This window comes from Mytilus trossulus, chromosome 3, assembly GCF_036588685.1.
Source record: "Mytilus trossulus isolate FHL-02 chromosome 3, PNRI_Mtr1.1.1.hap1, whole genome shotgun sequence".
In the NCBI taxonomy this organism is placed as follows: Eukaryota; Metazoa; Mollusca; class Bivalvia; order Mytilida; family Mytilidae; genus Mytilus; species Mytilus trossulus.
In genome coordinates this window covers 74,407,095-74,514,511 of record NC_086375.1, presented here as the reverse complement: position 1 = coordinate 74,514,511, position 107,417 = coordinate 74,407,095, and the positions used below count along the sequence as shown (strand labels likewise).

General features: G+C 33.1%; 3 protein-coding genes and 3 long non-coding RNA genes across 12 annotated transcripts; 2 read left to right on the top strand and 4 right to left on the bottom strand.

Annotated features, from left to right (window-relative positions):
• Positions 1-10,748: 10,748 nt before the first annotated feature.
• LOC134711030 (uncharacterized) lies at positions 10,749-20,887 on the bottom strand. Its single transcript, XM_063571458.1, has 7 exons — positions 20,508-20,887; positions 19,270-19,377; positions 18,810-19,032; positions 17,203-17,323; positions 14,062-14,213; positions 13,410-13,522; positions 10,749-11,611 (listed from the first exon to the last, which is right to left on the bottom strand). The coding sequence occupies exons 1-7, from the start codon at positions 20,885-20,887 to the stop codon at positions 10,756-10,758; spliced, it is 1,953 nt and encodes a 650-aa protein (XP_063427528.1). The 3' UTR covers positions 10,749-10,755.
• Positions 20,888-32,434: 11,547 nt separating this feature from the next.
• LOC134709720 (sortilin-related receptor-like) lies at positions 32,435-73,019 on the bottom strand. Of its 3 annotated transcripts, none has more exons than XM_063569866.1 (7): positions 72,809-73,019; positions 70,941-71,075; positions 70,068-70,199; positions 47,627-47,815; positions 36,050-36,193; positions 34,200-34,217; positions 32,435-32,687 (listed from the first exon to the last, which is right to left on the bottom strand). In XM_063569866.1, the coding sequence occupies exons 1-7, from the start codon at positions 72,903-72,905 to the stop codon at positions 32,545-32,547; spliced, it is 858 nt and encodes a 285-aa protein (XP_063425936.1). In that variant the 5' UTR covers positions 72,906-73,019; the 3' UTR covers positions 32,435-32,544. The 3 variants fall into 3 exon arrangements, with proteins under 3 accessions (XP_063425936.1, XP_063425937.1, XP_063425938.1); XM_063569867.1 differs by having other exon boundaries at positions 47,633-47,815; XM_063569868.1 differs by lacking the exon at positions 36,050-36,193 and having other exon boundaries at positions 47,633-47,815.
• On the top strand, positions 45,528-47,271 carry LOC134709719 (uncharacterized). The gene is made up of 2 exons (XR_010106024.1): positions 45,528-45,560; positions 47,000-47,271. It is a non-coding gene; the product is annotated as an uncharacterized LOC134709719 (long non-coding RNA).
• Positions 49,308-58,917, bottom strand: LOC134712397 (uncharacterized). The gene is made up of 3 exons (XR_010106281.1): positions 58,558-58,917; positions 50,898-50,985; positions 49,308-50,016 (listed from the first exon to the last, which is right to left on the bottom strand). It is a non-coding gene; the product is annotated as an uncharacterized LOC134712397 (long non-coding RNA).
• LOC134709718 (uncharacterized) lies at positions 64,235-68,186 on the top strand. Its single transcript, XR_010106023.1, has 3 exons — positions 64,235-64,309; positions 66,211-66,408; positions 67,796-68,186. It is a non-coding gene; the product is annotated as an uncharacterized LOC134709718 (long non-coding RNA).
• A 2,031-nt stretch (positions 73,020-75,050) lies between the features above and the next one.
• On the bottom strand, positions 75,051-103,858 carry LOC134712394 (very low-density lipoprotein receptor-like). Of its 5 annotated transcripts, XM_063573894.1 has the most exons (14): positions 103,584-103,857; positions 102,688-102,784; positions 99,850-100,293; positions 99,489-99,611; positions 95,892-96,032; positions 86,576-86,716; positions 83,106-83,264; positions 79,919-80,086; positions 79,237-79,323; positions 77,919-77,999; positions 77,427-77,546; positions 77,070-77,186; positions 76,119-76,235; positions 75,051-75,432 (listed from the first exon to the last, which is right to left on the bottom strand). In XM_063573894.1, exons 2-14 carry the CDS (start codon positions 102,773-102,775, stop codon positions 75,137-75,139), a joined length of 2,082 nt encoding a protein of 693 aa, XP_063429964.1. In that variant the 5' UTR covers positions 102,776-102,784; positions 103,584-103,857; the 3' UTR covers positions 75,051-75,136. The 5 variants fall into 5 exon arrangements, with proteins under 5 accessions (XP_063429964.1, XP_063429967.1, XP_063429966.1 ...); XM_063573897.1 differs by lacking the exon at positions 99,850-100,293 and having other exon boundaries at positions 103,584-103,858; XM_063573896.1 differs by lacking the exon at positions 83,106-83,264 and having other exon boundaries at positions 103,584-103,853.
• Between the last annotated feature and the right edge of the window lie 3,559 nt (positions 103,859-107,417).

Below are 107,417 nucleotides of genomic sequence, written 5' to 3'. Positions count from 1 at the left end.
AGTGATCTTCAACTTTTTATACTTGATTTGTTTAAATTTCTTGATCCAAGCGTCAATGATGAGTGTCAAAAAATGTGAACGAAACGGGAGTCTGGCGTAAAAAAAATATAAGCATGGTAACTTGATTTTGATTTTTTATAGATGATAAAATTGGATAAGTATACTAGTATACAAATCCACAACAGTTAAGCACCGACGATTGTATAAGCTAAAGACATCTCAGCTAAACTCTTAAAAAAGTTGACTTCACGTGGGAAATGTGGGAAGACATGAGTGAAAAAAGAAGGGGACAATCAATTTGCAACATTGTTTAATAATCCAACAACTTGTGCTATCATGAAAAGATATGCACTATTCTTTGTAACCGATTTAGGGCCCCTTTATGGCTTGATTTTAAGCTAAGACTGATATATTAAATAATCCCAAATTATTCTAAACATAAAAAAAAAACATATGTATCATTCATTCATGTATTAGTTCCAGACATACTAGTATGTATAACAGTCATTGACTATAACTGTACGTGCATTAGATAACATGAGCAAGGAGTAGTGTAAGTAAGTAAGTAAGTAAGTAATTTGTTTATTATAGTGACTTGTGAACATAAATATAATACAATTACAAAGTTTATAGTCAAAGTTACACCCGGCCCATTGGACCTATAAGTCACCTTTTTAAAATATCAGTAAGGTTAAACATAATCACGTTATACATGTATATATACACAATTTCTCAAATCATTTGAAATTAAAGTTCAAAAAGTTAGAATAAATATACACAAAAATTAAATGATCATAGATTATATAGCACCTGACGTCGGATATGAAATGCACGAACGATATATTTTGCTAATTTTCTTGTGTGAAGAGACATTAAAATGTTCAGTTTTTGTTCATGATTCAGATCTAAGAAGAGTTCTGTAGTTAAAAGTTCACCAAAAATGTTATTTCGACAATTCAAATAAAGCGGACAATTAAAGATAAAGTGTAGTTCAGTTTCGGCTTCTTGAAGATTACAAAAAATACAAAGTCTTTCTTCAGGTTTTTCACTTGAATATCTGCCTGTTTCAACTCTTAATGGTAAAATTCCACATCTTAACTGTGCCAAGTACGACCGTTCAATTTTACTTAAATTTAATTCAATATAGTGTTCAGTTTCGAAAATAGTTTTGAATGTCTTATAGGTACGTAATTTTGAGACGCTTTCGATAGAATTACTCCAAATGTCTGAATAAAAACGAGAAATGTTAAGTTCCACCAATGACATATCAACCTGTAATTTCAGTTCGTAATAATGTCCTAATTCAAGCTTGTAGAAAATATCCTTTAAATCGCTACACCAATTATTTTCACATCGTTCATACTCAAAGTCGAATGCTATTCTTGTAATGCGGTTTCTGTCAAATCGAATTAGTCTATTCCAATATCTAACCATATTTTTCCAGTGTCTATATTGTGTATAATACCAAATCAATAAAGCTTTGGTTATCTCCCTTTGAACATCAACTTGGAGTTCTAAGTTCTAATGCATCGAGTCAGATATGTAATATTTTTGTCAATATGAAACACATGGCTATGCAAATATGCATCTCGGTGTGTGTATGATATCCTTGTACATGTGTATTATCAGAATAAAGTAATAATAAAGCATATCCTGGAAGGCTGCTGATATATAACAGCAAATGAATATTCATAAAACATAAATATTGTAAAGAGAATTGCTAAAAAATATCGTAATAATACAAAACATACATGTGATAGGAACAACCCCTGTTACAAATGTCTGCTGTATTCAATATAAACGTACAGCTGTCACCAATGATATTGGTAATCACACGGCTTGTTTAGATCAGTGGGCATTATTAAAGAGGAAACCGAGAAACGCTCCTTCCCAAAACTTTATTTTAGAATAAAAAAAATGTAAAAGGCAATTGCAGTACACAGCCATCGCGAAAGGAAACCAAATTGAGTTATGTTTTAATTTTCGGATGACAAAATCGATATGTGTGCCAATGACAATGTAAATTATATTTAAAGATCTGTAAGATAGCCTTAATTAATGAGTTTGTTAAAAGGTTCGATGAGTTTACACGGATCACAGCGATTTCCGCGTGTTTAGTACACAACCACCGTAAAATTTACGACGTGAAATACAGTTTTTAATAAATTTTGCACAGCTACAGCCACATTTACTGACCAAATCTTTGGTTCGATGAAATTATCTAGTAAAGGTTTTAAGTAATTTTATATGGTTACGAAATCCACGACTTTTAAAATCATATACCAGAGATGCATTGACTACGTTCGTTGAAATCTATGACATCACTACACACACGGGCATGACGAACGAGTTGGCATATATAAACACCGTATGATGGAGTCAAAGGAACATCGTCAACAGCAGTATATCGCTCAAAAGTCAAAAATCGATTGAGAGAAAACAAACCTGGGTTACAACTTAAATCCGAGGGAAACACATCAACTATAAGAGGAAAACACCAGAAACACTGAATTGCAATAACACCAAACGCACACATACATAAAAAAAGACTATTTGATAACAATTGCCATATTCCTGACTTGGTACAGGATATTTTGTCGGGTCGAACCTGGTTTTACGGCTAGCCAAACTTCCCGCTTACAGGGCAATGACACTAAAAAAAACAACGCAATAACACATTAAAAAACTCAAAAATAAATTATAGTATAATTAAAGTACATTAGTAACACGAAACCCACAGAATAACAACGAACACGTCAAAACAAAGACAACACAGGACTCCACAAAAGTGACGTATTTTTTAGCCGTATATCTAAACTGGAAACTCATACAATTAATTGGAAGGAGATATGAAAAATTAAAAATGATTATTTTCCTAATACTAGTCTAAACAGTTATCAAGATTATTACGATATTTTAAATAAAATTGAGAATGGAAATGGGGAATGTATCAAAGAGACAACAACCCGACCAAATAAAAAATCAACAGCAGAAGGTCACCAACAGGTCTTCAATGTAGCGAGAAATTCCCGCACCCGGAGGCGTCCTTCAGCTGGCCCCTAAACAAATATATACTAGTTCAGTGATAATGAACGCCATACTAATTTCCAAATTGTACACAAGAAACTAAATTTAAAATAATACAAGACTAACAAAGGCCAGAGGCTCCTGACTTGGGACAGGCGCAAAAATGCGGCGGGGTTAAACATGTTTGTGAGATCTCAACCCTCCCCCTATACCTCTAACCAATGTAGAAAAGTAAACGCATAACAATACGCACATTAAAATTCAGTTCAAGAGAAGTCCGAGTCTGATTAAACTGACTGAAAGATTATGATTTCATCATAGGAACATTAGGCACAATCCTTCCCGTTAGGGGTTTAGTATCATACCATCATAACATATATGAGAAGAACATAACCCGTGTCATGCCAACAACTGTTTTTAGAATAAATGTGTTTAGTTCCGACGCAAAGACCTTATCAGTGACTCAATATTAACGCCAAAATATGCAATCTTTAATGACTTGACAACAGTATCGTAATTATATCCCTTCTTGATAAGTCTATTCAAAGGTTTTGTAAGTTTCTGAGGTGAATACTGACACCTTCGTGCTTTATAAAGAATATTTTCATGAAAAATTGGATGTGAAATACCTGAACGTATAAGAAGTCTGCATGTTGAGGTATATTTACGAATGATGTCTTTATACCGATGATAAAATTTAGTAAATGTTTTGACTAGTTTGTGATATCGAAAACCCTGGTGTAATAATTTTTCAGTAATACATAAATTTCTCTCGTTAAAATCTAAAACATTGTTACAAACACGAGCGAATCGTACAAGTTGAGATATATAAACACCGTAAGATGGTGACAAGGGAACGTCACCATCTAAAAACGGATAATTAACGATAGGAAATGAAAAATCATCCCTCTTATCATAAATTTTAGTATTCAGCTTTCCGTTAGTGATATAGATATCAAGATCAAGGAAAGGGCAGTGGTCATTGTTAGTACATGTATTAGCTTTATTTAAAGTAAGTTCAGCAGGATAAATTTCATTAATATACATACTGAAGTCGTCATTATTGAGAGCCAAAATATCATCCAAATATCTAAAAGTATTATTAAATTTGTTTATCAGATGTTGTTTTGATGGGTCTTTGCTTATTTTTGTCATAAACTGTAACTCATAACAATACAAAAAGAGGTCCGCAATAAGTGGTGCACAGTTAGTCCCCATTGGAATTTCGATAATCTGACGATATACGGAATCCCCAAAGCGAACAAAAATGTTATCTAGTAAAAATTCAAGGGCATATATAGTATCAAAGCATGTCCAATTAACATAGTTTTTTTGTTTATTGCTTCTAAAAAATGACCTAAAAGAGTTTGAACATATATATTCACATTCTGCTTTTTTGAATGCCCATTTAATTAGGTGTGTGATTTTTTTCTTAATGAGAATGTGAGGCAATGTGATATACAGGGTAGAAAAATCAAAACTTTGAACAGATTCAAAATCACCAATATAAGCATGCAATTTATCAAGTACTTCCAACGAGTTCTTGACACTCCAAAAGTAATTTATTCCACTATTTTCGAAGGCCTTATTTGAACAATTTATTATAAGGTTTTTAATTGTACCAAGTGTGCTGGTAAGAAGAATAGACAATTTAGTAGTTGAACAATTATGGCTTGAAGACGAAATAAATCTATATTTGTAAGGGGTTTTGTGTAGCTTCGGAAGCCAATACATAGTTGGGACTTTAATTGTATTTGGCTCTGCTTGTAAAGCGGTGGCTAAAAGTTTATGTTTGTTACAGATTTCGTTTTCTGAAAATGGAGTCAGTTGGAATGTTGGTGAATTGGTGATTTCCTTTTTCAGAACCTCAATGTAAAATTTACGTCAAATAATAATAATATTATTAGCAGCTTTATCGGCCGGGACAAAAATAAATTCCTTTGCTAGTTCTTTTAGTTTATGTTTGATACGAGAAATAGGTTTATTGTGGTTATTGTTAATAGTAAAATGTTCTTTAAAATGTTGAATACGTATATCAACTATCTTCATTACTGAATTAAAAAAAGAGTCCAAAGATTTTTTGTCAGCTTTTTCCCGTTTTATCCATTTCATACAGTAAGTATAGAGTGAGTCGTGATACTACGACACTCATTTCAATTAATAATTGACGGGGGACGATATTTAGGTCCTTAACTGAGGAATGATTGTAACTCTCGGTCTTGAACGATGTTAAGATCTCCTGTTATAACATGGGAAATGGGTCCATAAATATATTCGGAATTACTGCAATTACATGAAGTAAGTGTATTTTCTCTGATATTAACATCTTTACACAATTGACTATAATTAAACACAAATTTCCGGGTAGATTTCTTGTAAATATAACAAATAAGAGGTAGCTCAGTATTGTCAAAATATCCAGGAATTTGTTCTTTAACAGAATGGTCGTTAAATATACCGGCAATATTTACAAAATCAAAGCCATTATTGACATACTTAATTTTAATAAAAAGTTTTTTATGATCTTCAGGGCGATCAATAGGCTATTTTAGCTTTAAATTGTCAAATATCTTGACCTCGATCATGATAGCTATTAAACCAGGTTTAATCCACACTTTTCTTGGGGCGTATTGCATTTCCGCTAATTTTTCAAAGTCCCAATACTACGTTTCCGCAAATTTGAAATATACGTTTCCGCAATTTGTATTTATTACATTTCCGCAAATTTACCTGGTATGATTTTTTTTTTAATAAAGAAAATGTTCTGATCTCAGTATAGCTAAAATTTACTAGATATAACTAGTTGACTCGGGTAAGGGTGAGTTAAACTTCATTTAGAAATCTTTGGTTAGGCTTACTTGCCAACTAATGATTGAAGAATGCTTCAAAATGTTGAATTAGATGCCGATGCTCCATCTGACGATAAATGCATGAGGTCTGCCAATTATATGCTGAAATTTTATATAAATGGCAATTGAGATTTCCACCAACCATTTGGGCATCACCTCCTGACCCCGAGAGAAAAGAGAACAACGAATGGTTTCGAGTCTTTTCGTGCCTACCTGAACGAGTAGTTTTACGGTAGCCATACTACCATGCATATTTGTCGTTGTCTATGTGTAATTGAAACTGAAGACAACATCTTACATAAAGATGAGAACTCTAACTGTAAACGCACCTGTTAGGAAATATGAAAAGGAGAAGATGGACTTCCTTCCTGAACAAAATACGAAACTTGTAAACAGTGAATGTGCTACTATGGACTTTGAACGACGTGTTGGCTACGAATATTCTTCCAGAACTGACTTATGAACCCATATCAAGATATTTTTGAACATACGTTTTCATATATTTTAATGATGTATTTTACTTACATGTTATGATGACCTTTAACTAAATACATATTCACTTTTTTATTATAGCTTTGCTTTCGAACAATAGGTATTCCTTAATTATTTGCGGAAAAGTAATAATTTATTTTTTCCGGAATAGTGACTTTTTTCCGGAAAAGTAAGATATTTATTTGCGGAAACGTAAACTTTTTTTCTCCAGAAACGTAATCTTTTTTTCGCGGAAAAGTAAAGCCTAAAACGCCGCTTTTCTTAATTCAATTTTGTAATTTGTTTTGGGACTTTCTATTTTGAATTTTCCTTGGAGTTTGATATTTTTTTATGATTTTACTTTTTACACTTTCATATGTAGTAACATTTCTACAGTGCCTGTATACGTGTTTATATCTCATAATTCCTACATTATTCCAGGGCCTGACAAACATGATGTCATTATTACTGTATGATACCTATATGTGTAACATCAAAATGTTTAATAATAATATTGAATTCTGGTATTCATCTATACATTTCATTTTTAAAAAGCTGAATTTTCATAACTTGGAGGTGAAGCTCAACTTTTTTATCAAGTCAGTTAAGCAAAAACTTTGTAATAGTTTTGTAAAATTTTGCAACACAAAAAGAACAGATACACAGAGGAGTAAATTAGATACTTATTTCAAACTTAAAACTTGCTTTTCGAAAGAAATGTATCCATCTTAAAACAATTTTCAATTGAGAAGTGTCATATGTAGAAACAGTGCACATGATCTCAAAATAGAAAGAGACAGGTATAAAACATTATATATAGAAAGAGACCAAAGGCTTTGTAAGAAATATACTCTAAATCTGGTTGAAGGTGCACATCATTTTATAACTGTCTAGTTGTCCAGCATACAAAAGAATAGGGAGATATTTTTCAAGGAGATTAAACTGTATCTGTCCTTATTTTATATATCTTTCAAATGAGGCAAAATTTGTTTGGTTATTTACTAATGACTAATTACTCTGTACTTATATATTTAGGGAACTATATTATTACATGTCTAGATGTTAGACAAAATGTTAACTAATGTATGTAATATACAATGATAATTGTAATGATTTTATGGTTCTGATCCTGCCTGTAATTAAATGTATATGATTTTTATAGAATGAAGATAATAACATCACTCTGAACTTTTTTTTTAATGTTTCATTTTAGTATATAAAAAAATGTTTTTCTGTTACAAATCATGATGTATTGTTTTATGTGTACATGTTATGCTGCCCATCACCATCAAGGGCCCTTGATTAGAATAATAAATATTCTTATTCTTATTGTATGAAAATTAGCTACCCTAGTAAAGACAGGTTAAGATGCGGCTCTCAGAAAGTAATCTGTGAAAATTAGTTACCTTACAGTAGACAGTCTTAGATGCGACTCTCAGATAGTAATCTATGAAAATTAACAACCTTACAGTAGACAGTCTTAGATGCGACTCTCAGACAGTAATCTATGAAAATACGCTACCTTACTGTAGACAGTCTTAGAACTAACTGTCAGATAACTGTGAGTACTCTCAGATCTGTTCATTGTGTCTTTTTGTGTCGGGATGTATAAGTACCCGGCCACGTCCACTTTTATTTTTTGTCTATCTGATGAGTTAAGCCTTTTTCAACTGATTTTTATAGTTCGTTTCTTATGTTGTACTGTTATACCACTGTCCCAGGTTAGGGGGAGGGTTGGGATCTCGCTAACATGTTTAACCCCGCCTCATTATTGATGTATGTGCCTGTTCCAAGTCAGGAGTCTGTAATTCAGTGGTTGTCGTTTGTTTATGTGTTACATTTTGTTTTTCGTTCATTTTTTTTTTACATAAATAAGGCCGTTAGTTTTCTCGTTTGAATTGTTTTACATTGTCTTTTCGGGGCATTTTATAGCTGACTATGCGGTATGGGCTTTGCTAATTGTTGAAGGCCGTACGGTGACCTATAGATGTTAATGTTTGTGTCATTTTGGTCTTTTGTGGATAGTTGTCTCATTGGCAATCATACCACATCTTCTTTTTTTATATTAGATGCGACTCTAGTAAGGACAGTCTTAGATGCGACTCTAGTAAGGACAGTCTTAGATGCGACTCTAGTAAGGACATCTATGAAAATTAGCTACCTTACTGTAGACAGTCTTAGATGCGGCTATCAGATAGTATTCTATCAAAATTAGATACCCTGGTAAAGACAGTCTTTGATGCGGCTCTCAGATAGTAATTTTTGGAAATAAGCTACCATACTTATACAAGACTAACAAAGGTCAGAGGCACCTGACTAGGGACAGGCGCAAACATGCGGCGAGGTTAAACATGTTGTGAAATATCAATCCTCCTCCTATACCTCTTGCCAATGTAGAAAGGTAAACGCATAACAATACGCACATTAAAATTCAGTTCAAGAGAGGTTCGAGTCTGATGTCAGAAGAAGTAACCAAAGAAAATTATCAAAATGACAATAACACATAAATAACAACAGACTACTAGCAGTCAAGTGAAATGCCAGCTCCAGACCTCATTTCTCCTTGGTTGGAACCTTCTTTTAAAAATGACTGGATTCTCCCCGGCTACAGTAGGTTTTTATATCATTGTGTATTTTTACATCTTTGGATATACTTTGAATTCATGGTTTGTTATTTGTTTTTTTAACGGCCAAAACACATTTTTGAGTACTTTTAAACGGATAGACGTAGATACGATTTCCGTGCTCGCTACATGTGAATGTTTCTATAATAATCTTCATTATTCAAATGGACATAAATTTTGAATATCAATTAAACTGACAACCATATTTATTTCAGAAGGCTTGCTATAAAAGTTTACTATGGATTTTCTTATCCCAGGCATAGATTATCATAGCCGTACTTGGCAGAACTTTTTGGAATTTTTGGTCCTCACTGCTCTTCAACATTATACTTATTTTGGCTTTCTTTATACCATTTTGATCTTAGCGTTATCGATGAGTTTTATGTAGACGAAGCGCGCGTTTATACTAGTACTGTAACCCAGTGAATTTTTTCAATAAACTCTCCCTTTCAATGTTTATTTTTTATTTTCTCTTTGTAACAGCCATGTTGATGGTACCACTCACACCTCTTGTGTAATTTTATGAAAGGTTAAGTAAAAATAGTTGTAGGGTTCGTTTAAGGGGAGCTTGGAAAATTTTGCTCAACCTTAATGAGGTTCAACTCCGTACTTGATTTGACCTTTAAAATCTTTTTGTTCAAGTGTCACTGTTGCATCTTTTAAGTTTTGTATATAAACGCACATCTGCATTTCAAAATATCATTATAAGCATGGTATCTTTGGTGTGCTTTTCCCACCCCAGCGCCGATGCCATTATTATAAAGCCTCCCCCCCCCCCAAACCGAGGTATCAACAGCACAGTAGTAAGCACGTCTATGTTGACATGAGGTATAGTTGTTCTAAGGATTTTCCAATCCAGGATTTGATTACTTTGCGACATTTTGACGTCCTCAGTGCACTCCTTGATTTCTTCTAATATTTTTATTCTCGAGTCACTAATAAGTCCTTTTGGGCCTTAAATGCTTTTACCTTCGTACTTTACTCGGCTTTTTAACTCTTTCATTCGACAGTCGCTGACATGTAATTTGTTGATGAAACTTGCGTCTGGTGTACACAATTGCTATTGTTAGCCTGGTATCTTTGATTAGTGTTTTTTTTAATCTATTTTCATGTGAATTGATTTCTCTTTGTTTTACGCATCTTTTCTAGTATTGTGCCGTATAGATATTGACTCGTGATGTTTTTTTGTCACCTGAAGCAAGTGTAAAACTAATCGATGGTATCCGGCTTATAATTTGGTACACCAGACGCGCGTTTAATCTATCTAAGACTCATCAGTGGTGCTCTACTCAATAAAAATGTAAAGCCAAGTCAAATATAAGTAAAAGGAGCATTGCCAACCAAAACGTTCTATGATGTTGTGCCAAAGATATGTATGTCTTGGGTATGAAACGGTCAGTGGTTCGATTCGATATTTTGTAAACAGCCAGTTTACAGAAACTAAACGTATCAACTCTATTCCATGTCAACACATATAACTATTACTACATGGCTGATGATACACTAGGGGTAGCTAGTTTACAATCAATGGTAGCAATCCAGATGTTGTTATGTCTAATTACAAATACTAGGCTTAAAATTTGGTACACCAAGGTGGTTTCGTCTTTCAAAATAAATTAGATGGGTATGATATGCAAATTCTAAACTTTTAATAAAAATATTATTTTCGTTCGTTTTGAACAACAAATTTAGTTACAATTTTACTAAGATTGGAGAAAAGTTCGTTCAGCAAATCAATTATCTCATTATTACAGAAAAATTTAGAAACAATGTGACGTAACATATTAGACTCTTGTGTAGCTACTTCGGGAACGAATTTTCTTAACCACAAAATATAAGAGACCAATGATTGGGAATGCTAAGGCGATTATGATTACTATGATAATCCCAGGTGAACTATGTTCCGCTTCAGATTCCGACTGAACAATACCAATGCATCTGTTAAGTTTGGCACTGCAGGTGATATATTTAGAATAGCCGCAGTCTGGACATTTTGGCGAATCTTCATATTCATACAAGATTCCAACATAGCCATTCCGATATCCAGCCTGGTTCTCCATCCAAGGAAAACAAGCCATTACGTTGGTGGCATTGTGGAAGGCTGTCAAGTTGTACTTGTCAGTTTCAGAGGTTTTCCCCAAAGATGGATAATATTCCGGGTTCTCTCCAAGTCGCATTTGCTTTTGCCTAAATTTTTCCCACACGTAGTCTATAAAAGCATGGTGTAAAATGAATGTCGGGTCTCTAGCTGAACTGTTTAGAATGTCCATTGTCCCTCCGACCCATTCGTGGGGAAGGTTATGTTGACCTTCTATTGTTAGTAATTGTTCCGCTTTCCCTAAATGATCTATAACATCTGCAACATTGCGTACTTTGTCATCGTTTTCAATCCTATTGATTATATCAGGAGATGGCAATTCGGTATGGTCAATTCGACTTACTTTACGTTGTAATGGACAATTATTAATATCTATCCAATGTTTAAAAGGACCGGAATCAACAATTCCATCGCCGTTTCCTAGAAATTTATCGGTGAAAATAACAGTGTCCCTTGAGTCAGTAATATTTTGATTATCGAGTACAGAATCCCAATAAGGTAATGTTACAGAGTTATCTTGTTGTCGAATGGCGGTCTCAAACCTTCAAAAAAAAAAATACTGTTGAAAAGCAAAACATTTAGAGATGTGAAGCGACTTTGAAAAGACCCTTAACGGGGCTATCTTATTCTAATAACGTAACAAGTTTTTTGTTTGTTTATTCTTTTATAGAAATATAATTAGTTGAACTTTAATCTATGCACCGACCAATGACACCAGTACCAGTGGTTCATATGACACGGGTTGCAAATACAGGATAGGTTAGGTAAGGTAAGGTACATATAAGGTATTAAAAGTGATCTAGTATGCATTACAGAAGTATATGTAAGACGGGGGTAGTCCAATAAGCCATCCACCGACTCTGCCCTGAAGAATAGTTTGAACCATGTTCTTTATATACGTTCAGATATTTCACATCCAATTTTTTATGGAAATATTCTTTATAAAGCACAAAAAAGCCAGCATTCACCTCAGAAGCTAACAAAACCTTTAAATAGACTTATTAATAAGGGATATAGTTACGATACTGTTGTCAGGGCATTAAAGATTGCATATTTTGGCGTTAATATTGATTCACTTATAGGGTCTTTGAATCGGAACTAAACACATTTATTTAAAAACCAGTTGCTGGCATGACACGAGTTATGTACTTCTCGTATATGTTATGATGGTATGATACTTAACCCCTAACGGGAGGGATTGTGCCTGATATTCATATGATGAAGACATAATCTTTCAATCAGTTTAATTAAAGCCCGGAGCTGGCATGTCAGTTAATTGCTAGTAGCCTGTTGTTATTTATGTATTATTGTCATTTTGTTTATTTTCTTCTGTTTAAACATGTTTATCACCGCTGCATTTTTGCGCCTGTTCCAAGTCAGGAGCCTCTGGCATAAGTTGGTCTTGTATTATTTTTAATCTTAATTTCTTGTGTATAATTTAAGTTTAGTATGGCGTTCATTTTCACTGAACTCGTATAAATATTTGAGCTAAAGGACGCCTCCGGGTGCGGGAATATCCCGCTGCATTGAAGACCTGTTGGTGAACTTTTGCTGTTATCTGTTCTATGGTCGGGTTGTTGTCTCTTTGACACATTTACCATTTCCTTTCTCAATTTTATTGATATAAGGGTCATAGTTTCATTGGTATCCAAATGATACCTTATTGTTTATATCAAATATATTTGAACCACGTCAGTAGGTGTCTTTCTATCATTACTTTTAAAATGTGTTCCCGTTATTTGGATAATTATGTTAAATGGTAGATATATATAAATGCTCCTATTCAATTTATGCACAAGTATTGTTGTATATTCAGGACAATTTAGAGCACGAAATATTGTGTTGATACCTGACTATTGTGAATATAATAGCATCTCAATTGGTGATTTTTCTCTCTGGGCTAAACAGTTCTTGGGTGTGATCCCAGCCAGATCGGACCAAAGATTTAAAACTGAGAGGTAATGCTCCTCGGCTAGGCATTTTGAAGGAAGGGCAATATTGATCAACTCGTAGTTTCCAAGTTAGGTGGCATGTTTTCCGGTTTATTTGTGAAAAAATCACGCTACCGCTTATTATCGAACAATAACTTATTTAGAATTGGGTCACCTTTAGCAAGATTTTGGTATTCTAATTTCATCAATTTTCTACTGAATGTTAAATGTAAACGTACAGGGTTTCAAACTGAATTTCCTCTTTATATGCATAGATAAGTAGATTGTAAGTGGGTTCAGTGGGAATTATATGAGTAAAGAAAACACAACGTTGTCTCTAAAAAAATATGTGTACTTATTTTGACTACATTCAATATCTTTTATGAAAAAAAATATATGTTGTACTTACAGCAGAAGGTAGATTCGATGCCATCCGAGGAAATTGGAACCACGATGGGCTGCGCATAACGTACGATTACTGTGAACCAACGCTAAGGTGTCAAATTTATTTGGTTTAACTGTCTAAAAATATGTAGGATAACAATGTATAAAACTTTATAAATAAAAAACAAAACACAATAACTTTGTTTTCCAATGATAGGACAGAAAATGCAGAACAAAACAATATATAAATTTATGGATTCATTTATTTTGTTGGGTACAAATTTTGTGGATTATGGAAAACGAACATGTTCATTGATATTCAATTTCGTGTTGGTTTTTTTTTTATCCGAAGTCTATATTCAAGCCTATAGAAATTTTGACTCCGCTTAACATTTAAATTCGCGGTTCACCTATACCACAGATATCCAGGAAAATTGATATCAAACGACAATATTGAATCCACAGTATACATCATAAAAACTTGGTAATATATAAATCTATATTTTATTTTGTTACACTTATTTGTTCACATCAGTTTATCGACAATTTTGTGATTATGTTCAAGAACTTAAATAGATTTATTCCCAAGTGGTTTTGTTTAAGAAACAATAAAGTTCACAACTAAATTATGAACGTTCGTATCGAATATATTTTACTTAATGTTAAAGAAGACATACCGTGTCATTTTTCAATTTATTAAGTGCACTAAAAAAGGTCTCACGCTCCTTTTCAGTTAGTGTGCGTATTTCACGACGTTTTCGAATTGGTGTTGACCGGTCTTCAAGAGCAGCTGTCCAAAGTGACATCATCCATTCCTTTTGATCTTCATCTAATGAACATAATTTATCCATTGGCAAATCCTGATTACAATCGGAAAAATTTATTTCACTCAACATTATACAGTGAATGTCTTCGCCTTTTAAAACTGTCTGATTTAAAAGAGCAGACAGAAAGAAAAGAAGAACACGAATCATAATGAACTGATAACTTTCTAGTTGAAAAATTGAGAGGGTGGCCTTATATAACACAGATAATCTATCATTTGTTGACTCCGTGATAAAACATTTACATTGTATCTTTATGTATTAAAATTTAAAATGTTGCATTTGAACACACAGACACACACACAAATATCCATATTTCGAAATTTTGAGATGTTCAAGAACTTGATTTGATTAAAGCGTTTTTAAAGAATCATTTATAATATTCACAACTTAATTTTTACCCATCGTGTCACAAATATGTTGCTAAATGTTTAAAGAAGAGATACCGAGTCATTTTTTTATTTATTGAGATCACTAAAAAAGTACAATGACGAATTTGAATTGTTTGCTATGATTTCAGGAAAAATACAGAACGAAATTAACTTGTTTTAGTCACTTGTGTTATTGAACGTTTATTAGAAAAGATTTGTGTTTTTCGAAAATTGCTTGGTTCTAAATGAGGTCATTATTTTCTTAAATGAATTATTTCATAGTTTCATGTCGTTGTCGCATTGCCAACCAAACATTTTGATAACGGGTTTAGCTAGCTATAAAACTAGATTTAACCCATCATTTTTCTTCGAAAAAATTCTGTACAAAATAAGGAATGGGAATGCTGTTTTTTCACGCGTTCCATGGGTTGATATTATAACCATTTTTTTGTCATCGTTTGTTTGTTTTTCCTTTTTAAATTTGCCTTTGATCTGTGTATTTTTGATATATATCTATCAATATTTTTTCTAGTTCAGAAATTGTGTGTTTAAAAATTTTATAATTGATTTTTAGTAAGAATAACATGAATATTTCTTGACACGGAAGTAAGCCTGAAATAATTATGATGACAAATCAACAAATGATATTGAAATATAACATGTATATATAATCTTTAACCTTCTTTATCTTGAGTCAGTTCAAACAATTAATTCTCAACATTATATGTCAAACTGATTAGTGAGAAAAGTAATTTAAAACAATTGTCGGAATTTTCAACCATCCCTTTTGTTTTATCTCTCTTCCGCGTTATATGTGTTGTGTACAAGTTGTAATGTTGTACAAATTATAATGTGTACAGATATTTTGTACAAGTTGTCAGTGTAATATGAACTGCTTAACACAAATGGATGATTCAAGCACACAGTCTTTTGATTCGCATATTTCTTTCATATTTTCACAACTACATGATGCAACCTAAAACTGAGCATTGGTACAAAAAAACATTATAAGACCACAAAAAGACTCTTTGTGGATATTAATATGGTATCAGGAATAAAATCAAATTTTAAGTTTAAACCATACAAGTATCTTCATTTCCAGTTAGATGATAAGGAGAATAGCACTAAATGTTAGGTTGAAGTATATAAATTTGAATTTAAAACATTAAACTAGTACATTTCAGAAGATAAATCTGTTTCACCTGGTGCAAGAATGTACGTGTCCAAAACTTATAAATTTTACAAAAACTCTGTACAAATTATAATTTGTACAAACTTAGATCTTGTACACAACATATATGTAATAAAAATATGAACCAGTGACAACTCTTCAACAGATTTATCCATCGGATCACCAGCAGTGATAGTGATTCATGCATGGCTGTGTACATTCTGTATATATATCATGTACTGTATTACGACGCTAAATAAAACTGACGAGGAAAGGTGACACCCGACCACCGAAGCTTTATTATTGTGAATCCTAGTTGGTCGAGTGGTCTATCGCGTCGGATACAGTGCAGGCAATTTCGTGTCACGATATCTCAGTAGCATGAGTTCGAATCCTAGCGAGGTATGAGCAAAACATTTGCTTTCCAGACACAGACGATTTTTAGGCGAATTATATACACCAATCGCTTACCCTGATAATTATGAAAATGGACGACTGAAATAGACACTACAGTTAAGTTTTACGGTCATCATCACGAATTTGTTGACCTATATATATATATATATCAATTCACAAGTGACATGTTTTCCGCAGTCTTGGATACTGGAAGAGTCCGTCTTATCTGATTTTGGATAAATTAAACCTTAGTCTGTATTTTGACATTTGACTGAACTATTCTTTGCGTAGTTGGTCCTTTTCATTTACTAGTACTGAGTTGACTTGCGTTGGACTGTTGGACTGTTATCAACGGTATGCTCAGTTCTTTGGTACAGTCATGTTTCGTAACAAACAATTCTACAAATAAACGTTGACAAATTATGCAAATTATAAAGTAACTACGGTTACAATTCCCTCAGACAAACATAATCTTAGATGAACTGACTAATCCTTTTAGTTCCTATCTATCTTTCTGCCTTCCCGTCTGTAACAGTAAATTTGGTCCGGTAGAAAAAATTTCCGCCGGACATTTTTCCTTAGGTAATTAAGTCCATGGCCATAATTTTACTAGGAATAAACGTCATAATATAAATTCTCCTAGGAAAATAATTACAAAGCTAGTAAACTAAGTCTGGCATATCCTAGGAAAAGTTGTTCTGATACATGTTTTTTCTAGAAAAATGATCATGGACTTGTTTAACTAGAAAACAAATGTCTACTATGCAATTTACATCCTGGAAGCAAAAGAAAATGAACACTTTTTACCAGCTAAATACAATGAAATAGATTGACTATGAATAAATATAACTTTTAACAAAATGCATTTTAAATTTCAGCTGCAAATTTATATACATATATATGTTTATTTGAAGTTAGCAAATATATATTTCACAGACATTCATAAATACTGGAATTACGTCTTTTTCGTTTCCTTTCTTCTCATGATTTCCTTTCTACTTTACGTTCAACTTCGAATTTCTGATTTTATACTGGATTGTGACAAATTAAAATTACTTGCAACTGTATTGTCATCTGTTGTTTCATCATTTTCCTCCATGAATGTGTTCTGGGTCAGAAACACACTGTCATCTTTATCATCCCCTCCGGCATCTTCACAAACCACATCCTCCTCATCCTGTTGGTTTATTCCTTGAATGCCAACATCCTTTGATCTACTGACAATTTACCTGTAAAATTATGTTGGCGTTCAAGGAATAGGTGCAAGCAGTTATCACAACAAAAATGAATGCTTATCAAAACAATCATACTAATTAAACAGATAGGTAAATACAGGTAGCTAAAACAAGTTCATGTTTTTCAAGTTTTTGAAAATCATGTGTTGCTGTTACTGCATTTGTACTTAAATAAATATGGATTATCTTAAAATGAAACAAAATTAACATGTGCATATTGATGGAATTTCTTGAAATTTTGTATCTCATGTTAGATTACTATGTTTTATTTTGTTCCGTTTGTTCAGATATTTTTCTTGTTTTTAATATTCCTCCCTTTTTGTCGAGCCTGCGACTTTTGTCGCAAAAACGATGCATAGCCATCCTACATTCTGTTGAAGTTGGCAACGGCCTCCACAAATATTCATTCTGTGGTAAAAGGTTTAAAAATGATAATAACTTTCTCAAATTGTCATTGATTTCTGCCAAACTTGGATAGAACCTTGTGTATGATCAAAAGCTATTATCTAGTTCCGTGAACCTTTTAAAATTTTCAATAATAGGGTTTCATAGAATAACATTGTTAAGGTGATTGTTATGGTCACAAATCATCAGAATTCGTGTTACCCTATTTTATGGATTTTTAAAACCTTGTAACGTTTCCACCTTGGAAGTTATCAAATTTACTTTTATATAAATTAATTCTGATGATTTTTAAAGTTAAACAAATTGTTAAATTGAAATCTTCGTAAAGTTTATATAAACTTATAAAATATTTAAAATGAAATGGAATTGAATGAATCTTTTTATTTAAGAAATATCTGTGTTCAACTAAAATTTCTTTGATATATCTAATAAGTCTTATGTAAATAAACACTTCCATTCCCAAAATATCTTCTTTTTAATAGAAAGCAAGGAATTGTAAAAACTTTTAATTTTATATATTTAAAATTCATAATAATTTTAAACTTAAATTATCAAAAAGTAATAAAATGTTGCAATTTTATAAGTTCACTAATTATTTTATACTTCTAAAAACATTGTAGATAGTTCTAAAAACACCTATTGTTATTATATAAACATCTATTGAAATATTTTTGTTGGCATTCAAGGAATAGGTCACATATAAAATGTTGGCATTCAAGGAAGACACCATCCTGTTCTGTACTGTTACCAGTCTGGTCATCCCGTTCATCATCTCCGGTGTTATCATGACTTTTATTTTCTGGATTAATTATCCAAAGTTTAAATTTCTTTTGGTTGTGAGGACCGACATTTTTTAGACTATTTATTGTTTCCTTTGCCTTTGTACTGTATTATTTTGTATGGACCAATATATTTCCTCTGTTCGATAGTAGCCATACAAGCTTTCCTACGGAAATATTTTAGCAGAACATATTGACCAATTTCATATGATTTAGTGTCAACATTATGATGTCTGTCATATACCTCCTTCTGTCTTTTTGAGTTTTTTTTTACATTTTGTTTAAATTTTTCACCGACCTCTTGACGAACAACTTCCAGATTTAATATAATATTCTTAGCACTATTATCTACAGCTTCATCCCTTACATTTTTCACATAATCATCTAATGTTTCATTAGGCAGTACCGCCTGTCGTAAATACATTACTTGAAATGATGTGAATTTGGTTGAATGATGGCAGAATTTTCTGTAATTAAACATACATTTTTTCAATATATTGATCCCAATCACTGGAGTGATCTGAAATGGTCTTGTTAAGCATTCCCTCCAAGGTCTGGTTAAATTTTTCCACCATTCCGTTAGCTTATGGGTGGTATGGACAGGTGGTAATGTGCTTAATTTTAGTGTTTCACAAATATAGGGTATAAATTTGCTATTAAATTCTCTACATTGATCAGATACAATCTCTCTCATGTCCCCAAACCTGCATATTGAACTATATAACTTGCTTCCAACTTCAGTTGTAGATTTTGAGTATATATGGAAAGCTTCTGGCCATTTTAATGTATAGTCCATACAGGTTAACACATACCTACAAAATTAAAAAAAAAACCAAACGAATAAAAACATATCGGAAGGAAACTTATATCTTAAATTATATAAAGTATTCAGCTATACTTAACCACAGGTAATGTGGCATCAAAAACAAAAAAATATTTGAAGTCAACTAAAAGAAGCACTCATAATTTGTCACACAATCCTATGTTCGTCGGACATTGAGCAAATACAAAATGTGAGCCGTTTCTAAGACTGTCTTTACTAGGTTAGCTAATTTTCATAGAATATTATCTGATAGCCGCATCTGAGACTGTGTATAGTTAGGTAGCTAATTTTCATAGATTACTATCTGAGAACCGCATCAAAGACTGTCTATAGTAAGGTAGCTCATTTTCATAGATTATTATCTGAGAGTCGCATCTAAGACTGTCTTTACTAGGATAGCTAATTTTCATAGTTTACTATCTGAGATCCGCATATAAGACTGTCTTTAGTAAGGAAGCTAATTGTCATAGATTACTATCTGAGAGCCGCATCAAAGACTTCTTTAGTAAGGTAGCTCATTATCTGAGAGTCGCATCTAAAACTGTCTATACTTGTGTGGAATAAACTAAGTAAGTCGTATATGTACTTTGCGTTGTGTTTACTTTGCGTATAATATTTACAATGAACTGGGGCCCGCAAAGTGTATTAAATTTATGTACAAAACAACAGAATAATACTTTAAATGTTCATCAATAAAGAAAAGAAATTTAATTTTACACTTCAAAACACAAAAATAGGAATTTGAATTAAACTTTGACGAGTCCATGATTTTATTATTTCCTTTGCACGAAATGATGCCTTCCGCAAAGGCAATGATCTTGTCGGTATTTCTTCGTTGTTTGGTTCTTCCGTAAATTCATTAAATGGTGTTACTTCGTTAATTTCTTCTTAACGGGATGGTGCGGGATATAATGTAAAATACCTTTACTGATATCGGGATCCTTAACCTTCTCAATAAATCCTCGGCGTTCTTGATCATTGATTATCTGTCCATATACCTTAAGCATTTCGGGATCTTGACTTAATTTTCGAGGGACGTTTTCAGTTCTTCGTTTCGTAACGAAAAAGTTGGAATGCAAGGGTTCGTGATCTGGTTTCCATGACAACTTTGCTATGTACTTGTTTTCTCGGAATTCATTTGCTGACATTTGATTTGTTTCCATATAGTCTACCGTTTCAACATCTGTCGTATTGCTATCTACTCCTAACGACTCTAATTCCCCAAATCTTTCTAAATTCAACTCCTCTGGTTTGTGCGATGTCAATATGTTGTTCATACCAACATTTCTCTGTTGACGATAAGACGTCGTAATTGGACCAGACAACACATAACCAAGTTTTGACCTTACGGCGGTTGGACCATTTCCTCTTAATGTTGTATCCTCTACGAAATCCCAATAGAAATCAGCTCCGATGAGCAAGGAGATATCAAAAGAAGAGTTGTCTTCTGTAAACGAATGAGCTATACGTAATCCTTTCAGGTACTTGAATTCTCGCATACCATTACCATTGTAATTGGTTAACGGGCTGGCGATGTTCGGTACTACTAGAACCTCAACTGGAATTTTCGTTCTATTTATCGACTCTACGTATACGCGTACTCTTGACAAATGACGAACTTTGCTGTCGGTACTTCCAAATGCCAATAAATGTATGGTTTCTGTTCCTAGTATTCCTAAATCTATTTTCGACGCTAACTCCTCGGTAACAAAAGAGTGCTGTGCTCCTCTTCATCAAACAAAATGTGCGTATCAACATATCGATTTCCCCCAACTGGTGCAACGGCAGTTTTTAGAAGCACGTTCGAACGGGATTTTTCTTCAGACGAATGAAAACTTGTGGCGATCAATGTATTTTCGCTATCATCAACTACGGCATTAACTGACATTTGCTGATTATTAGTAAATGTGTTTCCGACTTGTGTGGTGCTTTTGATGGCACTGGCGGCAGCGAAATTTCGATTTACAATCTACGGGAAGGTGTGATCCTAAACAGTTAAAGCATAACTTCATTTGTTTGACGATTGATAGGCGTGTATCGTGATCTGTAACATTTTGGCATTTTGCAGGGTCATGTAAATTCTGGCAGAATATGCAAGGTTTTTGTCGAATGTTTGTCTTTCAAGGTTATCAAATGTATCTACTTTACTCGGTTCACCTTTTCTATTATCGCATGTCCAAAAACGATGCGGTCATTGCAGTAGGCTGCATTGAATCCATAAACGACGATGAGCGTTGTCCAGCTTCAACTATAGTGATTTCTTTCAATATTCCACTTCTCAAATCAATCAATTCCCAATTATCGGAACCGTTTTCACGAGCTAAGTGTTGTCGTATTTCTGATGGAAGCTTGTTCAGTATTATCAGAATAAGTAATGCACCATACGATTCTCCGCAGCGGCCTAACGATTCAAGACCTCTTATACAAGCCTCTAACTTGTCGTAATAAACACGTAGACTGAGTAGGTTGTTTTGTGGTGCTCTAAGTTCTATCATAGCTTGCAAATAAGCATTTGTAATCTTATGCGATTGTCCTTTAAAAGTTTAATAGCTTCCATATAATTTGAGTTTGTGAGCGGTAACCCGTCAATAGTTCTTGCAGCATCATTAACAAGCTGGGATTTCTGTAGTCTGTAAGTGTTACATTGTAATGGACGGATGATTCAAAAGAGTCCCAAAATGTTTGCCAAGTCAGAATTTCTCCGTTAAACATGGGAAGTGTAAGTTTCGGCAAATGGTGATTTTGGTTGCTAGGTTGCTGAACTGGATATAATTGTGTGGTGTACGGAACAGAACTGTGTTGATTAATGTTTTCAAAAGTGTGAGAAGGTAATGCGTGATCACGCGGTGGGATATCATTATCAGTACATACTTTGCTTCAGAATGTTTTCCGTAAATGTCGTATTTTGGTGTTCCAAAAGAATTTGTACTCATCTGCATTAAGAATTTCTTCCTCGATGTCCTCCTCCTTTAAAGAATTCATAATATCTTCGTCCAATGTACTAATAATTTTCTGTTTTTGAATTAATGTTTCTAAAAGTTCAGCACTTTCTTCATTGTCCAAGTTTGAATCATCTTCCGTTTTCCGTAAAAGTCTTTTTACTGCAATTTTGTGACCGGCTCTGACTGCTCTTAACTTGCTGTCCATCTTTTGCAATGGTCACGGCACCATAAATGTGTGGAATAAACTAAGTAAGTCGTATATGTACTTTGCGTGGTGTTTACTTTGCGTATAATATTTACAATGGCGAAGCCCATACAAGGTGTAAGCAACGTCACAAACATGTGAACGTATATACGGGAAACGTAACGTTATAACTTCGAACTTTTCTCAACAATACTAGAGTCGCATTTAAGACTGTCTACAGTAAGGATTACTATCTGAGAGCCGCATCTAAGACTGTCTTTACTAGCGTAGCTAATTTTCATAGAATACTATCTGAGACTCGCATCTAAGACTGTCTATACTAGGGTAGCTTATTTCCACAGATTACTATCTGAGAGCCGCATCAAAGACTGTCTTTAGTAAGGTAGATAATTATCATAGATTTCTATCTGAGAGCCGCATCTAGGACTGTCTTTACAAGGTAAATTCTAATAACGATTTACGGTCATCTTAGCGATTTTTCAAATCTAATTTCCTGTTTAATACACATTTCTCGGCAGTAATTTGTGATTTATATGTGAATCCTTTATAACTTTACATCGTACCAATGTACGCTTTGTAAAGAAAATGATATTGAAACACTTAAACAGACAATACAAATACTGAACTAATTTTCCATCCGAGATCTTGTGATAACCGTGAATGCAGTTACGGTCATCAGCTTTATCCCAGTGTCCCAGGTTCACCAAAATTACATTCTGAACGACGAAAAGTACCTTAATTTCTTGGTAGCTTGATCTTATACGACACCGGTTAAGTTAAGCTCACATCAGGTGGAATCATAGGGGATTTGTCAAAGTTTTGAAGAAGAAAACTACCAAAGAAATAAAGGAGAGCCTGTTTGTTTTCTATAACAGAAAAAATATCTTTCAGTCAGGAATACCTATCCCCTCTATAATCTGATACACTTTGATGGAAGCTATAGTCTTTGTGCGGTGTTCCCTTTCAACATGCTTTATAGAGTTGTTCATGTGGTAGCGGTCAAAGACATCTGCTATAGAAATTCATTGGTTCATATATTTTAATAGTGAGAGTGCGACAATTTTCTTTTGTAACATCATCTCTACATTTTACCAAAACCAGTGCACGTCTTAATACACATTGTGGACTTATATGACTTGAAATTATTTCCCCCGATTTACTTTCAAGGTTTGTTTTTGTGGTCATGTTTTCAAACATTTTTAGTTTTGACTTTGATATTGGACTATAGAAACTTCTTGACTGACCTAAAGAAAGAGTACTATTGATGGAATGTCTAGAATGTTGAAGTCAGTCTTCGGCAGCTGTGAGCAAAGAATCTTGAACATCTCTTGTGACATGCATTCCAGAAGACATATATATATATATATACGAGTCTAAATTGAAAACTACGTTCAAACCTATTATTGCGTTGGATAAAACCCGCAATTTTTATATGTGTGCATGTAAAACAAATTTCGTTGTAGAAGGGTCTAAAAACAGCACAAACAACATTTTCCAAAAGACCAAAAAAGTGAAAAAGTATATTTTAACAAAACGCATTTGACTAACAGGTCGAACAACTGATGTTCTTGAACCCTGCTGACTGCCATTGGCGATTGCCAAATAAAATTGATCACAAGATGTAACAAAATGGATCTTAAAATAAATTTAATACTAAACAGAAAAACTTTTTAAACTTGTGGCCGCGATGTTATGCCACAAACATACGGTGTCAATATATTTTAGTACACCAGATCCGGATTTCGACAATAAATGTCTCTTCAGTGATGTAAGGAATCGAAACGGTATTTGGAAGGCCATATTAAAAGTACCCTAATTTTTAGATAAACTCTTGAATTTAAAGAGTCAATATAGGATGAACGGATCATATAAACCGGAGGGAAAATATGATACAAAGCCCAAACAAAAGAATATAAACGAGTCTAAATTGAAAACTACGTTCAAACCTATTATTGCGTTGGATAAAAACCGTTTTTTTATACGTGTGCATGTAAAACAAATTTCGTTGTAGGAGGGTATAAAAACAGTACAAACAACATTTTCCAAAAGACCAAAAAAGTGAAAAAGTATATTTCAACAAAACGCATTTGACTAACAGTTCGAACAACTGATGTTCTTGAACCCTGCTGACTGCCATTGGCGATTGCCAAATAAAATTGATCACAAGATGTAACAAAATGGATCTTAAAATAAATTTAATACTAAACAGAAAAACTTTTAAACTTGTGGCCGCGATGTTATGCCACAAACATACGGTGTCAATATATTTTAGTACACCAGATCCGGATTTCGACAATAAATGTCTCTTCAGTGATGTTAGGAATCGAAATGGTATTTGGAAGGCCATATTAAAAGTATCTTCATTTTTAGAAAAAGTACCCTAATTTTTAGATAAACTCTTGAATTTAAAGAGTCAATATAGGATGAACAGATCATATAAACCGGAGGGAAAATATGATACAAAGCCCAAACAAAAAAATATTAACGAGTCTAAATTGAAAACTACGTTCAAACCTTTTATATATATATAAGACATGGAGGATTGGATTCCACATCAAAGGGATCAGCCATGGTACATTTAGATGGTTCACAATGGCAATAACATGGCTCCGTGTTAAAGGCCGTACACAACTTTTTAAATTGTTATTTGGATGGAGAGTTGTCTCATTGGCACTCACACCACATCTTCCTATATCTATCTCTTCTGGTTTCAATGTAGTTGGTTTTGTTTCCTCGTGAATTTGCATTATTTCCATCCCTTTCCAGCATTATACGACTAAGGGATTCTAGAAAATTGTCTAGTAAGTGTCCTTCTAACAAGCGCAGACGTTTGATTTGTTATGCCTACAGTGACTCCTGATCCCCTTGAGGCTTTTTTGACTGTCTTTTATGTTGCCATGTCGGTCCACAATTCGTTAGAATGTCCAGGAGTCTTTCTAATAGCAAAGTCGCCATCTATAAAACGTGATCGAAATTAAATTTTCTCAGAAAGTTGAAGCATATCGAGTATGTAAATTGGCATTCACCTTCAGTAATTGGTACGGTTGGTTACAAAATAAATAAGTTTACATTTCAGATGACGATCTCAAAGAAGGGACAAATTACCCTCTCGTTCTTCTCTTAAATTTGACATAAAAATTTATACTGCTTCAAAAAAATATCCCATATTTGAATGTAAGTGATACAGCACATCCCCATTGCTTAAATGTATCTACTAGTATAAGAGGCTGATTTGAGATTCAAAAAGCTCCGTCATATGAGCGTTGGGACTTGTGTTTGGCTTGAATTACTGAATTAATGCTTCTGAGATAAATGAATATCATATTATTGATTAATAAATGTATGAAATATCATATAAATGCTGATTATTTTGCGTACAAAGAAATATGATGAAATGGAGTCCAAACGTGGTTTTGTAGCCCTGTCGTGTAATTTTGTCATTTTAATGTTATAATTAACATTGCCATGAAAGCGGGAGGTGTGGCATGCCACAAAACAATTTCAACCCACCATTTGTTCATGAAAGGCCCTGTGCCAAAGTCAGGAAAATGGCCATTGTTACATTATAGTTCGTTTCTGTGAGTGTAACATTTCGGTGTTGTGTTTCTGTTGTGTCGTAGTTCTCTTGTATTTGATACGTTTCCCTCAGTTTTAGTTTGTAACACGAATTTGTTTTTTCTCTATCGATTTAGGAATTTCGAACAGCGGTATACTACTGTAGCCTTTATCTATTACATGCAATTTTTTCGTAGTGTTAATCTCTTACAAAAGTCTTCAATAACGGATTAAGTTTGCTAAACTCTATTTGAAATTGTTAAAATAAGGTGTAACAACAATGTATATAATAATTGAAATCATAACATGGATGTTCTTTTACATTTAGACTTCAAAACTTTTCAAAGTCGATTTTTTCTTTCAAGTAAACTAACATACTTCAAATAAAATTGAGAATGGAAATGGGGAATGTGTCAAAGGGACAACAACCCGACCATATAAAAAAAAAACAACAGCAGAAGGTCACCAACAGGTCTTCAAAGCCCATTTTACAAAAATTTCACAGTACGAGTTTTTGACGAAAAGTAAAAATGTTAAGTTTAACCTTTGAACTACTAATACTGTGATTTATAGCCGTATAGTCCGATGGACAATTAAACTCCTTAGATAAGCGACTTTTCCTTACTCGGTCACCGTACTACATGTGATGTATCAATTGAGAAGATTAGGAGTATTAGCAGATTTTGGTTTTGCAGATGTTAATGTTCTTCTGTCAATCAAAAACACATTTTCAAGCCAAAGATAGCTGCAACAACTGGATTTAAAATTACAAGAAAAAAAGTAAAATATAGTGTGTAAAGTTCAACAACATGTAGCCTATTACACTGGATAACAACGAAATACAGATGGAAGGCATTTCAATATACATAAGAGCTGTTATAGATACCAGCGAAAATGCAACAACTGCCATAGCAACTAAAATGGAAAAAAATAGCAAGAACAGCATAGTAAAAGTTATGAAAAATATGAACATCAAACCTATACAGTAGAAACATCAAAACGAAAAAATATAAAATCAATGAAATATCAGTGTTGTTACATTGGACAGAATGTTGGAATATAAGCAAGTGAGATGGAGAAATATATAACACCTTTATCACTTGCAACTGGGGAATCGCCAGGGTAATTGGCAAGCTATATTTTCCAACTCAGAACTGCTGCAAAGAGCCAATATGTGTAGCATCAGCAACACTAACTAGACCAGCAGATAGAGTCCGATAGGTCACATCCTGAAGATAGTTACATAAAACGATAACCAAATCGGATTGACGTGGACATCAATAGGAAAGAGAAATGTAGGAATATCAACGGAATATGAAGATGAATGGTAGACAAAAGAAACGCGCGTCTGGCGTAAATATAACATTTAAATTATGGTATCTATGATGAGTTTATTTGTAAGAGTCTGCTTCTCATCTATATTATGAAAAGATATAAATATGTGCCAATATATTGATTAGACAAGATAGAGGTATGAACGATTACAAGAATTCATATTACATGTATATATTCTGACTCAGTCAAGCCACCACTGACCAAAGTATCATCTTGTTCTATATACTTAAAGTCATAAGAAACCTCAAATCAAAAAAAATTAATGCATATGTTTTTTATAACTCAATGGATAGTTTTCATTATAAAACTTATGTACATATACTTTTTTCTGAAGAAAATTCTTTAATGTATTCATATTTAGAAGAAGTTTACTTTATTTGAATTGCTTCCTTCCAGCAAGCAATTTCCCCGACATATTTTCCGTATGCAAGGTGACCTCAGTGTGACCCATCTCGTAAAAATCCGGTGACCACAACACGAATGGATGTTCTTAAAATAAACTATTATCTGAATTTACATGTTAAACACGTGCTCAATTTCCATGCTTTTCTGTTCATTTTTCGTCAATTGTTGACAAACAGGTGACAATCGTTAAACTTCGGCTTCAAAACACGAACTTTGATTACCTGCCATATTTTCACAACAACACTGACCGATTGAAAAAAAATGACAATTATACGAAATTTACATGAAAAAAGTGATAAATTCGAGCACAGAAGACTAAGTTTATGATGTTTGTATGCATTGGTTCAAGAATTGGAGGAACATTATTTTTCACCGGTCACTCGTTTCTTATGACTTTAATTGAAGATACAAATATGTATCAAATAATATACGTTAGAACGCCTCAAGCACGAAACGCTAAATTAGACGTATCAGTAGCGCATTCATAAAATTACATTAAATCAAGAATTAAGTAAAAAAAGTTGTAAAAACCAAATCTTCAAAATGATGTGCCAAATTTAACAAATGCCATATATAACATACTTTCAAAAAAGCGCATCGGACGCATTGAAAGTATTTACCGTGTTGTTTTCAATTTAATTCAAGAGTAAATTTTCAGAAAATAGAAAAGGCACTAAATCAATACCGTGTCATGCCATCACAAACGCTGACTATGTTTCACTGGAACAACATGTTCACCTCCAATCGATTTGAACAGGTGTAAAAAAACTAAGCAAATATTCCAGGATTATAATAAAGTTTGTCAGATACGCGTTTCGTTTGTATAAGATAAGACTCTCAGGTGAAATTCAAACAAAATTTTCGGAAAGCCAAAAAATATTGGCAATTTTATATTAATTAACATGAAACAAATTCAAATGAAGTCAGTTCTGGTGTTGCTTTATCTCTTTTTATGTCCCACTTGAAAAAAAACCAAATGAGCCAAAACCAGATTTCCTTTGGATCAGTATACTAATGCAAGTCTATCTACCCTGTCATATGCCTCCATACTTACCCGCCATGCTCACGAAATAAACATTGTGTAAATAACAGATCTTTAGGCGTCGCATTTAAAATTTACACTCTTTATTTATATAGAGCAAGTATAATGTTTATCTAGTTCTCTATATAGTTATCAAGTGTACCAGGATTATAGTTTAGTACACCAGACGCGCGTTTCGTTTACATAAGACTCAACAGTGATGCTCATATCAAAATGTTTATAAAGTCTAACATTTGATTCTCTCTAGATGCCTTATACACGGCCGACACTCGGCTAACCGAGAGATAGGTCGGTTAATCTATATTGAGTATGCGGCTATATCGGCGGTGGGTCTGTTAATCGGGTTGGCTAAAGTCTGTTAATCAGGTGTTATCGTGAAAATCAGTGCAAGGTTTCATTGTATAACTTTTTCATTATATTTATATCAGAAAAACTATTCATGTCTGACAAAATGATTTGGAGTACTGAATCCAGTGGTGTTATTATTTTTTTTTCTAGATTCAATAAACGATCTATAAAATGAAAAGGCGAGTTACTCATCAGTAAATTTATACACATTTTACACACACAAAATGTACACAAAAATTACAAGTTGGTTGAGTTGCATGCATGCAATCTTTTGAACATCGAAAAAAGACTGGCATTATGTTTATTTACCATATTAACATCTATATGTGAAAAATCTACACGAAAAACTGTATTTTGGTGACATAAATCAATTTTTGATAAAAATAGGGTCTGTTAATGGGTCGGATGTATAAAACTCGGTCTGTTAATTGGTCTGTTAAGAGTTATGAATGACATTACAAGTATGATTTAATTGCTATATGGGGTGTTATCTGAATAAAGAGATAGGCCCAACATTAGTGGCTAGAACAAACGGAAACAACACATGAACAATGAAACATAAGTTTAGACAATGGAATCTGAAAATTGATAGAAATATTAATTTCATCAAAGAATGGTCGCATATATCATGTGGATTCTGTTTCATAGATATGAATGGCACCAATTTGTCATTTACATAGTTAACAAGTACATAAATCAGAGATAAAATTGTTTTGATTTTTTTTATTAAATGAACTGAAATATGTTTATAATGCAAACAAATAGAGACAAACTTTTCAACATCAACCTTTCTCTACACCACCTTGAAGGTCACTCGATGGAAAAACAAGCACGTTTGCGGACTGCGAGTCGGCTAAATAACTTACGATATCATAGGAATACATCATTATTCGAAAAATAAAATTAATATTATGAATTTATTGTGATATACAGGAATATAAAATTGTCTTGTTGGTACACATTAAATCAGCACCCAATACTAATATAAAAAAACTTACTAATGTCTATTTCTTGTTTAGAACCACGGTTTAGAACTTGGTAGAGACATTTCCTTAGGCGGCAGAAAATGAGAATGATGACTCGGTACAAAGGAAAATACATACCGGCAATAAACTCATAGATACCAGGATTGAAATTTGATATTTGCGCCTGATATCTACGCCAGGCACGCGTTTCGTCTCATGAGTGACGCTCGAAAAAAAATGTTTAAAAGGCCAAAAACAAAGTTGAAAAGCATTGAGGAAATATAACTAATACCGGCGTCACACATCAGCGTATAGCTCCGGCGTGTTAAAAATCATTTGCGCTGCAAATATGCTTTAAGCGTGTATTGGGTGTACTAGAAGCGTACCTAAGGCTAATCGTTTATCCGGCGTTCAAGAAACGTATGTTGGCGTATGTTGTATGTTTTTTATGCTGCATAAACATTTCCTCGGGTTGTAGCGTTCATCAAGCGTATTTACTTTCCTTCAGTGGCTAGAGGTATAGGGGGAGGGTTGATATCTCATAAACATGTTTATCCCCTCCGCAATTTTGCACCTGTCCCAAGTCAGGAGCATTTGTTAGTCATATGTTTTTTAATTTTAGTTTCTTGTGTATAAATCGGAGTTTATTATGACGTCCATTATCACTCTACTGGTGCACAGGCGCTTGGGTATATGATAAAAAAAAAGTTTGGAGTGATTTAAACGATTAAATGAAAATACCAAATTTTACTATCCATATGGTATTTTCACTAAATCGTTTAAATCACTGGATACTAAGTGAGACATGCACAGAAGTGATAGATATGCATTATAAATATAGAAAATTTAATATTTTAATAAAAAAAAAAAAAAAAAAAAAAATTGTATCATATACCCAAGCGCCTGTGTACTAGTATGCTTATTTTTTAAGGGGCCAGCTGAAGGACGCATACGGGTGCGTGAGTTTCTCTCTACATTGAAGACCCATTGATGGCCTTTGTCTGTTGCCTGTTCTATGGTCGGGATGTTGTCGTTTTGACACATTCCCCATTTCCTTTCTCAATTTTTCCTTTGTATTTCGACGTACTTCAAACCTATGCAAAGCGCTTTGAACGATTGTTAAGCGTTCCTATGGGGTGCAACTAACGTAACCGACTTTGTCAGTTTTCTCTGTACGTTTGGTGCACGCTGGTCTATACCCCAATGTGTGACGCCGGCATAAGGTAATCTTTTCCTGAGGTAGAAAAGCCTTAGTATTACAAAGAAAACGCATGGAATTTAACCAGCTGAATTGCAACACATGACAGATTCATAGATGTTACAGACTTTAAAAAGACAAAAAAAATAAAGGCTGATTGATAACTTGTCGTAAATAATAAATTCATGCGAATTCGAGCGGCCAATCAGTCCATATAATGCTAATTTGAAGTGACACACCCTTTTAATGAAATTCAGAGAACAAAAATTAAAATAAAAGTGCTCTTTCTATAAGGATACTGTTGCACTGTATTGTATATTTTTCGTCATAAGTCCACCAAATTTTTTAATGTGAAAATATAAACTCAAGGTAGTAAGACTATTGTCGTGGCTAAATAACTCTTAACTGACATGATTTAAATTGTCCAACCCATTAACTGACTGTATTCCCCTAATATTCATTAAAATGTGGTATAACTCAACTTATATAAAAATTATGAAATATTTATCAATGACAATTGATTTTTTAGAACCAAAGTACTACTTTGTGTCCTTTAAATCATATCTAAAAATGGTTTTTGGCCTTTTATCTAAAATATTGCTATGCGTATAAGCATATAAACCACATACTTGCGCGACGCCTTTTCGTTTTCCTTAAAATTGCGCAGGCTATGCATTATTTTTAATGGTGGAAAATGTTCTATGAAAGATATCATTTTGTCAGACACTTTTCTTTTTTTGATGTGATTCTCATAATGTGCCAAAAAATCTGTATATTTAACAGAGTTTAAAATTAAATTGTGAGTTTTACTCTTAACAGACGTATAACCAACCCGATTAACAGACCCACCGCCGATATAGCCGCATACTCAATATAGATTAACCGACCTATCTCTCGGTTAGCCGAGTGACGGCCATGTTATATGAATAAGTTGTTTTGTGTAATGTTGCACTCACATTTACAAACTCCACTCACTCATTTTATATTTATACACTTGTACTCATACACATATTGATAAGCCTATACATTTCTTTAATATTTTTCTTCAACATTTGCTAGTTTTAAAGTTTTAAGGTAAATCTATATATCGAATATAAAAAATGTTTATTTGTCTTTTTATCTCTATTTTCACTATTTAAATTGTCTCTATTGTTGCTCATTTCAGTGTTCGCTGTCCTCCGTTTCATTGTTTCTAATGCCATTAGATAACCTAGGTCTATTAGACAGTTCTACAGATCGTTTGTTTCTTGCTTCTTGTTTGTGTCTATGTAGGAGATCTTCAAATGACATCACTATTGTTTTGTCTGTAACATAAATATGTTCAATATTTAAAAAGCTATTTGCATTTATTTTATTATTTAGTTTTAAACATCAATGAACTATAATTGTGAAGTTTATTTGAAATACTCAAACTTTATTTGTATATACATTAATTCGAAGAACTATGATTAAAAGTGGTGCACTGTAACATGGATGGTTTGAATAACGAGGAGGATTGTGCCTGATATTCATATGATGAAGACATAAGTTTTCAATCAGTTGAATTGAAGTCTGGAGCTGGTATGTCAGTTAACTGCTAGTAGTCTGATGTTATTTATGTATTATTGTCATGTTGTTTATTTCTTTTGGTTACATCTTCTGACATCAGACTCGGACTTCTCTTGAACTGAATTTTAATGTGCGGATTGTTCTGCATTGGCTAGATGTATAGGGGGAGGGTTGAGATCTCACAAACATGTTTAACCCCGCCGCATTTTTTGCGCCTGCCCCAAGTCAGGAGCCTCTGGCCTTTGTTAGTCTTGTATTATTTTAACTTTTAGTTTCTTGTGTACAATTTGAAGTTTAGTATGGCGTTAATTTTCACTGAACTAGTATTTATGTGTTTAGGAGCCAGCCGAAGGACGCCATCGGGTGTGGGAATTTCGTTGCATTGAAGACATACTGGTGACCTTCTGCTGTCTTCTCTATGGTCGGGTTGTTGTCTCTTTGGCACATTCCCCATTTCCATTCTCAATTTTATGGTTTGAATAACCCGTTTTTCAATAAAAAAAATTAAATTAAATTAAAAGTTCATGTATAGTGATTTCTGTTACAGATATGTCAAGTTCTCCAATAATTTCGATTCTTATACATTCTGAATTGAATTTCAAGAATTTGACTATAAGCATGCCGGTTTATGGTGAATCAATAAAAGTGTTATTCTCATTATATTAATTTTGACTTGAGGTATTGCAGATCAGAATCCTAAAATGTCTTGATGTGTATGTGGTCTGGAAAAGATAACATCGTTAATTGGCTTTTAAATTATAAAACTTTTATCATATTTTGATATTATGCTAATTCTGTACTTTCAAATATGTGTATGATTATTCTTCCTGTCTGACGCATACATTTTCTGACGTCAGACTTGCGAAGCAATGCATGTGTTTTCAATTTGATGGATGCTTTTGTTCTCTTTTGTAAAATTGCTTTTTTTTTTAAATTGTAACACATTGATGACTGATGTACCCATATTTTGACTATGTAATATGTCTGTTTTGTTCACGCATCGTTGTAAATATGACGGAATTGATGATACTCTCATACAAGTAAGAGGTTTAGCGCTATAAAACCAGGTTCAATCCACCATTTTCTTCATTTGAAAATGCACGTACCAAGTCAGGAATATGACAGTTGCTGCCACTCGTTTTTTATGTTGTCATTTGATTTTGCCATGTGATTAGGAACTTTCCGATTGAATTTTCCTCGGAGTTCAGAATTTTTGTGATTTTACTTTTTTTTTTAGTAAAATTCAATACATCATGCCTAAAACTTACCCGTTTTCGGAACATGGCCTGAAAAATATTTAACTACAAAAGTCAGTTATTGAACCAGAGATATGTCAAAGAATATCTCGTCCTTTTTCTAAAAAAAAGTTCATCGGAAGGTACCAAGACCTTGATAATTATTCTGTATCAACTTCTCAAATAATACACGATGGTCTTGATGTATAGATTCTGTGTACTGATGTTGTTTATCATCTTAACAACGTGTTTTATAGTTCTTTCATTTGTGTTTGTTCTATTAGTAATATTACTTTTACTGTTGAATGGGTTTATGAATCGTTCCGTTTGACGTGGCTCGGTACTTATACATCTTGTAAATGTATTTGGTGGTTTGTTTTGTATATGCAACTTTTTTATTTCTTTTGTTCTTATAACGTGACTCTGTACTTTAAAAGATCCAGTCAGTATGATAGTGTTCTATGATATGTCATTATGCTATATTTCTATTATGAATTACAATATACGTTGAACCACAAGCGTCAAAATCATTCAATCCCGTAGTGGAATTAACTATTTGTGGATTCTTATAAATTATATTTGTAACTTTTGGACTTGTTTAAATCTCGGTCTATTTCTGAAATTTATTCTTACATACTTTTGATTTTTTTAACTCTGTATGCTAACATTGCCTATGTTGATTTTAAAATTGTTTGTATGCACATTGAACAACAAACTTATGTGACGTATAAAATTTTCTGACGTCAGACACTCAAATCAATGAACGTGTTCGTAGATAGTAGATGTTTTTGTGTTCTGTTAAATTGTTCCTTTTAGAATTGTTATACGATGATGACTGATGTACCCATATTTTGACTATTTTATTTATTGTGTCTGTTTATTTAACGCATCAATGTAGATATAACAGAATTTGATGAGACTGTCATTAAAGTGAGAGGATTAGCGCTATAGAACCAGGTTTAATCTACCCTTTTCTACATTTGAAAATGCCTGTACCAAGTCAGGAATATGACAGTTCTTGTCCATTCGTTTTTGATGCGTTTTGTTATTGATTTTGCCTTGTGATTTTGGACTTTCCGAATTGATTTTCCTATGAGTTCAGTATTTTTGTGATTTTATTTTTTACGTGCATAAATTGGGAGTTCGTTTCACATAAGTGTCTTTCAATCTGGTGGTATTTTTATTAGGTCAACAAAGGATTATTCTAAAATAAGTAATGTATTAAATTATGACATCACTAAAGTGACATGTTCTCCACACAGCATGCAGTAATGCGTTGTTACAGACTGTATGATAAAGAAAATTAGTGCCATTAGAAATTATGTGAGAATAACAAGCTTTGCAAGTAAAAGTAGATCATAGCATTAACTGTTGTGAAGTCATGTGATTAGTTTGTTTGTTTGGTTTTTTTTTCATTTTGCTGATGGTTTCGGACTTGATAACTGTCATTTTGTGAATTTTTTTCTATTCTTCATTATGATAAACAAAGCAACTATAATGAAGAGCTCAATATAAGCTATACACGGTTAAATATTAAAAAGAGAGTAAAAAAAATAAAAAAAATATGACAGACCGAAAATTGAAAACACATTCACCAGATTGGCATTTGCGTCATGGAAAAAAACCTATTATTTACTCTACTAAACATCAATCATCTCATGGGTCATAGACAATGTATTTAATTGAATTAAAGAAAATACTTGATCTAAGATTAAAATTAAGTAAATCAAAATGATATTTACGAAAACAAAATTAGACTTCTACTTAAAAATTCAAATTTTAAAACATTATTGGATAATTAATTATGATAATGATTATTTCTTTTTACCAATTAATATCAGCAACAATATATGACCACCTCTGGTAACAATAAACAAAAGTACCTTGACAATCCTTTTCATCGGAACCATCCGAACAGTCTACAATACGATCACATTTCCATGCTGTATACACACACTTCTTTCCATGATCACATGGGACCATGCCTCTAGCACACTGTATACGTTTTACTGGTGCTTTAGTTGTTACTATAACATAAATGTGGATACATAATTAAGACATCATATCATTATATAACATAGGTAAACTTTTTTTTAAATAAACCGTATTCATTTTTTCATTATCATATACTATACTAGTTATAGTTAGCATTTGTGTTTTTGTTTTATGTTTTAAGTTTGAAGTTATTATCATTTTCTATATTTTTATATTTAATATTTTGATTTTCTATATTTTAATCATTTTTTGAATAGTCATTCTTATATTTATATTTCAAATATTGTATATCTACATTTAATAACCAAATCGTGGCTTGTTCAACCTTTATTTCTCCACAAACAATTGTGAATCTAGCGTGTATGATCGGGTTAAGGATCCCTATCAACTTGCACGAACCATTCATAGCTTTCACATGCACTACTGGTGGACGTTTCGTCCCCGAGGGTATCTCCAGCTCAGTAGTCAGCACTTCGGTGTTGACATGTATATCAATTATATGGTCATTTTTATAAATTTCCTGGTACGAAACATTGATTTTTTTCGAAAAACTAAGGATTATCTTATCCCAGGAATAAATTAGCTTACCCGTATTTGGCAAAACTTTTTGAAATTTCGGGTTCATCATGCTTTTCAAATTTGTTATTGTTTGGCTTTATAACTATTTTGATCTGAGCGTCACTGATGAGTCTTATTTAGACGAAACGCGCGTCTGGCGTCTTAAATTATAATCCTGGTACCTTTAATAACTATTAAAGAAATAGAACATTGCTACCATAATCTTGTTTGCTTGCATAAAGGAGACTTATACTTGAACTTTCTCACATTAGCATTAAGACTAATATAAGTTAGCTGAACCGAAAGATTGGAATTTTATGCAGATCTGTGTTGGCACATCAGAAACAGATAATATAACAAACAAGTTGCAATTGTATAAAAAATTGTACTGTTACTTCAGTATATTCAGCAGAAATGATTTGCCGACTTAAAGTTTGCATTAATTAATCAAGGTGGTAGACTAGTGATCAATTTAACCAACAATCTTACAGCAAAAGCTGATCGTAAGTCATAAAACAATTTAGAGGGAGACGGATTTATAAAAGTTTTTCCAAACTTGTTTCCGAATCCCATATTTGAACTTGATGTAACATTGTAATATTTGTCTTGACATTTTTTATTAATAAAAACTGTTTAAACTAAAACAATTTAGTTTTCAGAAGATCAACTTAAGTCGTAAGACGTTTTAGCTGATCACTGGAGTATGGTAGAAACGTCTTAGAAATGCGACATCAATGAGGGAAACGTTACAGCCACTAAGTGTTGGAAATAATTTTGTTTTCACATATTTTGTCCAAGAAAAGACAGACCTATTGTTACATTTTAACAACACAATATAAATAATCAACGTGTTGTCAATGAGATTAATAATAAGCCTCTGTGATAATGTTCCTTATATTGTCCAAGCAGCATTGGGTTATTGGTTTGGATTCACATTTCTAATTTTGGAAGGTGGAAACATTGTCTCTTTATCATATTAAGGGCATACAAAGTGTATCACGTTTAACAAATCAACAGTTCCTGTAAATTGTACCCCTTTATTTGAAATACGAAACAGCAAATGGTTTCATTTTCTCAGTTGCTTATTATAATTTACTAAAAAAAAAACGGCTTAAGGAAAAAGTAAAATCACAAAAAATACTGAACTCCGAGGAAAATTCGAAATGGAAAGTCCCAAATTGCAATATTGAAAGCTCAAACACATCAAACGAATAGATATCAACTGTCATATTCCTAATATTTCAAATAGGAAAGAAAAATACTTTTTTTATTCAAGTGTTCAAGTTCTATATGATAAAATGAACACAACCACGTCATAACGGTAACAATGAATATTGCATAAAATGTTGCAATCAATATTTAAAAAAAAAATATATATAACAATATTACAAGTTTAAACTACCTGGAATCAATATCGAATTTTCTTCATGTTGTGAAATATACCATTTAAAAGACAAAATTCAAGAAGAAGACATTCTTAATTAAAGTAAGTATAATTTTACAGAATATGAAGATTATTTTATCAATTAGAATTACACTTAATAAATGGAAAATGAATACCAACAAAATAATCAGAATGTACAGTAGCTGTCGTTTGTATATGTTATTTATACGTGTTTCTCGTTTCTCGTTTTTTTTTATATAGATTAGACCGTTGGTTTTCCCGTTTGAATGGTTTTACACTAGTAAGTTTGGGGCCCTTTATAGCTTGCTGTTCGGTGTGAGCCAAGGTTCCGTGTTGAAGGCCGTACATTGACCTATAATGGTTTACTTTTTTTTTTAATTGTTATTTGGATGGAGAGTTGTTTCATTGGCACATACACCACATCTTCCTATATCTATAAAAAGTGTGTTTCCTAAAATTAACAGATTTTTACACATCCCTTTTCCTTATTAGAAATATTATAAAAATAATTGTTTATATAATTTACATTTACACAATGTATATATTTAATAAGGTGAAATGGGTATTCTAATGCAATTTGGATGTAACATTTTTTTTCATTGGCTAAAAGTTGCCGTCAAATCCATAGTTGACCAGGCGTAACTAAGGAGAGACCCACCATTTTGAATTGATGAATCAACAAATGTTCGATTACTACTATCTAATCGAAAATAAAACAACACCTACCTCGAATTCGCCGTGTTAATGTAATTTTATCCAGATTTGAAGCGTACAGGTAACGTAATAACCTCCAGTTTGTAAGTTTTCAAATGTATGACGTCACGTTTAGCCATAACGTCTTTGTGCCAAAATCATTCATGAAGTTTCGCGGATTTTTTTTTATTTGACAAATTTAGACATTTTTTCAAGTTTATCGGTTTTTTTTCTTTTTGTAATGCATTAGAATCGGAATAACAGTACTGTAGTTGAAGAGTTGCCACCGTCAATTTTGATTTCACGGTCGCAAATCTCCGTTTTACTGTCTCCGCTACGCGTCGCCAGTAAATCTGCATTTGCGACCGTCGGTGGCAACTCTTCAACTACAGTACTGTTATTACTTAATTCTAATGTCATTAGCTTGACTTATTATTACATAACTAACATTACTGTTTTTGTTTTATTGATCACATTTTATCTATATAATGTCTTGTATCTTGCTGAAGAAAAAAAAATAAAACAGTATGAAGTTAACATTTTGAATACTTATCGCTAAGCATTAAGAATCATCTTTCATTACGTGTCTTATGTGTCTTATATCAATATGGTATCATCTACTGTTTGTGTATAATCGTTTCTTTAAACTGAGGTAGTTAACAAACGCATTGATGCACATGAGATAATTATCATACCATTTATTAATATACAACTATATCTCACATCAATCCACCATTTTCTACATTAGAAAATGCATGTACCAAGTCAGGAATATGACAGTTGTTATCCATTCGTTTGAAGTGTTTGGACTTTTGATTTTGCCTTTTGATTTTTGATTTTCCTTTTTGAATTTTCCTCGGAGTTCAGTATTTTTGTGTTTTTACTTTTCACATTAATAAATTCTTCAACTATAATTTTGGCAATGATATTTTAAAAGACAGTCCTCACCACCCCATAATATTCATTTGTTGTTGAAAAGTATCAAAGAAAAAAATATAGTTTTGTTATAATGAAAAAATTAAATTAGAACCAAAAGACCTCGCATGTTATTGTGCTAAAAGTTGGGATCCAGGAGCAAAATTAAATAAACACACCTAATCAAACATTCAAATAAATCTAACATAGACGAAAAAAAGGTATTGCTTGTGATAGTAAATTGACAGAGACGCACATAAAAAAGGTTTAAGAAGGTGATGGTAATACTGTAAATTTAGCTTTTCGCTTTGACTTTATGTCAATTTATTTTCATTTGTTCATGATTGTTTGTTTTTATATATTTTAACTAAAACTTTTCGATATATGTTGGTGTTTGCTTTTGATGCACTTCAATTTTCCTATTGTTCCACTTATTTCCTATAAAATATAGTAGATGTATTTCCCTCAGTTTTATTTTGTAACCCAGAATTGTTTCTTGCAATCGATTTATGATATTTGAACACCAGTATAATACTGTTGCCTTTATTTATAGTGATTATGAATATAACACAATGCTGAATGCCGTACCACTATTTTTGACATTAGTACTTATTATTTCTGTTTGTCTTGTTCACACATTGTTATTGAATTGTATGCAACTGGCATACAAGTAAGAGATTTAAATATCAAGCAATAAAACCAGGTTTCATCAAACACTTTTTACATCAAGAAAGCCTGTACCAAATCGACAGTTTTTTTTCCATTCCATTGATGTGTTTGGGCTTTTCAAGTTGCCAAATGATAAGGATCTTTCCAATATAAATTAATTTTCCTTTGAGTTTCTTTTGGAAATTATGTTATCAATGAACCATGTGAAACTCAGAATATCATTTAGTCTATACAAATTTGTTTTCAACATTGATGAAAATGAAATTTGGTAAAAGGATGTCCTTACGGCACAACACTAGTGTGTGACTAAAGAGAAAACAAGAGAGAGAGAGAGAGAGAGAGAGAGAGAGAGAGAGCAAACAATTGATGAAATTCCTAGACTGGCATCAAAGTCCCAAAGTAAACTTGTTCATAAAGTCATTTTTGTCTTTTTGCAAACTGCAGATACAAAATTGATTAAAATGCAAAATATGCAACGATTGATAAAAAGCAGTATTAATTACATGTATAATTATTTTATACAAAACATAGATATAGGAAGATGTGGTGTGAGTGCCAATGAGACAACTCTCCATCCAAATAACAATTTAAAAATTAAACCATTATAGGTTAAAGTACGGCCTTCAACACGGAGCCTTGGCTCACACCGAACAACAAGCTATAAAGGGCCCCAAAATTACTAGTGTAAAACCATTCAAACGGGAAAACCAACGGTCTAATCTATATAAACAAAACGAGAAACGAGAAACACGTATATATTACATAAACAAACGACAACGACTGTATATATATACATGAATTAGAAAAGTGTGCATGACAACTACTGCACTTAAAGTCAGGAAAATGCCATTTGTTTTTTATTCGTTTGATGTGTTTGAGCTTTTAATTTTGCAATTGGAAAAGGGGCTTTCCAATTTGAATTTTACTTGAAATCCGGTTAGATTTTTATTTTACTTTCTCTTTTATTCGTATAATATTAAGAATAATGCAGGAAAAGAACATTTACAACGGGAAGTTGTCCCGTTTATCATATACTAATAAAAAAAGTTTCAAACGTTGATATCAATAGAAGGACACTGATTGCTAAAAAGGTTGGGTTAAGTTCGAGCTGGTTAAGAATGATTTTTTTTTATACCAATCAACAAATTGGTCACATTTTACTGCTGAATATAATTGAAGATGCGTTTTCTTATTTCAAATGACATTTACCAAACCCTTTGACCACATTAATGAACTTCAATTATACCAGGGTTACAATGTGGTGCGTCAGACTCGCGTTTCGTCTACATGTATCTAATGCATGGCACTCAAACCAAAACAGTAAGCAGGCCAAGTCAAAAAAACAAAGTTGAAGATCTTTAAAAACACACACAAAATCAAGGCAATCTATGCATGATAGTATAGAAACCCTTAAGGTTTCGAACGATGTATTCCATATTCTATAAAGAGTAAATACAGAAAAGAAAATAACAATCATATTTCAAGTCTAAGATTTTATCGATATTTCCTCAGGCATAAAAAAAACCCCAAAAGGTCTTTCTACAACAGCCACTAGTAAAATAATGAATTTGATATCAAAAGATACCAGGCTTACAATGTGGTGTGTCAGACTCGCGTTTCGTCTACATGTATCTAATACATGGCACTCAAACCAAAACAGTAAGCCGGCCAAGTCAAAAACAAAGTTGAAGATCTTTAAAAACACACACAAAATCAATGCAATCTATGCATGATAGTATAGAAAACCCTTAAGGTTTCGAACGATGTATTCCATATTCTATAAAGAGTAAATACAGAAAAGAAAATAACAATCATATTTCAAGTCTAAGATTTAATCGATGTTTTCTCAGGCATAAAAAAAAACAAAAAGGTCTTTCTACAACAGCCACTAGTAAAATAATGAATTTGATATCAAAAGATGCCAACAAAAATTCCCATGACAGCATAACTGAAAGGAAGCAAAAAAAAGCTATTGCTATTTTTTATGATTTTGTATACGAAAAAAAGGAAATGAAGTTGCGTTGAATTATATTATCACGTACAAATACATGTGTGTAGTGACAATTCACATTTTTCATAGCATGAGATATGTAGCAGCATATATGTTGGCTGTGATGGGTGGCATTGAAAACCCATCAGTCGACGATCTAAAGATGATTATTGGAAGTGTTGGAATAGAGTCGGACGACGATAAGATAAATCTTGTGATATCTAAGTTGAAAGGAAAGAACATAGAAGAATTAGTTTTGAAAAGTAAGTATTTCGACAAATTAGTTTCAATTTCTGTGACGACGTATGTTTATGTCTGTTGAAAGTTCTCTGTCTACACTGGATTGAGGAGGGTAGACCTTTTGGTATGATATTTTTGGTACTACTTTCATGTTTAAACGGTGTTTATAGCTCATATATGTTTATTTCTTTAGCTATAACACCATGTTCAATCCACTCAATCCACCATTTTCAACATAAGAAAATGCCTGTTTCAAGTCAGGAATATGATAGTTGTTATATAATTATCAAAGTTACCAGGATTATAATTTAGTACGCCAGACGCGCGTTTCGTCTACATAAGACTCATCAGTAACGCTCATATCAAAATATTTTGAAGCCAAACAAATACAAAGTGGAAGAGCATTGAGGATAAAAAAATTCCAAAATGTTGTGCCAAATACGGCTAAGGTAATCAATGCCTGGGATAAGAAAATCCTTAGTTTTTCAAATATTCAAAGTTTTGCAAACAGGAAATTTATGAAAAATTACTACATTATTGATATTCATGTCTACATTGAAGTGTTGACTACTGGGCTGGTGATACCCTCGGGGACGAAACGTCCACCAGCAGTGGCATCGACTCAATGGTTTAAATAATTATCAGAGGTACCAGGATTATAATTTAGTACGCCAGACACGCGTTTCGTCTGCATAAGAATCATCAGTGACGCTCAAATCAAAATATTTTAAAGCCAAACAAGTACAAAGTTGAAAAGCATTGAGGATCCAAAATTCCAAAAAGTTGTGCCAGATACGGCAAAGGTAATCTATGTCTGGGATAAAAAAAAAAAAAAAAAAAACTTAGTTTTTCGAATATTCAAAGTTTTGTAAACAGGAAATTTATAAAAATGACCACATTATTGATATTCATGTCAACATCGAAGTGTTGACTACTGGGTTGGTGATACCCTCGGGGATGAAACGTCCACCTGCAGTGGCATCGACCCAGTGGTTTACATAGTTTTCCAAGTTACCAGGATTATAATTTAGTACGCCAGACGCGCGTTTCGTCTACATAAGACTCACCAGTGACGCTCATATCAAATATGTTAAAGCCAAACAAGTACAAATTTGAAGAGTTAACTATCGTTTGATGTGTTTGGGCTTTTGAAATTTGAGTAGATACTTTTCTTTGGAATTTTCCTCGGAGTTCAGAGTTTGAGATACGATTTTTAATTGGTAAAACCAATCTCAATGAAATGTTATTTAACTAACGAAGTCAAAATGTGAAAGCGGACAAAAAAGTGTAATTTCAATATTCAAGAGACAGAATACAAAGGACCATATTCAACATAATGTTATTAGTTGTTATTGTCTTTAACTGGCTTTTATTAGGTGAGAGCACTCTCATACATCGTGAGTCATTTTGACAATATAGATTTAAATCTAATAATGAAGATTAGACCGTGGGTTTCCTGTTGGAATGGTTTTAAATTAGTCATTGTGTGTGCCCTTAATAGCTTGCTGTAGCCAATAAGCCTCCGTGTTGAAGACGGAACTTTGACCTATAATGGTTTACTTTTACAAAAGTGACTTGGATAGAAAGTTGTTTCATTGGCATTCATACCACATCTTCTTATATCTATATAGCGTATATGTTGTTTTAGAAATCTGTTAATATGAGAATTGTATTATACTTCAAACATATTGATTGTTCAAATTGACACAAGTTATACAAATAAATAACGTCTTCTTCAAAATATTGAATTGAATGCTTCTGGATTTTAAAAGTTATACAAAATAAAAGGAAGTGATCATAACATTTTAGCAAGAATCGTGCGCGTTCGCTTTCATTTCGAATAAATTTTAAAAATCACAGCATTCATTTCTTCTTATAATTACAGGTCAATGCCTTCTGGAATCTGTATATGGTGGATCAGAATCAACTCGTATTCAGACAGGTTCACCTCAGGTAAAAGGTATGTATGAGGCGGATCAGAATCAACTCGTATTCAGACAGGTTCACCTCAGGTAAAAGGTATGTATGAGGCGGATCAGAATCAACTCGTATTCAGACAGGTTCGCCTCAGGTAAAAGGTATGTATGAGGCGGTTCAGAATCAACTTGTTTTCAGACAGCTACACCTCAGGTAAAAGGTATGTATTTGGCGGATCAGAATCAACTTGTATTCAGACAGGTACACCTCAAGTAAAAGGTATGTATGTGGCGGATCAGAATCAGCTAACATTCAGACAGCTACACCTAAAGTAAAAGGTATGAATGTGGCGGATCAGAATCAACTTGACTGTAATCAGACAGGTACACCTCAAGTAAAAGGTATGTATGTGGCGGATCAGAATCAACTTGACTGTATTCAGACAGGTACACCTCAAGTAAAAGGTATGTATGTGGCGGATCAGAATCAGCTAGCATTCAGACAGCTACACCTCAAGTAAAAGGTATGAATGTGGCGGATCAGAATCAACTTGACTATATTCAGACAGGTACACCTCAAGTAAAAGGTATGTATGTGGCGGATCAGAATCAGTTAACATTCAGACAGCTACAGCTCAAGTAAAAGGTATGAATGTGGCGGATCAGAATCAACTTGACTATATTCAGACAGGTACACCTCAAGTAAAAGGTATGAATGTGGCGGATCAGAATCAACTTGACTGTAATCAGACAGCTACACCTCAAGTAAAAGGTATGTATGTGGCGGATCAGAATCAGCTAACATTCAGACAGCTACACCTCAAGTAAAAGGTATGCATGTGGCGGATCAGAATCAGCTAACATTCAGACAGCTTCACCTCAAGTAAAAGGTATGTATGTGGTGGATCAGAATCAACTTAACTTGTATTCAGACAGCTGCACCTCAAGTAAAAGGTATGCATGTGGCGGATCAGAATCAACTTGTATTCAGACAGGTACACCTCAAGTAAAAGGTATAGTTTATTTATCTGGTTCTTAATATCAAATAATTACAAAAGAATATACTAACTGGGAATAAGGAGGCATTACATGAAAAGCAAGACAAATTATACATATATAGAGGAAACGGTCTTCGGTCGTTGTATATTGTTACGTACATAGATATATAGAACAGAAAGTTCCTAATCAGTTACACATAAAATTGAGAATGGAAATGGGGAATGTGTCAAAGAGACAACAACCCGACCAAATAAAAAAACAACAGCAGAAGGTCACCAACAGGTCTTCAATGTAGCGAGAAATTCCCGCACCCGGAGGCGTCCTTCAGCTGGCCCCTAAACAAATATATACTAGTTCAGTGATAATGAACGCCATACTAATTTCCAAATTGTACACAAGAAACTAAAATTAAAATAATACAAGACTAACAAAGGCCAGAGGCTCCTGACTTGGGACAGGCGCAAAAATGCGGCGGGGTTAAACATGTTTGTGAGATCTCAACCCTCCCCCTATACCTCTAACCAATGAAGAAAAGTAAACGCATCACAATACGCACATTAAAATTCAGTTCAAGAGAACATATTTTTATCTCATATAGAATAAAACTGCCCACGAAACTCAAATCAATATTACTAACTGCTTTGTAATATAAACTTTTGTTTCCCAAAAGCATAATTTATTATATGTTTACTCTGGGTACACTGATTGACCTTCCAGATGTATTGATCAATATGGCGTTATTTTTTTGTCAAAGGTGGTCAATTCTCTATAACTTTTAAGTATTGATACGAAATAGAGAAAGATGTCCAATTCATGGTCTGTGAAAAGAATTTTAAATTTGTATTAATGCTCTTTCTAATCATAATTATGTGTTCAATAAAACAAAAAGTATTCACATAAATGCGTTCAAATAAGTTAAACAACGTATACGAGGTAATGACACGAAGACAGTACAAAGTATCCCGATGCTACACATAAAACAAAAGACTTATTTTTGCAAATATAAAGGCAAGAATGAATAAAACACCATTTCCGTATCAAATCAGGTAACTGTCCAGAAAAGTCTAAGAATTTATGACTTTTGAACACCGGTAAACTGTTGCCTTTATTGAGTATTTCTTTTTGCTACTTTTTTGTGTGTAGTTGTTACCGGTACCTAGTATGTATGCAGAAGTGATGGTGTGTTTGTCAGCGGAAATACGAAGGACAATTACATTGTTTTCAATATTATAGTGCTTAATTAGTGAGAAAAACATCGTCTTTTAAATTGTACTTGTCAACAACAAAAAAGGGTGAGGGTAAATGATAGTATTAAAAAAAACATGTATTGCGGGTATTATAATAAGTTAAATGCACGATATATTTATTAAAGAATTATATTTCTAAGTGAAGTGAGATTGAAATTTGAAATTGACAAAGAGAGATAACATAAATGATTTCATTTTTATTTCAGAAGTGTCTGGAGAAGACAAAGAAAAGCCTACTGTGGATGATGGTGATGATAGTGATGGAAGTGACGGGAGTGATGTTAGTTTCGGGTTGTTATTTGACTAACCATTATGAAAACGTTTTGGTTTTTAAAAAAAAACATGCATGTAAATCCTCTTCACAATGACTCAAAATTTGTCAAATTTTACACCATTTTAAGTATTCATACGCAAATGTGAGTTTTATATTAAAACTATGTACATAGACTAAATGCTAGATTAAAGTATACGACTTTCATATCATTGGTGTATGGGATTTCTGGTGTCATAATATTTATTCTTCAAATATTAGCAGGATTGTCTTTTCTTGCTTCTTTTACGGTGACGGGAGAAAAAGTAAATTCTAATAATCTAAATTTAATTGATAGTTATTGTAATACCTGACAAGCAGAAACAGCATAACATTATAGACAATGTTCAATCTTTTGTAGGATCGGATTAAAGAAAGGAGTATTCGAAAAGTTTACAATATTTGATACAAACACGTAGTAATATTACGAAATTCATAATTCCTACAATGCTTTCACATTCTAATTGTCATGAAAATATATTTCTCAAAACAAGTCTTATTTAGTAATAATGTCAGTACATACACTCACCTCGGCAATGATGTTCATCTGACCCGTCATTACAGTCGATGATATCGTCACATCTCCATGTGTTAGGACAACATCTCTCACCATCAGCACACATAAAATCTCCTTTGGCACAAAGTTTCGGAGCAGATGTTGTTGTTGTTGTTGTTGTTGTTGGAGTTGTAGCAACTGTTTTGCGTCTGGTACCTAAAAATCGCTTATAAATTAAAAGATGTAACTTTCTTATTTGAAAAATATAACGAATCCTATATATTGATTCGATATTGATATGATTTATGGCATACTTTTTTTTAAAATTATCCGATGATACATTTAAGAGTAATTATAAGAAACTAAATCTGTTCATTCATTTTTTGCATCAAATGAGTAGGTCATGTAAGACCCCTTTTTGGCCCCAAAATATAGTAGTTTTACAAAAGTGTTAACATTAAGTAAATTATCGGAAAGTAGAATGCTTCTGCTAAATAAATATGGGATGTTTTTGACAATACAATGCACATAAATCGAGTACTATCATCATTAATAAAATCAACGGTACTAATTTTGTTGCACCAGATGCGCATTTCGACAATACATGTCTCTTCAGTGATGCTCGTGGCCAAAATATTTGAAATCCAAAGCTTATATAAAAGATGAAGAGCTATAATCCAAAAGGTCCAAAAGGTATAGCCAAATTCGTGAAAGGAATCAGAGCTTTGCATGAGGGAGATACATTCCTTAATTTATAATAATTTATAATATTTTGTAACAGGAAATTTTAATAACACAAAAACATCCGTATTTTCATGCCAGTACCGAAGTACTGGCTACTGGGCTGGTGATACCCTCGGGGACTAATAGTCCACCAGCAGAGGCATCGACCCAGTGGTAGTAATAAAATCAACGGTACTAATTTTGTTGCACCAGATGCGCATTTCGACAATACATGTCTCTTCAGTGATGCTCGTGGCCAAAATATTTGAAATCCAAAGCTTATATAAAAGATGAAGAGCTATGAACACTGGACACTTTTAATTTGCAAAACACTCATTTGCAAATCCGCCGCCGCCTCAAACAAGAGCTACAATATCATGTATATAACCAAAATGTGCGGAATTACATGGGATTCAATAATTTCATTGGTTTTATACTGTTACTTTCATATTTATTTTGCAATTTGAATTATAAAAACATGGGATTTTCAATATCCCATGGGACAGGGCAAAATCCCATGGGATTTACCGTTATCCCATGGGATTTTGGTTAAATCCCATGGGATTTTTTTTGGTCCCATGGGATTATTGTAGTCCCATGGGATATTTGTTGTCCCATGGGACAAAAAAAATCCCATGGGATTTTTATTATCCCATGGGATTTTTAATATCCCATGGGACAAAATAAAATCCTATGGGATTAAAATAATAAATATATATATATATAAATATAAAGTTATGTGTATGTTACAATGAATGCTGTTTGGTAGTAAAATGTTTTAAATGTATACAAGTTTTTTTTTATATTTTTTATATATATATAATTTTTTTAAATTTTGTCACAAACATGTTTTTTATTTGTTTATATGACAATAAAGATTATTCTTATTTTGCAATGTATAATAATAATATTTTACAGTCAAAGAATAAAGTTCTTTCACTGAAACAAAATGATGAAATTTCTAAATAAATGAAATAATATTGTTTTGAAATCTTTGTCTTGTTTATTCTATTATGAAAAATAGAACTGAAAAAATATTTCATATTCTGACTGAATAGTTCACTCTTTTCATGAGGTAAGATTTTCTTTGTTATAGGTTCATTGCAATACTTGTATAGGCAAACAATTTGAATTATATATACCTTTGTGGTGTACATAATAGTATGCTTATATTTGCAAATTTATAATATAAACACTTTTTGTTAAAGTTTTTGCTTTCTTTATTCACAGCTTGCTATGTACAATTATTCAGTCCACTATATAAGAGTGAAGTCAATTAATAATTTCATTCACTAGAATATTCCTGCAATTCTTAGACAAAATATTTTTCAATCTGTTCTTCAAAGATCTTCCTCTGTACATCTTTATTGAATGGAGAGATTCAAATGAGAAGACAAAGCAAGTTTATTTGGACAACAACATTCTAATATCTTGTTCATTCGTTCCATCTTTCAATTGATAATTACATTGTTGTATTTATATGATCAAGTTCTTGTGCATCAATGATCGTGATGATATGACTCCTTTTTGTTTATAGTCATCATGTTGAAATTTCCTCTTTCAAATAATGTAGGAAAAAACATGTTCCATTTCAAATTCATAAAAAAGTCGCACCATGGAGAAAAATATCAGCTTTAAGTTTTCCGTTCAGTATTGATCTGTGAATGATGACCATGAAAATTGAGATGTCTGACCTACAAATACACAAACTCAAAAATTATCAGTGAAGAGATCAATAAAATGGCTATTTTATCATGTTTATGATTAATATGATAAACTTTCATTTAAATATTCAAGTACTAAATTACAGAAATCGCTTAAATTTTATAATAGTTTAGTTAAAGTACAGCTTATTTAAAATTATAATGAAAAATATAGGCCACCGATGAGTTAAATAAGATATTACATTTCTAATGCCAAAAAATGGCATTTTTGCACCAAAGGGAGATAATTTGGAGCTTTTTCAATGATATATGCATTTTAAAAGTCATCTGGGGCCAAACCCAATTGATTGTTTTGAATGATTTGGTGTACCATATGATAAAGTTATAAATAAAATGAGTTATGAAAAAAAAATATTAAACATTTTTCTGAAATTGTTATACCCTAGAGCCTCCTTAAATGTCATTTGATCTCTATTGGAGAAATGTCTCATTGGAAATCAGACTGCTAAATGTTTCTTATTTTTATATCAACCCAGCCATATTATACCTGTCAAATATCAGGAGCTTGTACATAGTCCAGTGGTTGCTGTTGGTTCATATCCTTCATTTTTATTTTTCATAATTTTTTGTTTTTATAAATTAGTCTGGTATATTTGACGTTTGAATTGATGCTCTGTTAGTCTGTTTCAAATTTGGTTAGTGTTGACTTTTATAGATTACTATAACATGTATAGGGTATGGGTTTTCTCATTACTTACAGGTCATCAATGGCCTCTAATAAGTAATTACAATGCTTACATCCACTAAATTGAACTCTGATGGATAGTTTTCTCATTCATCATACCACATCTTATTTTAATAAATATTTAATCATTATTCAAGGACAAAAACTTTTATAACAGTGGACTTACCATTTAGGCTTTGTTGACCTCTGTAAATCTTATTTTGTTGATAATTTCTTCTGCTTATAGTTTCCCCTTTAGCTTTCATGTTCTTGCCCTACACATAAAAGGGTAAACATCATTTAATGACAAAAATAACTACTACATGTATTACATAATTAGTAGGCAACTGAAAATTTTGTCTTATTTGTATATAACATCAACTTACTCATCATTCTTGCCGTTCAATATCATGAATATTATCATTATTCTATGAATATGAGGTCACAGTAAAATTAACCTTGGCAGGCAGACATCTTTTTTTATATGATACCTTGTAGTCATTCCATACAACAAGTAGACCTATGCTTAAAAAATCTAAGGCCAAAATTAAAAATATGTTTGTTTCCCCTCCCCCCACATGGGTCAAAAATAAGCGCCTGGGTCAAAAAATTATTTTCCACAAAAAAATCGAATTTATTTTTTTCCTGAAAATAATTTGTTTCCATTTTTGGAAAGTGCTTGAAAGCAGAAGGATTGATAATCTAAATAAATACACTCAAATTGAGCACAAACAACTGATAAGTGGCCTGGACTGGACAAGTCAAACCATTCATGTGACCATGCTATGACAATCACATCCAGTAAAAATAAAATAGAGGCTCTCAAGAGCCTGTGTCGCTCACCTGTTAATGTGTTAACTGATGTCGGCCATCTTCGTTGGTTGGCGGGGTCATTAGACACTTTTTTTTAATAGATATTCTAGTATTATGATGGTGGCCAAGTTTGGTTAAATTTGGCCAAGTAGTTTTAGAAATTATTTTATACAAGTTACAAAAATGACGAAAAGTTGTTCAATATTGACTATAAAGGGCAATAACTCCTTAAGGGGTCCTCTAACAATTTTGATCATGTGACTTATTTGTAGATCTTACTTTGCTGAACATTATTGCTGTCTACAGTTTATCTCTATCTATAATAGTATTCAAGATAATAACCAAAAACTGCAAAATTACCTTAAAATCACCAATTTTAGGGCAGCAACCCAACAACAGGTTGTCCAATTCAACTGAAAATTTGTGAGGGGATATATCTTATTCTGATGGACATTTAAATCTTAAAAGATTTGCCCTAAATGTCTTAGTTTCAAAGATATAAAGCAAAACCTGCATTTTACCACTATGTCCTAATTTTAGCCATGTCAGCCATTTTGTTTGGTAGGCTGGGTCATCGGACACATTTTTTAAACTACAAACCACAATGATGATTGTGGCCAAGTTTGGTTAAATTTGGCAAAGTAGTTTCAGTGAAGAATATTTTTTAAAAAGTTGATGAAAAGTTGTTAAAAATTGACTATAAAGTGCAATAACTCCTTAAGGGGTCGACTGACAATTTTGGTCATGCTGACTTATTTGTAGGTCTTACGTTGCTGAACATTATTGCTTTTACAGTTTATCTCTATCTATAATAATATTCAAGATAATAACCAAAAACTGCAAAATTTTCTTAAAATAACCATTTCACAGGCAGCAACCCATCAACAGGTTGTCCGATCCGTCTGAAAATTTCAGGGCAGATAGATCTTGACCTCATCAACAAATTAACCCCATGTCAGATTTGCTCTAAATGCTTTGGTTTTTGAGTTATAAACCAAAAACTGCATTTTACCCCTATGTTCTATTTTTAGCCATGGCGGCCATCTTGGTTGGTTGGCCGGGTCACGCCACACATTTATTAAACTAGATACCCCAAGGATGATTGTGACCAAGTTTGGTAGAATTTGGCCAAGTAGTTTCAGAGGAGAAGATTTTTGTAAAAGTTTACGGACGACGGAAGCAGGACGACGGACGCAGGACGACGGACGCAGGACGACAGATGACGGACGCCAAGTGATGAGAAAAGCTCACTTGACCTTTCAGGTCAGGTGAGCTAAAAAGAACCTGCCTTCCTGGTCAGTTTACAAAGGGTAGACCCGGGGGAGGGAAAACAGACATTCTTTTAAACGTGGCCTGATAAAATGACAAAACCAAGAAAACTTATCATTGACCAAAGAACAATAAAATGTGGTCATGGTATATATATGAATCTGCCATTCAGACATGCACACCTTACAATTGTTTCATATCTACCAAATATAATCTACCTGTAACTTTAAACATATGATAAACTGACAAAACAATGCAGTGTTTCATTGACCAATGAACCATGAAAATGAGGTCAAGTTCATATAAAATATGACAGACAGCTAAGTGCATCTTACAATTATTTCATTCACTAAATAAAGGGGCCTTATTGCTTACAGTATCCGGAAAATAGACCAAACCACAAAAACTAAATATTTTCAAAGTTCTTATACCCTGCCAATCTGTTATGGTTGTGCCTGTTCCAAGTCAGGATCCGATAATTCAGTGATTGTCGTTTGTTTATGTGTAACATATCTGTTTTTCAATTTTTTTGTACATAAATTAGGTTGTTAGTTTTCAACTTTCCACTTGGCTATCATGTGTTAAATCATACAAGTGTTGGGAAAACAGGAAGTTGTCGAGTGATGAATCTGAAAATGCATCACACAGTATAGCTGACTTATTTAACCATGTTAACCCTGAAACCAAATTTCAGAAATCCTTCTATTGTAGTCCCTAAGGAAAATGTGACGAAAAATATTCATCGGATGGACTGACTGACGCAAGGATGGATGAACAGACAGGGGTAAAACAGTATACCCCCCCCCCCCTTATTTTTAAAGTGGGGGCATAATTTTAATACGGGGCTAAAAAAAAACATGCAAGATGTCAAAACAAAAAGAAGTAACCTAATTCTTACTTGTTAGGGGCTATTTATTTATTGTCGGTTATACATATAACAATACAACATATTAAAGGTCTGTCATGTCTGTAGAGCTTTTATCCGACAAACATATATGACAAACACAATACATTTGTACATGAAACATAAAGCTCATCACTGAGATAGTAGTCTCAGATAGAGGGAGGCGGGGTTAACCAAACTCCCCTATTCAATCTGAATGTAGGACAGAAAGTCACAGTCAAAAAGTCACACACTGTCACAGGACAAAAAGTCACATTTTAGTTTTGAGATTATTTTTCTTTGAACAAGAAAACACTCTTTTTGTATTTTTCTTGAAGTTTTATATATACATGAACATGATGTAGCAACTTTAAATTAAAATTTATTAAAAACAAATAAATCAGTGCATTAGGTTTGTGCACATTACCATTACATTTGCGCACAAAAATCACTACGTTTAAGCATGTTAAGGGCATATCCAACAGTTTCAGGGGAGGTAATAACAAACGTAAACGTCGTCTATTGTTTCCCGTAATTTCACGGTGTTTCAACGACGTCATAATGGCCGTTTGGGAAGAGCGGTTTCTTTCCTCATTGGAAATGGCACGGCGGGAATCGGCAAAAAAATCATACAGAATATTAGCAGAACTAGAATTCAAAACTAAAAGATATCTTTGTCCATTTGGTCTATTATAAAAGAACTGCAATTATCTTAATCATTACTAGACCATACTCACTTAAGTTTCCGTTTTATTAAATTATCTTCAATACAGTAGAAAACAACGAGAGCAAATGCATAATGATTTATTATTGCATAAGAAAGTAGCACAAATTGTAATTAGTTCTTTATCAACTTTTTCCGAGATTTTGTCATTCAGGATAGAAAACTTAAAGTTTGGTTTTACTTGAGAAAGATGAAAAAAAAGGTTTCTTGAGAAAAAATAAATACGGCGTAATATAGCATTTATCATGCATCTAGCTTTGCGTTGAAGTCCTAATAGATATACAGTAGCTCTTTAAATGAATATGAACTTTAACCGGTAAACAATGCAAAACAAAAGATGACACAGTAATAAAAAAATATTGAAATAGGAAAACATTGTAATGTATACACTGACATACAAGTAGAAAATATCCGACGATGTTGGTGTTTACTTATGTATGAGGAAACAAATATAATTTAAAAATAAAAAACCAAAAAAAACCAGTGTAGGTGTCTTTACTAATTAGACACGCCCTTTTCAGTCAGTAGGTCCATAACATGATGGGAAAAAAACAGCCTTTGACAAAATACCATAATTCAAAATGGGGAGGGGGGGGGAGCTAATAGCTTTACTCACGATTTTGATCATCATTCAACTTTATCTAGTACGGCATACGTTTTACCGCTAGTACACTCTTTATATCTTGATAATGTATCAATCGATCCACTCTCGCCTCGTCGTAGATATGCGTGATATATTTGCCACTGGAGCACGGCAACAATCAATTCATCAGTTTCATATAGTGATGCATAATCATTAGTTCTCAACTGATAATTGTCTCAAACAGTGTTCCAGTTTTGGTTTTTTATTTTTATTTTATATCTTATTTCAAAACGAAAATTTTAGAATTTCTTTCCGCATCTTTCTCTTTGAATTCACTTTTTTGAATAATCAATAATAATAAAGAGTGGGGTGCTCAATTTCGACATATCTTTCCATGTTTTCTTCAGTTTATGTTCAGGTCTTTATGTTTTTGAAGTATACTGATATTTCTATATGAAGATAACTTCAAATGCAAATTATTCTTAGCTTGAAAACGTGTTTGTTTTGAGAAAAATCATCTGAAAAGTGTGATTAAAGGGTGTTTGAAATTTCCTGATTTTTTGTCAACGGGGGACACATATTCGCCGTTTTTGCATATCTATTTTAAACCAAATAACTGCAGCTTTAAACAATATTTATCAAATAAATTTCATTATAGATGAATAGCAGACATTTGAAAGGTGTAAAAAACTGAAATTTTGGGCAATCAGTCAAGAAAATAACTAAGAAATATTTCTTTGAATTTTTTTTTCATTCAGGAAATTGGCTGTAAACCGATGTCCGTTTTTTGGTCCTTTGCGGTTAGTTCCGAAATTATGTCTCATTTTCAAAAATAACCATATTTGTTTTAAAAATATAATTTATCGGCATATTTCTTCCATTTCAACCATCCTTTGAAGTTTTTACACCTTGAAATTATAAAACGGCGAAATTGTGTCCACGGCGAATATGAGCGCCCCACTCTAGTAGTCTACATCAGTGGTTACATTGTATACAGCCAAACTATGCAGAGGGCAGTAGAACAGAAAACAATTTCCATTGTGTATATATGCAATAACTCATATATTGAAGCGTAAAACCACGGCAGTCAGGCTCGTTTAGGTGAAAAAAATACTGTCACAGTTTCAATTTCATATACTTATATAAATTATAGTAAATATGTCATAAAAGCAAAAACACACGAAAAAATGTCCACAATTTATTTTAACATTCAACATTTTTCGGTCGTTTTGTTTATGCTCAAGTTAATGTCAAACTGATCTGTTTTGTTCAACAAAGTATGTTTTCATCTACAACTGCAAAAGGCGCAACTCCAAGATTCATGTGACCTTTGTTGTTGTTTATAGATTTTATTGGAAGTTCCTTTATCCCTTCAATCATTTATTTAGATGGCATTTTAGCGTATAGATAGCGCGAAACTCTCCTTCCTCTATGCATCTGATATTACGACATTTTTATTTCGACTAAATGAGGCTGCAAATTTATACATCCGAGCAGCTAAACGGCCGCACCCATGCAATTTTAGCAAATATATACACGTAACTGTTGGACAGGAGCAGTCCAGAGACGGAATATTTCTATACCCAATCAATCCATTTTTAATGATAACGATTTTAAAGGTATACATTAATACGTCAGCAAACCAACGACACATATAATTCAAAACACTAAGAGTCAACATACAGATTTTTGTTATAGCTAGAAGCCTGTAAAGAGAAAAAGCCAAAACTGCAACAGGAATATATAATACGGAGTGGGTGAGATTTTAGACAAGTGTTTGGTTGCAAAATTTCACGTGCTCTTTATTGATTTCGATATGTGAAATTATATAGACAGTGTAATGTAAATCAGTGTAAGACAAACACTTCTTTGTAAAGTAACGGTAAAATAAATAATGACGACGGACGTCAAGTGGCATATTAAATGAAAAACATCAAATGTAAATATAATATGAAAATTAACCCTGCTTTGTACTATAGACCGACACACAGAAACGGACTTCTAACGTGTAATTCGTTTGTTGTAAAAAGTAAAATCACAAAAATACTGAACTCAGAGGAAGAGGGATGAAATACCGTATACGATAGCCGGGGACTATTTTAATAGTTTGTTATTTCATGGTTTGCTAAACCGAATAATTCAGTACCTCCCCGTAATCGATCTCTCCTACTTGCTAGGTAGTAATCGTAGATCAGCGGAATATAACGACTGAATTATTCGGGTTAATGGTTTGCATGTTTCACACCCGGGTTTCACAATTTTGACGAACACCATAGAAGAGCTAACTGAATTATTATCTCGTTCATATACTGGTCCATTATAAAGAAGAAGAGGCGACATGACTGCTGTCGAGACAACTATCCAACAAAGTCACAGTGTAAAAATACATTTGTCTACAACACCGTCGCACTGCCTATGAAAAATTAGAGGGAACTATAACGTTACGTTCCGAAACGTCTTATTTTTGGCGCAATTTGTGAGGCTTACGGAAGGGATTGAGTAAACAGTATGATATTACTCGATTTTTCTCAAAAACGAGTACGGTGACAAATATTTTTCAAAACGTTATGACGTTCCATTTTTTTCAAAGAATAACATATCTTACTTTGGTCAAATCGACACCGTTAGAAATATTTAAAAAAATCTAAAATGTGCATTTCAAATGTTCATTTCTTACCGTTTTTGGGGGTAACCATGACGTTTTTGGCTTTATTTGAGTAAAAATTAATTCTTTAAATGGTCAAGTTAGATTTTTCTAACCATCTTGAATTATTTTGCTTCAATTTGAGCCCAATTATATATGTATATTTTGATTAAAAAATCATATTTAAATTTTTTAAATAAAAAACGTTTTTTACTCCAAAATTCCCAAAATGTTCAATTTTCAGCAGCATTTTATGCAAAAACGAAATCGACAACATATATTTTTTGGGGCAAAATTCGATTCTCTGTCAATTGAAGAATAAAATATATTAAAGGGAAAAAATTCTCACCGTCAGAAATAAACTGTTGGATATGCCCTTAAGTGCAGCTTTTGATTACATTTGCACGCATTTTTTAACATGTAAATATAAAAAAAAAGATATGGTATGATTGCCTTTTACAGCTGACTATGCTGTATGGGCTTTACCTCGGGCTTTGCTCATTGTTGAAGGCTGTATGGTGACCTACGGTTGTTAATGTCTGTGTCATTTTGGTCTCTTGTGGACAGTTGTCTCATTGGCAATCATACCATATCTTTTATATTGGCTTATGGTTGAAGGCCGTAAAGACCTCTAGTTGTTAATGTCTGTGTCATTTTGGTCTCTTGTTGACAGTTGTCTCATTGGCAATCATACCACATCTTTTTTATATTATGAACAATTTCCTAAAATTAAAAATGAATATATGTATGTATGTAATAAAAAGAAGATATTTCAAAATCTTTTTTCATTTATATTCAATCAATTGTCAACAAATTGTTTGTGACTTTTTGTCCTATCAACTTTGTTACTTTATGCCTGAGTTTGACATGTGTTTGACTTTTTGTCCTGTGACATTTTGTCGGAATGTCCTGTGACTTTCTGTTCGTTTACCTTCCATCTTAATCAGTGAACTGAATAATTGTTTTTTGCAGAAGTCCGGGGAGTGTTAAAAAATCACATGTGCAAGTTGAGAGTCAACACTTACACAGGGACACAATACTTTTTCAGAATGTCAGCAAAAAAGAATTACTGGTGACAGGGGAGTGTAACCGATGAATTGATCCTGAATCAGATAAGATTTTCCCGGTACGTCTAAACACCGCTCTGGAGGACCTCCTGGGTGCACACATGCAGGGCATACAAAGTGCACTCATGACAGACCCTATATATCCGCCGTATCTGCACACATGATGGATGTATATATTCGTTATAGATCGTCATACACTTCTCATTTTAGAGTTAAATTTGCAAGCAACCTCTTAAGATTTTAAAATAATAATGGCTACTAAAAAATATATTATTGCCCCCAATTTGCGCAATTTTTTCGCCATATAAAATATTTAGGCGACTGTGCTTTTAGTGAATATAAACGATGACGAGGCCTCACGAATAAATATAAATATGAAATATACTGGAACATCGATTAGCATAAATCTCGAAGTTATTTACGCCGGATAATATAGACTGTGCTCCTGAATAAAGTTGTCAAATACATTAATTTGTGTTTTTTTACTTCTACAAGAAATTTGATTCAAATGCTAATTACGCACCATTTGCTGAGCAGAGAATCATTCTAAGCCAGGAACCGTCTATACTAACTGATAACAACTAGTATGAATAAAACGTCTCTGTAAAAAGGCAGTCAATCCTAACAGAACTGTATTAACTTAATGATACATGTACATCAAGTTCCAGCACCTCACCAAGCACCCTTGCCTTGCATACTGAGATGGCAAACTGGTGTGTGTCAGTATTCTAATATAAAACTGCGTTGGTTCATATCGTTTGATTCAACGTTTGTTTGGTTATTTTTTAAGGATCGTTGTAAAATTATATCTAAATCTTTGTTAAAATACGATTTTAAATTGTTCAATTCTTGCTATTTCATAATTTTGTCAAAGTCTACTTTTTAAAGTTTTAAATTTTACAGAAAAAATGAATATTCCATTTTGATTTGAAGAAAATCTTTTTGAACTGTCATGAAGCTGATTACAGGTAACTATACCATACAGTAATTTTCCATTACGACAGTGCGTGTATTCTCGGGTGTGTATAACGTATAGTTTTCTAGAGAACATCCTGTCTACGTGTAATACAGATTGATGACATTATACAACATTTCTTTGGTTAAATGTGATAAGGTATCTGTGTCCATTCCCTATTTCACCACCACTAATTTTTCGAAGAAAAAAAAAAAAAAAAAAAAATTATTTGAAATTAAGAAGAAAAGTAGCAAATATAAACTTCAGTAATTGCGCATTGAGTAAACATAATTTCAATATTGCATGAACAAATCCGTGAGAAAACGTATATATACATGTATGGATAAAGATGTGTTTAAAAAGACCTATTGGCTTTATTTCACACTAGGACCTAAGATAACTAGAACTAAGCAATGGTTGATCCAGAAATTTTCATAAGTGGGGACTCATTGACTGCCTTAGAGGGGTCACGTCCAGTCATGCTTCCGTGATTCCCTATATAATCTACCATTTGTTTCCCAAGATTTAGGAGGGGGGCTGGTACACTCATATATATATAAATATACCTCTGCGGCGAAGCCAGCCATTTGAAAAGGAGGGGGGTCCCAACCCAGGACAAAAGGGGGTGGTTCCAACCATATGTCCCCATTCAAATGCATTGATCGTTCAAAAAAGGGGTGGTTCCAACCACAGAACCCCCCACCCCCTGGATCCGCCACTGATACATAGTATGCATATAATTAAGAACAGCTTTGAATATATGCGTATAAAATAATGGTACGTTTAAAAACCGTTCAGGATCTCCTGGTTGCACACGTGACATTAATTAACTTAGGACATGAATATATAATAGTAAGAGTTCAGGGTATACATTCGATAACTAACATATTTTATAATTTTGTAATTTTTGTTTTGATAAAATCAGAGACATATAATACATGTATTGAGACATATATAATACATGTGTCTCTGAAAAAATCAAACCATCTTTAAAGAAGTTATTTCAATTTGAATCGACTGTCTTTTGCATTAGAATTCCAAAACGTTAATGTTATTTATAAATGCCAAAACCTGCAAGAAAGAAACATTTATATTCGGTGATTTTTACACTAAACGTTTTCGTAATTTGTTTTAAAAATATTAAAAAGTACATGTACATCGTTTTTTCAAGATTTGTATAGTAACTGGTTTAATTAAGTCCCCTTGGTGAAATTTAAATTGCGAGACGCTAATTAATAAACTATGATCTATCTATCGGCATGCGTCGTTATTTGGGATACGTCACGGATGACCGATGGTCATATTCAATACGATATACCAACCATCATTTGAATTTGGTCAATTGATCTTTAATAATTAGGACAAATTGGTGATGGCAGAGAATAAGTCGCTGGTGATGGTTAAAAACATATAGAAGTAAACTTTGCAAAAAAAAAGGTTTCCTTGGAAAAAAATATGAAAATATATGAATATGCTAAATTATTTGATTTCCGAAATAATAATTAAAGACGTTTAGAAATAAAAAAATTTCACAGTTGGGAAATTTTCAATTCAAGTTATTTCATTTTGAAAACGTTGAAAAATATAGATCTTATTATATGTACAATGTGGGCCGCTTGGAGATCAACTTGTGAAACCCTGCATAATTAGGGTTTGTCTACTTTCGTCTTTTTATATTGCCAAACATTCTATAATCAAGGATTTGTACAAGGCCTTGTTATAATGAATATTATCGCCAATATCACCATAATTACACAAAGAACAGATACAATATTCTGCTAAAGAGTTTGCCATCTAACAATTCAAAATGAAATGTTGAGTCGAAACTGAGGTACCAAATCTATAAAAAAAAAATCACTATTTTAGTCGAAATTAAATTGTATATATTCTTTTTTTCAAAACTCCTGAAATAATTTAACATTATCTATAGAGAGCTTACATATGCAAATCTGTTTAGAAGTATGTGAGCGTAAATAGAATTTGTTTATTACCCCCCCCCCCTTTTCCTTCTATAAAATTTAATTACAAACGATTTTCTTTCTTAATTTGTGTTTTCTCATTAACTGGGGTTCATGCTGTCAAAAAACAAAAATGTCTCCTTGTGTAAAAGTTATTGATAAAAAAAAATTGAAGCTTCAGAAGAATAACGGTACGTCTAAACACCGCTTGAAGGACCTCCTGATTGCACTCATGACATACAAAGTGCACTCAGGACCCTTTATAATCATCGCACACAGGATGGATGCATATATTCTTTATACGCTTCTTATTTTAGAGTTAAATTTGGTAGAATTTGAAATCGAACTTAGATAGATATGTTACATTTGTAATTCTTAGAAAATAATAAGGGCACGTGTCACTGATTACAGAACTACTGAGCCATGAATTATCCAATCAACAAAATTAATTGGATTATCTTTATTGTTGTTTTATATATTGTGTTGTTAGTACAGTGTGACCATGCGGGAAGTAATATTGTGACGTTTAGAATGAATATCACGATGTTTTAAGATTTTCGTCTTTTATTAAAATTTCGTTCCATAAATTTTAAGATTTATTCTTAATTTTATTAACATGTCCTGGACCAGTAATTAATTCTTTGCACGAGTTTGAAAATGGAAATTAATGTTCATACTTTAAAAGAATTTATATTAATTAAAGTTTTGTATATGGAATCCGTTCTTAACGGTAAAAGCGGCCGTACTTTTCAAACAATCAAACTCATATACATGTACATGTAGTTAGATGTTATTTCTATTTTTTATCGAACTTGTCCAGGAATTTTATTTTTGAGTTATACGAATATTTTAAGAAATCCGTTTTTATTAAGTTTTTTTTTCTCTTATTAAAGTCGGTTTGTCCAGTTTCACAAGCCTGAAACGAATTTCAATGCGGAAATAAATTCTGAAAATGAACTTGTCGCCGTTGTTTTCGTCTCGGTTTTTTTTAAATTATGATATTTTGGGTATAATTATTTCTAAAAAATATGTAAGTTAGTTTGTAGTAGCGAGAAATTATAAAAAATTAAGATGTGGCATGACTGCTAATGAAACAACTATCCAAAAAGACCAAAATGACACAAACATTAAAGACTATTTCGAAGACAGTTTATTGACACGAAATCCGTTCAAACCACGACTAAGCCTTCGTGCACAGATTTCCGTTAAGGTTAAACTGAATATTGTACATAATTGTCTTCTCTTGTATAATGGTTTGTTGAGAATAAAGACATACAAACGTAATAAAATTGTATATTCAGTCAACAGTGTGTTTGTTTAAAAACTTTATTTAGAGAGAGAGAGAGAGAGAAGAATCACACTGAAAAACAAAAATCGAACTTGTTACAGAAAAAACGCAACTATAAAATAATTTTCTTTATTCGTGAACTGCACCTGAGGACTGCACAACGTATAACACAACAAATTAATTTACCCGTCATCATGAAAAATAAACTGAAAAAGCACATCGAATGAGATATATATTTTATTTTTTCTATATGCAAATTCATGTTAAAGGTAAAACTGAGCTAAACAATACAATTCCTAAAAAACAATAAAGATAATCCAATCAATTTTGTTGATTGGATAATTCATGGCTCAGTAGTTGTGTAATCAGTGACACGTGCCCTCATTATTTTATAAGAATTAACATATCTATCTAAGTTCGATTCAGGCGCGGATCCAGAGGGGGAAGGGGGGTTCCGGGGAGTTAGAACCCCTCTTTTTTTTTTACCGATCAATGCAATTGAATGGGGACATGTAGTTGAACCCTCCACCTTTTATTGGCCTGGGTTAGGACCCTCCTTTTAAAATGGCTGGATCCGCCCCTGCGATTTCAACTTCTACCAACATTTAACTCTAAAATAAGAAGCGTATAACGAATATAAACATCCATCATGTGTGCAGATATGATTACGGTTATGGGTCCTGAGTGCACTTTGTATGTCCTGAGTGCACTCAGGAGGTCCTGGGCGGTTGTTTAGACGTACCCGAAGAATAAATCATTTCCTGAACCTAAAATACATTTATCTGTAATTAAAGAAAATTCGCCTAAAACATTCTCCATATATTTAAACAATTCATTGTAAAATAATGCCAAATTTATGTTCTTCATCGATTTTTAATAAAATTCACATAACGTGTACAGTGTTGAATTGTTTATTAAAATGTTTCGCACAATCTTGGCTGATATGCATATAACCATTATATTTCATGACACTGCATGAAAAAGAAATTGACTTATCGCATAATACCAGAACCAGAGACATATATATTGTATCTAATATCTCTGCCAGAACTAAAAAATAAACTACAGTAAGTCCACATACACATATTAAGAGGGTATGGATGTGAATTAACAGAATAGAGAACAAAGGACAAAGAAAAAAAGGAATAAAGTATAGTGAAAGAAAGAGAATAATGTTGAAAAAGTGTAAGTTATTAAAAATATAATTAAAAAAAGAAGACAGAAAAAAAGACACCCCTCCGAGACGAGCCTTACACTGCACTGTTATTACCCAAGGTTAATTTTACGGTGGCTCATTTTATTTTGGCTTAGAAATAAACATAATTGACAAGTTTCCTTCCCCTGCATTCTCGATCCCACATGTAAATAGCACGGTGATTTCAAAAAGACATTGATACATCATTACAACACTTGCCGTCAGTATTTGAATATATATTGATTAAGAAGGTATAGAAGATTAATGCACGCACACTATAATCCACCACTGGCCTAAATAGTTAGTCCGCAAACAACGAGGGTCATAAAAACCCAGCACTTTGAACACAACCACCGGCATGGTGTGAATCTGAAAGCTTCCTACTATCCATTTCTACCCATAGAAAACTTTTGCCTTTCATTTATCAACAATGAAATATGTTGATATTAATGGTATATAAGAATTATTGGGGAATTCAAACCATTCCTATTGTAAGTGATAAAACTAAATTTATATCAGGGTGATTGAAATGAGGAAAATAAAGGGGGGATCAGGAGTTCAGGGCCCCCTGTTTGGGAAAAGAATTAGTTGATTATATATGGAATCACCGAGTTATGGCAGGAGCAGGCCCCTCTTAGGCAGTCAGTGGGCCCCACTTTATGAAAAATTCTGGATCCACCACTGTGGTCATGGTGGTCTTCAGTTGTATTATCTTTTTAAAAAAAAAATACACCTGTATAGTGTATTTTCTTTAGTGTAAATCAAGGGAAAATACTGTGAACTATCTGTGCATTGGGGCTTATTAAAAGGTATTTCGGGGGGAAGAAAGAAGGGAGGGTGAGTCCATAATCCCCACCCCTTTCAATTTGAGAATATGCTATTATCTTGTGAACGATCCAGATCCCCACCCCTAAATCATATATATTCTTGTCGGGGACAATAAAATTAATAATGAAATAAAATAAAAGTGAAGTCCCACCCCCTCTAGTTTGAAAACTTGTAAACAGTCAACATCCCCACCCCTAAACCATATTTATATATTCTTGTATAGAACAATAAACAAATCAAAGGAAATATAGTGAGAGTCCATGGGGTTCACCCCCACCCCAACATGTTTGAGAAACTTTTAAATGGTTGAGATCCCCTGTCATCCGGTGGTTAGGTGAACAAAATTCAGGATCCCTGATCCCCACCCTCAAACCATATATATTCTTGTACGAGACTATTAAACAAATCAAATGAATATAGGACCATCCCCTTTGTCTTGGGTTGGGACCCCCCCCCCCCTTTTAAAATGTCTGGATCCGCCCCGGCATACCATCTAGCTAGCTATAAAGGCTTTAAAAATATGAAATCAAACAAGGAAATTAACAGTGTAGGCAACTGTTTTGAATTTAAAAAAAAGTCTTTTACATTACATATATAAAAATGTTAATTTTTTTGTGCATTTATTTTTGCTTATCGTATTTTCAATGATGGACAAAATTGCATGATTGAATATTGTAATTTAAGAAAAATCAGCATACATGATATAAAATGGGAAGTGGAAACTGGGAATTTGACAAAGAGACAACAACCCAATCAAAGAGCAGACAACGGCCGAAGGTCACCTATGGGTCTTCAATGCAGTGAGAAAAATTCGGCACTGGTCTTCAGCTCATACATATGTATCAGGAATGAAAACGAAATACAGCTTTCAGTTGTATTAATAAAAACCTCACAATAAGTTCTGAATATCAGAATATACAGTTTTGCAATATTCTCTCAAAATGTAGACATAGAGCTAAAAAACTGTCAGCATGGTCAGTGACTGAAAAATTAATCATGCTTACATTAAAGTCCATGGAGTCTATCTTAATATGCATACTCTCGTACAAAGGAATATAAGTATGCAATAGACATCAAGTTTTCAAAAATAAGAGTATCTATGCCATTAATTTTCAAGATCTTAATTAAGTAATAATTTCGGTTTGTTTAAATATTTCGGAGGTTAGTATGACCTCCTCTTTGGTGATGATGTGTTCGTTTTAAAGTTGGGAAAATTATTTGTACATGTACCAACAAAAATAAAAACACATTTAGTCAATCTAGAATTATGTTTTTATCATTTTTTATGTTTAGGTTGTCAGCAAGATGAAAAGGACAAGTATGCAGTTCAAAATTCAAAATGTGGATAAGTTGAGGTTCTAGGTCTTACCTTTGCAGATTTTCATATTTTGCATGAATGAATTCAAAGGTTATATGATGGACAGCAGAGAAAGAAAAAACAACTTTTCAATTATCCTGCTCCTGGATAAATGTAAAACATCTTGTTTTTCGGTAAGTTTTATGCTCTGTTTTGATAGTGTTAGTGCATTCATCTTATCAGTCTTTCCTCTAAATTGTAAGTTTTTGGTGAGTGTTCACCATGAATTTCAGTAAGTAACTTGTGGATTTACATGTATATACTCAAAATTTAGTACTAATATTAATGGGATTTTAGCATGACATCCTGCCAAATGCTTGTTAATCATGTTCATGTTCCAGAACATTCATGTATTTGGACTGTACGCATACAGTCTGCCCAATTTTAAGAAGTTGGTCAAGTTTATTACACACAAATGTACAGTACAGATCAACATAACTGAAATCTTTAATAGAATAATACAAAAAGTTCAATTGCAGTTAAAATAAAAACACAGGTTTGGTCGAGCTGGTACCAGACAGTACAAGTATACTTAAATGGTCTGACTGTACACATATTGTGAGACTGTAAGTTCTGGACCGTAAAAGTAAGATCCGAATACTGATATGGTCTGGAACATTTATACATGTCTTAAAATTAATATCAAACACATTGGTGTTTTTGAACTTGGTAATAAGTTATTTGATAGAACTATAATGTTTTGGGATATCAAAATCAAAAATATCCCATTTTTACTTTTAATAAAGAAGAAGATTATTGATGTATGTTTAAATGTATATTAAAATGAGACAGCAAGCCAACAACACAAAAAATAAGGATAAAACATACATATTTTTTTTGTATCAATGTTATTATTTCCAATATGTTCAAAGAGTTCAAGGTATTTTTTCATTGAAATAAAACACAAATTGAAATCTGTCTGAACTTCAAAAGCTTAAAGAAATATTGTTTCTGTTGTCTGCATTTTGTATAATATATTGCAAATTCTTGTGAATAATGGAATGTTATTATAGTTGTCTAAAGTTTTAACATTGATCTTTATACTGTTAATTCATAAATTATTGCGTGCATTTATTATTGCGATTCTGTCATTTTAGACTTAAATGCGATTTTAAATTTTACGATTTTGAGAAAAATCCTGTTTAATCCATATAAAATATTTCATAATGTGAGTTTAAATTATTGTGTCTACAATTCTGTTGCATTTTTCACAATAAAAAAAACTCGCATTAATTCCGAATTTACAGTATATATATATATTATGTATATAACTTGGGAAAATACCCAAATCTTATAAAAAAGAATATAAGAATAGGAAGATGTGGTATATTGCTCATTTGACAACCCTCCATCAGAGACCAAAGGATGTAGGCCGTTAGCAACTGATGACATTGGACAACCTTTAACAATCAGTAAAATCCATACCACATAGCTATTTTTATTGAAAATCATATTATTGCTACATGTAGGTTTACACTTTTGTATAATCCATTACTTTAGATTTTATTGGTTCTTTTTCAGAAGGATTGAAATTCACTACCTAGAATAAATGGAGAAAACATAGAAACAAGACCAGAATAAATTCAAAGACAAAAGTTGGATCAGTTATTATTTTCATCACTCAGTCAATGATTTGAAGTTCTTTTAAATTCAAAAAAATATTGAAACCACAATAATGTCAAAGTTCTGTGCCGAATGTCCAAAAAGTGGACTATACCATCAAACAATGCTGGATGATAAGAAACTATTAATGTTTTGTGTTGAGAGATATTGTGAAAAAAAATAGATTTACTTAAATAGCTACTAGTATGTTAAGCCTAACAATAGAGTTTTTATTGATTTCAAATGGCAAATAATTGTGTTTCAAGAAAGTATTCTATAATTCATGAATAAACATATATTGATACTTACATTATCTGCTTTGTTGTTTAAAAGTTTAGTTTTGAACAGTTAAAGAACAATATGCTAAATTAACATTTCCCAAGAAAAAAAGATATTCAATTAAAAAGATTCATCTTATAATAATTTACTACCAAATAGAATACATTGTAACATACACATTACTGTTTATTTATATCTATATATTTACAATTAGAATCCCATAGGATTTTAATTTGTCCCATGGGATATTAAAAATCCCATGGGATAATAAAAATCCCATGGGATTTTTTTTGTCCCATGGGACAACAAATATCCCATGGGACTACAATAATCCCATGGGACAAAAAAAAATCCCATGGGATTTAACCAAAATCCCATGGGATAATGGTAAATCCCATGGGATTTTGCCCTGTCCCATGGGATATTGAAAATCCCATGTTTTTATAATTCAAATTGCAAAATAAATATGAAAGTAACTGTAGAAAACCAATGAAATTATTGAATCCCATGTAATTCTGCACATTTTGGTTATATACATGATATTGTAGCTCTTGTTTGAGGCGGCGGCGGATTTGCAAATGAGTGTTTTGCAAATTAAAAGTGTCCAGTGTTTATGATCCAAAATGTCCAAAAAGTATAGCCAAATTCGTTAAAGGAATCAGAGCTTTGCATGAGGGAGATGCATTCCTTAATTTATAATAATTTATAATATTTTGTAACAGCAAATTTTAATAACACAAAAACATCCGTATTTTCATGCCAGTACCGAAGTACTGGCTACTGGGCTGGTGATACCCTCGGGGACTAATAGTCCACCAGCAGAGGCATCGACCCAGTCATTCTAAATTACTGAAATCTTCACAATTTAAGCATTTTAGTTAACTTTTAGACAGTTTCTGTCTTAAATGAAATTGGCCGCATTTGTGTTCATTCTTACTATTGAGATGTTAGTAAATTGTTGTATTTGGTGATAATATATAATATATATAAAGGTTGAGGATGAACACGGATGCGGCCACTTTCATTTTTGACAAAAAACATCTGAAAATTAACATATTTTGGCATATTTAATAGATTTTTCATATTTAAGCTTGAATCGGAGCGTTTTCAATGACTAAATCAGTTAAAATGTCACATAAACTAATTAAATCAACTGAAAGAGACTCTCAAATGTTTAAAAAGAGTCCAAACCCTTTCTTTAGATGAACCTGAAATTTCAGGCCAAAATCGGCCCTTACCAGACACTGCTTTTAATTTTTTTTTACAATTAAGATTCTCAAAATATCTATATATAATAGACACTTCTCTATTTGCAATAAAAAAGAATAGAAATAACGTGGCGCTTAACAACAAATAACTGTTAGATGATATATATAGAGCAAGATGAACAGCATATCTGGATCCACTGTGCAAGAATTCCAAAATTGGTACAGGAATCCTTATAGACAATGGTGAATTAAACCTGGTTTTAAAGTTCTTCAATGGATCCCTATCATGTCTAAATGGCACTGACCAACAGCGATTGAAATGTCAAATACTCCGAACGACCTGTGTAAAAGAAAGAAGCGGAAGCGATGCCAGAGATACTATTTACATTCATATGCTTGGAATTCGTTAATATCATATTATTAATGAAAATTATCTTGAAAGGAAGGATCAGAAATGTGTCCTTCCATCAACGTCCAAAGAAGAAAAAGACCAGGATTTGCCTTACAAAACTGTCTAACAAATTCAATGTTTTTGAAAATTATATCTAAATTAAGAGACTAAGTTTTATGAAAAAGGGTCGCAACTATGACACATGATTGGAGACTTTTCTTGTATTATGTGAATTTTAGCAATGCTACGATAAGAGAAAAACGTCTTATCTGGATTAGCATTTCGGTGGCCAATCATGACTTTACTATTATACCTTGACATTTCTGTTCGTCTGTATTGTCATAGCAGTCCATTATACCGTCACATCTCCACGAATCTGGGTAACATTTGTCATTATCACACCGGAACTCTTCTCTGCCACAATGAGAAATTTCACGTACCCGGGCTGTGATAAATATCAAAACTAATAGCTTTAAGGGAATAACGATATTAGTAATAATAAATAATTGCTATTTAATTATTGGCGTAATGAACAATTTCGCGTTGATAATGAGATAAAAATATAAATGGAAAATAACAAAAGCCTGCAATTCAGTGGTTGTCGTTTGTTTATGTGTTACATTTCTTTATGTGTTACATTTCTGATCCTTCCTTTCAAGATAATTTGTTTTTCGTTCATTTTTTTTTATATATATAAATAAGACCGTTAGCTTTCTCGTTAGAAATGTTTTACATTGTCTTATCGGGGCCTTTTATAGCTGACTATGCGGTATGGGCTTTGCTCATTGTTGAAGGCCGTACGGTGACCTATAGTTGTTAATGTCTGTGTCATTTTGGTCTCTTGTGGACAGTTGTCAAAAATTAGATATGCTTTTATAAAATCAACGGTACCAATTTTGATGCACCAGATGCGCATTTCGACAAAACATGTCTCTTCAGTGATGCTCGTGGCCAAAATATTTGAAGTCCAAAGCTTATATAAAAAGATGAAGAGCTATAATCCAAAAGGTCCAAAAAGTTAAAATAACAGTTAGGTTATAATGAGTATAGACCTACATATTTTTATCGCATTTAAAAAATACCCTTACTCTTGGTTCACTTAGAAATATGATACCACGTTGAATATGAAAAACGCCATGTTATATAAATCTATAAATTATATCTTCGAGCTAATTCTTCGGCTTACCATTGCATCCATATTCGTCACTCCTATCCATACATTCATACTTCCCATTACATCTTAGACTGATAGGTAAACAAAAGGTTCCGCTCCAAGAATTTAAATCACACCGAAACTCTGTGAATGGGTTGCAGGACGATTCTGTTAGATGAAATAGAGTACCATTTTAGTGTTATATTTCAACTCAAAAGTGAACAGAGTGGTCTAGGATTTAGCTAGTAGAAAGTGTACATAGTAGTCTAGGTTTTAGCTAGTAGAAAAAAGACAGAGTATATATGTAACATTTAGATATACACTACATTACTCAATGTGAAATTTAAACAGTCAGAAATAAATGATTCCATTCAATTGAAAGGTTGAATGAAGTTTGAAAAAATTTTGTCTAACAAAAAAGTAAATTGAAGTTTATATAAAATTATATTGCTATTCCATATATGATTAAAATTATTGGTATAGTCTACTAAGCCTGCATTTTACCAATTATAATATTAAAAGTGCGAAAAGCGTAGTTTATAGTTCGTTAAATATGAAAATGAGTCAGCCATGGCTACCAGTATATTCAACTTGCGTTGACACATGTCAAAGGAGACATTCTGACCAATATAGCTTTGCTGTGCTTTTCGTGAATTTGATATGCCAGTCAAATAGTGGCGCGCTCACTACGCTATGAAACTGTGTTAAAAAACCTCTCAATTTCCGCAAATTAATTCACAGAGAAAATGTTTTCAGTAGGATTTCAGTGTATTTCAAATGAATGTATGTAAATAGATTCACGACTGTCGTGTGAGCTACATTGAGGTGGCCAGACCCGAAAGCGATTTATTTGCCGCTATTGAATATTGTTCCCGCCCCAAAAATTCTTGAAGGGAATAGATGCAATATTTGGTTCGATGTATACATTCTTTCATAGCCTGAAAAAAGACGTGTTTTAAAAGTGTAAAAGAGCAGTGATAAAAAGGAAACATTTTTATTCACATTTTGTGAAGATATTGTGTTACACTTCACTGTAGGGAAAATATCGGTTATTTTTTTGCGTAGTGGTCCATCGACAAATCAACGACTTGAAGCATGTTCAATTCAAGCAATATTTTTTGGTTGTTGTAAATTGGGAGAAATTACTGAACATCCACTGACATGTATTTCAGTGACGGATCCAGGGGGTATCGGGGGTCGGAAATGCCATTTTTTGCATTTAGATGGGGATATATAGTTGGACCCCCCCCCCCCCCCCCCCGCCATGTATGTGTGACGTATTTATCGGTATTAAAGTTTGGTATTTGTAGAAATTAAATAGAAATTAAAAATTATTTGATATTTTTCTAATTAAGATCGCCTCTTCAGTTTTGTCTCATGTTATTTCTTTTTGTTGCTTCTTTCTCGCACAATTTGACTCCGGTTTTGGAAATCATGTTTTAATTGTGATAGGGTTAAGTGTAGGTGTGTGACAAGTGTTATATAAGAGTTACTCTCGGCTGAAGACCCTCTTCTCTCCTCTCCCGTCTCTTATTCAGAATTTATGTTTTGAAAATGCGCTCGATTTTCATTTTATTTGAATTTGTAGGATATTTTAAAGTTTTCTTTGTTTTTTATCTTTCATTATACTTACAAATCCAAGGAGGCGGAGTTAGACAATGCAATAACAACTTCTAAGACATAAGTAATGCACTCGCCCGTAAGCTCCTCACTTTTTGCTAAAACATTTCACAAGCGTCCAACGGCGATATTGGATATTGAAATATTCAGTTAATGCAATCCTCTAAAAATAAAAGTTACCTCGCTCAAGATTAAAGGTAATATTGTCTTTCATGTTACAAACGACTTTGTGAAAATAGAGCAATAATTAACTTGATTATGAAAATGAATGGCGTTCTTACCGTAATATGGCAAACGTAATGATGTTGTTATTCCAACCAGAATTACAAAAAGTAGAGCTTTTGTTTTCCAGTGCATGCTAGAAGAAAATTCCGACATTTATTTCCCGGAACAGTTGATAAACTCTAATATGCAATAAGTTACTAAATTAAGTTTGGTCATAAAGTAAGTATTTAAGCTTTTAAATAAATATGTACAAGTCTATGATTGAGACTATGGACAAATAATAATATCAAGTTTTCAGATAACACTCGATGATAATTGTATGTATGATGGTCAGTTTGTATGAAAGTTCAAAGATATATGAATAAATAAAGTAATGTTTGAAGATTATGTCTTTGTTGGTCAAGATTATTGTTTCACAATTTTGATCATTATTAAAGCCATTCTCGTACTTTTTGGGGTTTAAAATGCATGTTAATGAATATTGCCATATTATATTTTTGTCAGTTTGTTTTGTTTGTTTACCGAAAATAAGGACTTTTCTTCTTCTGGAAAGTGAGAGTTCCTATTATAGAACATAATTTATGTTTTGTATACAATGTTTTATGCAGTCAATTCAAATTATTAATTTGTTCAAAAACGGTTGAATATTTTTTATGTGTATTTTAAAAGTTATTGTCAAAAGAGTTCGAAGAAATGATAATTTTATTTGCCATCAACAACAATGCTCGTATTGTTTTTAAACTGGAAGCAATAGAAAAACATGCTAATATTATACATATTGTTTGAGATTGATACATATAAAAAGGCGAAGTTTTTATAGTTTGTTCATATATTGTACTGTTCCACCAGAGGCTAGGAAAGGGGGGTCAGCGCTCACAAACAGGTTAAATCCAGCAACGTTCTTTATGTGCTGGTTTCAAGTCAGAAGCCTGTAGTTCAGTAGTGACTGTCATATTTGTTTTTCGTAATGCAAGAAAAAATGTTTAAAATAAGGCAGTTATAGTTTTCTCAATTGAAATGTTTCATATTTTTCATGTTGAGGCCTTTTATAGCCGACCTATAGGAATGTGTTCATTTCATTGTTGAAGGCCGAACGGTTGTCTATAATTGCTTACATTCACTTCATTGAACTCCGGTGGACCAAGACATCAACCAAACATTGGGAAAACATTGATTGTCGAAATCCCTGGGTAAATAAGCCTCAGTATATCAAGTACTTGAGTACGGATAGTTTTATTGAAGTTAGCTGTTATAAATATTAGACATTTATCTAAATAAAGAAATGTCTCAGTCCCTCATGCAGTTCTAATTCATAGGCCGGCTTCATCTGTATTTTATTGTCCTCGTTAGTTACATCAGCTATGAATTTTTAATAAGTGTTTTATTTTTTACCTTCAGCATCTCCGGAGATATTTACATTTTTATGTACATGGTGGTACATTGGTAATGAACATCAGTGGTAAAGTAAAATTGCAGAAAGTCTTCGTTAATAGATTTTTTTGTAAAGCAATCTGTACAGATGTCAGCATCGTCTTCAGCAATAGAAAATAGTCTGAATGGTTAGTTAATCTCTTGGTTCCAGACGATTGTGTCGTTTTGCTTTTGAACACAACCCAAATCTCATTTTATTCACGATATCAAAAACAGTTCTCACATTTATACTTAACTACATACGTAAATCTTGTTCATAGAATGCACATGACGGTAGATCCGTTTATTAAATTTGTAGACGATTTAATCTTAACAATATAGTATAGACACCTGTCTATTGTTTAAAACTACGTTGTTCTCTTTATTTGTATCAAAGAGACAAGAACTAAACCAGAGGAATAGAAAACAGCACAATGCCTTCAATAGTTCTTCACCTCGAGGCGGGCTCCAGTTGCTGCATATTCAATAAAGTATACTACAGTGTGAAATTAGATTGTTTTTTGCCATGATCTTGGTATATATTTTACTAGGATTTTGTTTTGTTTCAGTTTGATATACCATACATGAATATGGAGTTCCAGGTTCAAGAGGATATTTTTAATCTGTAATAAGTACCAATGTAAACTACAAGATATTTATATATTCTAAATCAAATAGAACCCTACTAGTATGTTTGTCATATTCTAGTCAATAGATAATTTATGTACACTTCTTGAGGTAACCTTCTTGAGGGAATGGTGGTAAGAAAACTTTGATATTTTCACAATTTGGAAAAGGTTGACAATTATTGATGACTCCTTACAACAAGTGTGTATATTCCATAACATAATATAGAAGTAAATTGCAGGCAAAAAAAGGAAAATAATATTCTACTAAAATAATAATCTTTAATAATATGGTTACAGAAAAGAAGCCGAAATCATTAACTTGTGATTACATCAAATCGATTCAAATTAACCCTTATATTGACGCCTCTCCTTAGAATGCCTACTGGACATAGCTAGGTTTCTCCGTCTCTCGACCAACTGTCTCTGAAGTGACTCATGTCTTGCCTTCATTGCTCTCTGGTGTCTCTTTACACCCTCATCACTGTTGACTCGTCTTAGTGTCGCCTCGTTGAAATTCCTCTTTACTTGGTCCATCTTCCTTACAGCTTTTTGTGCCATTGTCTCGTGATTTGGTGATCTTTTATTATTGGATCTCAAATGATCTAAGAGTCTCTGGAATCTTGTCAATGTCGTTCTTCTGCCTAAAAAATGGTTCATTACTATGAATAATTGTCCAATTTTTAAATTATTTAAAAAGCCTGTATCTTAACTTATTTTTGTCTCTTTTGTCTCTTTTGTACAATCGTCTTTGATTTATGGCACGTGAATAACGTTTTGAAAAGGAGTATGCAATTTCGTGATTATCGTTGGTTCATGTCAGTGACGGGTCATTTTTGTTACAAATTAGTCAGTTGTATTCCTTGTTTGAATTTGTTACAACATTCATGCTGGAGCTGACTTTTATAGCGAACTTAACGGCATGGGTTATCTATTGGTGCATAACTATAATTACTTTGATCTACATCATTTAACCCTGGTTGATTGTTTTCTCATTGGCAACCATATACCACATTTTCTTATTTTCGTATAAGGAGATATTCCAATTTGAGTTCTATGATAATTACAATTCCTTTATGAACTGGAAATTTACCAACCAAATATATCAATTTAGTCAATTGTCATGTTTTAATCTAAACACCCCCCTTTTTATCCTGGGTTGGAATGCCCTTTCAAAAATGACTGTATCCGCCGCCGTTGTCTGCATAATTTAATAAATTGTGGTTTGTTCTTTTGTTGATTTATATCTGAGTATTCTCTAGAATACTTTCGACAGCTATATAAAGGGTAATATATAAGAACTAGATGTTATGCATTATTATTAACTTACTTGGACAGTTAGCTTCATCTGATTTATCAGAACAGTCTGTAATTCCATCGCATTTTTCAGATTTAAGTATACACATTGAACCATCATCGCATCTTTTTTGTGTGTTTTTTGGACATCCTGTTCAAGAAAAAAAAAGTTATGAAGTATAAGATGTTTTCGTTTTCAATCAAGAATAAGAATGACACTTTCGAAACAATCAAAACTGCAAAAATACCTTTTGCCTTAATATGAAATATGTGATATACTGTGATCTGCAACAAGTTGAGGAGAAGATTTTTCATTCGAAAGTTTTTCCAAAATATATTTCAGAGGTTTGTTTTTAAATCAGCAAAAATACGGAGAAAACAAATTTAAATTTAGATCTGGAAACTGTCTTTCTATCATAAAACAAGCTTCTTCCGTCTTAGTTTTACAAACTTCCATGAACGTTTGGAAAATTTATTAATATTAAAATGTTTTCAACATCAGTTTTAATAGTGTTGATGCCATTGAATACAAAAGTTTGAAGGATCATTCAGTCTCAAGTCAGGAGCCTCTGGCCTTTGTTAGTCTTGTATGATTTTAAATTTTAGTTTCATGTGTATAATTCGGAGTTTAGTATGACGTCCATTATCACTGTACTATATTATGCATATTTTTAGGGGCCAGCAGAAGGACACCTACGGGTGCGGGAATTCTCGCTACATTGAAGACCCATTGGTTGCCTTTGGCTGTTATCTGCTCTATGATCGGGTGGTTGTCGCTTTGACATATTCACCATTTCCTTTCTCAATTTTATCCTTTCCATGACAAGATGTTACAAACTTGACAAAATGCACCTTTAATTAAGAATTGTTAGCAATTTTATGACCATAACAATGGCTCCTTTCACATTTTTACCTCTTTTGCATTATTTTCAGTGTAATCTATGTCACACTCGTATGCTAATACTAGTTTTAAAACTAAACTTACCAGAGCAACCACTTTCATCTTCACCATTGGGACATTCTGGAATTCCATTACATTTACCACTTTTAGCAAGACAGAAACTGTTAGGACACTTGAACTGGTTATTAGAGCAGGTAGCAGCTAAAAAAACAAAGCAGTCATAAACCACTCTCATTTTGTAGTTTTTTTATCATTAAAAACTATATAAATGATACAGTAAAACAGTGAAGCTGTAGTAAGTGAGCAAATGGATAAAATTTATGTTTTCAGAATGTCAGAACCACAAAGACATCTGCCTGTTTATTTTCCTTAACTCGTCATAAGTATTAATATGAGATAAGAAAAGAATACATATCAACCATATTTTATTTGACATCTTACCTGCACAGTTTGCTTCATCGTCCCCAGCTGGACAATCCTGGTACCCGTCACACTTGGCAGAGTCAGAAATACAGGTCACTCCGTCACTACATTTGCTACTACCTGAAGGGCAAGTGAATGCTGAAAAGAAAAACACGAGCTATATTATTTTCAATTGTTCTGTGATTATAGACAATATGCAATAAAAATTTAATATTGCAACGAAAGATGAATTTTACGGACTACGAGTTCACTTTTTACCCTCAGTGTAGAAACAAAACAAAGCTAGGAAAATGTAAAAGTAGTATGAACAAATAGACCACTTCTTACTGTAAATAAAGAAGAATTTACGTTAGATAAACTCATAGTTTATAGCATTACACTACTGTCTTCATTAAGATTTCTGAAACAAATTCTACGTGTTATACACGATAGGAAAACCCAATCCAAATTTATTTTACATGGTGTATATGATAGGTAAACCCAATTCAAATCCTAAACGTATAAACCTACTTGAACACATTGTACTGTCTTCATCAGATCCATCAACACAGTCTGCATAACCATTACATTTGTTTGCTTCAGATGTACAACCTATAACAACAAGAACACTGACATTGTATTACAGTCATCGGTTGTACAACCTATAACAACGACAAGAACACTGGCATTGTATTACAGTCATCGGTTGTACAACCTATAACAACGACAAGAACACTGGCATTGTATTACAGTCATCGGTTGTACAACCTATAACAACGACAAGAACACTGGCATTGTATTACAGTCATCGGTTGTACAACCTATAACAACGACAAGAACACTGACATTGTATGACAGTCATCGGTTTTACAACCTATAACAACGATAAGAACACTGAAATTGTATTACAGTCATCGGTTGTACAACTTATAACAACGACAAGAACACTGACATTGTATTACAGTACAACCTATAACAACGACAAGAACACTGGCATTGTATTACAGTCATCGGTTTTACAACCTATAACAACGACAAGAACACTGACATTGTATTACAGTACAACCTATAACAACGACAAGAACACTGACATTGTATTACAGTACAACCTATAACAACGACAAGAACACTGACATTGTATTACAGTACAACCTATAACAACGACAAGAACACTGACATTGTATTACAGTCATCGGTTGTACAACCTATAACAACGACAAGAACACTGACATTGTATGACAGTCATCGGTTGAAATAGGTTTTGGATTTTCAAATAGTTTTGCTAATTATAGGAGACATTAAAGTAGATAAGCAGTAAAACGATGTACTGGTAACTGATATTACTACCGCGGTGTCAAGTTTCAGATAGTGGACTGTTAGTCAGCAACCAAGTATAGTACTTTTATACTGACATAAATAATATGGATATTAATTATATGGATATTGTATTCTTAAAGTTAGTTGTCATTAAACTAAGGAATATAACTTCCTTATGAATAAATCTGATTCCAAGTTGAGTTTGTATTTTTTTTTAAAAGCTCTTCAACATGGAATTTTTGGCATAGAGCTTCACTTGAGAGACGTTTACTTATTGTCAAAATGCATCTGATAAAGAAATATTGGTACAGTTATTGCATTTCAGTTATTTATAAAGTCATAATTTATTTTAATATATAGTGGTACTTTGTGATGATCAGTGACTGTTGTAATATCTTTCTCTTAGTCTTAGTGCATAGGACGTCAGAATTCAATAAAAACTGTCATATCATTTTAGAGTACTTCGATTCAACATTATTTACGGTGCAAAATCTATGAAGTGCGTTTTTTTATTTTATATTTGTTATCTTACCCGTTGGTGCTTGAGTAACTGGTCTTTGAGTAACTGGTCCTTGAGTAACTGGTCCTTGTGTAACTGGTATTTCAGTAACTGGTGCAGCTGTAAAACAAATTAGAATTGTGAAATCATGTTCAATAACAATAATATTATTTTTAAAAATTGTAACACCGTTTTCCCAAGTTATATGAAGGGATGATTGAGTGCTCACAAACATGTTTAACCCCACAACACGTCGTGTCTGTCAAAAGTCATGAAAGTACGTTCGTATACAGTCAACTTTATGAATGTCTCTCATAATTGTTTTTCACTTATTTTACCTAGAAATTATCAAGCCGTAGGCTTTTTCTCCTCTCTTGAATTGTTTCCTATTTTGTGTTCCTGGGATCTTTTCTAGATTATTAAACTATTATACGAGTTTAACCATTTGTTAAGGCCACACGGTGATCTGTAATTGTTGCTAATTGGTTTTGAAATATACCGTCTAATTGGCAATCGTACAACTTCTCATTTTCAAATATTAAGGCATTTAGTATATCTTATTCGTTATTCGATTTATTGCATAAAGAATGGATCATCAAATTTATTTTGATTTTGTAAACTCATTAGACATAATAATTAACTGTTGTACCTGCATTAGGCAAAGCGGTTTAAAAAAAATACACATATATCAACAACAAAATCAAGACAAACTCACTGTCACAATTTTCTTCATCAGATCCGTCGTCACAGTCTTTGATTTTGTCACACTTCCATGAGTTGACATAGCACTGACCCTCATTTCCGGTCTTACATTTAAATTGTCCGTCACTGCATGTTCCTGGAGCGCTAGTAGGTCCGGACGTTGGAGCTGGGGTAGATTTGTCTGGGGAAAAATTGAGAAGATGTTTAAGTATGAATTTTACCATTGGATCAAATTTTATGCGATTTTTCTCCCTTCGTAACCGTTAATTTTTCTAAATGTTGAACGCAAGGCTTGACAATTTTTATTTAGTGTTCAAATTTGTCCACAATTTAAAAAATCTTTTTGGTCATATTTAAATTGAAACTATCAAGTTTTCTAATTCAAAAATAAATTTTGGCAAGATGTTCTGAAAGCATGGCAACTTCTTAGAGAAAAAAGATGAATATTACAGTTGGGAATGCTTTCTTGCTAGTTCAATATGGCTTAACAATAATATAAAGGTAGCAAATAAACCTATTTTTTTTTTATAAAGATTGGTTTGAAAATGGTATGCGATTTATAAATGATATTGTAAATGAAGATGGGACCTTTTTCTCTCATCAAAAAGTAGAAATGTATTAGGTAAATGTGAATTTCATGAGATATAATAGTATTATATCTGGTTCCTCAATGCTCTTCAACTTTGTATTTGTTTGGCTTTTTAACTATTTTGATTTGAGCGTCACTGATGAGTCTTATGTAGACGAAACGCGCGTCTGGCGTATAAAATTATAATCCTGGTACTTTTGATAACTATACATCAAACATCAAAATCAGTTGTGGGAAAAAAAATCACAAATTAGAACTACCTTTAATTCCATCTGCTATTAAAAGACTAGTTAAAATTTCAAAAGGATATTAAGATATGTATATTGTTTTAAATAAAAATGGAAGTGTTCCCACTAGTCAGTTAAGATGAACTGAAATTTTTGGCTTTGATCAAAATCATTGGGAAAAAAATTATAAACTGCCTTTTGTTGTCACAATTAATACTAAGTTACAGTGGCTAAAGTATAGATTCAGTCATCGAATCTTAGCTACAAATAAATTTCTTCATAAAATTAAGATTTATGATATTCCAAATTGTACATTTTGTAAAAGAGAAATTGAAACATTAGAACATTTATTTTGGGAATGTGAACATACACAATTATTATAAGAACATATTGAAAATTCGTTTCTGACCAATGGAATAAGTGTACTTTTTACAAAAGAAGTTTTTTTGTTTGGTAACACTGCAAAAATATCAAAAGGCAATGCAGAAAATACTCTTTTTCTAACCATAAAGTAATATATTTATAATTCTAGATGTTTAAAAAAAAACCTGACAATAAACTTAGTAAAAAGGAAAGATGAAATATGTGTATGCAATGGACAAAAATATTGCTATGAAAAACAAATGTGAACATCAGTTTCTCAGAGAATGGAATGTTTTTGATATATTACTTTAAAAGTACAAAAATGTATTAACTTACATTTAATATTGTACATGTTATAAATGAAAATTCTGTATTTACGATACTAAAATAAAATTCAATTTCCAGATGAATTATATTGAAAACTCATCACACTATTCTCTCTCACTCTCTATCTCTCACCGGTATTCAAACTGCTTTACTCTTTATCTTATATTTGTATTTAAAAAAAAAAAATGCTTCCTAATAGACAGTTGTATTGATTAGATAATATCTATAGACAAGACAAAGACATAGATTTATATATTATATATTGCTATTATATTTGTGTATATTATATTGTAAATTGGAAGTTATAAATAATAAAAATTAAAAAAAAAAAAAAGATGTGGTTAATTGCTGATTGCCAATGCAAGAGATCAAATGACACAGAAACTAACAACAATAGGTTTAGGTCAACATACGACCTTCTACAATGAGCAAACCCCATACCAGACAGTCAGCTATAAAAGGCCCCAAAATGACAAATGTAAAACAATTCAAACAAGAAAGATCGGCCTAACTTATGGACAAAAAATATGAACGAAAAACAAATATGTAAAACAGCGAAAAACGACAACCACCGAAATGCAGGCTACTGACTTGACTGATAATGTAAATTTCAGAGGGAGTCGTCATCCTCTTAAACTTTGGATTTTCAAAGGATTGAGCAAGACTTAGGCCTCTCATACTCGTTATTTAATGTATGCTAAACTGCATGAAATAATTACAAAATATCGGATTTTTTAAATTACATTTTGATCTTGACAAGTTCGCATACAGTTCAAATAAACCAATAAACAAATGGGCAATACAAATTTGAAAGTCAAACTTATCACCCAAAAAAAGAAAAACAAATAACAGACAAACAAACAAACAAATAGTCTTGAAACATTGCACGGAGAACTGAAGATTTAGCGAGCACCACGGACTCGAAAACATCAGTAGAATCTGCTCCATTAGTGAAAACCGTTGTGTTCTAATTTATAGATACGACATTAGTTTGGCGGCACCCATTATTTTATGAGTATAATGGTATAAGAAGGCTAGTAAACTTATATAATTACATTAGATGTAAGTTTCATTATAATACGTTATTCTGATTGGCTAACTGCACGTCACATGTTATTCCGTAAACAATTGCATTAGACAATAAAATTTATCATGCAAGATGACACGAGGTCCCACAATAAAGTGCACAGGTAAATTAAATAAAACTGGATAAAAATCGTGCTTTCATGATCCTAGCTAAAAAAAATGTAATTATAAGTATTGAATGATTCTTTTTGTAACTTTATAGGGTTGTAAAAGCGTTGACCGTGCGAACATTTTTAGAATGAAGCGCTTCCGCGCTTCATACAAAAAGTACTTCGGTCAACGCTTATACACCCCAATAAATTTACAAAAAGAAGCATTCAATTCTTAAATAATCTCTTTTATACAAGCGAATAAAATGGAAGCATATAAAAGATTACTTGGATAAAAAAAGTACTAGTAATCATAAAATTATAATTGCTGGAATTTAACATTATGTACGTATTTTCAACAATCAACTTTCTTATGCACATTTACCATCAAATTATTTGTTTTCCGTACTTCCACAGTTTTGCTCGTCAGATAGACGATGAAAGTATATTGTTTTGAATATTTAATTATTTTTTTTATTTATTGTGTTTAATATATGAAGTTTTGTAGACAACCCCTACCTCCGTCATCTCCACAGTTTTGTTCGTCAGATCCATCACTACAGTCTGTTATGTCATCACACTTCCAAGAGTTGTCATAACATTCATCTGTAGAGTCACATTTAAAATATCCCTCCGAACACCCTCCTGTAGCACTAGTTGGGGCTGGGGTTGACATGTCTAAATGAAAAGTGTCGGAGTTTAAAATGATATTGTTCATGTCTTTTTCATATTCAAAGTAAAATGTCACAGTTCTACTACTGTAATTATTTCAAAGGATTCGTAAAATGTTAGCTCTTCAAATAAAAATACATAAAAAAATGGATTACTAGTAATGCAAGGATGGCATTAAGAAATAAAATACTACTAATTTGGAAAGATTGGAAGAAAATACGTATTTATATTACAAGATACAAAACTACGTGTACATGAACGCTTTTCGTAATGCATTTGCATCATTCGTGTACACCAAAAATTTCAAGCATTAACATAGATTATCAAATGTCGCAAATAAGGTTGTAGAAGTAATTTTGTCATCAAGATCCTTAGAAATCCAACTTGATGATGAAGCTAAAAAAAAAAGGCACCACGTGTCTCGTATGCATCGAACGGCATTTACGAAATTAGACCATGTAAGAGTGATTTACTTTTCGATTCACGAAGGGACTTCAAAAATTTAAAAACAGTACAAACATCAAACACCAATTATTTAGGCTCGTTGTCTTTCATTTAAGAAATTCATAAAACTTGGCTTCAACTCGAGTTATATATGTTTGTTTTGTTTAATTCATGAAGTTTTGTAAACAACCCCTACCTCCCAGAGGCGGATTTAGGGGGGGGCCCTTTTTGGAAAAAAATTTGGTTGCTTATATAGGGAATCACTGAGGCGTGACTTGAGCGGGCCTACTCTTAGGTCAGTCAGTGGGCCCCCAATTTCAGGATCCGCCACGGCCTCCGTCATCTCCACAGTTTTGTTCGTCAGAACCATCACTACAGTCTGTTATGTCATCACACTTCCAAGAGTTGTCATAACAGTCATCTGTAGAGTCACATTTAAATTCTCCCTCTAAACAGCCTCCTGGAGCACTGGTTGGGGCTGGGTAAATGAAAAGTGTCGGAGTTTATGTTGTTTTTTTAAATATTTAGTCACGCTTTGAGGTTATAAAAGTATACTAAAAAGTAGTAGCAAAAAGTTGGTGAATAACGCATTTATTTGCATTCTTAAGGTTTAGATGATCGATTTAGCTACAAAAATTTTCATTTGGGATAAAAAGTTAATAATCATAGTGTTTTAAGTTAGCAACCTCAATCATGTGAAGGTATCTGTTCTTTGTACATATTACAGTTGTTTAGACTTTGACTTTTTTTGTCTGAATACATGCATTTTATTTTTAAAACACCTAGTATCAGACAGACGTGACTGTGTACATATACTTCCCGTAGGAAGAGCCATACACTTTCCGCCCCTTTTCTATAATCCCAAACAGAAAAAATGAAAAAAGTCATACACGAAAATACCATCGCACAAACTATTCAGTAAGTTCGTTTTTGATGGGTTTTTTTTAACTTTAGTTTAAAGCAGCATTCTATAAGAGCTAATTCGTAATCCTCATGATGCCAAAGATCACTGTCGTGTATAAAGGAATAGTTCATTATAAATAATGTGTAACCATGGTTGAATGAAAGATGATTCTAATACAGTAAGCCTTTAACTTTTAATGAAAGAGAGTATATATATACATGTGTGTGCGTGTATCTTTAAGGAAAGAGAATGTAAAGTATGTGTCCTTTAAAGGAAAGTGTGTAAATATATCATATATATGGCATATAAGTGTACTTTTAAGTAAAGAGTGTGTATACATATTTGTAGAAGCAAATTTACAGATCTATTAACATTGTTAGGTTGATGTTTAGACGAGTTGTATATTTAGACTTCTAGTTTATATATATAAACAAGTCTAAATTGAAAACTACATTCAAACCTATGATTGCGTTGGATAAAAACCGCAATTTTTATACGTGTGCATGTAAAACAAATTTCGTTGTTGAAGGGTCTAAATACAGCTCAAACAACATTTTCCAAAAGACAAAAAAAAAAGTTAAAAAGTATATAAAAACAAAACGCATTTAAAAAAAAACAGGTCGAACAACTGATGTTCTTTAACCCTGCTGACTGCCATTGGCGATTTCCAAATAAAATTGATCACAAGATGTAACAAAATGAATCTTAATATAAATTTAATGCTAACAGATTTTATTTTATTTTTTAATTTGTGGCCACGATGTTATGCCACCAACATGCGGTGCCAATATTTTTTTAGTACACCAGATCCGGATTTCGACAATAAATGTCTCTTCAGTGATGTTTGGGATCGAAACGGTATTTGGAAGGCCATATAAAAAGTACCCTTATTTTTATATCCTGACTCTTGAATTTTAAGAGTCAATATAGGATGAACGGATCATATAAACCGGAGGGAAAATATGATACAAGCCCAAACGAAAAATTATAAACGAGTCTAAATTGAAAACTACGTTCAAACCTATGATTGCGTAGGATAAAAACCGCAATTTTTATACGTGTGCATGTAAAACAAATTTCGTTGTAGAAGGGTATAAAAACTGCACAAACAACATTTTCCAAAAGACAAAAAAAGTGAAAAAGTATATTTAAACAAAACGCATTTGACTAACAGGTCGAACAACTGATGTTCTTTAACCCTGCTGACTGCCATTGGCGATTTCCAAATAAAATTGATCACAAGATGTAACAAAATGAATCTTAATATAAATTTAATACTAAACAGAATTTTATTTTTTATTTTTTAATTTGTGGCCACGATGTTATGCCACCAACATGCGGTGCCAATATTTTTTTAGTACACCAGATCCGGATTTCGACAATAAATGTCTCTTCAGTGATGTTAGGGATCGAAACGGTATTTGGAAGGCCATATAAAAAGTACCCTGACTCTTGAATTTTAAGAGTCAATATAGGATAAACGGATCATATAAACCGGAAGGAACATATGATACACATCTTCCTATATCTATATGATACAAGCCCAAACGAAAAATTATAAACGAGTCTAAATTGAAAACTACGTTCAAATCTATGATTGCGTTGGATAAAAACCGCAATTTTTATACATGTGCATGTAAAACAAATTTCGTTGTAGAGGGGTCTAAAAACAGCACAAACAACGTAAACATTTTCCAAAAGACCAAAAAAGTGAAAAAAAAGTATATTTAAACAAAACGCATTTGACTAACAGGTCGAACAATTGATGTTCTTTAACCCCGCTGACTGCCATTGGCGATTGCCAAAAAAAATTGATCACAAGATGTAACAAAATGAAACTTAATATAGATTAAATGCTAAACAATTTTATTTTTTTAATTTGTGGCCACGATCTAATGCCACCAACATACGATGCCAATATTTTTTTAGTACACCAGATCCGGGTTTCGACAATAATATATATATGTACCTTCACACTCCTCTTCATCAGAATTGTCATCACAGTCTTTGATATTATCACATTTCCAGTCCGAAGGGTAACATCCCTCCCCGTTATCACATGATAGTTCACCATTAGTACATGTCACTGGGCTTGGGCTAGAATTCGGTTCTGAATGAAAACAAATCACAGATATATAGTTACATAGAATAATTATTATAAACTTAACACTTGGTCGCACTAAAAAATATTGAAGGGATGGAATATGTTTTTTATAATTCATAACATAAAAAATAATGCTGCCAAATCAACATAATAACATGACATAGATATAAAAAAGAAGATGTGGTATGATTGCCAATGAGACAACTATCCACAAAAAACCAAAATGACACAGACATTAACAACTATAGGTCACCGTACGGCCTTCAACTATGAGCAAAGCCCATACCGCACAGTCAGCTATAAAAGGCCCCGATAAGATGTTCCTTATATAGTTCCGTAGCTTTGGTTGGCCTATAGATAGATATTTTTTTATTTTAAAGTACAACTTGGTACATATATACTGAGCCAAAAAAGTTTCGCAACACTTTTTTTTGTATTTTTTTTTGTTGTTGTTGTTTTTGGAAATTAATTATTAAAACATCATTGATATAATCCTCAGTTTACCTGTAATTAAAAGCAGTCATACTTTTTTCCTGGTGATTGATTTCGCGCCATTTCAGTTTTGCACGTGTAATTGATGTTTTACCTTCTGTTCCTGTACTTTTAAAAGGATATTAAAAATTTCTTTTTCTCTAATGTTCAGAAACACACCATTGGTAAGAAAAACACATACAACTTTGAAACAATTGCATGGTGCGTCAACCAGGCCTCCCCGAAAATGACCGTCAGAAAGCTCTTGGTTGATGTCGGAATGAGTGTTGAGGACATCGTAGCTCGATTTAATGTGCATAAGACAACAGTTTAGAGACTAACAAATAGATGTCGACAAATTGCAACTGCACAGGATAGGTCGATATCTCGTAGACGCAAAAAAACTATCGTCAAGGGAGGTGCACTATCTTCGCTTTACGTTAACCTGTGAGAAGTTTTTTCCGGCCACAAGAGTAGTGCATTCACTAAAGGCAGCTGTTGGTGTGCCTGCCAATCATTCGTTGGAGCATTTAGGACATGGCTGACAAATTGAGTTTGAATAATACTATATTCGTGCGCTAGTGGTTTATGCCACAGGGTAGTGATATGCGTCAAGTGTGGTTACAATTCATTGATTTGTTAACTACCGCTGGCTAGCATACTTGCTGTGTGAAAAGAAAGTCGAGTGTGTAAGTCTTTCCTGCCAGTACATAGCCTCTACACTACCAAGACTCCTGCAGTGCCTCCCCGCGACAGTGCACGTAAACTGGGGTCTAGCACCTCAGGCTAAACTGCAGGAGATCTCGGAGCAGCAAGGGCCCTAGAGATGCAGTGTGTACGACCACCGGTGTGTGGACATTCCCTGGCACTCACCAAACCTTGTCCCAGCTATGGGTAAATAGGCGGTTAGATGAGAGTCGTAGCCCAGTAAGGCAACTCATCTAGGAGAAGGTAAACTTCGAAAACAAACCTGGAAAGAATGGATTCATAAGCTCAGGACAGCAGCCCTTCTGGAGGATGAAAACCTTGACTACAAATTCCCTGGCCCTCCAGGTTGGAGTGTTGGGCATGGGGCTAACTCCCTAATCCTGTAAAAACAACTACAGTTACAGAAACCACAACAAATAAAAATAGATTATCCTCTATTATAGGTTCAACGGGGGACTCAAACCAAAGCGAAATGACTTCAAGAGAAAGCCCTATTGTGGAAACTAGGAAAATAAATATGAGTCTTCTAGGACCTAAAGCACAAATACATATATAAGCCTGGAATGTTCGAACCATGTATGAAACATCAAAGACTGCACAGGTCATCAAGGAAATGCAGCACTACAGGTTATACATTCTTGGTGTGAGCGAATGTCGTTGGACTGGATCAGGAAAGACAAGAACAAATAGTGGAAACATCATCCTACACTCTGGAAACATTGACAAACATATTAATGGTGTAGCAATAATTATATGTAAAGAAAAGGCAAAATCATTACTAGAATGGGAACAAATCAGCGAAAGATTAGTAACAGCAAGATTTAACTCCAACTACTGTAAACCTTTCTATCGTACAGTGTTACGCACCAACAAATGATGCTGAAGATGAGACTAAGGATGATTTTTATGAACAACTTCAGACTGCCATTTCCAAAGTACCGCAAGACGACATGCTGGTAATAATGGGAGTCCTTAATGCTAAAGTAGGATCCGACAACACTGATGCTGAATATGTGATGGGCAGGCATGGTTGCGGGGTGAAAAATGAGAATGCTGAACGTGCTATAGATCTCTGTCTTTGCAATAAACTGGTGATAGGAGGGACCATCTTTCCACATAAAAACATACATAAAGTAACATGGAAATCACCGGATGGAAAAACAGTTTACCAGATTGACCACATATTGGTGAACAACAAGTGGGGTAGATCATTAAGAGATGTACGAGTACTCAGGGGTACAGATGTAAAAAGCTTCCATCAAACTTAAACTAAGAAAGGCACCTACTGAAAACCAGAATAGAAAGAGACTAGACACAGCAAGGTTGAAGTCACCAAATGTCAAGAAAGCTTTTTGCTTAGAATTGAAAAATCGGTTTAGTGTGCTCGATAACTCTGATGATGGAGAAGATAGTTTACAAGAGAAATCGGATAACATCAACGATACTTATGTAAAGACGGTAGAAAAGACAGTTGGTCATAAGACAAAAAAGAACAAAGATTGGTTAACATCGGAAACATGGCAAAAAATTGAAGAAAGAAAGACTATAAAACTTAAATCAGTAAATGCAAAATCCAAAAGGTTACAAGATCAACTACAAGTAACATACAGAGCAAAAGACAAAGAGGTTAAAAGAAGTGCTAGAAAAGATAAAAGACAATATTTGGAGGAACTTGAAAAAGAAGCAGAAAAGGCAGCCATTCTTGGAGAGTTGAGTACAGTTTACAAAATCACCAAACAACTCTGTGGAACATCAAATGCACAGACAGCACATGTAAACGACAAAAATGGCAAAGCATTGAAAATAGAAAGGGAACAAGCAGAAAGGTGGGTCCAACATTTCAAGGAGGTATTGAACTGCCCTGAGCCTGATTTCAATGCTACCCTGAACCATCAGAAGATGATTTAAACATCAACTCAGAACCACCAACTATAGATGAAGTAAGAAATGCCATTAAATCATTGAAGACGGGGAAGGCATCAGGCATTGATTCCATTCACGCAGAGATGTTAAAGGCAGATTTAGAAACATCATCTAAAGGACTCCACAATCTTTTCCTTGTCATCTGGGAAGAAAGGGACATTCCATCAGACTGGAGCAAAGGCCTGATTGTAAAATTACCAAAGAAAGGCAATCTACGCAACTGTGACAACTGGAGACGGATTACATTACTTTCTGTTCCTAGTAAGGTCCTTTGCAAAATTCTTCTAAAAAGAATGATAAAATTGTGGATGAAAAGCTTAGAGAAGAACAAGCAGGCTTTAGAAGAGGCAGAGGATGCATTGACAAAATTTTCACTCTGAGGAACATCATCGAGCAATGCATTGAATGGAACACACCACTTTTCATTAATTTCATTGATTTAAAAAAGGCCTTTGACAGTATTCATAGAGAAAATCTTTGGAAAATTGTAACATCATATGGAATTCCACCTAAGATATTGATGCTAATAAAAGCCTTCTACAACAGCTTTGAATGCAGTGGCATCCTTGACAGCTCTATCTCAGACTCATTTGAAGTAAAATCTGGTGTAAGACAAGGATGTATTATGTCACCAATCCTATTTTTATTGGCCATTGACTGGATATAAAGAAATACAACATCAGACAAGAAAAGGGGTATCCAGTGGACCATGTTTAACCAGCTAGAAGACCTTGATTTTGCTGATGACATTGCCATATTATCAACAACAAGTGGACACCTCCAAGATAAGACCAACATACTTACCAACTATGCAAAGCAAACTGGTCTGAATGTCAATGCCAAGAAGACCAAGGTAATGTCAATAAACAATAAAAATACAATATTCTGGCCAAATAAGATCAGAAACAAGAGCCTTTTGAAGAAATGCAATGCTAAAAGTATAACAGCAGAAATCAAACAAGATTAAGATGGTTGAGAATGCCACAACATCGCACACCTAAAACAGCTTTATATTGGACACCACCAGGGAAAAGGAAACCAGGGAGGCATAGAATCACCTGGCGAAGAACTGTAACAGCAGAATTAGAAGCAATGGGCTACACCTGGGGCCAAGCCCAGTACATGGCTAAGGACAGAGAGAAGTGGAGGCAGTTTGTTGCGGCCTTATGTTCCACTTGGGCTTAAGAGGATAAGTAAGTAATACTATATTCATTTCCACATTTTGAACCTCCCGCGCTCCATACAAAAAAATCCTAATGAATGTGAGTGATAAACATTCATGTTGCTACTGGCATGTCATAATTCCATTTTGTTATTATTAAAATTATATGTTGTTATGATTTTGCAATAAAATAACATTTCACATTTTTGTTGCTACAATTTTTTGGCTCAGTATATATACATGAAATACAATATTGCCGATTGCCAAATAAAATTGATCACTAGATGTAACAAAATGAATCTTAATATAAATTTAATACTAAACACATTTTTTTTTAATTTGTGGCCACGATGTTATGCCACCAACATACGGTGCCAATATTTTTTTAGTACATCAGATCCGGATTTCGACAATAAATGTCTCTTCAGTGATGTTAGGGATCGAAACGGTATTTGGAAGGCCATATAAAAAGTACCCTCATTTTTGATCCTGACTCTTGAATTTTAAGATAAAATTGAGAATGGAAATGGGGAATGTATCAAAGAGACAACAACCCGACCATAGAAAAAACAACAGCAGAAGGTCACCAACAGGTCTTCAATGTAACGAGAAATTCCCGCACCCGGAAGCGTCCTTCAGCTGGCCCCTCAACAAATATATACTAGTTCAGTGATAATGAAGGCCATACTAATTTCCAAATTGTACACAAGAAACTAAAATTAAAATAATACAAGACTAACAAAGACCAGAGGCTCCTGACTTGGGACAGGCGCAAACATGCGGCGGGGTTAAACATGTTTATGAGATCTCAACCCTCCCCCTATACCTCTAGTCAATGTAGAAAAGTAAACGCATAACAATACGTACATTTAAAATTCAATTCAAGAGAAGTCCGAGTCTGATGTCAGAAGATGAAACCAAAGAAAATAAACAAAATGACAATTATACATAAATAACAACAGACAACTAGCAGTTAACTGACATGCCAGCTCCCGACTTCAATTAAACTGATTGAAAGATTATGATTTCAATATAGGATGAACGGATCATATAAACCGGAAGGAAAATATGATACAAGCCCAAACGAAAAATTATAAACCAGTCTAAATTGAAAACTACGTTCAAACCTATGATTGCGTTGGATAATAAAGGGCTGCGCTTTAGCGCATGATACGCCCGTTGCTCTTTTAACTTGTCTTTTAATGAATTTATATGATCAACTAGAAATAGTGTGAGCCCTGTCAAATACCCCCCCCCCCCCCCCCCAATAATAAATAAAAATGCACTAAAACTAGAGGCTCTAAAGAGCCTGTGTCGCTCACCTTGGTATATGTGAATTGAACAAAGGAAGCAGACAGTTCATGACAAAATTGTGTTTAGGTGATTGTGATGTGTTTGTACATCTTACTTTACTGAACATTCTTGCTGCTTACAATTATCTCTATCTATAATGAACTTGTCCGTGTAGTTTCAGTGGAAAATGTTAGTAAAAATTTACAAATTTTATGAAAATTGTTAAAAATTGATTATAAAGGACAATAACTTCTTAGGGGGTCAATTGACCATTTTGGTCATTTTGACTTATTTTTGAGTCTTAAATTGCTGTACATTATTGCTGTTTACAGTTTATCTCTATCTATGATAATATTCAAGATAATAACCCAAAACAGCAAAATTTCCTTAAAATTACCAATTTAGGGACAGCAACCTAACGACGAGTTGTCCGATTCATCTAAAAATTTCAGGGCAGATAGATCTTGACAAGATAAACAATTTTACCCTTGTCAGATTTGCTCTAAATGCTTTGGTTTTTGAGTTATAAGCCAAAAACTGAGTTTTACCCCTATGTTCTATTTTTAGCCGTAGCGGCCATCTTGGTTGGTTTGTCCGGTCACAAAACACAATTTTTAAACTAGATAGTCTAATAATGATTCTGGCTATGTTTGGTAAATTTGGCCCAGTAGTTTCAGAGGAGAAGATTTTTGTAAAAGTTAACTAAGATTTACGAAAAATGGTTAAAAATTGACTATAAAGGGCAATAACTCCTAAAAGGGTCAACTGACCATTTTGGTCCTGTTGACTTATTTGTAAATCTTACTTTGCTGAACATTTTTGCTGTTTACAGTTTATCTCTCTTCATAATAATATTCAAAATATCCAAAAACAGCAAAATTTCCCTAAAATTACCAATTCAGGGGCAGCAAACCAACAACGGGTTGTCCCATTCATCTTAAAATTTCAGGGCAGATAGATCTTGACCAGATAAACAATTTTACCCCATGTCAGATTTGCTCTAAATGCTTTGGTTTTTTTTTAGAAATAACCAAAAACTGCATTTATCCTCCATGTTCTATTTTTAGCCGTGGAGGCCATCTTGGTTGGTTGGCCGGGTAAAAAAACACAATTTTTAAACTAGATACATCAATGATGATTGTGGCCAAGTTTGGATTAATTTATCTCGGTAGTTTCAGAGGAGAAGATTTTTGTAAAAGATCATGGAGATTTACGAAAAATGGTTAAAAATTGACTATAAAGGGCAATAACTCCTAAAGGGGTCAAACGACCATTTAGGTCATGCTGACTTATTTGTATCTTACTTTGCTGAACATTATTGCTGTTTACAATTTATATTCATCTATAATAATATTCAAGATAATAACCAAAAACAGTAAAATTTCCTTAAAATTACCAATTTAGGGGCAGCAACCCAACAATGGGTTGTCGGATTCATCTGAAAATTTTAGGGCAAATAGATCTTGACCTGATAAACAAATTAACCCCCATGTCAGATTTGCTCTAAATGCTTTGGTTTTTGAGTTATAAGCCAAAAACTGCATTTTACCCCTATGTCCTATTTTTAGCCATGGCGGCCATGTTTTTTGATGAAATGGGAATTAAAACACAAACTTTATTCTAGATACCCTAGGAATCAATCAGATGAAGTTTGGTTTGAATTGGTTCAGTAGTTTCAGAGGAGAAGATTTTTGTAAAAGTTAACGACGACGGACGCAGGACGACGACGACGGACGCCGGACGCCAAGTGATGAGAAAAGCTCAGTTGGCCTTTTGGCCAGGTGAGCTAAAAATGGCACTTTTAAGGTTACCTCAAATTTAACTAAGTTTGTTGTCCTAATTTTTCATCCATACATTCTCTCTTGTTCACAACACACTTTCTGAGTACCAAGTACCTTTTATATTTATAAAATGGAAAGGGAGCTTATGTGAGTTATTTTCTGAAGTGTGGACGAATTTCATTGATGATGAGGATGCCTCTTCTGAGAATGAAAATAAGGATTTTTCTGATGATGAGGACAGTGATTACAGTAAAGAAGACACTGATGATTAAACCTAGTTCAGCTTTTCAATATTTAGCATAAAAAAACAAGTATCATTAACATTGGCATATAACATAGAAGTCTTCAATGCAATATAAGGAAAGTGATATATGATTATGGGTTTTAGTAAATCTATGGCTGATTTCCAAATTTTATAGTAGTTTGAAAGAAGGTAATTTTCTTGGGGTATATTGATTGAATCTTTTTATTGTTTAGAATATTCACAAGATGATCATATTGATAAATGTTTAGGAGACTTGATTTCCTTTTTTTCCCCATAAAATGACACCCTTTAACATTTAAGGAATATTTAGTCACATGTTAGGATTTTTATGTTGTCACTTGTTCACTTATTATGTGCTATTGTAGACTAGTTATGTTTTATAATATTTTTTATTGCGCTAATCCCTTCCACCGAAACCTAACTCTATAAAAGAGTTGCGATGCTCAGGTATCATTTGTGATTTTAATTGCAACCAATTTTAACAAGAGTAAAACTTCCTATATGCAAAAACAGTATTTGATTTTTATCCATAGCTTAGAGAGTAAAAATGTTATCATAAAATGATATATGCCTCAGGGAACGGAACAGTTAATATCTCAGGGACTGCTAATGTGCTTTCATCCTTGCAACCATTCAATAAAAGTACAAACGTATGACATTCATGGAACCTATTTTTTACAAGAAATTTAATGTTTTAAATTGAACTAAAGATTTGACAAATTTTATGTTTTTATCAGATTTTATTAAGTATTATTTGTTACATCTATAGATATAAACAATTCACCAAAGTTTCATGAACACTGGTGAAAGCCTTTTTGAGTTATTGTCCGAAGTGTTAAAAATGCCCCTTTTTTATGAATAAAGCCCCATAAATCCAAAACTTATAAAATCTGAAATTTATAAAAATTGAAAGGGAGCTTACATCAATAGATATAAACAATTCACCAAAGTTTCATGGACATTGGTGAAAGCCTTTTTGAGTTATTGTCCAAAGTGTTAAAAATCCCCTTTTTTTATGAATAAAGCCCCATAAATCCAAAACTTAAAATCTGAAATTAAAAAAAAAACGAAAGGGAGCTTACATCAATAGATATAAACAATTCACCAAAGTTTCATGGACATTTGTGAAAGTCTTTTTGAGTTATTGTCCGAAGTGTGGACGACGGATGGACAGACGGACGGACGGACGGACAACGGTATACCATAATACGTCCCGTCCTGGGCGTAAAAAAAACCGCAATTTTCATACGTGTGCATGTAAAAAAAAATTCGTTGTAGAAGGGTCTAAAAACAGCACAAACAACATTTTCCAAAAGACCAAAAGAGTGAAAAAGTATATTTAAACACACCGCATTTGACTAACAGGTCGAACAACTGATGTTCTTTAACCCTGCTGACTGTCATTGGCGATTGCCAAATAAAATTGATCACAAGATGTAACAAAATGAATCTTAATTTAAATTTAATACTAAACAGATTTTTTTTTATTTGTTGCCACGATGTTATGCCACCAACATATGGTGCCAATATTTTTTTAGTACACCAGATCCGGATTTCGACAATAATATATATATGTACCTTCACACTCCTCTTCATCAGAGTTGTCATCACAGTCTTTGATATTATCACATTTCCATTCAGAAGGGTAACATCCCTCGCCGTCATCACATGATAGTTTACCATTAGTACATGTCGCTGGGCTTGGGCTAGGATTCGGTTCTAAATGAAAAAAAATCATAGATATATAGTTACATAAAATAATTATTAAAAACTTTACACTTGGTCGCACTAAAAAATATTGAAGGGATGGAATATGTTTTTTTTATAATTCATAACATAAAATATAATGCTGCCAAATCAACATAATAACATGACATAGATATAAAAAAAGAAGATGTAGTATGATTGCCAATGAGACAACTATCCACAAAAGACCAAAATGACACAGACATTAATAACTATAGGTCACGGTACGGCCTTCAACAATGAACAAAGCCCACACCGCAAAGTCAGCTATAAAAGGCCCCGATAAGATGTTCCTTATATAGTTCCGTAGCTTTGGTTGGCCTATATATAGATATTTTTTATTTTAAAATACAACTTGGTACATATATACTGAGCCAAACAAGTTAAGCAACACTTTTTTTTGTAATTTGTTTTTTTTTATTTTTTCTGGAAATAAATAAGTAAATCTTCGCTTTACGTTAACCTGTGACAAGTTTTTTCCGGCCACAAGAGTAGTGTATTCACTAAGGGCAGCTGTTGGTGTGCCTGCCAATCATTCGTTGGAGCATTTAGGACATGGCTGAGAAATTGAGTTTGAATAATACTATATTCATTTCCACATTTTGACCCTCCCGCGCACCATACAAAAAAAATCCTAATGAATGTGAGTGATAAACATTCATGTTGCTACTGGCATGTCATAATTCCATTTTGTTATTATTAAAATTATATATGTTGTTATGATTTTGCAATAAAATAAAATTTCACAATATATTACAATTTTAAACATAAGCATTTAATTTACATGTATATTTATTCCAACCCGCCTTTAGAGACTTGTGATGGATGCACTGTCATTTATGTACGAAAAATTCTGGATCTTTATTCTACCAAAGTAGATTAAAGTGCAATTGTATAGAGACATAAATAAATTAACATACATAGTATAAATAAAAAACATAAAGGGGTTACCCAGGAGGTTCTATGCGTTTAAAAATTATTCTAATAAACTTGCACGTCTTGTTTAGTTCCGACGGGCTGTTGCTATTTATTAGATCCTGAAATTTTAAAATATTTGGTATGTTTACAAAATAATGCTTTAGTAGAATGTGTCTATTGCCGAACATTTTAAAATATAATAGAACTCGTCGCCAATACCACAGGAATTACACAAAGTTCAATTACGAGATACGGGAATTCCAAAAGTGATACAAACTTAAGTAAGGTGGTGATGTTGTATGACTGCCAACGAGAAAACCATCCATAAACACTAACGAGTTTTTAGATGAAATAGATTATCATATCCGTAACAAAATAGTAAAAGTACTCCGTATTTATGTGAAAAATGTACGAGATTTGGATATGAACTCTATACAAATTAACCGCGAAAATAACTCACTATAAAATATATTATAATTTACATTGGTTGTACTGAGATGTCCCTATGCCAAAGTGTAATTGATAAACAAGACAAACTGAAGACAAAGATTTGAACAATTACAGGCCATCGCACGACCTTAACTTTGAACAATGTGAAAAAATAAATACCATAAAGAAGGCAAACGTATATGAAACAATTGAAAAGAGAAGGCCAACTAACATGAGAAGAAACTTATTTCAACAACAAGGGCAGTTTTTCAGCCACTGACCTGAAACATGTTTTTTATATATGTAATGTTTATTGGTCGTTAAGGTTATTATCAAGTGTAATATTGGTGTAACAATGCATGGTTTACGTTTGAGAAAGAGTTAAACAGATTTAGACGTTTGGCGGGAGAGTCAGTGGTTGGGTCCATCGGCATGGGGGTGTTTGAGAGGTACTCTTGTGTTCGGTATCGGGAACATTCAGAGAAACCTTATCAAGTAAATAGTATAGTCGCCCTGGGGTATATAAGAGAGTTCGGAACGGCACTCGAGACTGTCGGTTGGCTGTCGATGAGCCGTCACAAGTCAACAGAGCGTACGTTGGTTTTATTAAGCGCTAGTAAAGGCCTTAATATTCAAAGGACACTTTGTACCGGGTACAAAGTAAACGTACAAGTTGAACGGATTGACAAGGCAGACTGTCCCACTCGGAGGACAAGTTGTTCCAGCCCGCACTGTCTGGTAGTGACAGGTTGTCCCACTCGGAGGACAAGTTGTACCCACGTTGAACCAGACCGCTCTGTTTGTATTGACAGACTGTCCCATTCGGAGGACAAGCTGTACCAGCTATACTGTCTCTAAGTGACACATCGTCCTATCTTGAGGACAGGCTGGTTTATTGTATTATATTTGTAATATAATTGTCCGTTGTTACTTTTTATCGACAAAGAGTCAGTGTGTATATTTTAGTTCATTGTGCATAACGTAGATAGTTGTAGTTTTTAGTATTGCCGTATTGTTTGTGGACAACTTGGATCCAAGTATTGACAGGAACGGAGTTTGAGATATAAACGCCTGGTTACACGTAACATATATTTGACGAGTTCTATCAACCCTTTCTCGTGACAGAATTGGTGTATATCAACACAACACAACAATGAACAACAATAAATGAAAATGAATAACATATAGTCCGTCTCTGGAGACTAAGCACACAATCAATGAGCTTAAAGACCAATGATTATGAACCGATCTTAGAGTAGGTGGTCATGTTCTCCAGGACGTAATATCAATAAGAACATAACCTACGCATTATCATATGCATTCACTTCTATGAAAACCAATGGACGAGTGTAAACTATTATATGTTTTGGTCATACTGCTCTTCTACATGGATTAAACCAATATCTTACATTAAGATATAAAAGCCACAGACATGATAAAATGAGAACATTTTCAGATTATAATAATTGAAATTTAGGCGATAGCAATACATCGGAATGACCTCACGGTCATCTCGATGTGAATACTAAAACAGATGGTAACAGCACTATATATCATAACAAACTGTACATATTTGGTCAAAAGGACACTTTTAAATCCGATTTCCGAAGAGCCCGAAGTTTGAAGTTTCTTATGAATATAGAATAGAATATTTTTATTTCCCAAATTATAGGGGCCATAAAGGGCATAAATTTACATAATTGGTAACAACAACAATAATAGCGGCATGTAAATATATATTTAGTATATAAAGATTATTCGGAATAAGAGCCAAAAAAACACACATATATATAAATTGTGAATAAAAAAATATAAATGCATAATATGAACTTTCGAAAAATGGCCCTCCATGTATAATATATGAATAAAATGAACTTTCGAAAATTGTCCTCCGTGTATAATAACAGAATAAAACGAACTTTCTAACCGCGTATTCGCGACAGATAGTCTAAATCTTATTTCATTACCTCGTGTTTTACGTGTTTATCTTCTTTTTCATAAATAGCGAATTCGTATATAAATATTCAAAATATAAGTTTGACTCATTATCGAACTCGCATTCAAAAGTTTTGGTTAACTCACTATCATCACATCCGCATTCGTCACTTCCGTCCAAACAATTGGCGATACCGTCACATCTTTCCTTAACAGGTATACATGTCGAACCCTTTTTACATTCAAATTCAGCTGCTACATCACACTGTTCTGGGTGACATCAGGGATAGAAATGAAAACAAGGCTTTAAAAATACGCATTTAACAAAACGTACACATGGAGTCTTTTACACCCCACCCCCCCCCCCCCCCCCCCCCCCAAAAAAAAACAAACCCCAAACCAAACAAGTGATAACTCGTAACAGTTTGTGCATATAGTTAGATTGTTAATATGCGTTAGGACTGCTTCATGCTTTAAAAATCAGAAGGGAAATAACATTTTGTATTACCTTGATTGCAAGGGAACAACCATACTCCACTCTCTGAGTCTTTTGTGGCTATACCAACGTTAACTACTTTCAATGGATTTTTATTATCTTTCCATTTCAAGATTTTATTTTTATCTCCATCTTTGACTTTGATCTTGTCATTTTTCAAAGTTATCATAAATTTGGTAAATCCATTCTGTAAAACAGGTCCATTATATAACGCTTTTATTTTTCCATTTTGACCGTCTTGGATCATTGACACAGTGTTGTCTGATCCCCCTAAAATAATCTTATACAGGGGGTCGTTGATACTGTCTGTAGACATGAGGACGATTTCAGCATCATGACTGGCCTTGATTCTCAACTTAATTTTGATATCTTCCGAGTCTTCAATAGTTATACCATAGTCGGATAAGACTGTATAACCACCTGTCGCGTCTGTTGTAATGCTAATGTCTGCACATGCTTCAAAATAGAAATATGCCTATTTCAATATAACATTTGTACTTACTTTGGTTCCCACTTAGCTTAGAACTTTTATATTCTGTTTAGGTAGCCCTTTTTGTTCTCTCGTCAACTACATAGAATTAGTTGATGGTTAAGCACATGAGAGGTATATTTTATGGATGGACGTGTTAGGCTAAGTGCATGATATATATGTTTGAATTGTTTGTGTTATGAAATAGAGGTGATTTAAAGAAATTAAAAGTTATAATTTGGTAAGTGGATTTTAAGCCTATTAATCTCTCAAGTGAATGAATGAATGAATGAATGAATGATTTTATTCTCATAAACTAGTACATAGCTACAGAGATAATAACAGTTCATATATAATACACATCTTTGTTTCGCATGTGTGAAAATAATAACATTATAATAATATTACAGTTCCTCTAACCAGGAGGACAGACTTTCAATGATATATATCGTATAAATCTACACCAAGTAACCTGTAACTTGATCACTCATAATTTAACTGATACAATTGTTATAGTTGGTTTTTCTTTTACTTAAAAAGTGGTCCTCGATTAGTAACTGTCTGATTAAGCAGTAAGTTATTTCAGTAAGCTACAGGACAATGTTCAAAGAAAAAATCGAAATGGGGAACCCAGTGTCTCGCCTGCGATTGATGCCGTCAGTGTAAAAATTTATGCTGACTTAAAAAGTGAGTCCATTTATACGCAAAATACAGAATTTGAAAAAAAACAAAAACATTATCTTCAAGACTTATGTAAATGTAAACTGTAAAAAATAAAGTCCATAAAGCAGAGAAATACTCAAAATAAAAATAAAAAATATGCCCAAAGTTTTGATTCACGCATTATCTTATATCATCAAAAAGCTTCTGCCAAAGTTTCATATATAACTCCGTTAAGGCTTGACAAAGTAATTGGTGCGTAACAATTTGTAATCAAACATATGCTCTGGATACTGTATTTGGTGATAAAAAAGCTTCCTCCTAAACTTCATACGTTTCTTTAGAAGTTGATAAAAGTAATTGATGTCTTAAAAAAAACCTTTAAACTTCCGTCTAAATGTTAACTTTACAACTTTATTGGTATAAACAGAAAAATGAAAATAAGCATTTAATAGTTTTGCTCTGAATTCTGTATAATTGTTATAAAAAACCTTCTGCTTAATTTTCATACATATGTAGGTTTTGACAAAGTTATTGATGTCTTAAAAAACAATAAGCCACAGACTAAAAGTTGGCGACACCGACGACGGAATCTAGGATCTTACTTTCGCGAAATAAATCTCGCAGGCTCGACAAAAATGTAATTAGTTTGAAACAATTTTGTATTCCCTTTTGAAATTCCTGTCATTAAATCATCACTTATTGTAAAAGGGCAGGTTATTTCGTCAGAAATTAGCTTTTTAATAACGTTTATTGAAAAATCACCTGAATTTTTTGACTCCTCAAATACTTGTTTTAATTTAGACATTTGACATACGGATCAATTTGGAATCAAAACAATCATTGAATTGAGTATACAAAATCAAATTAATTTTACCAAATATTTTTTCGACGTTTTAATATTTTTTTAGAGAAAAGACTATTGTTCTGATAATCCATTTCATTAAAAGATGGAACAATAGAAGCTTAAGAAATAGATTCAAGTGTATACCAATTGTAATGACATGATTTGATTGTGACAAAAAAGGTAAACTACGAAACTGAATTTAAAAAAAAAAGTATCCCAAGAAAATATTACTGGAAACCAGACTCACAATGTTATATAGTATAAATTTAAACTATCTGATATTCAATTAAAAGGCCCTTGTAGAGCATTTGCAATTTAATATAATGAGATTTTCAGTGGCGGATCCAGAACTTTTCCTAAGGGGGGAGCCCGCTGACTGACCTAAGGGGGGCCCGCTCCAGTCATGCTTCAATGATTCCCTATATAATAAACCAATTTTTCCCACGAAAGGGAGGGTCCGGGCCCAGGAGCCTCCCCCCTGGATCCGCCTATGATTTTATAACTTACATAATGTGTGGGTGCATTTAATCTGGTGTACTATTGTTAAGTAACTTTTGTGGTAGTTTTGTTATACTTATTGAAAGCGGTTTACAGATTCAGATTCAATATTTTATTACAAGTCATTATAATAAACACATTTTTTACCTTTCCTTATTTACTAACTATCGCAAATTTGTCAGAAAAAAAATGATTTTCTATTAATAAGCAAAGCAGGATTCTGCATTAATAAGAACAAATAGAATAGCAAATGAGTATATACAAGTAATTATTTGTTTTCATTGTTATAGAATGTTTAGGTAAATAAAATTCAGAGAATTCATGAAATGATAAAGGTAAAATATTGAAAGAGTAAATGTTTTTAAACTGGTATTACCCGACTGTCTTTTGTTGAATGGTATACGTAAAGATAGAGTTGTACCAAAAATGCATAAAAGCACGAGCAGTTTTATTCTTCCAATCATTCTCAAAATCTGTAAAAATATAATTTCAAATTTAAGAAGTTGTAAACTTATAATCCACTATAAGTAAAAACTACAACAGGTACTGCCGGAAACAATCACTATACCAAAATCTGTATAAATTATAAATGTCTAGTGTGTGATTTTTTTTAAAACATTAATCAATTTGAATTTGAACATTTATAATTGACTTTGAAGTTAGATATTTGTCAAAATAATATTGTTGTGCTTTACTTGTTCTAGTATCGATTGGTATTACGATTAGCGATGGAATCGCAAAAATACATCCAAACCATATCAATTTCCAAAATTTTACGTGAAATGTGCATAAATGTAATGCGCCGATGTTGGTAGAGTAAAACCAATAATATGTTTCCAGTTTTAAAAGAAATGTACTGGTCAGTTACCATTTTACAAATACTATTATAACAATATCTCATTCATTCAGAAATAGTCTAGTAAAAAGGTAAGACAAATATAAGAGATGTAAATTGAAAGCCTAATACACAATAGCAGATGAAGTCCATTACTAGACTAGTAACTGGGTATGGACCTCGGTGCAGGCAATAGTAAATGAACATTTGTTGATTTTGAAATATTGAATATAAGAAAAGTAGAAAATGAAATCATTTGTAATACGGCTTTTAAATTGACGTTTTATTCCTAATAGTCCGTTTTGTGCTCTTTGATCGGGTTGTTGTCTCTTTTACACATTCCCAATTTCCATTCTCAATTTTAAAGAACATATTTGAAAAACTCAAATGGTTACAAAATAAAATTTTATGATTGTAACTTCTACATATAAACTTACCTTTTTGATTGTTCCAGTGCTAAATTGTTCCTTGAGTGGTGTTCAGTCCGAAACAAATATCTTTTTATAGTCTCTACCTCCGGACAATTTTTCACCTGGTCAGTTATCGGCTTTTATTAATTTCATTACGAATTTCTCGCTTGCTTGATTTAGTTTTAAATTGTAGATAAAGATCGTATCACATGTCCGCGAAAACAAAGGGATATCTCGCCACCACGCACGTAGTTTTGGCCAGTTACTTCAATTAAACTTGGTCACTACCAAACCTGAGTTAAAACTGACATGATTTTTATTCAAGTCAGATTTTATCAACCAGTAACAAAAATATTATCGTAAAATTTGGACGTAAGTAGTAGTTCATGACCAGTACATTGTAATAGTGGTCATCTAGAGACTTCAGACGTAAGCATTATAGTTCATGACGACTGACAATCTTGATTGCTATAGCTTTTCTTAAAAAATCCTGTTGCCCCAAATGAATTTGATAGTTTCAGCTAAAATATGCATGTACTGTTCTTGACCTGCGACATGTGCACCTGGGACTTTCTATTGTATAGAGAGTCCATACTGTCTATAGTATAGAAAGTCCCTACTGTCTCAGTATAGTATAGAAAGTCCCCAGAGGCGGATTCAGGGGGGGGGGGGCAGGGGGCCCGGGCCCCCTTTTGGGAAAAAATTTGGTTAGGGAATCACTGAAGCGTGACTGAAGCGGGCCCCCTCTTAGGTCAGTCAGTGGGCCCCCACTTATGAAAATTTCTGGATCCGCGACTGGTCCCTATAGTCTATAGATTAGAAAGACCATACTGTCTATAGTATAGCAAGTCCCTACTGTCTATAGTATAGAAAGTCCCTACTGTCTATAATAGTAAAAAGTCCCTGTATGGGCGAATAAACAAAAATGCAACTCATATCTTGCTCAAAATTCTTTATTTAAGGAAAGATAATATATCCGGGAAAATCTATTATGTAACTGAAAGGGAAACTTACTGGTAGAATGTTTAAACTTTATTGAATTTTTATGCCCCATTTGTGGGCATTATGTTTTCTGGTCTGAGCGTCCGTCCGTCGATCAGTTCGTTCGTCCGTCCGTCCGTCTGTCCGTCCGTTTGTCCCGCTTCATGTTCAAGTTTTTGTTCGAGGTCGTTTTTTATGAAGTTGAGTCACTGATGAGTCTTATGTAGACGAAACGCGCGTCTCGCGTACTGAACCATAATCCTGGTACCTTTGATAACTATTGAAATTGATTACACATATTCCCTATGATATGATCTTTCTATTTTTTATGAAAATGAAAGTGCGAATTGGGCATCCTTGTACTTGGGACACATTCTTGTTTATGATATATAAAAAAGAAGATGTGGTATGATTGCCAATGAGACAACTGTCCACAAAAGACCAAAATGACACAAACATTAACAACTATAGGTCACCGTACGGCCTTCAACAATGAGCAAAGCCCATACCGCATAGTCAGCTATAAAAGGCCCAGGTAAGACAATGTAAAACAATTCAAACGAGAAAACTAACGGCCTTACTTATGTAAAAAAAAAATGAACAAAAAACATATATGTAACACATAAACAAACGACAACCACTGAATTTACAGGCTCCTGGCTTGAGACAGGCACATACATAAATAATGTGGCGGGGTTAAACATGTTAGCGGGATCCCAACCCTCCCCCTAACCTTGGACAGTGGTATAACAGTACAGCATAAGAAACATGTTTAACCCCGCCGCACTTTTGCGCCTGTACCAAGTCAGTTGCCTCTGGCCTTTGTTAGTCTTGTATTATTTTTAACTTTAGTTTCGTGTGTATAATTTGTAGATTAGTATGGCGTTCATTATCACTGAACTAGTATTCATATTTGTTTAGGGGCCAGCTGAAGGACGCCTCCGGTTGCGGAAGCTTCTCGCTGCATTGAAGACCTATTAGTGACCTTCTGTTGTTGTCTGTTATATGGTCGGGTTGTTGTCTCTTTGACACATTCCCCATTTCCATTCTTAATTTTATTGTAGTTAGTCACAGAAGTGAAAGATGATATTTGCAGTAGAACCAACAGTACACTTGGAAGAGAGATGTAAAGAGGCATACCAGAGGAAGAAGGAGATGTATACAGAGCTGATAACAACATTGTGTGATAGAGAGCTTGTAAAGAGAGGATGTTCCCAGCAGGAGACGTCTGAAGAGAAGTTCCTATACATTCCTTTAAATGATGCACATGTTGTTACTTATTTCCTTATAATGATTGTAACGTGTTGCATATCGAAATTGACATATTTGGTAGATATAGGAAGTTGTGGTGTGAGTGCCAATGAAGCAACTCTCCATCCAAATAACAATTATAAACCATTATAGGTCAGTGTACGGCCTTCAACACGGAGACTTGGTTCACACCGAACAACTAGTTATAAAGGGCCCCAAAAATTACTAGTGTAAAACCATTCAAACGAGAAAACCAACAGTCTAATCTATATATATAGGTGCAAACATTTGCAGCGGGATTAAACGTTTTAATGGTACCAAACCTTCTCCCTTTTTCTGAAACAATAGTATAGCAGTCAATTTTACTACAGGCTAGTTGAGTTGTTTGAAAGGCATGGAAGACCACAGTAAGACTTTTAGAGAGACATCTGATCGTTGATCTTGCTGGTTATTGCATCGCCGAGATAACCTGAACTGGAAGCAGAGTGCTGATGAGTAAAGGTTTGACCACCTCTACTGACCCGTTAACCGGATGAATGTAAGGGTATATGGTCGACACATCTGGTGAAGGTTGGAACAATCTGAAGACACTAAAGTACCGAAAGAGAGCGACAAAGACGAATGGCCAATCAAAAGAATATATACAGAATGAGAGATGCATTTTGTCAGAATATTAAAACACACATACTCTGTTGTTTAAATATTGGACAAATTAGAAATGTATTTCACTTGCCTCATATATTTATATTTCTACTTCAAACTTTTCAAGACAAACAGTCATCTCGAACAAGCCTAACGTAAAAAGATTTCCGACTTTCTTTTCGGAACACGATTATTATTCCACTTATAGGAATTTCTCTTTTGCCGGAGGCAGAAATGCAAATAAATGGTTTAGATAGAGCTGTCTTTTATTATTCTACGATATTTATGCTTATAGATATAGGAAGATGTGGTGTGAGTGTCAATGAGACAACTCTCCATCCAAATAACAAAATAAAAAAAGTAAATGCCTATTAGATATCCAAATGTATTTGCACCCACCACAATCGACTTTTTTGTGTGAAAATTTGTTTTGATTTAAAAGTGTACTAAGATCTCGATCTTCTATACTATATTCAGCGTATAAAGGCAATACAAACATGAATAAAATCAAATATACCAAAATGGACATTTTTTCTTCCTCTAATAACACACCGATCTGATACAATTTCCAACGAGCAAATAACGCAATTCCTTGCATTTTTGTCCAAATATAACTTGTTTTTACAAAGGTAAAATCTTTAAAAGAAAGAAGGAAATATTAGTTGCAGATGAGACGGAAAACGATTTTTTGTGAAACGGCCACTTGTTAAAGGAAACGTAAAATATTAAAAGGTCTAAAAAAATAAGTCATCCGAAAGTTTTTTAAAAATTAAATCAAAACTTTTTAAATCGAATTGGTGACGTCAAATAAACCAATATTTAGAACTTTAAGAAATTGATACCAAGAATACATGACGTAACATAAACTAGTAGATTAGCTCCACGAAAAATAAAACACAGATTAATAATATTTTCGTTTTGGTAAAATGATTTTTCGATTAAATTTGGCTAAGATTATCTGTTGAAGTATTGATAGTTTCTTTTCAA

Bases quoted from the DNA above. Each gene is read 5' to 3' on its own strand.
- LOC134711030 (XM_063571458.1), bottom strand. From the start codon at position 20,887: ATGCGAGAATTCAAGTACCTGAAAGGATTACGTATAGCTCATTCGTTT. The intron at 17,324-18,809 runs GTATATGACAGA...ATAAACCAACAG, and splicing joins ACTCAAAAAGACAGAAGGAG to GATGAGGAGGATGTGGTTTG. The intron at 11,612-13,409 runs GTAAGTACAACA...TTTTTTTTGAAG, and splicing joins CATCGAATCTACCTTCTGCT to GTTTGAGACCGCCATTCGAC.
- LOC134709720 (XM_063569866.1), bottom strand. From the start codon at position 72,905: ATGTCGGAATTTTCTTCTAGCATGCACTGGAAAACAAAAGCTCTACTT. The intron at 47,816-70,067 runs GTATAATAGTAA...AGCGATTTTTAG, and splicing joins AGACGAACAGAAATGTCAAG to GTACCAGACGCAAAACAGTT. The intron at 36,194-47,626 runs GTATGTACTGAC...TTTATGTTATAG, and splicing joins ACATCATTGCCGAGGTGAGT to TAACAACTAAAGCACCAGTA.
- LOC134712394 (XM_063573894.1), bottom strand. From the start codon at position 102,775: ATGATTGGAAGAATAAAACTGCTCGTGCTTTTATGCATTTTTGGTACA. The intron at 96,033-99,488 runs GTGAGTTAACCA...TTTTTCATTTAG, and splicing joins CGAATGCGGATGTGATGATA to AACCGAATCCTAGCCCAAGC. The intron at 83,265-86,575 runs GTACATATATAT...CTTTTCATTTAG, and splicing joins TGATGAAGAGGAGTGTGAAG to ACATGTCAACCCCAGCCCCA.